We start from the raw sequence: 144,179 nt of genomic DNA on the forward strand, positions 1-144,179 counted from the left end.
AGAATAATATAAAAAACCCCCATACTTTTTCAAGACTCTTCCACTTCCTTTTGACTATTCTGTTACCCCAGGCCCTTCCTCCAAGAGCCACGCCACAAGAAAGAATGGCCCCGACTCTGCTCTCATTTTAAAATGCTTCTTTTTATTTCAGTGGTTGTACATTGGGTGAATGAATTTAACGTCACAACAGAAATAGAATGGCTATTTAACAGACCACTAGTAGTTATATGCTGGAAAAGAGTGAATGGAGGGGTTTCTTTTAACTGTTACAGAAATATTCATCGTATGTGTCGTCAATTATGCTGGATGAGAGAGGCAAACAAAAGGTATTTTGGTGAGGTGCTGTACATCCTTCGAAGAAAATAAACACTGAGACATCTCAGTCCCTCGAAACCGTGTCCCAGCTACAGTATTCACGGTCTCTGTGTTGGCCCATCTCATGGTTCTTTTAGGGGAGTTTTATTTGTTGTTTTTTTGTCTTTTTTTTTAATTAAACAAAGCATTTAAAATTTAATCATTTTCATTAGACTTTTTTCTTAAAATATAAACAAAGTTTTGGCAAATAATATTTATACAGAAAAATAGTTTTAGATCTTCCCAAATTTTGAAATAGTCTATAAAATTACTTTATAAATAAATAAAATGCAGAATCTGTTGTACACGTATTTGCACATCTCTGTAATTGCCTCCTTACTGTTAGCATAGGTCTGTACTTGTACAGTTTTCAGGAATATTACAAAGTCATAAAGTCGGAAAGTGGATCTCTTATTAAAAAATACATTTTCTCTTTTTGTCTGTCAGTTTGTCTGGATGAAAGACCTGATGTATCTGAAGCTTCGTCATCCATGGGCAAAAAATAGGAGTATTGGGTTAATTGTAAAAAACATAGAATAACAGTTATTTTGAAACATAAAAAGTTCACACAAAACAATGTCCTGGAGAGTTATCTACATAAAATATTTAAACAACATGGATAATTTACCATTTAGTATTATACAATAAGCTACCCAAATGCCTAAATTAACTATTATAAAAAAATAAAAACAACTTTGACAGATATAGGCAAGTTGCAGTGTCAACTACCTAGTTATAATGACTGAGAAAGTCTACAAATATTAGTGTTTTAATAGTATATAATGATGATACCTTAACTGCTAAAGTAACGAGTTAAGATACATTATTTTTCCACAAATTAAACTAATGCAACGTTACAAGCACTATGTTAATTTTACAATCGAATTGTGATTATTTATTTTTTCTTTCGGATGATCAAATCTCCAGCTTTATATATAAATAGTAATTAGACATCGGACAAACAAGATTTAGCCTGGAAAAGAATTTCCTAGACAAATAATTATATGGTTAGTGCCTTCAGTCGTTCCGAACAGGCAGTGCTGCCAAAGTTTAAAATAGTTTACAATCAATCTGAAGAGGTTAAGTTAAAATACTGCAATCACTAATAATGTCCACATAGAAAACTTATGCTGCAAACAATTATACATAATATCCACTTATAACAGCTGTCCTGTTTTCCTTTTTTTAAACAATAATTTAAAAACTATGTCATTTATGAGATACATGTGCAACATATAAAATGTGAAATATGAAATATTTGGTACAATAGTGCTTGAAACAAATCTCAAATCAAACAAATGAAATTTTAATTATACATATATAATTACCTTGTAAATCAACAAAGTATTTAAAAAAGTAAACAACATTAAAATCTGCTTCATCCATATATATGTATATATGTATGTATGTATATATAACATGTATATAATTGTATTAAAGATATCTTCATACTTTTGTGACATAAAATATGTTTTTAAAGAAAAACAATTAAAAGAACTATTTTTTTTCTCCACTCTAATCTGGTTACAATCTTATAATCCAATTAAAAAAAAATGCAAATACAGCAATGATTTATTAAACTGAATCTCATTCTACATTCTTAGTGTTCAGTTAATAGTCTAGATTAAAGTCACTGATGAAGTTTCAGTGACTCAACTGAATTTTAATTAAATTAGAGTATCATACAATCTTCGTCTACAGCCTTCTTTTTCGCCTTCTCTTTTGTTAGTTTGGTCTTTTTTGTGTGTGTGTGTGTTTGATTTTACACTTCTACAAGTTACTTCGTAACAGCTCGGATCTTTTTGGTTAACCTGACTATGAGTTTGACAGATTATTCGCTTCTGGTGACATTTGACTGTTGGCATCAGGCTCACTTTCATCAAGTCTGATGTGACAAAATTTAGGCACTTCTGCAAAGTCTCTTTTAAAAACATTATAAATATACTCGTAAAATAATATTCTCAAGACTTTGTTCTTTTGGGGATTGAAACGGGTATGAAGTTCATACTGTGCAAATTTTTAAATTTTCTTCTGCTATTCTGCTATGATTCAAATGCAACTTCTCCATACAAGTCAAACACCAACCATGTGCATCGAAATTGTGCTTTACTTTGGGCTTCTGGCTAAAGATACTCAGATTGGCAGGGTGATGTGCAGGACACTGGGCTGCGTTTCACTTCCTCTGTCTTGGAATCGACTTGCTGGGGGAGCAAAACCAAGAGGGTTTTTTTTAAGTGAGAAGGAAAACCCCACCTGTAGTTTGGGTGAAAATTAAACCTGCAACTGGGATTAGTTTTCAGCCAATGCAACTTAATTATTGCTGAACTCGAAAGATTCATAAACACTGAATCTCGCGAGACTAACTGGACCATTTCCATTAAGTATAGTTATGGAGAAAAGACAGTATTTGCAAGAATTAAACTATGCTTAGAAAATCTTTAAAACTAAATGTTACCCTTTATGTCTTGAAACATCACAGCTGGTATCAGGTAGTTAACTATTTTAGGTTGGAGTATAGTAAGCATACCATATTTAATATTCATATATGACATAGCAGCACTAGCTTTTTTGAGTTTGTGATTTGTCCATAAGAACAAATTCTTGACTTAGCATGCAGTTTGTGGCAACTCTAGAGAGGAGGAGACGGGGTAGTATGTACAGTAGCCGTGCTTGGCCGTCCGCAGGGAGGCTTCGTGACACTCTGTTCCATTCCTGCTGGCTATTTCAGGATTATCTGTTAAGAGAAAGGAAAGCATGATCGCACTTTTAGGTGATGTGGGGAGAGCAGTTCACCCAGATGGCCAGCGCTGGACTAACTAAGCTTGGGTGCAGCTTATTTCAGACAGCATCCCAAACGGGACAGCATCCCGTATCCTCACACTGCCTGAGAGACATTTGGGCTTCACAAACCTAGTCGTCTTTCTCCCACACACACCTCCCCATGTGCATGAGAGCACACAAAGAGGGAATTTTGTGTATCAAAATACTAGAGATGGCATCAAAGCCATAAGGGAAGGGGCTGGCTGTAGATGGGGTGTGCACCCCCAAGTGCCCCAGCTGTCAGTGGAGGGGCAAGCAGCCCTGCACCTCCCGAGGAAGCTCAAAAGCACATTGGTACCTGCTGCAAATCCCCAGCTCCACCCTGCTCCCACAAAGGCAGGAATGACCAGGGGAAACAGTGGATGCCAGGGAAAATGCCACTAACAAGCAAAAAAGATGTCTGGGCTGGGTGTTTTCAAGAAGCTGAAGTGTCTTTTCAATGCACTTTTACAGCTGCTTATTTCCTAAAAAAATTATCTGCAGGTCAGCGAACTTGAGAGGTTTTTTCACACTTCCTTATGTCAGGGGATCCAGGGGGATGATGATAGTGGTACCTGTGTGCACTAACTGTGCTGGTTTATCTTCACAGCATCTGAAACTGAGAGTGAAGCAACCACTTTACAGATGCAAACTCTGTGCCTCCAATACCGTGAAGGTTAAATGCACAATGCGCCTGGCAACTGACTCAACCTGCTCACAGCACTGGAAAACAGTCCAGGTTTCCACCACATTTGAATGGTGAAAGTGATGTCAAAAGCCAGAGGTACGATGCTCTTTCTATCACACTACTGCTAAACTGTGCTCCAGACTTAAGCACAAGTTGAGGAATTAGAGTGCATCCCTTGCTCTTCCTGTTTAATTTGGCACTCGACATATTTTTAAGCTGTGTTTGTAGGTGGTATACAAGGCAGTTGTGACAGCACTTTGACCTACTTGTGTATTACAAAGCTAGACCGCAGCTTAATGCAATATTTATTTTAAAAGACAAAAAAAAAAGGTGATTTGAAAGTAACTGCAGCAACATACTACCTCTGACATACAGCTTGCCAAAAAGAAACATGGTCGCCTTGTGTGGAAGGTGCTTGTTCTAGCCCCCTGCTCAGCCACCTCACACATACCTCACAATCAGAACTGTACACAGCTACCAGCTCCCTGACCCCACCTAACTTGCCAGCATGCCAAAGAGTCAGCTTTGATTACCATCAGCACTGCCAATCTGGTGACACACGAGGCCCCATTGTAGTGGCACTGTACAAACACCTCCTGCTCCGGAGGGCTTAACTTCTAAATACATCATGCATACAACAAGGACATATATTTTTAATGAACTTCCACCCATTGTGAGTTTGTTAGCTTATCGCCTATCTTCTGTTTCCTATTGAAATAACAAAGAAATAGCTTTGCTGGAATAATAAAGCCCTGCCTGTGATAACCCTGGTGCATTTACAGCACGGTGATGTGACAGCATGTACAAAGAACGTAGCCGTGCTGAAAGTAAGAAGTTACCGAGATTATCAGCATTGATATTTTTAGCATGTTACAACCCAACATGGCAATGTAATTAATAAAGCAGCTTTAGCTATAATAGGTTAGCTATAATCACACAAGTGTATTTAAGGAATCCTAAGGTCTGCGTTAATGGGACACAACCTGAAATCTACTTGGTGTAAAAACCCCAGAATTTCAGACACTGCAGCTGCCTACATCATCTGTCAACTTTTGAGGGGATAAACTTGCATTTTCCGATAGGCATTTTCTCCCTGTACAGGTAGACAGACTAGAATCACAGAATAGTTTGGGTTGAAAGGAACCTTCAAAACTCATCTAGTGCAACCCTCCTGCAATGAGCAGGGACATCTTCAAGTAGATCAGGTTGCCCAGAACCACATCCAGCCTGGCCTTGAATGTCTCCAGGGATGGTTCATCCACCACCTCTCTGGGCAACCTGTGGCAGTGTTTTACCACCCTCACTGTAAAACATTTCTTCTTCACATCCAGCCTGAATCTCCCCTCTTTTAGTTTAAAACCATCACCCCTCATCCTAGTGCAACAGGCCCTGCTAAAGAGTCTCTCCTCATCTTTCTTACAGGCCCCATTTAAGAAGTGAAACATCACAATAAGGTCTCCCTGGAGCCTTCTCCATGCTGAACAACCCCAACTCTTTCAGCCTTTCCTCATAGGAGAGGTGCTCCATTCCTCTGATCATCTTTGTGGCCCTTCTCTGGACCCTCTCCAACAGGTCTGTATCTTTCCTGTACTGACTCCAGAGCTGGACGCAGTACTCCAGGTGAGGTATCACCAGAGCACAGCGGAGGGGCAGAATCACCTCCTTGGACAGATTACTGCCCCTTATGTCAAGATGTCTTAAAGGTCAAACAGCCCCATGCTCCCAATTCCCCCAAAATGTGTGACAGAGAAGGCAGAGGGCCTCATCTCAGGCTGTTTCTTGGGAAAAGGGTAGGACCATGCCTGGCACTTGCATTAACCCAAGTGCAACTCACCCTGCAGCATGCCAGGCAGGATGAAGGGTCCCTGGGCAGCGCGAAAGAGCAGGGACTGCTTCTGTGCCGTCCTCTGGCAAGTGGTGGAGCCCAGGTAAGGACTTCCACTGCCCTGTGTCTATTCCTACCATTTCTCCCCTCCTCTTGAAACTCAGGAAGCAGTGAAGACAATGTAAACACTTTCCTTTTGTGCACAAGCACGTCCTGTTTACGTGGCTGTGGGTGCAGGAGGAGCAGCTGGAGCTCTCCCCACCATGCTTCTTGTACTGACAGTGGCTACGGAGCTGGCTTGCTCCCACCACATCGTCCTCACCGCCGCTCGTGCAGGGGATGTAACTAGGGCATGTTGCACCCCAGCTATTTCTAGTGCACGTAGGAGGCCTCCTAGGAAAGAAACCTAAAGTCTCTCCTTCAGAGCAAGCCTCTCCAGTGGGAAGATGCAGAAATGAGGAGCTGCGTGTTTTTTTAACCTTAGCCACAAAGTGTTAAACGTATCCTGTAGTCTTTAATTATATGTTCACACCCTATTTCTCAAAAGATATCACAACTCTGCCATACACATGTATCAGCTTCTGCAACTGTTTTTTTCACTGTGTCTGACAAAGAAACATAAAATGCTGAGCTACTTTACATGGAAAACACACTGTGAACCTCTTCTGTTTAATCTACAAAAGAAGTAATAAACTGTGATGGAAGATGGAGGCTATCTGAGTCTGCATCACTGCTAATTGCTCCATTGCTTGCCTGCATGCTGAAAAAGAAGCTGTGCAGAACATACCAACGAAGGAACATTACCGCAAACACTTCCTACAGAGTTTGCGCAACCTCGTTACTTGTAAATAGGTCCAACATCCTTCATGTTCACTCCTGTGTGAAGAACTATATCTCAAATATATGACTTCTCATATTTGCAGGGGTTCTATTATATCATTATACTTCACAGCAACTTGATATAATGTATTGACATCTTTACCATAGTATATATACACATAAAAAAACTGAAACATGAGGTCAAACATGGGAAAGCATTTTCTCATTCTGTATATGAATAAGATCCACAGGTGTGGATACAGACATGCCAGAAAACATACCTTCTGCTGCTGTAGTAAGAGAGCTAATAAGAACACTATTTCTAGCATAAGAGGAATGGCTTGGCACTTACAGCTGAAATGCACAGATGTAATGACAGTACAGGGCATTTTTTCAAGGCTATCACAGACATAGGATACCTTCTCCATTGCCTTCTTGTCTGGTACCTGTTCAAAGTGCCAGAAAGCTGGCTACCCTTTAGACTAAAATCACTAAAATTGTGCCAGTGCTAGTCACTAGACCTCACTGAAACCGGTAACATATAGAGCAAACCTATTTCTGCAAACTACTTTCTAATTGCCAAGAAGCATTTGCTCTTCTGAATTTTCAGCTCTTTAGGGGTGACATTTTCAGCTCCCAGATTCCAAGACTTTCTCTCTTTTCTATAAGAGCATGGCTCTTTACCCTCAGGACCTCTGAATGACCACAGTGGTCATTAAGGCCCCATCCCTAAATTCAGCCAGGATTGCTTCTGAGGGTGATCAGTTCTGCAGTGTCGTCTGTGGGAATGACAACCAAGAGAGATGATACTGCCCATTGTTTCAGCTTCTCACTAAACTACTGACCCATGGCACACAGCAGACAAAGTGACATCAGCCTGGGATTTCCTCAGACCCAGCAAAGGCGGCTGCAACCAGTTATTGTCTAAAGACTTAAAAAGAAAAATTGAGAATCTCTTTTAAATTAACGTGGAAATTCCACTTTTGTGAACTCTTTTTCTGTCACCCACATTACTATGTGCACTGCTTTACTTGATACAGTTCACAGATTTAACCAGATTACCTAGAATCACGACTGTGAACTAAGAATTTCAAGAATACTCTCTGGCTTAAGGTTTTCTATTTTGAAGCTACAACTCATGAAGCTTCTTTATTCTCTCTGTCTTAAATTCTGTTTCCAGTTTCGGATTTATAATACAATGATGAATACAGGAAATCCACCATTCTGCAAAAATTCAGTGCACATGAACTCTTGTTCAACTAAAGACCTGTCACAGTGGATCAGCTGGAAAACATGACTTTGCATCTACCCCTGACATGTTTCTCTTCTGGAAGTTTAGAAATAACTTATCTCAGTTACATTTTGCTCTATCAGCGTTAATACATTTTAAGGGAGCACTGAGATCGTACTTGACCCCCACACGGCGAAACACTTATCCCTCCAAAATGAACTCACGTGTATTACACATTTTAGGCTGCTCAGCCTTTCATTTTAAGAGCAATGTAGTCATAGGGGTTTAGACAAGATTCATCTCAGATGATTTCAGATGTGTACACCTCAGCTGGTCACCCTATTTTACATCTTCCTAGCCTACCTCACGCAACTTATTTTGCATGAGACAGATTATCAGCTCATGGTGCTCTCTTCCCCTCCACCAGATACAACCATCTGCAGCGAACAGTTCACACCGAGGTATCTAACTTTTAGCCACCTATGTCGGGGCAGATGAATCTTTCCACAGTGACACTTTCTATTTTCATGTTTTTCACAGAGTAGCAGACTGGTCAGATATATCTAGGGTATACACTGAAAATGACAGATATTTTCAGACAGCCGGCTCATATCAGGCTGTCTCATAACTTCTCCCGCTTTCTAAAAATAAAGCTAACACCAAGTATTTCTTCCCTTTGACATGAAACCCAAGACTATTTATATTTCCCTGTGCCTTTGGGAAATGCCTCCAACTCTTTATTTTCCATTTTCTCTCAGAATGCTCTTTTGTGGCATGTGCCTTATTCTTTCAAATAAATCAGTCTTCTATTTATTTTTTTTTAATCAAAAGTGGGAAAGGATGAGTAAATATTCAGATGTTTACTGAGGGTAATTGCTATCATATCAGTTATGCTTGGTCTTACTTAATTATTACATAGCCTTACAGATGGACTTTTTCACCTCCTATTTCTCCATAGCCTCAGCATCAGCACCTTCACGCAGCACCAACCTGAGCTTCCAGTCTCCCACTGACATTCCCCAAGGGATGGGATTTGCCCTGTCCTCAACTGGCCAACAGCTGAGCCGGCTCCAACTCTTGCTTACATAAGAAGCAGCCTGCCTGCTCCCAGTGCTCAGGGTGGAAAGGTGCTTGGGTACACATGCCTCATCTCTCGCACCTTAGCTGTTGTCCTGCCCCCTCTCTTGTAATCTCCCACTGGAACTTCCTTCCTGACCTACTGTCTGCACTACATTGCAGGCATTGTCACTGCCACAAGAGCCTCCCTTCCTTGTCTTTACTACATACATTTGCACATTCATGCACTCATCTAACCTCAGGCCTGACTCCTCACTCATCTGTCCCTTTCCACTTTCAAAATCTATGGTCACCAGTCTGCACTCCTGTAAAACAAGTGTCAAATCTAGCATCTTTCTGAAAGATGAATAAAAAAAAACCTGAATAAATGGATCTGCAAACAAAACCTAAAAGAACTACTAATAGGGTTGAAGGTAGCTGCTGAAAGCAATTTGTTACCCCTGCTGTCAGTGCTTAACACTTCACTGCTTTTCATAAACACACTGAGCTCCACTTTGTGTCGCTGGTTTCTTTGTTACTCCTTCTCTCAATGGCCAGAAATCTCATTCTTATTTCCAGCATATTATGATTTAATGTAAACATTCTTCATTTTTCTCACTAACTTCACTAACTTCTCCCCAATTCAGGGGTGAAGGAGGATTTTTATCTGATTGCTTCTCCATTAACCTGATGTATCCCAAATATGTCTACTGCATTCATCAATAAGGTGACCTCTGAATTGTACATAAAGGTGAGACGTCTAGGCCACAGACGATCTCCTTGGTTGCCTGCCCATACAGTGACTAATACAATGGCATCAGGTTTCTAAAGGCTGGAGGTCCTATTTGCTTAGCTTTCTCATAGCCCATCCCTTGACATGGTAATTCTGGTGCCCTGCTCCATTCTCTTTTCTCCCCTAAATCTGAGTGTGCTCAGTTCTGCCTGTCCCATGTGTTGATATTATGCCTCTGTAAATGGCTGAGTGTCAGATGTCCATGCTGAAGTGGACACATCTGCTGGCACATTTTCACTCTATCAGGGCCAGGCTGTTGGCCATCAAGGTGTCACAAAGCTGACAAAGACCATGTCTGAATCCAGCTCTTCATGATGATCTAAAGAAAAGATCAAGGCAACTATGGGATCTCAAAGGCTCAAGGGTTCAAGAGCATCATTCTAATTTAATATTCACAAGGTCCTGAAAGAAAATCCAAAGCCACTTGTGCTGCCAACTCCTTAGCATGCTTATGAGCTTCAGTAGGTATTTATTCAAGCAATAATGTGCAATACTTAAGTTCAATTTAATATGTATTTACTCACTCTGAAGAAATAGGACTAGTTGTATTAAAAATGAAAGCATGACTTTATTTATTCTTCTTTAAAGTAATAAATAATGCAGTACTAAAAATTGATCCTAATATACTCTAACATATTCTACCCAAATCTATTTTTAACTAATTGCACACGCAGCAGACAGACTACACAGAAATGACTGAAATACTACTGTGTAGTATTTTAGGAGCGCCCGTACAGTGACTGTTTTGAACAGCCATTCAGTTTTACCTTTCAGCAGGTCAGAGCTATTGCAATCATCTGTGTTTTTCACGTCCTACTTTCAGGTCATTTTCACTCTCTTCTTGAGTTTTAGAAACTGCCAGAATAGACATACGCAGAGGAACTGAGAGCACAAAGGACTGAAAGACCAAACCTGTATTATCTGTGAAAGTGCCCATATTCCCCTTGCAGAGGTACTACTCCTCCAAATCTGCATTTTCTTAGGTGTCTTCACCTAGCATTGTTTTTTCTTTTAACATGCCCTGCTTTGTATTTTCCTCTTACACATCATGCATGCTCAAATTGAACAAGACGAGGGTGCCACTACGCTTCCAAAACCTGCTGCTCCAGTTCAGACTCTCTTCCAAGCAAGAGGTGGTCCACTGTAACAGCCAGAACTTAAACACAGAAAGCTACCAAATTTATGCTCATCAAGGTTACTCATCAGACATCACTGTGTCAGTTGTATAAAACTCACTATGCTTATAACTTCTCTGAGGAAATCTTAATGTTCCTGACTTTTGCCTGCTTACCATTTCCTGAATTTTCTTATCCGAATGCTCCCGCATAGAGAGACATACATACCACTGTGAGCCACTGCAGATAATATTACACCAAAAATGAAGTCAGTCAAAGTTACTAAATCTCTGCCTCAAGCCAGAAGTCACGACAGGTACAAGAAACAGACAAATAAATAAATAGATGTTTCCACTATGGTTACATGGGCAGCTTCCTGCACACTCAAAGCCAAAGACTGGCATTTCTGGCAGGCAATATATCATAGAATCATAGAATAGTTAGGGTTGGAAATGACCTTAAGATCATCAAGTTCCAGCCCCCCTGCCATGGGCAGGGACACCCCACACTAAACCATGCCACCCAAGGCTCTGTCCAACCTGGCCTTGAACACCGCCAGGGATGGAGCATTCACAGCTTCCTTGGGCAACCCATTCCAGTGCCTCACCACCCTCACAGTAAAGAACTTCCTCCTTATATCTAACCTGAACTTCCCCTGTTTAAGTTTGAACCCGTTACCCCTTGTCCTGTCACTACAGTCCCTAATGAAGAGTCCCTCCCCATTATTCTTACAGGCCCTCTTCAGATACTGGAAGGCTGTTATGAGGCCTCCATGCAACCTTCTCTTCTCCAGAGTGAACAGCCCCATCACACACTGAGATAAAAATATGATATTCCTTTAATTCAAGGGAAAATAGTTGGAGAAGCTAGAGATGTCCAGACGCAGTTATTTCAAAGAACAGAATTCCAGACAAGTACATCTGGAGCTCTGCACTACACTATGTTGTTAAAATTTTACGATGGAAAAACCCAGACTCGCATGAGCTGTGTGTATATGCTAAGCACAATGAAGCCAACTCGGTTTTCCCCAAATGCCTACAAAATGAGCTGACCTCAGGAAAACATTCCTATGTTTAAGTAATAAATATATGTCCCAAAAGACTTCTACTCAACTTGTCAAAGTATGGTTTGTTGAATAATTGAAAGCAAGAGCACAGTAAGAAGTTACCACATCAAACAAAAAAACGATTTTTTTTTAATTTCAATGATATGAATGGTAAAATTGTCTATAACAGGAAAGAGAAATATATCTCGATTTTTGTTATTCAAAAGAAGTGTTTGCCTTTGCTTACTTCTCGTTATGTGATACTGCCATCTAGCAGGCTACCAAAGGAACTCATGTTTCAGTCTTTACAGGGGCAGCAGTGTGTGAGGGGAGAATTTCCGAAAAGCTACCCTAAACAGGCTTCTTCCCATTTCTTCCCACTGGCTTCTTGTATATGAGCATGTGATCTAAAACTCTTATGCAAGCCTGCCAGAAGTCTTCCTCATCTACACAGAAGCAACGTGCTATCTTAAGAGACCAAAAATATTACTAGAAGTAAAATGAACGTTTGGTTAAAGTTTGCATGTGAATTCCTTTACATTTCCCAGGGTAACCTTTTGGGTTGTTTATCTTTGCTGCCTCGCAGTTAACAAAAACAAAGTTTTGCCATGTATTTTGTAACATCAGTTGTTTCAAGGCAATTCAAAGGGTATTTCCTTGACACTGCTTAAGAAGTGTTGTGGGCTTTAAGGCTCCCTTTTGAGCCTGCAAACTGTTAATTCTGAAAGTTACAGCTACTTACATATCATTCAGTGTCTTCAGAAAAGATAACTACTGAATTGAGTGAGACTTGTGATTCTTGGGTGTCCAGCATGAAACAGGCAGCAAGCAATTTAAATTTGCTATTCAAAATACCTTTTCTGGAGAAATGGCTCTTCATGATCAAGGATTGTTTAGGTTCATTTTTCCAGCTTGATGCAGGTACAAGGCGAGATATCCAGTCCTGAATCCCAGATGCCAAGGCTTGCTGGTACCTCTATGTGGAGCAGCCTGGTACCATACATGCCCTCACCAGATGCCCAACACTGTTACGCCCAGGGCTTGCTCTCTGCAAGCATTCCTGCAATAATGTGGCTGAGAAAGGAACCTGTTCCTCCATTTCCATTTTTTTTTTTTTAACTTTTTCATGTTGGATTCATGTTGCTAGAACAGAATTTTATATAGAAGTATTTAACTTGTGATGTTATGGAATTTTTAGACCAAAACTTTCAGTCAAAAAAAAAACCCAAAAGACAAAAATTGGTTAAATAGTTATCATTCACAGCAGAAGTGTTTTTCCACCTGTTCCCCTATTCCCTTACAAATGGCAATCAAAGCTTGTCAAATCATTAACAAGAATTTTGCATATGCTTTTATTTGTAACTTTGCTGTATACTGGCACTAAAGATGTAAATAACAGTAATTCCCCCTTCCCACCTTCTTTCTCAAAAGCTTGCTTTTATCCAACAAAAAGGCTGTTTCCTACTACTAGATTTTCCAATTCATTTTCTCAGTATATTGCTACTGTTCTCTCCAATTACAAGTTCAGCAGGCTTCCACAAGGAAGAGAGAGAACGTGGAGACAGAAGAAGTCTTGTCAGCAGCATGGAGGACAGCCCTCTGCCCTGCCAGAAGGCTCCCCGGGGTTATATGGGTAGGCTGAGAGGAAGCCCTCTTTGGGGACGCTATTTGCAAGAGGGAACAACTGGCACTTCTACTTTATGCAGAAGGAGAAATCAGCTTGAGTAGGTGCCACATGACATTGCAGTCTAAGGAGAATCTGCCTTCTTTGGGAGTGGTGGCTGCCTCTGTGGGCACCTTGGCAAGGAGAGGTGCTCTGTTGCTGCACATCTGGCTCCCCTCCCTCCTGAGGGAGCTGTCACACTCAGCGTCTCACATCCCCATTAAACATTTGGTAGTTTTGTATTTTATGCTCTGTTAACTACTTTTTGGATTCCAGAGCAAATATTTTAATAGTCCTTTTGTTTGTGGCGCTCGAATGTAACATAACTATTTTTATTTTCTCTTCATTGTATTTTTGCAGATTTTGACAAAACTGAAGGCTACTGAATGACTTCATAATTAATATCTGTGCAACTGCCACCTAATTTAGTGGTAATGCTGATGCATAATTTAAAACAGCTGTGCTAGATAATCACGAGCCTTAGCATGAGAAAGCCTGTTGATCTTCTATTTCTTTTCAGACACTGCCTATGAGTGTTCAATTTTTCTACTGGATCTGCCTTTTCATTTTCCCCTCTTGGTTAAAGGTTATATAACCAGTAGAATAATGTTGTCAATAAATAACATCTTCAAGCAAAGTTACTACCTGTCATCCAGGTGCCAGTTCAGAAGCATGCAGATTTGTCTGTAGGTCCTGTATTGCATCTGCCAAGCTTGTTAAGATGTCCTGGATAACCCAGACATCCAAGGTTATCTTAGGACAATCTTAATCGTCAGTAGACATGTTTAGGCAACTGAACCAGGTCCTGTGTGACTTTCTGAGCCAGACTATTCTCTAGACTCCATCTGACTGTGCTGATAACCTTCACAGTCTACAACAGGCACTTAAATTTCTAGCTTGCATACAGACATACATGATATACATATACATAAACATACTCAGACACCAACATTTCGGTGGCTTAATTTTGGGTAGGTGTTGGCATTATTCAAAATTGAAATTCAGTCCCAGAATTCAGAAGAACACCTCTCATATAATGTTATGATAGAATATCCCAGGCACTGATCCTCTGTTAAACCATATTTGGAGTGCGGGGTAGAGGAAATCACAGCTCTCTGCATCTTCAATTAACATGCACATCGTCAGCTCCAAGTGGGTTCTATATATTTTTTCCCCAAGTTTCTAATCCTGTATTTCCTTATAAAGAATATATAAAATAAAGAGAAACAATCTTCCAAAATGATTTTCCTTAAGATCTATGACTTTGATTTCATCCTGAAATTACAGCAGTGCACAGCTTAAAGAAAATCAATAAATACTGCTCTGTTCCTCTACAACTATCTGAAAGGAGGTTGCAGTGAGGTGGGGGTCAGTCTCTTTTACCAGGTAACAAGCAATAGCATGAGAGCAACTTGAGGCCTCAAGTTATGCCAGGGGAGGTTCAGATTGAATATTAGGAAAAATTTCTTCCCCAAAAGGATTGTCAATCATTGGAACAGGCTGCCCGGGGAAGAGATGGAGTCACCATCCCTGGAGGTATTTAAAAGACATGGAGATGTGGCACTTTGGGACATGGTTTAGTGGTGCACGGGGCAGTGCTGGGTTAACAGTTGGACTCCATGATCTTAAGGGTCTTTTCCAACCTAAAGAATTCTACCTGTGAGTGAAGCTGAGCAGGTAACAGCTTCCTTGCTTGCTCAAGTACTGCCAGACCACTAGCTGCAGGAATAATAACTAAAAGCCTTGATAAAGATCTCTGAAGCATGTATTGACAGGCAATGACTGTATTAATATTTTAAATAAGATGTTTTACACACATCTCCACACATATGTGCACTAGAGGGAGCCAGGACCAAACTGTCCACAGGCATGCTCTGACACTGCTTCCACCATTATTTCACATGACTTGGAACTTTGCTGGTTCCATCCTCCAAGAAAATGCTGTCAGCATCCCCAGACGACAACTGAACTTAAGTTCATTAGGGATCTAACCCTGAAGCGAGGTTAAGCAGCTATGGTGTCCAGCCCTATTCTGCTGGGAATGGCTGGAACACTTGTGAAGGGGGAAAGAGGAAAATTGGGAAGGATCTCTTGCCTCTGACTGGTCATGCTCCCAGACTCACTGCTCCCAGACTCACCACATACCTTTGGAAGACCACCTTCCTTTCACTGAAAAACTCAAGCTCAACTCCCTTCCTCTATCCTCTCCCATCACAGCCTGGCAGCTAGAGGAAGTGGGGACACCTTCTCACAAGACGCCAGCTCTTGCATCAACTGAAGCAGTCTTTAATAAGCATTCGGAAAGTAGGGTTTGCTAAAGCACTTTTGCTCCATCTTGTTTTCACTGCACTGAGCCAAAGTGATTCTGCTCCCCTCTGATGTACACCGCAAGAAAATTACTTTGGTTTTAAAACCTAACTTCTGTAAGACAAAAAAAGCAAAAGACTTCCAATTTTCCATATATTCTTAACTGGTGTCACTCTGAACAAATGTACTGTGGTATGGCCTTTAACCCTACACAATCTTCACACAACACATACAGTTGCTGGGCAAGTGTGACTGGCTGTGCGTGTGTGTCAATGCAGGCACATTCTGAGCTGGGTACTCACGTTATTTTTAGAAAGAAAGGACATACAGAAGACATGAGACATCCTTCACCTTTTTTCAAGATACAAGCTGACAGCACATACTAAATAATTTACTGGACCTAACAGGGTTGTTAGGTTGTTCTAGCCATCAGCCAAGACTCCATATCTTTTGGGATGCTGACTTCTCCTTCTGCTGGTGCTTCAAGGGCATCGGCATCATCACACTCAACCCAAGGAAGTCCAGCAATCTTTCCTCAGGCCAGAGTACCAGGCCAAGTGATATTGAGCTAAATTATTAAGCCCTGCTACAAGTTTATTTTCATGCCTGGCACTGTGAGAAGAAGCCGCAGGAGCTGAAATGGGATGGGCTGAAGGCTGCAGGTTGATTAAAAACACTGGGAAGAGGAAACCATATCCCACAGATATGTAAAGCAGTGTGGCACAGGCCAAGAAAGGACATTTAATTTAGATGGGAATAAAAAAGTCCTTTTCTGAATACAAAGGAGAGTTTAAATCCATACAAAAGGACAAAAAGAAAGAACATTATGACCATGAATAAAGTCTTAACTCATGTTAATTATCTGTTCCTTCTGCGTTTCTTGGGCTAAAGAGATACTGATAGGTACGACCACAAAATTATGGGGCTTTTTCCAACGTTGTAGCTTTGCCTCCAACTTTTACGAGGCTGTAAATAGCAATCTTGGACACTTGCCTCTTACAAAGAAGAAGTGACTACTACTACTTTCACTACTTCCAAATAAACAGTTTTACAGTAGCTTTTAAAGATTTGCAATGACTAATACAACGACAGGAGTGAGAAGAAAAAGAAAGGGATGGCACACACTACAGAAGCTAACGAGAAAAGCTGCCAGGGTGGGACTCATCTCCTCCTCATGCAGTGGTGCAGAGCTTTGCTACATAGATACGCTCTTTCCGCAGGCAAGAGAAAGAGGCAGGACCCTCCAGGGCAATTCATCCTGCCCTAACATGGACTTCAGGAAAAGCAGATGAACAGGATGTCGAACTTTAAACAAGTGGAAACCCATCCCCATGTTAAATTATCCTTTAATTTCAGCATGGAGCTATGTGTATACACACACAGAGATATGTGCAACTAAATAAATACAGACGGACACTTTCCACGACTCCTGTTAAATTCAAAATGCTCTAATCCTCCAATGCAAACAAAATCTGTAGTGGGAAAGGAGGGGCTTCGCCTGCTATCCTGCCAGATGAGAAGGTGCATGAAAGCACACCTACATCTCCCCAGTGGCACTAGTTATGTGTGTGAAAGTATTCCTATTAACTAAAGAAAACAAAGACTGATTAGTGGTCCTTTTGTAGGTGTATGGGTATTTATTCTACTCCAGCCACAACCAGCCCCTCTGGGGCTCAGAGGTGCAGGCAGTGGAGCTGCCCTGGCTGCATTCCCGTGCTCAGGAGGGACCCCAGCTGACCCCCTCCCCTTTTCTCATAGTCCATTGGCATCTTCAAGCCCCTTGGGGAACACAAAACTGCACTGATACCACCAAACACTTTGCTGCTGCAGACACTGCTGTGGGAAGGACAGTGAAACACAACATTTGCCTGCTGCACTCCCCTCCTCGTACCAAGTAGGTTTTCACTAAAACAAGCTAGCTTGCAGAAAATAACGCACAAAATGACAACCCTCTTGATGAAAATGCTAGCAGCACAAACACCACAATGCTGGCAAACAACTCTTTAAAAAAATAGAGAAAAGGGACTGGTTTGTGTTTCTTTAAGGAAGTAGGGTGTATTTCAGAGGTAGTATATTTTTCCAAATTATTATAAACTCTTCAGGCAACTTCTATTTTCCTATGGGATACTTACATAGTTTTGGGACCAACAGTAAAAAAAAAATCTACTGGTACAATATTATTAAGCAAAACATTTCCATTTATTTCTTTGTAATTTCTTGGCAGGTGGAAGAGAATAAATCAAGGGGCAAGCATTTCTACCAAGTCTGCACCAGCTTGTTGGTCTGGGCAGGAGCAACACGAGGGAAGAAGATGGGAACATAGCCCTTTGCTTTCCCTCGACAAGCAAATCTGCTTGCTTCCTCCTCAGCCTGACCTCTAGAAACCTGAGGGAAAACAGTTCTCAGGTGGAAGTGCCGGAGCACAGTGGCAAAGTAACAGAAAAGCCAGAGCGACTCGATTGCCGTGCAAACCCCTCTCCTAGCAGATGATGGGCACATTGGGGTGGGAACCTCAACAACCCCAATGGAGGAGTCAAAGCTACACACTCTGAGCTGCAAATAGGTACTCTTGTCTGGCAATTAGGTCCTACAGGAGGGAAGGGAAAACCCTACCAAAATGAAGACTACCATTAACATAACAAAACACGTAAGAAAAGGGGAAGGTATCATCTTCCCTAGCCCGCCTCTGTCAATAACTCTAGGTGTTCTTTGTAAGAGCATTCTTCCTTAGGGAAATATAACTCCCATCTTAAAGATATACTTTCAAACATAAAGCAGACATAGTCATAACTATCTTGAGTGCTGTTTTGATCACTAGCATTTACTGTTTTGATCACTGATTTACAAAAAAACATTCAGTATTGTTTCTTTTTTTTTTTTTTCATCTGCCTTGTCCTGCTTGTGATTTTAGACAGCTTTCAAGCTTGCAAGTCAGTCACTTCCACACACCACATGGAGAAGGCTACATTAAGACACCTGAACATTATAAACCTGCGATGATCTTCCTTTTGATCTTAGGAGTTAATAACAGACTTCTGAAAGTAGTCCAGTACTATGGTGATTCTAACTCCAGCTGGGTTAATTACACAATAATTAGGTACAAACATCGCAACACAAAACACAGCTACATCATTATTTGCAACAAATGTTAACTCTAAATAAGTGCAACCTGGCCCACAAACACTTGCTATAAACGACTTAAAAATAAAAAGTAAAATTTGATGGGGTAAACACAGAAAGAAAAAAAAAATTCTCCGGGAGAATTTTTTTTGTTAAAAAAAAAAAAAAAAAAAAAAAAAAAATTAAAATAAAAATCTCAGCACTCATTTAGAGTTTGGGATCTTGTGAAAGAAAGCTTTAAAAGGAGCAAACCTGATTTGCTGTGGCTGTTGCGGCGAAGGGAACACTTGTTGCAGGAGTTGTTGCTGCAGAGACAGTGGCGGCCGTAGCGTTGTGCATCATGGGTACTTTCAGGAGGGGAACCATGGAAGCAATGAACAGGAGGGTGCAGCATTATGGTAAGAGAAGTGGTATTTTTGGCATGGTGAATATCAAGAGCAGCAAGCCATCGTCATGGGTTAAACCGGCAGATGGCATGCAATCACAGTGCAAAGCGAGAAAGCGTGGCGGAGAAATAAAAAAAAAGGGAAAATAGCTTATTACAAGTACAATTAAAGGAAGGCTGTCAACACAATCGGCGATTCCCAGAAAAAAAAAGAGCAAGGACCACTGAAACAGCGGGTGTTATCTCTAAGAAGATTACTTGTGCAAATGAGGTCTCCACCAAACTAGCTCGTTATCTAAGAACTGTTATATGGGCAATTTGTTTTCTCCCAGTATCAGTATAAAGCACTCCATACTACAGTTCTAAACAAACCCCACAGTGGTTTGCACTGGGAAGAAAACTGATAAATATTTATCTTAATTTTTAAGCACAATTAAAAAATGAATTCATGTATCTTCATACATGAATACTCGCTGTCTTCCTTTATAATCCAATTTATGTGTTTTTTTCTACTACCACTGCAAAACTGTTTGTCTTTATCAGAGTTAAATTACCATCTGCTTTGAGGCAAAAACCGGGAGAAGGATAATAATAATTTTCCCGATTTATATGCTACTTTTTTCAATCTAGAAAAGCAAGGTCCGTTCGGTGAAAGTCGCTGCTTTTGCTCATTTTAAGAATGAATTTGTGGAAGAATTACTAACTTGATGTTTTAAAGGCTTGATATTTCAACTGCTTATCTGTCCCACAGAAAATATAAATCACTGGGATAGAGCTATGGAGGAAAGATTAGCTTTCAATCTTACAGGCTACTGCACTGGACTTCCATTTTTTATGCCCCAAATGTTAATTCCAAGCTGTAAATATATTTCAAGGAGTGAGATTCAGATCATGGGTTTCAACAGAACCTCTGTGGATCAAAGTAGGCATTTCTGGGAAACGCTGATAAAACTTTCTAACACACAGCAAAAAGGAGAAATAGGCACACCACTATGAAACTTTAAAACACTGATGAAATTTGCTGGCTTTTTCCAGTATCTTTTGATTTTATAGTACTAGACAATATAAAATATAAATAAAACTTTGAAAACTGAAAAGCAGACTGGAATTCATGGTATTATGCTTTTGCAGTGTAGTTGTTATAGCAGGTGATATCACATCTAAACTGCAGCTTTCATCTACAAAGCTAGACACTCTGCAAAGTCAACCAAAAAGACAAGCGAACCTTTAATTCTAGTCAGTGGCTAATCCTTGCCTAGAATTTTTGGAACAAGTGAATATACATCATATACAGTATAAAAAGAGATCAATAAAGAAATTGGGAACCTACCAATACTGGTAGCGGGTGTCATGCACAAAACTGACCCTGCGTGTCATGCAATGATAGGTGAAAAAAGTGGATAAAGGGAAGAAACAGGTTAGCCGTTTAGAGTTAACATTCAAAGTGAGATTCAAGCATAACCACAGAGAAGTAAGTTAGTTAAATGAAACTGTAAGGTCATTCATAGTTTTGCTTTAACACAAAAAAGGTGATTATGTTCTCACTAAATTCCTGGGTATACTGTGTGCCTTTTGGCATGTTTTGTATATATACAAGATACTTCACTAACTTTTCCATTTAGTGCTTTTATCCTTTCACTTAATACTTCTGCAGCAACAGATTTTTGTTTATAGAAACATAGTTGGTTGAATATCACATTATTTGGGAATTTTAGAACTGACTGCATAATTCAAATGGCTCAACCGTTGCACAGATCAACCAACTCTTTGATGTACACTAGAGAAAGGTGTTAAAATGGAATTAGCTGATACTGTTCTGAAGGGGCTTTGCTGAGTTCACATCTGATGTTAATATACTCTTTCTTAACACAACACCGGAGGTGAAGAAGTGGTCCTGAGCAAAGAAAACACAACTTTGACAATTACCCAAGCTGAACACCTCAAAGCGTGTAACATTACAGCAAAACGCTCCCAGTGCACCTCAGAGATGCTCTGGAAACACTGCTGGCCTGCCATGCAGTTCAGGTTTGATGCCTAGTCTACCTTCAACTTTTCTGGGAAGACCAAATGAAAAAATGCAGCATATTTTAAAGGCAGGCAGATAAGGAGACTAGTCCCAGGTACTTGCATATTTGATACAAAGTCAAATATGCTTCCTGCATTCTGGTGAGGCACTGGAACAGGTTGCCCAAGAAGCTGCGGCTGCCCCATCCCTGGAAGTGTTGGATGGGGCTTTGAGCAACGTGGTCTAGGGGAAAGTGTTCCTGCCGGTGGCACAGGGGTTGGAACTAGATGAGCTTTAAGGTCCTCTCCAATCCAAACCATTCTATGATTCTATGATTCCTGCTTCATTACTACCACAGACCCTTATCGGACCACAGCAGTAGCAGTGCAACTATGAATGACCTTACCCAAGAACAGTCCCCAGAGAATACACAGCGTTCCTCCTCTAGAGGCTATAGAAATACTAACAAACAGCAATGGGAAGAGAGAAAAGATCTGTTGTTTTCAAGATCATTCACCAAACAATAAGGAAAAGGTGACAAAGCAATCAAACTGATGTAAAACAAACAAAGTGCAGAACTTTGGAGGTAAGCCATGCTAAGTCAAGCCCCACACTTTTTATTAGGGGAGCAAGTGGTTAAGAAAGCAGAGAAGTTATATAAAACAATTAAGTTTTATATATATTCCAGCAGCAAAACTTTTTTAAAATTTAACAACACACACACACACACACAAGGAACACATCTGAAAATTTTACCAGTTCAGAAAATATCACATAATCATTTAAAATCCAACAGATAACGTCATGCACTGATCCACAGACCTACGTGGCATGACAGCCCTTACACTCACCAAATCCAACCTGCCCAGGAAATGTGAGACTATCAGAGGTAACACCTTTACAAAAAGCTCATGACACCCGCTCACACAGAGGGGGTTCCCCTTTCCTAACCTCCCCCCATACCCCACTCCTCTCTCTAACATCCCTTATAGGCCCTATGGCATTGAAAAGGGCCAGGAGGTTCAGCCCTTTCAGAAAGGTTTTCTACTCTGAGCTTGGGCTCCATCTGCTACATTAGCTCTCTGTATCTTCTTTCTTCATGCGCTTGTGTCGGGGCTTGCAAACAACATGGCCCTTAAGGTTTTTTTCCAAGATCCACCCTTCCTACCATCAGAAATTTGTAATATAAAACTATAATTACAACCACTGATTGGTTGGAAAGAGTAATTGACAATAAAAAGCACACAGAATGAGCTACTTAAGGAAGCATGAGCACTCCAAAACTCTGGAAAATATCCAAGTGCTATTTCACTTAAAAAGGTTTACTGTATTTTCCATAGTTAATTTTAAAACCTTGGTAATTGCACATAATAGCGATAAGCTCTGAAAGGGAGTGAGTGCTTAAGAGAAGGAATAATGCATACCATACTGCAAATTCTTAGGGTTACAAACTAAAATAAATTTGAGGAAATCTCTGCATGTTTGTAAGCACAGGGCACTCTTCCATTCATGTCCAAATAGGCAGTCTCACAATTAATTCCTTTTTTTCAAACACTCCCATAAATGTCAGTATGTTTTCTGCCTCAGATATTCTGGTGCACCAAAGTGCTAAAAATATGGCATGCTATAACTTACTATTATAAATACAGGGGCAGGCTCCAAGGTTGTTACTCAGGCCTTACAGAAAAATTCCATGAAGTCAAAGCCATCTGTGTTTGTTTTTAATCTTTAAAAACATATGGGAATGCTGATAGATCGGGAAATCATCATGTGTTGCATTTTATTCCTTGTTTAACCGACATTATTTCTATAAACTAAAATACCATCGCTGAAATGTCAAGCGCATTTGCAAACACATAGTTTTAAATGATTCTGGAAGTTCACACTTGATAACATTCTGATACTAAAATATGCAATTTGTTAATTACAAATGAAAGCACAGAATTCATCAGGCAGGATACTTTGGAAGTTTGGATTTGGGGTGACTGGCAGAATTTAGAGGATTATGCTGTTACTGTTTATACAAGCATCTAGCACATTCTTTCTCTCACCGTGTTAAAGAGAAGCCCTGCCACCAGCCACCATGCAGTTCAAGCCATTTCTGAATGCTCTGATTTTTACATAGTTCTGAGCACTGAAATGCAAATTATGTCTGCTCCTCTCTAGATCACCCCTATGAAGAATTACGACCCCAGCTATTAGCCACAAATGCTAGGAAAAGTGCTGGTGGCATCCCCAAACGAAATGCATGAAAACGCATCTGATGCCTCAAAGCCTTTCAGTGCAGCTGCTGGGAGCAAAGTGCTTTGTCAGTGCTTCCACACAGGTACAGACTGGAAGGTTACGGCTGGTGCTCCCCTTCTTGTAGATGGGGTAACCCCCACAGCTGCAGAACAGCACCCAAGGGAGCAGGAGGATACGCCTCGGCCATGGCACATTTCCCATGGCATTCCTGAAACATGATGCTTTTCCCAGCGTTTTTGTGAATGGAATTTGGCACTGTCATCTCCTAGGAGAGCACTCGCAGGTAAAAGTCAGAATACAGCCAATTTCAGGCAGGAAAAAAGGGGCAACTCTGGACAATGATGAAAGAGGCTATAAATGTGAAAAGTAGCCTAGCGTCATGTTGAAATTGCTGCTTGAATCCCCGTACTTTGCAGGAGGAATTAAACCAATGTGTAAAATACCTGTGCAGGCTTCATCTCAAGCAGGGCAGGGAGCATAATAAAACCTTGTGTTAAGTGCAAATGCCTGGCATGGAGGCTACCTAAGTAACACAAAATTGGTTCAATGTGGGTACAACATACCTGTCGGGATAAACGCATGTTGCTGCAACTGAGCATTGGCAAGAGCCTGTTGATAGTGCAAGACACTGGGATTGAAAACGGCACTGGCACCATTGCTTTTTTCAAGTGCTTGTCTCTTTGGTAAAGGGTGAAGAACACCAGGAGGAAAGGCCTGTAAATAAGGAAGTTAGTTAAAATGGCATCGTTTTTAAGGTGGTGTCCGTAACACGTACATAAATACAGAAACTTATTATTTTTTAAAGCAGCTAAAGATGCCTTGCCATGCATATTAACTCAAAGCACAGCAATGTAAAATGAGTGAAATTTTGTTATTGATAGCAAAAGCGTGGTACTATTAACCTAAAACTGTAGCAGCACAACTACTGAAAAGAAAGGCCTTTAAAGCAACGAAAATGGCATTGTCTTTAAATAGGTTTTCAAATATTACAGGGAGAAAAAACCACTTGTGTTTCATTGCCAAGTATTTTTGCTTTTTAAAATTTAAATATCGCTTCCTATTATTATATAGATTAATGGATTACATTAAGCGTTTTCAATTACAGAAGCAGTTTTATCTCAATTTGACTTTTCATGAGAGGATATTTAAAAAAATGAAACTGTGTTAGGAACCAAACTAAATCATCTGCGTTTATTACATATGAGAATGAGATGGATAAATAGAGCTTCTGGTAAATTAACAAGTACGTGAAATCATTTCCAGTTGATGTTCAAAAAGTAAAGCGATACGAATTTCATTAGTTGCTTCTCTGAAAAAAAAAAAAATAATAAAATAATATAAAAAGAAATTAAACAAAAGCTACATGCAAAGCAAAAGGTGAAAGGTCAAAGTACCAGGTCTACAGTTGCTTCGAGAGGTCGCTTCATTGCTTTGGCAGTCGACTGAGTCTTTTAATAACAGGCAGCGAGCACATGATGGCAGTGGGCCAATGGGATTCAAGCGAATTAACATACAGGTAAACAGCAAGCAGAGGTGCATCATGGGAACGGCATTGCATTTGTGGATAGGTGAGAAGGAAAAAAATATTCTGAATGCAATATACAACATACAAAACACTAGGCATGCACAACAACAAAAATGTCTTCTAAAGAAATGAATATTACATTTCGAATTAGTACCGAAGCAAAAATGCATCTACTATACCTTAGTTAAAAGCATATAAGAGAGTAAAATATAGATGTTTGAAATTCAGGAAAGTTGAGTAAAACAGCAGCTTGCAGACACTATTAAGCATCGTATAAACACTTCACAGAGAGGCAGAAAGTTTTAAGGATAAGCTTATAAGAATTCCTGATAAGTTAGTTCAGTCATATTTTAAAGCGGAAAAAATCAATTTGAAAGGCTACTTTTTCAAATACAAAGCACTAGTGGAAGTTGCAATGCATTACAAAGGCTATTAATATCAGTGCTTGCAAGGTGAGGGTCTTCTAATTGGAAGAAGTGCAATCATTCAATAGCTTTGGGCTTCAAAATCAGAGAGGTTCTCCATTTCCAATACAAAGCAGAATAAATAGTATCACACTAACTTATCATTAATTCCTTTATTTCCCCTACAGCTGGGTCATTTTTGTAGATTTTTTTTTCCCTTGGAACTTACCACATTATATTGAGAGGAAAAAAAGTATTTCAGAATTTAAAACATATTTTTCTAAATTTTGCTACAACCTGCGGGAGCAGGGAGTAAAAATACTGCTTCCAGTTCATAAGCAAACATTAATGTATGAGTTATGATACTAGTCCAGCATTATTTTTTTCCCTAATAAAGTATTTAGGCATAATACATAAGCATTTACATTTACATATACTCCCATTGTAAGATCAAACTTATGGCTGATAGGATGGCATTCTGTAAAGAATTTTCTCATATGAAATATTACTTTCTAGTTTTATAGTGTTAATAATTCTTACAAACCTTTAGAAAGGAAAGATTTACCTAGAAATCAGAATTTTTATTTCTGTTTTTTAAACACAGGCTGGTATTTAGCTCTTTTCAGGATACGCAGATTATGTCTACCTTGACATCAGTATGTGGAAATAGGGAGCAAAAGTGAAAAAACCCAGAAGAGAGGATAAGGCACAAAATGCCTACAAACAGCTCATGGTCACAGCATTAGCTAGTACGAACTGGGAATTTATTTTGCTGGATAGCCCTCACCTTATCTACTCCTTTTTCCTGTCTCTGTGGCACCTACATTCCATGAGGCTTCCCACTGCCCTACCCATCTCTCTTTCAGCACATTTCTGGATTACTTAACCTGGTCTACAGGATCTGTTCATCTGCCTGGGTCCGAGACTTGGACATAACAATAAACACCTGGTGCGAAGAGGATCTGGAGAGCCTTCTTGTGTTTCTTCGGGGTGCTATGCAGCCAACATGTGGGTACCAACCATGGGTACCCCCATGGAGGACATCACGCCATCAGCACAGGGCATAGACTCAGATCCACTCTGCATCCATCACAGATGAAAATCTACATGGAGGTGAAGCATTACAACTGAATGCAGCATTGTGCCATGATCAAGTCCACAAATTAAACATCAATAAGAGTAAAGTGTTTCAGTCAATGACCTTTATTATCCAAATGCAGATCTTATCTGATCTCATTTGTTCACTTATTATCTCTGTTTATGATTGCTTGCTCCCCTTCTTCTCCATGATCTTCTTAACCTCACCTATTTCAAACCTTTTTGCTGGCTTTCCCCTCACCTTGCACAGTAAGGTCAGTCTCATAGTTTTCCCAAACTGAAGCCTTTAACTTGATGTGTTTCTAAACCTACTTGTCAACCTTGTTTCCATGTAGCCTCCCACTTCTATCAGGCTTTCAGACCAACTGCCCATTTTTCTCCCCCATCTTCTCTTTTTTTTTTTTTCATTTTGTCCTGATAGCAAAACCTCCTTTATCTCTTTCTGTCCCATCAGGTTATCTCCTTCTCAATATTTGATTTCCTACAACCAAAAAATCAATAGCTACAGACTGAGAGGAAAAGGCTACAGAAAGAAAATTAAGATAGTAATACAAATGATCAGACATACTGTGGCACAGTATTTGTCTGCCATATGTGACACTGGTAAGCTATAGTGTCACCTGGAACACAAGCAAGATCCACACAGCAGAGGCCAGCAGGGATGTGCAAGGAGCACCTGATTAAACTCAAACACAAGAAGGGAAGCACGTAAGAGGTGGAAGCAGAGATTGTTGGCCTGGGAGGAACAGGGACACAGCCTGAGCATGCAGTGATGGGTTAGGAGAGCCAAAGACCACACAAAGTTGGATCTGGCAAGGGATGTGAAGGACAGCAAGAAGGGCTTCTCCAAGTATATCAGCAACAAAAGGAAGATAAGGGAAAATGTGTGGCTGCTGCTGAATGGGGCACGCGACCTGGTGACACAGGACATGGAGAAGGCTGAGGTACTGAACATCACCTCCACCTCCAGCTCCTTACTTCTAAGACTGGCCTTCAGGCCAGTGGAAGACCAGTGGGAAAGTCTGAAGTGAAAAAGATTTACCCTCGGAGGGTAAGAAACATTTAAACAAAATGGATGTACACAAACCCATAATCTGACAGGATGTACTGGTGGGTGCTGAAAGAGCTGGCCAATGTCACTGGAAAGCCACTCTTCGTTATCTTTGAAAGGTCCCTATGACTGGGGCAGGGGGTCCTAAACATTTCAAGAACGTAAATTACACTCCTATCTTCAAAAAGGGCAGGAAGTAAGGACTGAGGAATGACAGGTTGGTCAACCTCATTTCAGTCCCTGGGAAAGCAATTGATCAAATCCTCCTGCAAACAATCTCCAAACACGTAGAATCATAGAATAGTTAGGGTTGGAAAGGACCTTAAGATCATCTAGTTCCAAACCCCCTGCCATGGGCAGGGACACCCCACACTAAACCATGTCACCCAAGGCTCTGTCCAACCTGGCCTTGAACACCGCCAGGGATGGAGCATTCACAACCTCCCTGGGCAAACCATTCCAGTGCCTCACCACCCTCACAGTAAAGAACTTCTTCCTTATATCCAATCTAAACTTCCCCTGTTTAAGTTTTAACCTGTTACCTCTTGTCCTATCACTACAGTCCCTAACGAAGAGTCCCTCTCCAGCATGAAAACCAAGAAGGTGATGGAAAGTAGTTAGTATAGATTTATGACAGAGAAGCTGTGTTTAAGCAACCTGACAGCTTTCTGCAATGAGACTGGCTTGGGGAGAGCAATGGATGTTGTTTCTCTTGACTTCAAAAAGGTTTTTAACTGTCTCCCATTTCATCCTCACAAACTTACTTAGTACGGCTAAATGGGAAACAGCGAGGTGGACTGAAAATTGGTTAAACTGCTAGGCTCAAAGGGAGGTGATCAGCAACACAAAGCCCAGACGGAGGCCAGGTGCTAGTGCTGCAAAACTTGGAAGGACTGCTTCATACACAAGATAGATGTGCTGCCACTCAAAGGGACCTGGAAAGGCTGGAGAAACAGGCACAGAGGAACCTCACTAAGTTTAAGAAAGGGAAATACCAAGCCCTGCACCTGGGAAGGAACAACCCCATGCACCAGTACATCCTGGGGGCCACCAAGTTTCAACAGAAAAAGCCTTCAAGATCCTCGTGGACACCAGGAATTGAACACAAGCCAGCAGTGCGCACTCATAGCAAAGGCAGCTGACAACATCCCGGCCTGCATTAGGAAGAGCATCACCAGCAGGTCGAGGGAAGTTATCCTTCCCCTCTACTCATCATTAGTGAGGCCGCATATGGAGAGTAATGTCCAGGTTTGGGCACCCCAGTACAAGAAAGACATGGTCATACTAGAAAACAGTCCCATAAAGGGGCCCAAAGATGATTAAGGGTCTGGAGCACCTCTCCTGTGAGGAAAGGCTTGGAGAACTGTGACTGATCAGCCTGGAGAAGAAAAGATGCAGAGGGATCTCATCAGTGTATATAAATACCTGATGAGAGAGTAAAGATGGAGCCAGACTCCTCTCAGCAGTGTTCAGTGACAGGGCAAGAGGCAATGGGGACAAATGTAAATACAAGAAAGTCCACATAAACTAAGATTTTTATTATTTTTATTTACTGTAAGAACGATTTAACCATGGAGCAGGTTGTCAAGAGAAGTTGTGGAGTCTCCACCCTTGGAGACTTTCAAAAGCCAATTAGGCACATCCTGGGCATCTGTTCTAGCTCACCCTGCTTGAACAGCGGGATTGGACTAGGTGATCTCCAGAGACCCCTTCCAACACCAACTATGAATTCACATTTTAATTTAGGCTGTACATTCTTCAGTGACTTTTTATGCTCTCTGATGCATTGTATGAATATTTGGAACTCCCCAAGTATAATGACAGATGAAACTGTTTCCTAATGCACTTCACATTTAAGCTGCATGGTCTACAACCTCTTTCACAGTGTCTTTCTCCTTTCTTTTTACTTCAAATGATGAGGCCACCTAAGTTAGCTGAGTAAAAATTCCTAAACTTCAGTGTACAGAAATACAGAGAGGGACTTTTTTGCAAGGTCCCAGACTGCAGAATTCATTGACCTTCAGTGGTCTTATGAGCTTTGCCTACAGCATTCTAACCCTATCTGCAGTGCTCACCTGTATGAGCACCCCCTGGACCACAGCAATGCAGCCAGCTGCCCCAGGAAGGAAAACCTCTTAGCCACAATTGCAACCTGAGAGCATCCTGCACAGTGAACCTTACAAGTAAGCATTTGCATTTCTGCCTTACTTTTCCTCTCTGCATTCAACTGAGTATCCTTGGTTGTTCTTGGGTGGCCTTGCAGGCATGTGTCTTTTCTACCACTTTTCTGTTGTTATTGCTATTCCAGTGATTTTTCCTTCACCCTATCTGATGGTTTCAAATCTATATTAAACACAAATAATGGGATTGTAAAGAATCTTTTCTGTTCGGTGGTAATATGCCATTAAAGTATTTTGTACATGTTTTTCTGGAAAAAAGTTACCTTGAATTACAGATCCTTGCCTTCTACCGTGACACTAGAATCCTAACGTTTAAATTCTGTATGTTCCAAAGATGCTTCATCTTGCTTTAATCTAATACAACTCCAATTATGGCTTATTAAAAATCACAGGATACATATCCAACCATTACTGAAACGCAAAACCATGATTTCCCTCATCTCTCTCCTTTCTTCCTTAGTATACTGCCTAGAAATACTACATTCTCTAAATGGACAAAAAATATTGCACAATAGAAGTTAATTAGAATAAAAACCCAATCTCCTTTGCTTTAATTTCCAGAGAGTATTCAATTTATGCAAACACAGGAAAGTTCAACTAAAAATCACCTGATTCGAAACACAGCTTGGGGATACTATAAGAGAAAGCACATTAAAACTTAAGAAACGTTCTTCTGTTTGCTGGTTTACTTTCTTGCATAACTTACCCTTTGTCCCTCAAAAGTCCACCCTTTGCTAATTTGCTGCATACAATAGCTTGGGGTAGTTATATACTGTACTGTATTGTGTTTCTGGTAGGCTTTTTACCCAGAGAATAACTGTATTGTCTGTAACTATTGTATGCACTGCCCACAAGTCCACAAACCACATCTGCTTAATTATTCATCCACTGCCAGCAATGAGGACAATGATTCTGTGATTTGCTGCCAGCAAAATTTTGTCTCCCAAGTCAGATCCTGCATGCTCGATTTATTGAACTTTACCAATACAATCTTTAAATTTATCAGCTTTCCTGGTAGCAACAGTAAGAGAGGTCCAATACTGGTAAACAGATAGGCTGACTTGTCCAAACAGTTTCAAGTGAGAGCTTAAAATATCTGAAAATAGAAAGCCCTCAATCTCTTTACTTCTGATTGTAGTTACTCGGCTTTTTCTTAATGTTTCCCATTTTAGTTTACAACTTTAAAACCCCATGATTCAAATAACTTGGCCTTGACAGTGGGGGAAGCAAGAAAAGTCTCTAAGCTTAAAATTCATCTAACCAAAGTTGAAAAAGATATAGGCAACAACTTTTAGTCAGCAGGAATAGAAGTGTATCTACAGATAGCACTTCTTTCTCATCCTCAGACAGGCACTAATGGTAGATCAGATGAATGTGCTGGTTTTTCTCCCTACCTGAAAAGCGAGACCAAGTTGTCTAGGGCAGGCTCAGACATCCAACTGACATCTAAGGTGAGGTGAATTGAATCTTAATACAGGTTTCTTCTCTACTACCTATCTCTGAGGCAAAAGCTCTCTCTTTGCTTTCTTCCTTTTCTTCCAAATTTCCACATGGGTATCTGTCACAAAAGAGCTAAACCAGCATATGTGCCCCTGTTTTCCAGAGGACATCGAAGCTTAATGGTTTTGTTTCTGTTTGGAAATACTAATGATAAATCTAACATATAATCAAGGCAGAGAACAGAAGTGGTATAGAGTGTCATTTGCTTCACTGTCTTAGATAGAAATACAGCATCAAAATAAGGGCATAAATCAAAAAGTGCTTCTTCCCATCAAGCAACAGTAATAATTTTATAAAATATTAACTTTCACCAAAAAAAAAAAAAAAGAAAAAAGAGGCAAAAGAGAAAAGAAAGTATAAGCAAACAGCATTAAATTGAAGCAAAATAGGCATCAAAGAGCATCTGTCAAAGAAAAGGCAGCCATATATGCCAGCACTTACCATCACAGTCGCAGCTGCCGCAGCTGCCTGGGCTGCCACTGCAGCCTGGTTGGCTTGGTGTTGCGCCGCTTTGATTTTGGCCTGCAAATGTGCAGGAGGGTGAAAATACTTGCATTTCTCCCTCATGCAACGACCTTTTATGTAATCCATACACACGGTTACGGTGTTGTCGTTTGTGTCAATCATTGTGCTGTCTGCTGGATGCGCAAAGCGGCAATCAGTCTCTCCACGTGCACAGTTTCCCCGCTGGAACTCCCTGCACACCTACATGCAAAACAACACGAGTTGCAGGGGCAGAGCCTGGTGCAATGGGAAAGAGCAGGGAGACCCCCGCACCCTCAAAAGACAGACCTGCCCCCATTCCCTGCTTAGGTCAAGTTTTTCCATGAATTCAATTTAATAAACCCTTCATCTTCTTCTGGGAGACAGAAATGCATATATTTCACCGTTATGTGCTTGGCTCTTCAGGTAACTCCGTGGTACCACAGGTAAATGAACCTGACATGTAACAGAAGCATTCCCAAAAGCCTTTCCCTCTTCCTGTCTAGAAAACACCTGAGAAGGATACTTACTGAGGTAACTGCCCCTGCCAAACTAGCTGGGAATCACAAAATATTCAGTCCCTTTCTGACTATACTTTATGGTCTTGCAGCTCCACTGGTAGGGAAGGACTTCCTCTTGCTGAGACCCAGGGAAGATATGCATCAGATGCATTGTATTTTTTATGGAGTCTACAAACAAAATGACGGACAGCATCCTTAAAAATAATTTCCAAAACCAGGCAGAATGAACACGCTCATTTTTCTAAGAAGAAACGTGCTCTAGACACTGCTGCTTAGGCTTTTGGGAAAGCACATTTATTTTTGCAACAGCTATTTGGCCTTCTCATGTACTTGGATCACAGATGCCACTGAGCCAAGCCATGTGGAGATCCATCAACACCAGAGAGGCTATGCATGTAGCTGGCTCCCGCCTGCTGCAGGGTTGGTAACATTCAACACCTCCATTTGTAGCTTGAGGCTGAAGGGCCTAATATACATCCACACTGCTATAAAATTCCCTTCATATCAATGCATAAGACCCAGGACAGAATTAGTACTGCAATAAAAATGTGCTTGTTAGATATTTCATCAAGGCGTACCTTTACAGGCATGTACACTTCAGGTATCTTGGAGAAGATAAACTTTATGAAAGATGAAAATTCATGTTCATGTCCATGCATTAAATTTGAGCAAATGCACTACCTTAAAAATAACAGTGTTTAATTACCCCTGGCTGCAAGTGTAGAAATCCTTCCTGGTTACAAGGTCTTTATTCGTAGCAACCAAATTTAAGCATCGTTTCTAAAACAAGAGAGTTGGTCCCTCCAGGTTCTTTCACACAGCCTAACAGAGGATGTATTTCTAGTCATCACGGTGTCTACAGTACCTCCAGTTTATCAGTCCTGAGAAGTTTCTGGGTAGCAGTTGAACCGGGGACTGAAACCGGTGGACTTCCAGGAACAATGACAGGCGGCGTGGGTAGGATCTCAGTCGGGACTAAGCCAACTCCTGGTGTAACTGGCGTTAGGTAAGGAGCAAAGCTAATAGCCGTATTCGTTCCTATTGTGGGACCCACTGGAAATGTGGGCTGCAAAAGGAAAACACAGACCAAGATGAAGAGCTTACTAGTCATCTTTTGCATGTTCTTTCTGGCACTGATTCATTTTCTTAATGAAAAGATTACAGACAGCTGCCAAAACACACAACATTCTCTTTTCTTTTAATCATGTTACATATTCCAGCAGCATAAGAAGAACCGCCTTTGTAGCTCTGTTATTGGAAAAGAGGCTGCTGATGCAAAGGAAGTTGTACTTTGAACTTGAATCTCTATGGAGGTCCAGCTTACATTGAAGGCTTATTTACACATCTAAGAGTGGAAATAACATAGACTTTATTGCTTTTTTCTCAATACCCGTTTTTCTTGGGAAAACAGGCTATCTTTCAAAGTACCAGATTTCACAGATGAAGCATTATTAACTATATTAAAGACGTATTTCTAATAAGAGTATATATAACAAGCTATTTGTCATGTAACTTCTGTTTGCATGCTGTATTTTGCCACCTCCTGCAATTATATGTTACTTTGGCTCACACATCGAGAAAACCTCACCTTTGCAAATGTTTGTTTGCTCAGCTGTCACCAGTGGCAAGCAGAATAAATATTATAATCTCAGCTGGACACAATATTTAGAAAGGGATTATTCAGGCTTAGCTAGAGTTCATCTAACGAAAAAAATTGATTGGAAGGAATGATACGGGTCTATAAATCTGTTTCATGCCTTCCTACAGCGAGTCAGTGAAGTCATGACCAGAAGAAAGAGCACTTGTGTGATGCTAAAACACAGCACTACCAAGGAAAAATGGTAGGCTTGTTGCCACCAGCTCCATGGGTGGTGAAGGAAGAACATCACCATGGTCAGACCATGGTCAGATCTGGAAAGTACTTTAGTTCTGCAAGAGCTGACATTTACTCCAGAGAGAAAAGCTGTAATTATAAATAAGGAAAAACAGGACACATCTCAAATTAGCTTTGTCAGAAATTAAGTTCCCAAATAAGCCAGCAGCTAGAAATGAACCACACAACAGCAGAACACTATGGAAAAACTTAAAAACACTTAAAGGAGGAGGAGCGTCTTTCACATCAAGGTGGCTTGCATGGACTCTGCTGGCAAAAGGAAGAAAGCCATGCACAGTATAAAGAAAATACCAAAGAGAAAGCATACGAGTTAGAACATTTATTTCTGGTTTTATTTTGGTTTGTTTTTTTTTTTTTTTTTTAATTTGGGACCAATTACTAATTATAAATGAATGTGAGTTAGTACCAAGACAATGCTTTGAGCAGCAGATTAGCCAGAATACCCAACCGTACGGAAAAGGCATCTACCTGCCCTAGAGAGTTAAAAATGAATGTTGCCCTGTTTTCATCAGAGATCAAAACTGTTTGGTATCAAACAGCCCAGTTCATATATAAAGTATGAGCTAAATACTTTAGAGGGTAATAATGAGCATTTATATGAAACAACGGTTCAACTATGTCAAGGACAATATGTGTTATATAAAATATAAATAACAGCTTTGTATCAGATATAATTTTAAGAACAAAACCACATGTCAAATGGCTTCTGTGGAATTTTCTTTCACTTTTTATCCATTTGGTCAAGGCTGAGTCATCTTAATCTGGCAGTTTATGTGAGACAGAGAAACAAAATACGGCACTTTTATCACAGCAGTCAGTACAGAAGACATTACGTCAATGAAACTGTAAACTTCAAATGATGACATGAGTGACTAGAAAAAAGTATAATTCTGCCACTTCAATTTTTCTTATCCTACTAAGAAGCGGAATCTATTACTTCATCAAAAAATTTTCTGGTGAAAACTCAAGCAGTAAAAGCACAGGAAATATGAAAACACATTATGCCAGTATACCAAGATACATTTTGATGAACATGTACCAGAAATCCAGGGACTCCTGACACCCAATTTTTGTTCATGCCTCCCAGCTTATAGCAGATGTTTCAAATGTAAAAACACATTTGAAAAGGGCACCTGGGGTGAGCGTCCTGTTACCAGCTACAGGTGTCTTTCTCTGAGATGCTTACACTTGGCTCCTGTGATAGCCCATGGAAAGACAAAGGCACTTAAAAGCCCAAATAATATAATCTGAATGCAGATGTCTGAAACAAGTCAAGCAAATAGTAATTAGAATTGCCTATAACTTTCGATAAAATGTAAATGGACCATGGAAGCCCTACATAGAAGGTGATGCCAAGACTCCAGATGCCTCAAGTTAGAGAAAGAAATCCCACTCCAGTGAGATACCTTAGACTAGGCATTCAGATTAAGAAAACTTCATTAGCAGCCATGTGTGTAAAGTCTAATTCAGATTACTTGCTTAACCATACTTTTGAAGCCTGGTACAGTGAGGAACTCAACTGCAAGGGCAGTCCAGAGCAACGATCATCTTAATGTATATCCAAAGGTGCTGCTCATATATGCAAGACCAGTTTTACATCACCTTCTGCATTTGAAGTGTCCCAGGCACCATACGCATTACCTTAAGATAAAATGCTGAGTTTGTAAAATGCATGCACCAGCAATTCTCTGGTAAGTAAGAAAATGCTACCCTGAATAATGACCTATTTTCCTGGTCCTGGGATTAAATACTGTTTTAAACCAGTCAAACCCACAGACTCCCACTCAAATAGTTTACTAGCAAAGTATTATTACTATGCAAATTTTCACTTTCAGAAGGATTACAGGTAAAAATGTCACTAATCTGGACTAAACCTGATACAAACTGAATGAACGAAAAGAAAAATCCCAACAAAACAAAACAGGAAAAAAGTGCAAATTATTCTGGGATAAAAAAAATGTATCAAATCCGCAGGAGCACTTTATTACATCTTCAAATGTAAATTATAAATTAACATATTTCTAGGATCTCAGCAATTCTTTAAGTCAACAGAATGGGGACTATTTTTATTGACATTAGTTTAGAGAACTTTTGCAGGTCAATATAGTCCTTGTACTTCAACTTTACTTACCATTAACACCATCAGAGAAATACACTTACCACTGGCTGTAGCGGTGTCCCTGGAAACATGAACTGCATTTGCTGGGCAAGCATTGCTGCTGCAGTTTTTTGTTGGATTAAGTTGTTCCTGCCATTGATTTCCAGTTGAGTTTTTAAATGTGTTGGTGGATGAAGGTACTTGCAGTTCTCCCTTGTACAACGACCCTGGAAAAGAAGCCACGCTAATCAGTCTGCTGCTTTTGATGATGGTTTAATGCCTTCAAGCAAAATATTACACCAGAAACTAAGCAAGAACTAATGAAATACAGGGTGTTTCCTGGGAACTGTGTAGCAGGCTGGGAGGAGCTGATGGCCTTGAGCTCTGCCTCAGCCCACTACTTCTGACTGATCATTAAGGCTATTAGCCATGAAAAAAAAAAAAAAGGAGAGATTTTGAAACAGCATTTTCATTGTTAAGTACAGATCACTGCCATCACTCTGAGCATTACCCAGACTGCCCAAACTACATCTCATGGTATCTTGGTTAGAGTACCTGGTGTTATGCTAACATAGATATTATTAATTAGATTAAATAACTAAAATTATTAAATATAATTAATATTGCATTATGAATAACAAATTTATTTTATTTTTAATATCACAGAATCACAGAATGGTTTGGGTTGGAAGAGTCCTTAAAGATCATCTAGTTCCAACCCCCCTGCCATCGGCAGGGACACCTCCCACCAGATTTTCCAGTTTATTTGTGTGTGACATGTATTTATATAGTGTCCCCAAAATAATTCTGCAAGACCCTGCCCAATTAAGTTTTCTTTAACTGCAAAAATTAAAACCTTCTTTGAGCAAAAGGCACATTTTAAGTACATGATATTAAAAAATAATTCTGTGTTCATGGCAGTAGGAATCTAAAGTGGGTACTCTCTGCTTGTGTTCTCTCATACATTCACCCTTATTCCAACTCACTGCCTTCTGGCTTCCTGTTTTTATTACATCAGCATAACTTTGAATTATTTCCATTCAAGTATAGAAGAACAAAAGTCAAGCTAGTACTTTTGCAGCCTGAATTTAGAAGCAGTGCATGGAGCTGAATCTCCTAAGCAAAAGGAGAGCTCCCGGATCAACCTGAAAGCAGGAATTGTTAGGCTATTATGAGACAATAAAAGACAATAAAAATATGGGTGGGTAATCACCTCTGATGTGGCTTGTGCTGGATGAAATGGACATGGAGCACACTTCTACAAGCACTGCATGCTGACCAAAAAGTAGGTAAAGTAGCATAAGACACACCAATACATTTTCCCCCAGAAAGGGAAATCGTAAGGTGCACCAGCAGGTTGTGCAGCTGCAAGGCAGGACCTGCTGAGATCAGAGGCTCCTTGATGACACAGCTCACAAACAGACATTAAATTTTAAGAGCTGTGACCAGAGGTCACTACAGCATTAGTCAAGCTGCATTTGACACACTCAACTTGTAGAAGGTAAGCTTACAAATTGAGACATTTTTAAAATGTGCTTTTTAAGCTTTCCATTCACTGGTATAAGGGCTTTACAATCTGAGCCAAAGAAGGAATATCCTCCTATAGCCAAGAAAACATTAAGATCCCTATTCAAGAACATCACAGGGTACACATGTACACTGACTCTGTGTATGCATACCCACACATACACACTGCTACAAAATCTTCAGTATGCTTCAAATGTCCCAGAACAACAAGTGTACATGTTATACTTTATACTCAGACATCAAAACACTGCTGATTCTGCCTCTAATCTGCTATGAGGGTATTAACTACCTACGCAGGAGTGACTTAAACACATTCAGGAAGGTTCTCCTGCACTGAGGCAGATGGGAAGGCAAACAGCTATTACCACACTATTAAACTACTGAGAACAGCTCTTTGTGAACTGTGCCTGGAGTATGCTAAATGGCAGAGGCCAGAAGAATTCAAGAAAGCTAAAAATTTAAGAAAAAACCACCAGTCTCATCTCTCAGGAGCAGTGCTTGGTGCTGTTTATATCTGCTAGTATAGATGCAGCCATTCTCAGGACATCATGCCTTCCCTCTGATTTCCACTGTGCGAGTCACTAATGCTGCCTCGTTCAATGAAGGACATAAAATGAATGCTACTTCATCAGCTGGCGTGAGCAGAACCAGAAATAGCCATGATTTGATGGACAGAGAAGATGGCTGGCTTTTCTATTTAGGGAGAACAAGGCCACCATCACCTTCATAACGTTAAATTGGGGCATGTTCAGCACAGGCAATGAGCACATTCTTTTCTTTTGGCTGATGAGGCAAACTGATTAAGATGTTTTTAACCGAGATCTATTTAACCTTAGTCTATTTTGTATATGAATGGTTCATATAGCAAACCTGAAAATTAAAACGGCAAAATAAAAAGAAACTACTCTACCTAGCGGAAGTATCAGCCTATGGAAACAAAAGTGCTCCTCTGGTAAGGACTGAGAGCAGCTCTCAACCACAGTGGCTTTTGAAGTACCTTCAGCCTGAAGAGTGCCTTCAGCCAGCCCTCCACAATGAAAGCACATGGCTAACACATACCATCACTTCAAGCTCTGCAAAGCAACCCACGGTGCACAAAAGACTGGTTATTTCAGAAAACTTTCCAAACTAATCCAACCATACAAAAATGTACTGTCCTCCCTGAACTTACTCGTGTCTGTGCCTCCTTTACTAGTTTTTTGAGCTCCTGTTTCGCAGTGAATGTGCTATAAAAGAGCTGTGTGGCCCTGTCATGCTCCTATAGAAAGCGCTGTAAACAGATCAAGCCTTGTTGAAATTAAATGACCCAAAATAAACTGCGGTGGAATGAGCACGGAAAATAGCGACCAGATTAATCCAGCCCTTGCTACCAAAATTACCTAAATTCTGAGACCAGCTTTCACTTTTTGGTCCTACAATGGTGGCAAGAAAATGCCTATAAGCAAGTTTTCATCCCTCTTTTAACAAATGCCCCATGTGCCTGTGAAATCCTGGTGAGATCTGTTTCAGAGAGGAATCAGTCTGATTCCCAACTACCGATCATTGTAAGAGTAATAATTCAAACTCGTAGTGCCACATCAGTCAAATGCGACCCTGGATTTTTTCTTTGTTTGTTAAAAAGCCAAATACGAAGTCTAACTGAGATAACATCACATATCAACCAAGCAGCAGAACGGGCACACAACACGCAGGGGTATTCAACATGTTGGCTCGGTAACCATCTACGTAACAGCCCGCTTTGGATTCTTGAAAAAGCTACTGTATTAGCAGGGCACCTCATAACAAATTCAGAGACAAAATTGAGTGCTTTAACTTTAGGATGCATCAGTACCAAGCCTTTGAAGCGAGGCTTGTTTCTTTACAGCTCTTAAAACCCCAGCTGTTCAGGAGCTTCTCCACAGACGTTTAGTCCCCCCGGCGCACAGCGGCACAAACTGTCAGCAGGATGAGGCAGGGAGCATGGAAAATAACTGCTCCATACAACTTTTAACCTGCTTCCACATATGAGTCAGAGTCCTGAAACTGAAGGTGCAGACAGACTGGTTTGAAACTTGGTCCCTAGAAACTCCTGTCGCTCATGAAGTGGAAGTTATCAACAAGCACATCATAAGCTGTTGTGTACTTCCCATGCGAGTTCTCCCGAAAAAATCGCTTTCAATGAGCTGTGTCCTTATCTGCAATGGGTAGTAAAGACAAACAGACATCAGATTAAATTCCCAGCACTCCGCTATTCCCCTCATCCTGCAAGGATGGTACCTACCTCTGACCTTTTATTTCTCTGCTTTTGTCCTTTACAGCTAGCCTAGCCTAATGGATAGGGCCACATTTCAGGCAGGTAATGGAAGGTTTTAGCAGAGAATGACTTTTCGACTGCTAATTATCCAGACTGGGAACATGCTGTGTCTCGCATCGGGGGTACGCCACAGGCTTCATTCCAGTAAAGAAGTGGGAGAGGGAAAATGTGCACCAAGGACCTGGCAACTCAGATGACTCCAGTGCCCATTACCCAAGCACAGCAACAAGAGGCCCCACTTCTGCAGGGGGTCTTGGAAACTGCTGCCTGAATGGCTTAATATCAAAATCACATCTCTTAACAAGCCATGTCATACCACTGAGGTTTTTTTTTAAATCAGTACATTTCCCTATTAAGAACAATAGTGCCTAAAATCAATGGCACAAGACAGCCCACAGATGGGAATATATTAAAAAAACTCAGGTATGTGCTAAGAATTATTATTTTAAAACAAGCAAAATGAGGCAAGTGCAGAAGTAACACCCCATAACTTTGCATATTAAAATATTAAAAGCCCATTTTCTGCCAACAAGTTGCACGGCCACATCTCCGCCTTGAATATTTTACAAACCTACAGCTTTCTTCAGTATTGCACTATTGCTCTAAGAGTAACAACAATAATAATTCATCCAGGCCCAGGCTGAGAATTGCTTATGCATTATAATGAGTTAGCTTTCACTTAATAAAATTATTTTCCACAAAAATAAGATGTTTGAATAATAATTAAAAATGAAAACAAGGCAAAATAATGTTTCTTTTATCTCTTAAGCTGAGAATTAACTAATGCATCCACAAACATCTGTCTCAGGTACTGAGTTCTGCTTTTAAGATGGGGGTTCATACATATTAGAATCACAGAATTACAGAACCATTTAGGCTGGAAAAGACCTTTAAGATCATCAAGTCCAACCGTTACCCCAGGATGGCCAAGTCCTCCACTAAACCTTGTTACTGAGGGCCTCATCAAAAGAGTTTTTTGAACACTTCCAGGGACGGTGATTCCATCACTTCCCTAGGCAGCCTCTTCCAATGCCTGAGCACCCTTTTAGTGAAGAAATTTTCCCTAATATCCAATCTGAACCTCCCCTGGAGCAGCTTGAGGCTGCTACCTCTTGTTCTATTGCTTGTTACTTGAGAGAAGAGTCCTTCCATTTACTGTATTCGATCAAAACCCTTGCAGGCCTGTCCACGCTACAGGGTTTGGTTTGTTGTTGCTTTTAATACATACAAAGCAAGAATCCCATGGGTTTATTACAGAGGAGAACAGGAGGCCACCACAACAGACAGCAGGCCATGGGTATACCATGTGCCCCTCACAAAGTCAAGTCTCAGCTTCCCCATCTACCTGTTTCTACAGAAGGTCACTAATTCATCAAGTCCCAGCTTTTCAAGCTTTCCCATTAAAGGAGCACATCCCAAAAGCCACGTGTCAAGACAGAAAGGGCCAGATTAGGGAAGGTGTTCTCAGAGTACTGTTAAGCAGGAGAAATGGGAAGGTCTCTTTCTTCAAACCCTAGGAATGAGTTCTTAGCTTTCTTATCATAAAAGTCCCACTATTAAATGTAACAGCCCCAATCTATACAAGCAATCCCAAACTGCTGTAGAACACTTTTCTGCAGCATAATGTGGTGGGTGTTGTTGTTGGTTTGGGTTTTATTGCTGCAAAAGGAGAGGATAATTCAAGTTGGAAGAGAACTCAAGAGGTCCTCAGTCCAACCCACTCAGAGCAAGGTCAGCCTTGGGGTCAGACAGGTTGCTCCAGCTAGGTCTTGGATACCTCCAGAGCTGGAGCCTGCACAACCTCTGTGAGCAATGTAATCGACTGCTTGACTGTCCTCTCAGTGAGGATGATTTTCCTTATACTCAGTCTCAACCTGTCGAGTTTCGGCTTATGCCAGCTGCCTCATGTCCTCCCACCATGCACTGCTGTGAGGAGCTGGGCTGCACCTTTAGACAACCTTCTTGTCCTTGAAGGCTGCTCTTACAGGAGGAGCATCAGCACGCAACATCGTCACGTTGTCTTCTGTTAGCGTGCCTGTCTCAGGTTTGTACCCTGAGGGATACATGTTATGATTTTTTAACCCATACCAGCTAAACTAAGACTCCTTCTATGCTTTACCTCATCCCTTGGGAAGACAGCAGCCATGGTTACCTGCTTTACCAGAACAGCAGTGTTATCTATCACCAAACTGATCAAATTATTTATATGTTCTTTAAATAATTGAAATGGGGAAAGTCCAGCTTGAAGCTAAGCATACAAATCCAAAGTTAATTGATGCGATTTACTGATATAAGTACTGGGAAATAACAGAGCCCCTCCTCACAGCATAGCTTAACATCTGACTCCCAGCTTTCTCCTGTACCCTGCCTCCCTCCATCCTTCTCCCCCAGAACACCCTCCCACCTCTCCTAAGTATAGACCAGGAAACAACTCACATGATAAATATAACTTGCTCAAGCTGTGCATATCCTGAAGGGCCAGCCAAGATGCGCACGTGGCCAACAGACCACGCTCCAGAGCGGCTCAGTGCATGCTCTAGCCTCTTCCTTAACTTGGTAGTAACTTGGATCTCTCTCTTCTACCCAGACACTGATTTTTGCGTAACAAATAAGAACTTTGCGATATGTCTTTGAGATGTCTGCTCCTAGCAACTTTGCTTGAAATGGGCCAGGGTGTTCAAAAGTTATTAGGGTGTGAGGATGATGCCAGCAAGAATATGGATAGCGCAATTATGCAAAACCTGTTTCCTTAAGAAAACAGGCTAAACCTAACAAATGCAGATGAAACTGTATGATCACTCAGGATTAAATATGCTGTCTTATGGAACAAAACCAATAAAAAATAAGGCATATGACTTCTAAGACATGCCTTTTAGAAAGCAACTGAGCAATTGGCTCTACAAGGGCAAAAAGATTTTCTGGTTTCCTGTTAGAGACTCTGAGATCTAAACATCTGCTGGAGTTAGAAATGATACACCCCAAACCCTGTATTTTTTAAAGAGTAGTAATCATCTGATGCCACAATCACCTCTCCTACAGGGGAAAAAAACAAAAAGAAAATGCAATTTTCTGTATCAGGCAGCTTTAGCAAACTTGAACATGCTTGTAAAATCAGATCGCATTTTAATAAACTAATGCACTTGCAACTGTGTGCATGCTGGTTAGCTATACATCACCTGCAATGATATTATTAGGTACCTGGAGATATTACATACTGTTCAAACCTTGGCAGAGTAAGAGCTAGCACAGGGCACTGCCTGGGGCGGTGGCAGCACACAGCAAGAATAGCCACAGAGACAGCAGAGTCAGCAGCTGTAGAGGTACCTAAGCTGTAAATAATCCTCTGGAAGAGTTTCCGACAAGAGCAGAAACTATTTCTTCTCCTTCAGGATTCATTCTCAGTAACTCCTCAGCAACGTCTGGTTGGGAAGCTTTGTGCCCTCACCCAATCAATTTAACAATTTCACCATTGCATAAACCAGGAGCTTCTAAATTCCAATAATCCCGGGCTCCCTGGGGCTAAAAATAGACCCAGTCAATAGGAGGGCAGGGTATTTTGAGGTACTTAAGCTTCTGCTCCTGTGCATAGACAGCCACACTAGCGCTACCACCCCCAAACATCCAGTTCACATGTTATTTTTCAAGTGCAGAAATAGCAAAAAGGAAAAAAATAAAAATAAAGAAAACACCAACTGTCTATTCATATGCAGATAGGGATGGTTCCTCTTGTTCTACAGGGCTTGCATTTATGTATTTTTATATATATTTTGGTACATGAGAGCTCAACCACCAGCAGCACTTCAAAGGCAAGGAAAACCACCAGAATTCAGTTTGAACTGAGTAAAAAGTATTTTCCATCTAGCATCACAATGAGGGAATTCAATTTTCCTATGCAGAAAGTAAAAAACCAGATACCTCCATTAAAGTATTCCCTTTGCACTTGTTGCGAGTCTGTACCATCTCACACAATCTCTGGAACTACACATGCCCACAGTTAAGCATATGTGCAAGGACTTAAGGGATTTAGTTAAGCCTCAAGAATGACTAGTCATAGATTTTTTAAAATGTAACTTAGCATTTTATTTCTTCCTTAAGGTATACAGAAAAGCTTCAAACGTTTTTTGAATTTTGCATAATTTGACATCTAGAGTATGTTGACTTGCAAATATGAATGCTTAGGAAAACACGATTCCTTTAGCTTAAGTAGCATTGCATCTAATTTATAAGAAAAAAAAAATGGAGATCAGAATAGATCCCTTATCCTGAAAATAAGACATACTTGAACTATTTGAGAAAAATAATTTCAAAAGGACCAAACTGTACTAATAAGAGAAATATTAAGCTTTTGATGGAGAGTTCAAATGCCTCAACCTTCACTTGTTGCTGTACACTCTACCAGCACAAAGACCTAAGAGAAAAAATGTATTTAAGAAAACAAGCATCTCCTGTATTTCAACTGTTGGATCTGTTTTCCTGGGGGGGGAAAAAAACTCAGAACCAGACACCAAAAAACAAACAAAAGCCACCAACAAAACCAACTTGAAAACTCGGCTGAGAAATTAATTCTGTATTTCTAAAGCCACCTTGCAAGTCCACCCACCCAAGTCAGTGAGTGTGCATACATATTTATATGCACCTACGCACTTCCGTTTCAAGAGAAAATAGAAAGCAAATTCACTTTCTTACTTTAAAGTTGAAAAGAAATAGAAGGCAAAAAATTCTCAGGTGACTTCAGCTTGATTCAGCTCCCAACAGCCTAAGAGAACCCATTAGCTGCTCTTCTAATGATTTCAATTATTTGTAAGAAACTAACAGCTGGTAAAATACAAATGATCATTTTCTTCATAAAGTTAGAGAACAAGAACTGCCTGTAACTGAGATAAAAAATAGAAAAATCTTGAAGAAAAATGGAAGCCTTACAAAAAGATGGAGTGTTGAAATAATGTCAGTCTTAACGCTAAAGACTTAATAGGAGATATTTATTTAAATGGAAAAAGACCAAATGTTCTACTGAAGAGCACATTTGCAATGCACAAAGAGCTCAGAGTCTCTCAAGATGCTCTTTCAAACAAATGTTGAGAAGGATGGCTGTAGAGAATGGTTTAATAATTTGCCTTACAATATCAAGGGAAGTGTACTCAATACTAAATCGCTCAGAAGAGAAAGAACTCAAGCAGGTATTACAGACGCTGAAAAAAAGGACACTTAGGAAATTGTAAGTCATTTGACAGATATCCTTGAAATGCCTCTAACAAATAAGACAACAAACATTCAGATAAAGAAACAACAGTTTAAACCAGCATCCATTTATTTTATTTTTGTGTTTACTGCCTTGAAAATAATTTGAGAATAATAGGAAAATAATGATTATTTCTTCTCCAATTACAAAGCTTCTTTTTCTTTTTTTATTTCCTCCCATCACTGGCACTCAAAATCTAAACCAGTTATTTTTATTTAGATTCATGTTTCCCTACCAGCATTGATTGGTACATCACAAGCAACTGTAGACAGCTCTTGATATAAATCTTCCCTCTAACGCACAGAGGCAAGTTCCATGGAACAAGAGGGGAAGACCCTTACGGAACAAACACGAAGAAGGCGGAGGGGAGTGTGACCTTGCTTAGTTAAAATTCCTCAAATGTCTCATTTCTATTACATAGGTGGTGAGACTCTTCACAGGATGCCTTGTGCAGGCTCTAATCAACATACAGTTCCCATGGAAGGTCTAGATGCTGCCATGCAACTCAAGACAGGCTGCAGTAGCAAAGTGGTGATTGAAGCCCTCCAGCTCTGCCTGTTCAGAGCAGCCAACGTATTTGCAGGTTCCTGCATTACAGAAAAAAAGTATAAAACCTTTATGGAGTCTCACAATACAGCATTACATACAGCTAACCGATGGCTGGGCAGCTTTAATGCACCCACTCGTCACAAGGACAGAGTGGTTTTGTCGAAGTCAGAAGAGAGCTGTGTAAATTGCAGGTGGGACCACACAGTAACTCAAGGTGACATGGATTTTCTGCTGGTAAACAACATACTCCACTATTAAATTTAACTCGACTAAACTGTAAAAGAAGATAAGGGCTTGGAAAGGGGCAATTTTCTTCAACATTTATCAGTATCTCAAGAGCAGACAAAACCAGCCATTCTGAAAGTTATGCCAGTAAAGGAAGGTAAGTTGTTTGACTGCATGTCACCTGGCAAGAGAAAAGGCAACAGCAGTGTAGCAGAACAGCAGAAAACCAAGCAAGAATACGGGCATGGCCTGGTGCCACTTCCTGACACACCTCCTTCTTCGCCTCCTTTACAATTCCCATAAAAGCCTCAAGCACATGTATGCTGACTTTAATGCAAATTTGCTCATACAAACAGGACTGAGATTGAACTCCCTTCTTTTGGAAACACCTGTTTGCAGTGAAAGGTAGCCTGAGTTTGCAGTGAAAAGGTAGGCAAAGATAACTGCAGAACTGACAGTCAAGCCCTGAGACATCTTATTTCTCTCAGTGGCCTGTGAAGGAAAGCCACGATGTCCCAGCATATGGACTACACCCTCCAACATCCATACCACTTGTCTTCCACTGTAACCTGGTTAAAAAAGAGTGAGAAGTGAGGACAGGTATTTACTACTGGGATGCCAGTGAGGCCAAGTAGTGAGCAGCCCAGTAAGGACCAAGCAATAGGCTGGTATGCTGACCATGGTTCTCTCAACAACACAGCAGGAATACTAACATCCCTCATAAAAAGACATAAAATCAATTATATGGAATCAAAAAGGAGCAGAAGACATGCCTTGACAGTGAGGAGCCTGGCTGACCAGATTAGAAGGAAATGGGAAGAAAGCACTGTTAGCCTCCTCAGCTAGTCACCTTCCCAAGGGAGCCTTGAGAAGATGTTTCATTTGAGAGTAGCAGTTAATCAAGAGATTTGGGAAAGGTCCATTACTTGCAAGAGTCCCACAATATGGAAAAGATCATCAGCATAATGTAGCAAGTCCCTTATGTACCAAGGGACCCCACTGTTGTGTTACAGAGAAGGACAGATCTAACAGGCCAGAAGCAAGCGAGGACACACTTTGGCTACCAGCGTGTCAAATCCCCCAGCTCTCGAGCTGGATGCCCAGACACCATGAACTGCTGGGCAGTTCATAGGGGTGACCTGATCTGCTGTTGGCAAGTCCCTCTGCCACTCTTCACAGGATCCTTTCACCCTGGACAGGCCACTTTGCACCCAAATGACACATCAGGGCTCCTAGTCTATGTGTGGCTTGCTGGACCTCTTTCGTGTTGGGGATTGCACGCTTTCTCGACCAACAGCTTTACAAACAAAAGGAAAAAGCAAGGGCTGAGTTAAACACACAAACTGCCAAGGACACCTCACGTAATTGCAGAGGTGGAAAGTGCGCTGCCTAGTCCCTCTGCAGAGGAGGAGTGTTTACTCACCCTCAGTGCAGTGCTGGAACCTCAGCTGCATTATTAATAAATCATGGGCTTCACTCCTGGGACAAGCCAGCAAGGGCTGGAGTCTGACACCAGCTCTCAACTCACTGGGAAGTTCTTGAAAACATAGGGAAACTTCCTGGTGGTTTAGAAACTCCATTTATTTGGAGCTGCATTGAAAACCACAAATTCAAAAATAGCTCCTTAAAATGAAAATATATTTACATTTCCAAAGAAGAATCACACATAAAATTCCCGACACTCTCTATAACTGAATGAGGAGTGGGAAACAAATTATCGAGATGAAAAGACACCGTATCATTGTAGGACCACCTACAGACAGCAACGAAGCATGCCTGACCTGAAAAGAGAAAGGTAAGCAGGCACCTTTCTAGCCTTTTCTATACTCAGCCCATGCTCCTCCTCTTCCGGGAACTGTTTTCTTAACATCAGTGATACGTTTCAGTTTCTATCTTTTCTTGCAGCCCAACACACCTCAGATTACCTTCTTCAGGCAATGGGGAAACCAGTGCTAGTAGCAGGATGGGCAGTGAGACCCCTGCACCGAAGAAGCAGAACATGAGAGTTCTCAGTGTGAAATACTCAGGGAATCAACAAACGAGATCACCTTAAAAAAATCAGGGAAAGGAGGAGGGTGGAAAGAGGTCCAGAAATTCAAGCAAGAACAAAGAATGAAGCCCTGGCATTCAAGTACGCCGCCAAAACCCCTTCTCTTTTTGCTGAAGGGCTATCTGTCCCCCTTCACCTGGTATTAGGAAGCTTTCAGAAGATCTAGCAAAAATAGCAAGAAATATAATGCAGTTACATTTATCTCAAATGGTAGCTTACTGAATTAGGCAGCTAAATCACAGTTATGAGAGAAGATAAGACACATTGGGATGTCTTATTACCTTCCTTGAATACCATATTCAACTAAGTACTAGAATACGTGATTGTGGTCTTGAAAGTGCTTATACATTTTCAACACTGTGTTGAAGGAGCAGATAATTATTCTCTCTGTTGAGACAGATTCAGCACCGACTAAATAGAATTCTAGGTTAATCTCAAATTAAAATAGTGCCTCTAAGTTTTCCAAGGCATATATCCTTGACTTCCAGGGAATGCACACATTAGATTCCCCACCATTTATTTTACTACAACGACATTGTCAGTGTATTCTGATGTCCATGGCACCTGTCTTCACCAGTGCTCTGAGTAGATGCACTGATACCAACCTCAACTGCATGACCGCATCTACTATTTTACTCAGCCCTCTTTCCCAAATAGTATATAGGCAGCTGAATGGTATTTCTTAGCCAGTGGGGTAGTAGTAGAGTACAACTCTAAGGCATGCTCATCTATCTCCTGGCCTGAATGCAAGATACTTATTTCCTTTTGGGTTTATCCATAAGGCTGGCTCTATAGGAACACATTAGGAATGGATCTGCCAAAATTATTAATGGGTTTCTCAGTCTTCTTGTGAGACTAGACACCGTTACTTCCACTCTGCACAGAATAAACTGAGACCAAATATGATCAAAGGGCTGAGAAGTGCCTGCAGTTTTCAGCTGCAGATCTCTGCCCCTCCTTCCATTTTGCTGTGGAAGGAGGCATGGCACATGCAGGTGGTCCACTAGACTTCTACTGTTTGTCCCACCTGTCCTTTGCTCACATGCAGCATTCACAGAATCACAAAATGGTTTGGGTTGGAAGAGATCTTAAAGATCATCTAGTTCCAACCTCCCCTGCCATGGGCACAGACACCTTCCGGTAGACCAGGTTGCTCAACCAGTGCCAGTGCCTCACCACCCTCACAGGAAAGAATTTCTTCCTAATACCTAGTCTAAATCTACCCTCTTTCAGCTTAAATCCATCCCCTCTTTGTCCTGTCACTACAGACCCATGTAAAAAGTCCCTCTCCAGATTTCTTATAGGCCCCCTTTATGTACTAAAATGCTTCTGTAAGGTTTCCCTGGAGCCTTCTCTTCTCCAGGCTGAACAAGCCCAACTCTCTCAGCCTGTCTTCACAGGAGAAGTGCTCCAGCCCTCTGAGCATCTTTGTGGCTCTCCTCTGAACTCACTCGAGCAGGTTGAGGGCCCCAAAGCTGGTGCAGCACTGCAGGAGGGGGTCTCAGGACAGTGGAGTAGAGGGGCAGGATCACCTCCTTTGACCTGCTGGGCACACTTCTTTTGATGCAGCTCAGCATACTGTTGGCTTTCTCGGCTACAAGTGCATGCTGCTGGGTCACATTGAGCTTCTTGTCTACCAACACCCCCAAGTCCTTCTCCTCAGGTCTGCTCTCAATCCATTCCAGTCATGGAAGAGCACTGCCTCTTCCCCAGTCCCAGCACCAGCATGTGACATCAGACAGAGCAAACACAAAGAGCAGTGTGCTCGGTCCTTGGTCTAAAGCCAGCCCAGAGTGCACAAGTCTGTCTGATCAGCACACCGGCCTCTGCCAGCCATACATCGATGGCGAGTTTTCACACTTCCAAAATGAGCAAATGTGGGTGAAATCTCACAAAAGCAGCATAAGGCAAATTACAGATGTCAGAGCAACCTTCTGCTTCTAGATCCCAAGGTTCAGCTGTAAACAATGAAGAAACAACTTTAGCATTGAACCAGTTTTAAGAAACAAGAAGGAAAAACAAGGTATTTACGTCTCAGCTGTTTCTCAAAAATGGTTGAAGTGTTTAACTGAAAACTTTGAATAAACACTCTGAGTCAGTCACTCGTATGTTTCAGCCCAGATAATTGCATTTTGAGAGACTCAGAAACCACAGAAAAGGAGGCTATTCTTTGGGAAGTGGTGGCCAAGATTAAATCCAGGTGACGATGATGGCACACTGTTGGTAATAAAACACTCATACGTGCCTCATCAACACACCCAACCAAAGGCTAATGACTGCAGGAACTCCAAGCACTTATGTGTACAAAATGTAAAAGTATTTAAAAGCAATGACAGTAAACAAAACATTGAGTAACATTAAAAATGAAATCTGATGAACCGTTTGTCCAGAAATATTTTAATGCAAGTAGTCATTACACATCTTGGCTGATGAACTCTGCAGATACAAAGAGTTACCGAACAGCCTTTTGGAGAATATAATGCCTACAAGCATCTAAACATGATTTTAAGGCAAGCCATGTACTAGTGTACCAAGAGTTCCCAGTGTCATAGCAAGGCCTTAATGATTTATACAGAAAGAAAAAACGTCATGACCATTTGACTTGAGCAACGATGACTTCTTTCATTTGTTTTCTTCATTTGTTTTGAAGATGATACCTTCCCACCCTAACTTTTAGCAGGTCAAAGAAGTTCATCAAGCATTGACAGGCTGTGATGAGATCTATTATAAAATGTGCAAACCCGCTTGGATAAAGGAATCACGTTTGTGACTTGTTCTTCCTTCCCCTTGAAGTTTCTACAGGAGACAAGCAGGCTCTCCTGCAACAGTGACAAACTAAACTGCTTCCAGTGTCTATCTCCTGAAAGCCTTCACAAGTTTGGCACCATTCTCATCTGTTTCTCAGGAGAAACTAACACAGGGTTTGAAATAGTGTTCTCCAAACAGGAACCAAAGGACCACGTAATTTATGACTTTCCTTTGTGGGTAAAGTGCTTTCACTGCCTGCTCCTTATCTGAGCAGCAGTCACAAGATGGAGATTCCCATCAAACATCTTTTTGTCAAATGCTTCCCTTTGTTTGAGTGCCAAGGAGGAGGAGGCAGGATGTGGTCAGAAGCCAAGGGCACAGTCAAGGCTTCCAATGCTGCTTTTGACTCAAAAAGTGGCAACAACAACCAAGTGAGAAACTCCAGGTGAAGATTACACCACCTGCAGTTGACAGACGTTTTTCCCTCTCTGCTCCCAGGCAGAGAACTTTCCTCTCTCTGCAGCAGCAAGGAGAAGAAAACCACAACCACCAAGTCCTCAACACTGGACACAGATTCTGAGAAGGTATCCGGATCACCACCTCACCTGGCAGCACGGCTTAACCATGTCCTTTTCATTCCCAGGAGAATCATTAATCACAGCTACATCGCAGGACTTTGGTTTAAATATTCTTTATAAATGTCACAAGGCTGAAGAACATGTTAAAACTAAAATTCCACAAAACAAACCAAAGTTTTACAGAAAAAAAAAAAAAAAAAAAAAAAAAAAAAAGAAGCATAATGATCTCATGCTTTTCACGAGAGTGGCTCTTTCACAGCCAGGAACCATGAAGTATTTGTTTCTATTTTCTATTTTTATTTGTCTGATACGCACATCACAAAGGGATTACAATTGCTGTGGCACGTCAAATTCAATTTGAAGAGCATTCAGGTTAAAATGTAATATGGTACATAATGTTAATCATAACTGAAACAATCTTGACTCAGATTTTCCAGAAAGCCTTTGTAATTGCAGACAGTCTGGAAAAGAAGTATTTAAATGACCAAATGAGTGGGGTTTTTTTTCCTATCCTGCTGCTTTTCAGTGAAGAAAAATTGTGATGGATGAGTACCATTCATCAGGAGAAACAGTCAAAATATGAGATCACTAACCAGCATCTAGCCAGGGTTTAACCAACTCCCTTGTTTAATCACTGGGGATTCAGTGTCTGGATGGAGAGCAGGTGGGAGGGAGTTTAGATGATTCTACGAATTTAACGCTAACATGTTAAAAAACATTTTAAAACATTTTAACCAGCCTCTAGTACCTAGAAAATCATGGTTTCATGGGTTCATCATGGGTTCATCATGGGTTTCCAGCCCAGCAGAGAGAGAGATTCTCTCAGCCAACAGAGACTGCACGAATGCTGGCGTATGTAGCACTAAAAGCTATTTTGCCATGTTAGCATGACAGAGACTAGAGTTTTCTTTGTCAAATGTAATGGAAAATCATGCCCAAAAGATACAGCTCCTGATACAAGCTGTCATTTACTTCCTACCACTCATTCACAAGACAGCCTGCAAAATATCACTCTTCAGGCTATTAAATCCCTATGCTATACTACTTAGTAAATAAAAAAATAAAACAAAATGAAAGATCTACTTTCAGAGATGTTTTCACAATTTCAGGCCAGTCTTGGGGCAAGTAAGCTGCTCTATAGGGGTAAGTATCAGGGTACCAACAAACACAGTATGGGAACCTAAAACTCATTAAGAATCCTTTGAAAGACCTATGAGTCAGATGGAGCATCTTCCTATGAGGTCAAAGCTCTGACCCTAGGCACTGCTAAATAGATCACAAGCACACAGGTAAAAGATGCAGGAGGTTGGAAAGACTGCACTCATCTCCTCTCATTGGTAGGCAAGCCACACACTACAGGATATTACTATACAGGCAGACCAACCACATAGAAAAAGTGAGATTTTTATAAAGGAACCTCTGTACCACTAACGACAGGGCTTCTGATGAAGAGATTACTTTGGAGATGAGTTAATAGGAATGCACTCCAAGCACTTACTTATTAGTTTTACAATTACTTAGTTCCATTTGTTTTCATAGATTTCTAGATACCTTAAAAGCAGACGGATTAGAAGAATCTTGCCTTCCTACAGCAGATTATGTCAAATGTAGTAAATAATCTCAATCTTCCTTGGCAAGTAACTTCAGTAGAAAGGAAGAAACTGCCAATGCGGAAAACATCTTTTAATGAATTTTAAATTGACATTAAGACTACAGCAGCGCTGTTAACATTTTTAAAAAAATTATATCCTTCAGTAGATGTCACAGGGATTTTTATTTATTTTACTTTACCATCCCACACTGAAAGCCCAGTGTTTCATCAGCAAGTATTTATCCGAGTTCTTCTCTGCAATGATTGTCCCAAAGTTTCTGTGAACAGAGAACGCCAAACTAGCTCTAAATGTCAACTCTGCTTTAAGAAGAAGAAAATCATTGAATTTTCAAGGTATCACGGCCTCAATAGAAGGTTCGTCGTATGTACAGCCACCCACCACAATGTAGACCACGCTTTATTAACTTTCCCATGCTATAATCCTGAGAACAATGAAATAAAGAGCAAATAATGGGATGCATGCCCAAAGGATTCCCTTGGCTGGCTGCATTTAGCAAATAAAGTGTTCAGTTTTAACTAGTTAAGGAACATTTGACTAGCATATCATAGCAAGACCAAAGAAAAGGTAAGAGCTATGAAAAACCTTTTCAAACATCAAACAGAAATGAAACAAGCTTATAAACCGAGTTGCCTGCAAGCAAACAATTTCTGGAATGTACTGGGGGAAGCAAAGGAGAATCCCACAACAAAGGAGACCGCAAAAGCCAGTCCAGTTTAACAAGTGGAATTACCAGTTCGGAGACTGCAGGGAAACAATGCAAAAACACCATCAAGCCTGACACAAAGAACTTTTCTTAGCATTTAACAAAACCCCCCAACATAAAGGCCAACATAAAGGCCACCAATCACTAGGTAATTAAATATGGCTTTTTGGAAATACAAAGCCTTACACAGAGTTGTTAATTACTCACAGAGCACTAGAATTAATGAGGAACTGAAGGTCTCTCAGAGTAAAGCTGAACAATTTCAGATACATCTGATCACAGTTGGAAAATGTTAAGCTATTTAAGTACCAGACAACAATTTACATATCATCAAACAGCTGGCTGCCAATTTATCATGTACTTCTCACAGACATGCAAAGAGCAGATAACTTATGAGGACCTCTAAAACATGATCCTAATAATTTAAATCTACCTTTCATGCTTGCTATTAAAAACAAACTCACATACGTACTAGACCCTAGATGTACAACGAAGTATTTTTCAGGTATCTCTGACTACAGCTAAGAGGACAATGACAAACCTGCTATGATGGGAATGTGATGACTATCACTGCTCTCCAGCACTCTAAAAACCTCTTTAGCTGCCCTATAGTTAGAAAAAGTAAATTCATGGTCCCATATTCCAGCAGTTTAATTTTTTCTTTGTTTAAACCTGAAATAAAAATACATGCTGGCATTCCTTAAAATGAAGCTGCTTCAAGGACAGCAGAGTCTGATAAAAATATATTGCCTATTGGCTAGTTTGCCATCAATAGAGAAGTGAAAACTGCTATTCCAAGTACCACAGTCAGGAAGTATTTAGGACAGATATTCAGCCAACTTCAACTAACTCCTGAGCAACAACTCCAGACAACAAGTCAACAAAGCCCAGTATCTATAAATGCTCTGACATTTTATAACGTAAGAGTCAAGGTTTTCTAGATTTCTAGCTCCTTTTAAAAATATAAGAACGAATGTCCAGGTAGGAGGTGAATGCATCAAAAAGTAAATTTAAAAAACACCCACTAAGTGAAAAACACTAACCTTGAGGAAAATAACTAAATCAGATGATTGTGCATTTAGTTGCAAAATCAGTTCTGACGATTAAAGGGATAAAAGTACAGTCTAATCTTGATGTCCAAATGCAGAAATTGGTTGGAAATTCTGTGAACACAAATCCTAATCCCCAAAAAACTTTCACCTTTATCATGTGGTAAAGGTAAAATGGGAATGTGAACAGATAAAATTAATGCCCAGGAACCTTAAAAGACCTCAGCCTGAGGCTGTCTTTGTAAGACCATCTTCATTAGTCCAGTGTCATTAATAACATTATTTCTATGACTCCCAGCCATGTCTGGGCTCACTGTAGCATAGCACAAACCCGTTATTGACTCTAGTGGCATATAAATTAAGAACACACACACAAAAGAACATTACAAGGCAACAGAGCTCACATTTCTGTGTCTGCTTCTTAAAAAAACCCAAACCAAAACCAAAATCAAAAAAACCCAAACAAACCAAAACCCAAAACAACACTGATTTTTTATCATTATACATATTGAAAGGAAAAAATAAGGATCAAAATTAATGTTATAACAGTTTCAAAAAGAATGTGAGAAAGGTTGTAGTTGTGGGCCCTTAAAGTTTTGCTAAACTCACTATTAATAAAACATTACCATTCACAGTTTTGATAAAGTATTACGGAATTTGGAACCCCCCCTCTCCCCAGTTCTCTCCTATTCCCTTTCCTGAGCAGTGGGAACAACAGCTACCAAGTCTCAGGCAGATTTTGCTTCCCTCTGGCACCCCTTCTTTCCCTCCAGAGTGCAAGCTGGGGTAGCTCCTCTCTTTTCCTGCTTCTCTTCTCCTCTTCAAACATCCAGCCTTTCTGCAAGTGACAAACTTCACTGCAAAACACAGTTACTGCCTCTGTGCTCAGCAGAAGGTTACAATTAGGAACACTTTTGTAATTACTTAGATGAGCTGTTGTACACCTCTGAATTTGTCTTCATATTCTCGAGAGCTAACCGCAGACTCCACTTACTCAAGAGCCACTGCAGCTGCATACAAGTAAATAAATAAAAATCACTTTTTCTGACAAATGATTCAGCGTTTAAGAAAATAAAACCAGCTGTACTGTGTTAGACCAAGGTCCATCCAGCCCAGTATCCTGTTTCCAAAAGCAGTCAGCAGCAGATGCCTAGGGAGTAGTATAAGAACAAGGAAACCATTTAATGATATATATTGAAAATATTTTTCACATATCCTTGATGGAAAACAGAGATGGAATTTTGACAGAAAAGGGAAAAAAGGCAAAAGAAAACAAGAGTCCAACACACACACCCTTTGCAAAAGCATGAAACATTCCTTTCAAAATAAAAAGAGAACTGAGGGGAAGATAAATCTTACAGATGCCCTTTTTTACTTTCTTTTTTTTTTTTTTTTAAGAAGCAAGAAAAACCCAGATTCTCACTTGCTATTCCCAGAAACAGCGTACAACTGATGCACATCACTGGCCAGATAATTTTTAAAAACCCTTATGCATGTCAATAGAATCACAGAATCATAGAATAGTTAGGGTTGGAAAGGACCTTAAGATCATCAAGTTCCAAACCCCCTGCCATGGGCAGGAACACCCCACACTAAACCATGCCACCCAAGGCCTCATCCAACCTGGCCTTGAACACCGCCAAGGATGGAGCATTCACAACCTCCCTGGGCAACCCATTCCAGTGCCTCACCACCCTCTCAGTAAAGAATTTCTTCCTTAGATCCAATCTAAACTTCCCCTGTTTAAGTTTGAACCCATTACCCCTTGTCCTGTCACTACAGTCCCTGATGAACAGCCCCTCCCCAGCATCCTTGTAGGCCCCCTTCAGATACTGGAAGGCTGCTATGAGGTCTCCACACAGCCTTCTCTTCCCCAGGCTGACTAGCTTTTTGAAAGAGTCCTCATGGAAACCTACAGGTAGGGATCCATGTCATGGTATCACAGCTGAGAGCTCCCAAGTATTTAATTAATGGATTTATAAATACAGCTTCAAAAAGTATATGCCTCAGACAGAGGGAAAGTCTGTTCAACTTAACTTCCCGGACAGGGGGACAACCATTAAGGCACTATACTGGAAACAGGCAAAACAAGCTGCACTCTAGAAAAGTACAGAAAACGTGGGGACAGTGCAGTGCCCATGAAATCAACTGGAGGTTTACGACTGGCTTAGTTGGACATGGGATCAGTCCCAGGAGAAGTCATCCATGGGGTCATAGGCTGGAGGGGCTATAAAGTCGTAGATACAGAAACCAACTGCTTTGATTACATTGTTAAGCTTCGTATCTCCAGGATACCAAATCTGTGTTTTTCAGAAGTTCCAGATAAGCTAATGAAATATGCCAATGACTCAAGTTCATTTGGCAATGGGAAGATAAAAGAATCACGGTATGATAGAAGATTAAAACCTTGAAACCCAGAGAATGAGAACCAGTATGAAAGAACAAAGTATTCGTAGCCAGCAACATGAACCTCCCATACCAGTGCAGACACAGACAGGAAGGTGTTCAGCTGTAACCTGGGGATGGAGCTGACCGTGGCAGAAGAGAACACCATGGATGCTTTAATCAAATGCTGATTGATGGTGGAGATACCGGTGTGACAAACTCTGGAAAACGCAATCACAGCTCCAATGATGTATCAACCAAGCACTGTCTAGGAAAGGCAGCAAGCTGTTGTGGCAAGCCAATTCTTCTCTTGCGGCAAATGTCTTCTAGCAATGCTGTGCGTGCTTCTGGTCACCAACATCCAAATAAGATGGATCTGGCCTGGAGCAGGCACAAGTGAGGGCTGCCGAGGTGACTCAAAGAAAGGGAAGCCTGTCTTACAAGCAGAGAAAAGAGCATGGTGGGTTTTTTTGGCTGAGTAAAACAAAGGCTGAGAAGGGGTATGCCTATTTCCACTGAACATCCCAGGAGAAGTTTGGGTGGCAGGTAAAGGTAACAGGAAGGGGGAATGGGTTGCTTCAGCTCCAGAATAACAACAACATTCAGCTGGAGGGAGGTAAACTGGCATTGAATAAATCCATGCTGGAAATGAGAAGAATGCACATGGAAAGTGAAGCTATAGGAAAGTCTTCTGATAGAAGCACAAAAATACCCTTCAAAAAAACTCTACCCACGTTCAATATGGAGATTAGTAAATAACTTTAGTGAGGGGATGACGTGGCTGCCCGTGATAAAGAACTCTTGCAGCGCAAATCATCACTTGTAACCCACTCTCTGCAGCATAGCACCAGGCTTTGGGTGCAGCTGCGACGTGGCTAGGGTATGTCTCTCACTCAAGAGACTTCTCATGCAACCTGTCTCCACTCTGAGGAGCCCAAATTTAAGCATCTGAGCCAACAGCTCAAAAGGAGAGACCTGACTCTAATATGTAACTAAATAAAATTGAAGCATGTCCCCTCCACATTCTTTAGGGAAGAGAAAGGATGTTAAGGTTACCATATTTATATTAATAAATTATGTTTATCTATTTGAACTAGGCTCTTAACCACACACAGTATGCTCCTAAGAAATGCAAAGCCAAAAAATAATAAACTAATGAATTCTAATAATAATCCTACAGATGCCATATCAGAAAGTTTCAGTCCTCCCTTTAGATCACTTAAGGTCTTTTTTCATTCTTCTATCTATAGTTGCACAGCAAATTTTTATTCTATACACTAACACTGTTCTCCAAGCCAGCCTGAATTAAACAACCAAGGCAGAGAACATGCAATACTATCTAAACAAGAGTCATAACAGCACTGGCATTCCTATAGTCTCTGTATCTGGTGTGTTTTCATCACCATACCAGAAAACAGGTTGTTTAGAGAGAGGATTGCTTCACGTTACGTGCAACAGCAGCACACAGTTCTGCCCACAGCTTTTCCCTTTCTACATGCCCACTTTATTATTAGAAAAGTCACTGAAAAAGCAGTGCAGCCTTTTCCAAATTGTGTTGTCTTCTCTGTAGTCTCCTCCTGGCATTCACAGGGATGCAGGGCACCAGCATCTACTACTGGGTTCTGTTCCTTCACCAGTGTCACCCTCTCTTTCTTTGAGTTTCTCTACTCATGTCTCATTTCAAGCAATAAAGCAGTCTCGGATCACAAGCACACTGGTATCAGCAAAACCTGTTAGGTGGAGCAGTTAATTAATTTCTATAAAAATGAACCAAAACCCATCATTTCTTTATGGCAGCTAAAAAAGCTACACGTTTATTAATTTATTGTGCTACTTTTCCATTTGATGTTTCCACATCTCTATCAATCATTAAGTCAGTCTGCTAAACAGAATTTGGCCATGTATACAGATATGTTACGAATTAATTGACCTTCACTTGCTACTTAATTAGCCAGTGACAGTATTTCTCATTTCACATAAAAAACTTCCCTGGCTACTTTCACACCCCTGATTCTCACATTCATCACTCAGATGCACAGCTGCTTTATAGCAAATCAAAGCACACCAAGATACAATTGACACAGATCATAGAGGATCTTCTTGCAACACCCAGGACTGAAAGGCAAATAACTAATTAGAAAGAACAGCCTTATTCAATTATCTAATAATAAACTCCCTTCCTCATTAAACACATTACATATATTGTAACAGCTGGCATGCTGATATATCTGATGAAGGAAAATCTGCTTATAGTATTTTTGCTGCTTTAGGGAAAGCTGGCTAAATCTGTTTGGGTTTTGGTTTTGGTTTTTTTTACAGTAGTACTTGTTTAATAGATCATCTATGCATGCAACAAAGGAGGTCTTAATTACACTGCAAAAATGCCAAGTTTGGGGGAAGAAAGAAAGAGCAAACATCTCTTAGGCCAGCCTCGAGTAATCCCAAAAACCAACTTCCTCTTACACCAGGATACAGGAAGAGCCTTGCAGGCTGCTGTCCTGAAAACAGAAAGAGATGCTCAGGACGAAACAGTACATGGTTCTTACATAAAACATAACTCACCTCTGTTTCCAGGACAGTTTCATTTTTTTCATCAAGTGGCTATCTAAAGAAAACAAAGGCCTCAAGAAACCTAGCAGCAGAGATGGTAACTGCAAACTCCCTCCTTCCAGAGACCTAACCATACTCTTACACCTTCTGTTGCTCTCTCTTACTGCCTTTTATAATGTCTGTGGTGCTTTCTATAGAACAGCCAGCTTCAGTAAGGGATGTCACCTTCCCCACCTGTCATCCAGGATCCTTTCACTGCTTTGCACACACATCTAAAATAAGAGCTAAACCTGCACTCCTAATGGAAATTTCCTTCTCCTTGAAGAAAAAGAAGTAAAAGGGAAGTACCAATGACTCATTAAGATAAATCTGCTATTTGAAAAGATTAAATAAGGAAAGTATCATGAAAACTACACCTAAAAAGCAAGCAGAGGCTAAGGGTAAGAGGGAATGACTGCTCTACTCAGCACAAAGACCGCTACTATCATTAAATGGGTAGTGCTGAGAGCACCAGCACAAATGAAGGCAGGAGCTTTACACATTTCACTGCACACCCAAAAACCTGGGTTCCTTGTGGTTAACTCAGTTTTAAGGATGTCCTATTACCTTCATTCTCTGAGAAGCTCTTCTTTCATTTGGGAGGGCTTATAGGTCTCTCCCTCTTTCTCCACTATTTGGCTGCCTGTTTTTACAAAACTTGTAGCACTTTTTTATCCTTGAGACTATGACCCCTTTGTCAAACTTGGCTGACAAGCCAGTGAGTTCGCAACTTAGTGGGGGAGGAAGGAAACAGAGACAGCCTGACTCTGTAAGTCTCATTTCCTCAAGAATCCAGGATAAAAACAATTATAGCCAGAAGGTTCAATTAGAGAAAGAGAACCGTAGACTTTCCTGCACTTTGAACACAAACCTAATGCATACTAATCAGCTAGCACTGCTCTCACTGAAGTAATGAGTTTTGCAGCAAATTAATATTTCTATTGATTTATACTGAGGACTGTTGCAGGCTGAAACATCAACAGCACCAATATGTTCAGCATGAAGCATAAAATCACTTACCAGCACCATAGTTTGCTGATGTTCACCATATGTCTGTAGCTATATCCACACACCTCCATCTAGGCACATGCAAAGCCCTTGCCTTCATTTTTAATAACCCTGACAGATATTGGATGACCAGTGCTATGAAGCACACCGATAGAGCAAAATGCATTTGGGAAGTAGCCTGCATTTTCCTAAGTAACAAGTGATAGGCCTCAGGCTGCGCCAGGGGAGGTTTAGACTGGATATTAGGAAAAACTTCTTCACCGAGAGGGTGGTCAGGCATTGGAACAGGCTGCCCAGGGCAGTGGTGGAATCACCGTCCCTGGACGTACTTACAAAACGTGCAGATGAGGCCCTCAGTGACATGGTTTCACGCTGGACTTGGCAGTCCCGGGGTAATGGTTTGACTTGATGATCTTAAAGGTCTTTTTCAAACCTAGCTGAATCTATGATTTGTGACATTCATTATTATCTACTATTTTAGGAAAATCACCATTAAGATACTCTTTAAAAAGAAAGTTTTTTTTTCCCATTTTGTATCAGAAACCAACTACGTGCATATTTGATGGCACCTGACATATGTTCATGTGCAAATGAAGCAAGAGAGAATTATCCTCCAGACGAACGGGATTTCATTGTTGTCACTTTCATGGTTTTTCAAATGCATAGACCATATTCTGGTTAATTTCTACCTTTAAACCCTTCATGACGAGGTAGCTATGGTTGCTATTCAATTTAAATTTGCAAAAGGTTGTCCATCCTTTTATTTTTAAATAGACTGAGTTCCCTGTCATAACATCCCTCTGCTTGGAAAGATTTTCTTTCTTGTCATAGATAGCAAAAGATGAGCCCAGTTAGGTGGGCCACAACTATTTCAAATTAAGGAATGAATTAATTAGCTCTTAGGATTACTACTGGTGAACTATAAAGTACAATCTGAAAATGTTCATCCCCTTCTTGGTCTCTGCAAGGGCGTTGTTCTGCTACAGGAGGCAGTTTCTTCTGGTTTTGGTCTATACGCCAACTTTCCTTTCTCCTTTCAATCAGGTCATCACTGTGGCAGATGCATCGTCTGCCTTTTTACTCAAGGCAGCTGACGTCAGAGTCTCCTGTTAATACAAGAGCTAAAGCTGCCTCCCAAGAAAGGCTTCCAAGAGAAGTCAGCAGGACCATGTGCAGCACCCTGGGACATCCCTGGCCTCTGCATGGTGCCAACAGAATGACATGCTCCTCTGACATGTCACTGGAAAGCCATCAAGAGTACCCTAGGGCATCTCAAACAGTATGAGATGCCTCTGTTTGGGTAAATGAATCAAGCCCAAAGACTCAGGTCCTATCTGCAGCAAATAAATCCGTATTAACTTTAAAGTGACTTCCCTATATTACATCTAGCTTAAAATGTTGGCTTTTGTTGAGTTTTCTACTTGGCTGTAGGTGAGAGCTAGGGGCCTGTTTGACAACAGCAATGGAGCTTGGTCTAGTTTCTGACATGCTGGGTTTTATTTTTTGGCTCATTGTGAACCAACAGAGAGGGTCCCAGCAGCTCAGCTTCTGAGTCACAGCTGAGCTGTTCTCGCAGCCACTGTGTATCTTCAGAGGTGCCACCAGACTGACACTAGGTAAGCTCCTCTCCTGGTAACATGCAAGATAGTGTGTGAACCCGTTCAGTCAGAGGTACAGCTTCCCTGCGGAGTGCCCTTGGCCAAAATACAATTTCAAACAAAAGCAAACAAATTAGGTTTTTACAAAGTTTAAAAGGTATCTGGCCTAAGGGACATGCAAATGAGGTGGCAGCAGCACACCTGATGGGATGCTAGCATAGGCCATTCTTGCAGCAGCCACTATACTGTGCACCACAGATGCCCTTTTGTTCAAATCAGACCAATCTACAGGAGGAAGCAAGAGCTGAGAACCTGTAATGCCCCATGAAAAAGTGTAGGTCGCCTCTCAGTTGTGAGTGTGGCACTGAACAGTGCCATGCTGTGGACCAGTGTGTGAGCTGCAGGGTTACAGCTGCCCGCAGGCAGCAGGAGGGCTCCGCTGGCCCTCATCAAGTGCACACAAGGGTGTTGCATCCCAGCCGCTACGTCTCTCACACATTTTAATGCAGCTTTCCATTGATTGTTTACTTCTTCCTTTTTTACCATGCAATGATTTGTCTTTCCAAGTGATGGGACTATCTGACTTCTGAGGCGTCGTTCACAACACCTTGCCATACAGCTCATTGACAAAGCACATGAGAAGACAGTTTCTTTCCCCATAATTAATTTCTTCTTTGTTGTGGTCAAGACCTTGCAGGCATCTAATGCTGGGTGGCAGAGCATGCCCACAGCCACGAGAAACATATCAATATGGCAGAAAACAGATGTTTATGATTTCCTCTTGCATTTCAGTTGTGGAATGGGTACCTCACAGCAGGCTTTCAATGAAACGCTCCAACATCTCTAAACCCACAACAGCTTCCTTTTTATTGCAGTGGGTTTCCAATACAATCCACCTCCTCAAAAACAAGGTGCCAGTTTTCATATGAGGAGATATGAGTTGGGAGAGGCGTATGGTTATCAAACGGACTTGCAAATAAACTCCTCGATCTCTGTTGTGTTTGGTTTTTTAGATTTAAAGTATCTTTCCAGTGCTGGGATAACCGGGACTAACAGGAACCTGAATCTTGTCTCTGCTAAGCTTTTACATTAGGAAGCAACCTGCATTTGAGCACAACCCTGTCTTTTGTATTGATGATGCAAAGTGTAACGGCTTGGGAAGAACAGCTGACGCCTGAGCTGACAGAAAGCTACACAGACAGGGCCAAGGGAGCCTGTAATGAAATAGGAACCACCTGCCAGAAAAATAAAGGAGTAGGTGGGGAGACCTGGAGGGAGCAAGCCTGTGGGAACAGTGAGTGACCTCAGCTAATGGGGAGCGTGGGGGAGGAGTGGGCAGCGAGCAATTGCTCTTGTGTTCAAAATCCTAGTGACGGGATGAGTCAGAGACTCTGATTGAATCTTGCCTTCACTACACCCACAGACTGGTTATTACAAAGCTCAGGGGAGCATGGGTTGGTGCAGCAACAAAAAACTAGACAGTGAATTGATGGGTATATGAAGCACCCTCAAGTGCCCAAAAATCTGAAGAACAGCTACCAAACACCATGTCCTTTCACATAAGGTTTCCTGTAGCTCTAACTAGTCTGCCTAGTTACTCTTCTTCATCTAATAGGACTTGGACTGATAAGCCAGTGACAGCTGCACCTGAGATAAACACGTATGGCCAAATAACTGGGAATGCTCTTTGCGAGTCTCCACTGGCGCTTCTGGAAGCACTAAGATTAACTCAATCCAGCAAGACTACTGCCCAAGAACTACTAAATGCTCTTTCAGTCTCTCAGGACAGCACAATTCAGTGAACAATAAGATATATTTGTATTACATCCTTCAGTGACTGCTCTTTAACTGCTTTTTCTTTCAACCATTTCTGCTCCTAGTGCTCACCCTCCTCCGGAGGCCAGGAGCCAGGCGACCTGCTCAGCAAGTTCTACCACACCGAAACCAGCAGTGAAAACTGCTGGTAAACACCCACTTGCTCACATCAGGCGGTCCTAATGGACCCAAGAAGGCATAAGCTGTTGGAACAGGTCTCCTGCTTGTGCAAGGCACCTGCTCTGACCAATGAAGTGCTTTGCCACTAAACCATGCAATTGGGAAGAGGGGCTTCCCACACCTGCAGAGGGAAGCAGGGTCTGGGTAGCTCAATGATCAAGTGCCCAAACAGGGCCTTCTTTGAGAATCAAGTTAAAACAAAGGGTGCAGATTTAAAAATACGACAGGGCAGGTACTGAGAGGGGATAGCAGTGGCAGCCAGGACAGCCTCATGCTCTCAGTGCTGCTGCTGAGAGAGCCAAAGGAGGAAACAAAACAGGGCCTGAAGGAGGCACCCAGCTTTTCTAACATAATGAACTTCAACTGTTTCAACTTCTCTGCTTTTCATGGTTTCAGTTTGAGGGCAGAGACAGTGGCAGCAGGTTAGGACTTGCTCCTCTAAGGCTGACTTGATGGCTGTGCCCCTCTGCTGCAGGGTCCAGCCCAGTCTCAGCTGTGCCTTCAGACTTTGCTCCCACACAGGTGAGAAATGTCCCCCTCAAAAGAGGGATAAATCCTAGCAAGTGGCATGGCCCCCTCTGCAGTGAGCAAGCATCCACAGCTTTCATTTACTTATGGAAAAGCGGAACACCACATAATACAACAATTAAAGGCTTATTTTATAAAGACTCTCTTCTTACCAGTTCAGGCCAAGCTCATAGATTTTTAAGGGTGTCTTCTGTGGGACATGGGTGTCCAGATTCCGCTAGTTGGTTTTTAACCCTGCCTTCCTTTTAACCCTTCTGAGCCAGAAGGCCTCACATGGAGACAGCTCCATGAACAGACAAAGAGGGAGGCAAACAGAAAAAAGGAAGTGATAAAGGAACTCGTGCCTGCTGAGAGGACTGCAGGAGAACGCTTGAAAATAGAGGCTTTTTGCAGAAAAAAAAAGAAAACAAGAACAGGTGATTGACAACGCAGAGAATACTGAGTCCCTAAACTTGCAGATGGTAGTGATCTTCAGAAAGATAGTCCCCTTTCTTAAACCCCACTGTATCTCAATTTATGCTAGATGTTGCTGCTGAAATTCATACTTTCATCTTATGTTTAATGCAGTTCTTCCCTTTCCTTTGGATCAATTCAAAGAAGTCGCATGGCTATATAATCACTTGAACAGAAATAAAAAGGGGAGCTAGCTGTAATAGGACATAGAACTGGATGTAACCATCTCTTTTTAGCAACAGCTCACAGTTGCACAGGTTGGGTATAAGGTGAAATATTGTCTCAGGAAATAAGGGTGGCATAATTTCACGCAGCATCTGACGTCTAGCACTTTATTCTGAGCCAAAAAATTCCCATAGCCTGAAAAAGTAGGGCCTTCAGGAATCATACCTGTCCTGGGAATATATTTTCACAGAGCGCATTTAATACACCGAGTCTTCTCTCAGGTGATTTCCTCTGAACTCATGGGAGAGAAACATGCCACTTCCAGAGAGAAGTCAGTGGAAAAAACCCACCCAAATTAATCCATAACACAATTTACAGGAGATTCTCTTCTGCCCTCCCAATACAAGAACTGGCGATGAGATGAGGAGGATTGAAAATGAACAGAAGTTGGTTTCCATGCCGTATGTAACAAAGTTGTGGAAGTCCTTACTGCGGCATGCTGTGGGTACCGGAGGTGTACACAGTTTAGAAAGCAGCAAGACAAATCCAGGGGACGGATGGTCACTAAGAGCCATTAAGTACAACTATACCATGCCTGGCTCTCAACGTCCCCTAGGAGCATACCACTAGGAGCCAGGAGAGCACTCCAGGAAGCCACTGCATGTTTGCACAATACAGAATCAACTAAGTTGGAAAAAGACCTTTAAGATCATCAACTCCAACCTTCACCCCACCTCCTAAATATCCACTACTGCTCATTATAGGGTCACTGGGCTAAATGTGGCTTTGATCTGAGGCAGGGTGGCCATTCCTGCTCTGAATGCAGGAGGAACCTACAGAGTTAATTCTCAGTCATCTAAAACTGGCATTGATTGACACCACTTCTTCATGCCCACACTTTGCAACATCTCAGACACAGGAAAGCTTCTGCCAGGTGGTGTTTTCAGACTACCTGTAAGTTTTTTGGACTTTGTAAAAAAAACCAAAATATAAAAAAAAATGAAAAGGCGAGAGGTGAAAAACTGAAGCTGTACCTGAACCTTTTGCTCTTCAGGAAGAGTGAGATCTGAATCATCCCCCACCTGAAAGATTCCAACCTGCAACCTCCACATCCCCAAAGGCCACAACTACTGAAAAGAGCAGCCTATACCCACCCCATCCTGCTGAAACTGGGTCACTGTGCAGCAAAGCAGGCAAAATTCATGGGCCCAGAAGGAATAAGCCACTCTGCCACCCAAGAGAAAAGAGCTTGCCTGTTTCAGTCATTCTTCCCCACTAGCTGTAGGCACAGCCCTTGACCTCACCTTGAATTTGAACAGTGTCACACCACATAACTGGGAGATGGGCAGAAATTCAGCCAGCTAGGACACTATGAACACCCATTTAAATGCTTCCTAGTACAGACAAAACTAGCCAATCCCCCATACATACAGTGTTCATCTACAGTGTCCAGATTGCCTCACCTGCCAAGTGAGAGCAGGTATCACTTACTTCAAAGTATGAGATGATCCTGAACCTTTGACATTCGTTAAACATTTAGATACAAAAGAATCACAGGAAGGCAAATGACTACCTATTGCATTCCAGCTCTGAGCTCACTCTCTTTACAAATAGCCTGTTCACTTTACAGACTTTTGTTTCCTTTCTCTAAATGAAGCTGAGGCCATCTTAAACAGATTCTTTGCAGTTCCAGGTATTTTAACTAAGTGGATAATCCTAAATTTATTTTTTTTCCTGGAACCTTTTTAACTTGGTAAACAGGTCTCTGTGTACAGCTTTCAATTACCTTTTATTCTGTAGTGCCAAATGAGACCAGATAGGCATATTCTTAAAAGGCTTTCATGAAAATGCAAATGAACAGTTCACACTAGTCTGCTGGCTCAATAAATAGAAGAGTTGAAAGTGTTTAGACACTAGTAAATGGATAAAAGAATACAGAAAAAGCTGTCTGTAGTCCTAAAGATGCTTTCATTTTCTTGTTACCACCATAAAACTTGCAATGTCAGTATCTTCAAGACACTTCCTCTGTTATCTTGTTAGCTTAGACAACATATCCTTCTAGTAGCTGACCTGCAAAAAGGGTTTAAATCTGAGGTGAGAAATAACACCAGATTTTAAAACCCAGACTCGTGTGAAAATATGAGAGTCAACTCTCAGCAAAATGCACATGACCATATTTTCTTATTTGCCAAGCTTTTCCCCTCTCCCACTCCTAGACACCACCATCCATTTTAATGTTTTGGATGTTTTCAATTCCGGCTCAAATACAGCCAAGTGTTGTGAGTTCTTGTCCCCAGACACTATGTATTAATTAGTATTATTTTGAAGGGATTTTGCTCTTTATTACCAGCAGGGCAAGAAAGCCTTGAAAACAGGTTTGCTTATAGTGTCCAAAGTGGAGGGATCTCTGTGTGGTATGTTAAGTGCTCTATATCCACGGTCTTCACTCTTAAGTAAACCAACTTGTACCCAGCAAGAAGTATAAAAATATAAACAGAGCAGTTCCTGAAATCCAGACTTCCCAGTTACACAGGCCTCTTCACAGACCTTTCCCACTGCACGAACACTGCAGCATCCAAAGGAGAGCTTATAAAAGCTCCGAAAAGGCTTCAGGAGGGTTTCAGGAAGCAGACAAGGCTCTGGCAGTGCTACTTCAGCATCCTCCATCTTCCTGCCCACTGTCAGAGCTCTGGGCCTTGCCATGGAAGTACCCCTTTGTTCACCTCGGGCACAGTCAACCAGATCAGCTTGGAGACATCCTCATCACATTAAGCTCAGAGGCCACTTGGCCAGTAGAGTTCTGGGTGTGCCCACATGGCTGCACTGGCTGGCTGAGTCACAGGGGCTTTTGCTGGAAGGAGCCCTGTTGCTGGATGTAATACCATGACCAGCTAATGAACATACATCTGGCAAACTGCTACATCCATCACCATCCATTGGGTGCACAGGGATCCACCTACACCCTCCTAACACCCCCAAAATGCCTTGTTCAGGACAGACCAGGCTTAATCCTTCACAAGAGAGTGAGAAACAAATGCTGAGCTGCATCTCAGGAGCCCATGCGGCAGAACCTGGCTTGAAATCAGCAAGTTTCTGGCCTGAATCTGAACCAGGCTCATTAGTCTTTAGCTATTTCTGTCTAGCCTGGAGCATGTCACAGATGAAAGATATTCAGAGCCCAGACAGTCTTCAACAGAGAGCATTTTGGCTCCTGAAAACTGTAATCAGTCCAACAGTTGCTGTTGCAACTTTTGCTGGGTTTAAAGTCAAGTTTTGCAAGGACAGGTATTCAGAGCCAAAAATCCCCTTTGAGTTAAAAGCAAACAGCGTTCGTCAAATTCTGTTGACCTTTTACTTGGAACCAACAGACCTACAAATATACTTCTTTAATATAGGAAAACCTGGATTCTGATGCAATCGTATTACTCCAGAAGCCTGGCCTAAGGCCATAGCACCATCACCAGCAGGAAGTGACACAGTGCCATGCAGCCCCTCTCCCTTCTGTCAACAGCAACTACAACCACCACCTAGGTTTAACCACGATCAACTTCACAACGTGGTGCACAGCACCATCACAAAGACAGTGGTGGAAGCACAGAGGACATGGCACAGTGTGGAGGCAGGTGTCCCTGGATGGGATTATTTCCTTCAGTCCCAATTTCCTTCTGTCAGTTTTTACTAGTTTAGAACAACCCTGAGGCTACAGGCAAGCCAGTGTGAAGACGCTCTGGGTCACAGAATCACAGGATGGTTGAATTTGGAAGGTCCTCTGGCTGTCATCTGGTCCAAACCCCTGCTCAAGCAGAGCCACATACAGCCAACTGCCCAAGGACCATGTCCAGATGGTTTTTTAGTATCTCTGAGGATAGAGACTCTATTACAACCTCGGGGCAATCTGTGCCAGTGTCATGCCCCAGGCTCCCTCAGCCCCTCCTCATAGCAGAGATGCTCCAGACCCTGTGTCATCTCTGCGGCCCTTTGCTGGACTCTGTCCCGTATCTCCATGCTGGTGCCCTGGCAGCCTGGTCCAGGTGGCAGATACCGACACCATGCTCCCTCGTCTGCCCTAGAAATCTGGCAAGAAGGCAGCATGCAGGAAAGCGCATGTACCTTCTCAAAACAGGGGCTCTTTTGATTGATCAGCATGTAAAGGAAAGCCTGTCTCAGAGCGCTGTATCTTGTGTTTGACTGACTTCTTAGGGAGCAGCTGTAACTACCAGGCACCACCTAAATGTAACACATACCTCAATCTGAGACTAAAAAAATTCTGTCTTCTCTGAGTAGAAAGATGTTTATTCAAAAAGACTCAACATATTCGCTATAATTTATTTTTACAGCAGGTACACCAAACCAAGACAGTTAAAACACTCAGTCACCAAAGTTCTAGATATTATGTAAATAAACTTTAAATAATTGGTTGCATTTAAGAGCCATTCAATGTTCAGCAAGGAAAATAACTCTCAAGTTTTTTTAATTAAATTCTGATTTTATCTATAATTCTAGACTGTTCTGTTTATTTACATGAAAAGTTACCTTGCCAAGTGCCAAAGCCTTGTTCTGAAACTGTATGATTAACACCAGTATTTCCAAAAGCTACGCAACAAGTGGATTTATGTGACTAATGACTTAAGTCCCTCAACCGGTAGTATAAGCAAACTGAGCTATCCAGGCATGTTCTTACTGTACAGTGTTACCAAGCAAGTTGTGAGTGCCCCATCCCTAGTGGTGTTCAAGACCAGGATGGACAGGGCTTTGAGCAACCTGGGCTAGTGCTCTGTGACCTTGCCCATGGCAGGGGAGTTGGAACTGGACGATCTTAAGGTCCTTTCCAAACCAAACCAGTCTGATTTGATATACAGCAATTGACAAACACTCTTCTGAATAACAGAGATAATGGTTGCAAGCATACCAAATAATACAGCCAGGAGCTATGCACCTGTCATGGTCCCAGCAGTTTTTATGCATTGCCGGGTCAGGCAGCATAGTAAAATGCATGGGTGCACCTCATGCTCAGCAGTGAGGAGCTGCAATTGAAGACATTGTTGTCCCATTATTGGGCCTCCCTCTGCCCGCACCAGGGTTGTTGGAAAGAAACCTGTAGCTCCATGTGTACCTGCTTCAGGCCACAGTCTGGCTTCTTGGTATAATCCCATCTTTACCAGCAATTTAACCCAACAGACTCAACTAGAAGACACAAGATGGGGAGCCCAGGTGTATGCTGTCTTCTGCCTCCTAGAAAGAGGGTGATGATAGGCAGCAAGATGGAGCACCACTGCTTTAGCCTCCACAGCTGGGCTGGAATGAGCTGGCCCCTTGCGAGCAGATGCCCTTCCACACTAGAACAAAACATTCCTGCTTGCTTCAACTACATTTCTTACATGGTTTTGAACTTCTCTCCACTGACAACCAGCACTGTTGCTCAGTAAGTTACCCACAGCAATCCCTCAGGATTTCTCTTCATGGTATTATTAGCTTAGGCTGTGACTCCAGTTTTGATTCATGGGTCGTAGCTATCCCTGTACGGAAGTCTCCAGCTCGAATAGCCAGCACCTCCGCTGCAAGCGCCCTATGCTGCCAGGGAGCATGATGCTGCCTCGGGCAGCAAGGACAGGCGCAGCGCTGCTTCAGCCAGAATGATTCAGCAGCAGCAGTTCCTCTTGCACTGAAAACCACTGCCCTGCCAGACCATGGGTGAGTGAGCCCTGCTGACCACCTCCTGCCTCACAGCCCCAAGCCTTTACAATATTTAAAAACTGTATTAAAAAAAACCCTACTGACTTGCCTGGTTTTTGTAAAGCTGATTATTGCCCATTTGCTGCAGACACTAGCCTGCTTGTTTTTGAAATGAAAAAATAATAAATTAAAATTATCCCATTGGCAGGCAACCAATACACAAGAACATTTACAAAGAAGCTGTTACACTTTATTGAGCAGTAATCCATGGATTAAGGTCATTAATAGCACTCAATGACATCCTGCCATGACTCCAAAGGTCCTGTTCTGGTGTGCAGAACATACAGAACACAACAGCTTCCCCCCCTAAGCATTTTTCCTGAGTCACTTTCTTCTAAATCCTCAAAAGAAGCGAGAAAGCCTAGAAGAAAGATGCCTAGCACAATATCCTGCATGCATAAAAAAACCCCAAACAAACAAAAAAAACCCCAAAAAGCTAAAAACAAACCCAAAAGCCAAACTAAAACCCAAAACCCAAAAAGTTATAATGAAAATAAATTAACATGATCAAATAACACTGAATTTTCTTCTCATTCACACTGATGTTTTCACAATAAGGGAGTTTTTGGTGACAGACCAGAATTTTGATCTACAGAGCTAAATTTAAAAAGCAGGCCAAGGCATTCTCCCATGCCCAAAAGACAAAACCACATTTAAAGCTTTCAAAGTAAAATCTGAAATGCTCAATTTAGTTCTTTAATTATTTATATGAAATAAGCTTTTCCCTTCTGTCAACGCGAGAACACAAATGTATCATCACAGAAGACACTGTGTACTCCCCAAATCCCAAGGGGTCATTAATCTTCTATGCAGTACACAAAGTATTTTCACAGAACTTTTAAAATAGTTTTCTAAAGCGTGCCTGATGTCATTAGGAAGTTAGAAGTAGCTGATGGCCTAATAACGCAATTGCTAAATATCCTCTAAAGGACAGAATCCCTTTAACTCTGTTCTAAACTTACTCTGCTATCTGCTTTATCTATACATGTAATTATCAATGCTATTAATTTATCTGAGAGTCCACAATACCAAGAGTAAACAACCCGTTTTGTCAAAATTTAAGTGACAGACTTTTTTTACTTCTTGATTTAAATGAAAGAATCTTCACTCTTTCCATATGATTTGTTTCATTAAGACTCTGGTAATGGCCTAGTATTGTGCCACCATGGATTTTCATTTGCCATGAAACAATGATAATTCATAAAATGTACTTGGGAGAATACAATTGTCTCAGCAGCTGTAAGCAATCCTGTGTCCCACAGTTACATCAGTTTTTGTAAACAACATTGACACTGGAAAAGAAAATCCTTAGAAAGAAATCTTTTAACAGCTTCAATAAATAAAAGTTACGACAAACAACATTTGTATTGATATGCACTGACCAAGAAAAAAAAATCCCTTTCTGATTAACCCGATTTAGTTGTAACTCATCATTTCACATTTACTTTCAGTACAATGTAGCTGCATTTTCACTACATATGCAATCTTTTTCTCTTACCTTTAAGGAATCAAAGCAGGCAATAACTCTTCCATTTTCAACCTGGCAACTTTTAGGGGGGTGTGCAAATTTGCATTCTTCATCAGAGCGTGAACAAGTTCCCCTCTGAAACTGCCTGCACACTTCTAATGTTAGCCATTTTGTATCTCTTACGGGAGCAACATTCAAAGCCATGATGAAAAGCTGGTTTTGAAATTGCTGTCAAGTGAATTACGCTGAAGAAATTTCCAAAACTAATGGCAAAAGGAAGGGAGGGAAAAAGGAGGAAAAAAAAGAAAAAGAAAAAAAAAGGGGGGAGAAAAAATAATTTCAATTCCAATTGAAAAGAAAGTTAAAAAAATAAACCAACAAAAACGTGGGGGACGATTAACAACGTCCAACACACACAAAAGCAGAATAAACAGAGAAAGTTTATCAGCAAGCAGTCACTCATCAATCATTAAGTCCCGCTTGTAGACTTTTGGCTGGGAAAAAACATGCTCAGTCGCATTTCTGTCTGTAAAACACGTGGGCTTGTTGATTGTATCACAGATGCACCAGTTTTAAGCCAAGGTCTTTCAATGCAATGGCACTCCTTGATAGAATAGTAGTTCTTTGACGGCTGCTTGCTGGTATTGATTACACACGAAAAGCAATGCAGTCATTTGTTCATGTTTTGTGAGTAACAATAATTATTCTTCCTCTTTTTCTGCTTTCAGTTTTCCATCAACTCATTGGCAAATGGAGACAGCTGAGGTATCTTCCACCAGTTGTAAGGTGAAGGCAATGTCTGGCTGGCAAAGACGGGCTTTTGAGAACACAGGTGTAGCAGTCCTCGCTCATAGAAGTGACTTGACAAAGGCACTTTTTAAGTCACTGACCTGACAAAACAAATACAGTATCAGTTCACATGTAACTCATTCAAATCAACATTACGAAACCTATCATCCCTTTTTATCAGATGTTTTAAACATACTGCCAATGCTCACTTTTACTTCTTTTTTCCAAAGAATATCAGCCTCCCTCGTGAAGTTACACATGACAAGGGAATAACCAGTTGAAACACGTACTGCAGTAATATTCTAGGCAGCAATCCAAAAGTTTGGAATGATTTAAATAGATGAATGTGGCAGACAAAATAATTAGGCATGCTGGTTGTGAAACAATTCAATCTAATGTGCTTAGTCTCCAAAACAATACACAAGAACCTGTTCCCATTAATTTATCATTTGGCCCTTTAGATTGTGTTACTACATTATAAGCTGTCGCTTGTTATTTGTTTTTCCTTAGAAATAAGGATAGTAGAACTCTGTTCATATTTTTTGTCTCTCGACCTGTTTGTCAAGGGAAAAACACCAAAACAAAGAAATTGTCACTCAAAAATTATAGGGGAAAAAAACCCCTTCCACATACAGAAAAAAGAGTTAGTTTCCCTATTAAGCTTAAGGCTGTTTTAGAAAGGCTTCTATGAAAGGGCTCACCACTAACCCATCATCATCTAATGAGTTATTTCAAATATGAAGCAGTCTTTATATCAATTTTTCTCTGATTAAATTAGCTTTCATGTACCTTTACAAATAGATGATTCAGCATCAAAATCTAAAGACTTAAATATAGAACTTAAACTATTTGTGGATTACAAAATACTTAGGACATTTTACAGATAAGCAAATCTGAAAATCAAAGGGTTAGCTATTATAAATATTTTTTAATGAATTACTGTATTTTATACACAGACAGGAAAACCCGGACATGATGTTTCCTTCTATTCAGCTTCAAAGGAAGAAACTTTCACTTTGCAAATACCAGCCAGAAACAGGTGATGGATTATTTTTGTGCAAGAATAAAGAAAGGGGGCAGGACTGGAATAAGTGAGGTTTTAAAACACATCAATAAAAATAGCTCTAAAAACAATCAGCTTTCCCATGCCAGAATAATTACCATTCAGTGCTTGGATTCATCTGATTTAATTGAAGTCAGGACTGTTAGTAATGTGAGTAAGAATTACTCACACACAGTTTCAGGAACAGATCCCAGGTCTGACTTCCAGGTCTTCACATCAAAAGGCTTTTCTATTACTTCGTAATGCTACCAGAAGGGGTTTTACTACGTGACCGATACCTACACCAAAATTGCTACTGCTAGCATGAATAAAGGTAATGCAATTCTAATTGCTCAAAAATTTATTTTCATGTCCAACATGCAATAAGATGGGTCTGGATGACACTTAACTTTACGTGGGCATCAAGAATAAGTTGTAAGAGAATTAGTGCATTTTTAAATAATTCTACGTAATTGCAGTATGGTACAGTACATGAACTAAGTATTCTTCAAATGAAACACTCTATCAATGTTTTCCCACAGCATCAATGAAGAGTTAGGTTAAGCTGAGAACATACCAAAAAATGAGAAAATACTTATAACTGATGAAAAAGAGGGAGAAAGATGAGGAGAGCCTCTCCACAAGAGCTTGTTTACTGATAGCTTGTTGGACGGATGATTTAGCTGGCTAAATGTGAAAGAGGAAATATTCTCCCTAGAGCCATTCATTCCAATTCAGAAACGCCAGTAACGGTTTTCAGTAATAGATGTAGGAGGCAGATGGAAATTTGGGGAAAAGGGTAAATGTTATACCACACACTGCTGAAAAGTCACAAGTAGTAATACTCTCCGAGGCTGCATACTACTAAACTTGACAAAGTTGTTTCTCAAGTAGTAGGTGTTAAGCCTAAAGAAAACCAGATACCACACATGGCAAAGCACACAGCACAAAGTTTATAAATGGCAGTAGCCATGGTTTAAAAAAGTGAACAATAATCACATATGAAGTTTAGTGAAACTGCAGCAAGAATACCAAAAACCATCAGGGAGGGTGGAGGGGGGCAGGCAGAGGGTAGAAGGGGACTGAAATACAGCATCATTCTACTTCCTATCTTCTTGCTACATTAACATTTTCTAAAGAAAGGGAAACATAAAAAGTTAAGTCTCAAAAATCCACATCTTGTCAAAAATAACAACACTATTTCGTTTCTCGACAGCCAATGAGTGTTCCAGCAGTTTCTAGTCCTGCAGGCTTAGGAGAGACAGAGCTGAGACCTTTCTGAAGGAGGCCATGCCTTCAGCAGGAGGCAGGTGCAAACATGGCGGAGACAAGAGAATCTGGAGTGTTTCATCCCCATCACTTACATGCCTGTGTGTTCATGACCACATATAGGCACATGCCATACCTCCTCCACCCATCACCTGCACCAGAAAGGTGAAAGAAGAGATGCCACCTGGAAAGCCTGAATGTGAGAGGGAAAATAAACTGGGGGGAAAAATTATGGGAGAAACCAAAGGAAGCAGAGTTTGAGATATGAGGAAAGAGCTCAACAGAAGGAGAAAACAAGAGTGGAAGGTAGGAAAGTGAAATGGCTGGGTGTAGAAAATGAAGGATGAGAGAGACTTCATGGGAAATGAGGAAAAAGATGGCTGTGGAATCAAAATGGAGAGGATATTAACATTGGGGAAAAAAGGCATGAAGGAATTTTAGAAGGAAAGCAGAAGAGACTATGATTACAGGGGAAAATCCAGTGGTTTGGGTAAACAGAGGGAAGTAAATGAGGGAAAGAAACAAAGGATTTACAGAAGCACAATAATAATAAATGCCTCCAAGGCCACAGGCCATTACTAACATCACAGGACACCCTGACCTTTGGTGTTGCAAAACCCACTCACCCACCATACGGAGAACACCAGGGCCTCCAGCAAATGGGAACTCTACTCCTCTTTCCATTGCTTCTAACTTCTATTTGTGTCCCAATATATCAGCCAAAGTTAGCTGTCCTGCCAAAACCAACAGGATCTCACCAGTCTAGAGCCCTCAGCAGCAACGGAGTCCCTTGTCATGGCAGAAGGTTTGCTTTTTCGTTTGCTTGGGGGTTTCATTTTGTTGTTTAGTTATCGATGACTCCAGATCATGCCTACACACCCCACAAACTACCAAAACTTACAAACTGCACACTGAACAAACTACCAAAACTTACTCATTGACAACTGAGATTCAAAATGTTACTGAAGAAAGCCCTCAACATAGTAATTATAAAAGAACTAATTTAAGAGTTGTGGTGTTGGGGTCTTTGTTTTGTTTTCCAACTATTGCTGTTTATTTGCAATCTCTCACTCACTTGGATCAATGGAATTGATCCAGAATACACATCTAAAAATGTTTTCACATGCACAGTGAACTAAATTCACAAACTTGTATTTGTAAAAATATTTAACTTTAAACCTCTCTTTTCAGATAAGCACCACTTCCCTTTCATGGGAAGCTAGCACAACATGGAGGAAGAGAAGGTTTTTGTCAATTCCATGTTCTCCTGAGAGAGCTGGAAAGAGCCTGTGGTAGGCTCCAGATCTTCTTTCTGCTCAAAACCACAAAATAATTCTTACTTTTCCAAGAAAAAAAAAAATCCCAGTAAAAAAATCCCTTCAATTATTAAACAAGGCAAAGCACACAGGCACTCAGAGCTCCCAGAAAAAGTTCTCGTTCTGAGGAATACTAGGCACCCAGCATCTTTAGGAGCTGCAAGTGAGCACAAAGCCCTGTCCTATTATAAACCAGTTGGATCTCTCAGCTGGAAAATAGAAACTCTTGCTCTGTACAAAATATGTGCTGCTCTGGTACAGCAGTTTCACTTGTCAAACAGATTATGTGGCAATGGATTATGTTGTACCTGTTTAATGGAGAAGCTGAGACTTCCTGGACATGTATTTATGCTTCAGTAGAAAATGTGCAGTAATGAGTAAAGAACTCATCCTCAAAAAGTTAACTCTGCAGGTGATGACTTCCAGTAAAGCAGCAGAGTCCTCTATATGGTCCCAACACAGATCTCTAGTGCAACCACTAAGTTAACTTAAAGGACATTAAAATAGTGTTTTACTTTACTCTTAGAGAATTAAACACTTTGTATTATTCACCACTTTGAAATCTTCAGTAAGAAATGTCAAGACAGGCTCAGTTTGCTGCTCCTACTGTCAAAGTTTATCAGCATGATCCATGTATTTCCTCTATGTATATACAAGAAACTCAAGAATTAAAAAGTTTGAAAAACAGAGGGGATGTTCTAAATATACTCAGCTTTACAAATTTGATCATTTACAATTCTGTTTTAAAAATAAGGCATTAAAAAAGAAAAATAAACCCCCAGAGACTCACTATGCTCTGGAAGCAGGGTACTCCTTCAGATCACTAGCAGGGCAGAAGCCTGTTGACTGTCAGACTAGATTGCTGCCCAAATTCAGGTAAGCACCTGAACTTTGGCAGAAAAAAACTCACCTTCAGGACCTATCTACAGTTACCAAAATGGGTCTGCTGGATACTCTAATGCCAAGAGAATGTCTTGAGAACTCAGTTTTCAATCCCAGCATGCATACACTGCAATTCTTCCAAGGGAGACAGTTAGCTTATCTAAACATGGGAACACTTTCAAGAGGACCAAACTCACATCTCTAACCCCAGAAAAATGGAACTGCCCAATTCTAAGCCCTGACTCAAAACAGGTTGCTGCTACAACTTTTATATGCTCACATGTAAACACAAATTCATGATGCTGACTTCCAGAAAATCATGTCCATAGTCTAAAATTCACCACAGGAATCTGTTAACCAAGCAACAAAACAATGACACCAGGCACAAAGAATTTCAAGTTGAAATTTTAAGCTCTGTCTGGAAGTTGTAAGCAGAGGTAAACAAGCTCTCTATCCTCTGACACTGTTGACTATAAGCATCACTAGTTTCACACTCCACAATGCAAGTTCACAAACTAGCAACATCTTATCCACGTTACCTTAGCTCAGATTCTCATGTCACTCCTACAGAATCATAGAATCATAGAATAGTTAGGGTTGGAAAGGACCTTAAGATCATCTAGTTCCAAGCCCCCTGCCATGGGCAGGGACACCTCACACTAAACCGTGTTACCCAAGGCCTCATCCAACCTGGCCTTGAACACCGCCAGGGATGGAGCATTCACAACCTCCCTGGGCAACCCATTCCAGTGCCTCACCACCCTCTCAGTAAAGAATTTCTTCCTTATATCCAATCTGAACTTCCCCTGTCCAGGAGATAAACTGCTCTATAAGAAAAAAACCCCAGTTTAGCCATTCCCTTCAACCTGTACTTAATAGTTTTGAGTCAGTGATTTTACCTGGGATAATGTGGGATAAAATACAACCACTCCCAGATATCCCAGACCATCCAAACACAAGGATTAACCAAAGTGCCCCACCCTACAGATGCATCTTCAGACTACTGACAAGCACTGTGTTCTTCAAAAAAGCTGCCACTCCTTCAGCGTCTGACCGCATCTGCAAAGGAAATTTTGCAGTTCGCTATGTTTACAGCCAAAACCCATTGGAAAGATTCTCTGTGTAAACTTTACACATACGGATTCTTCTGTAACCAGATCAAGTTAATTACCTTGAACATTCACAGTGGAAAATTTAAAGACTGACAGCTACCCTTCCCCTTAAGGCCAGGAAAAAGCATCCAAGTCCCACAAAGTCATACCTCCTGCTTGCAGCTGTGCAGTGGACTGACTCCACTTTCAAAGCACTCATGACATAGCCACACGTTTAGGAGACATTGGCAGCTGCTTCAGCCCAAAAGATGGAGGGACTTTGCTTCAGCTTTTCAACTAAACCTCATTGTTACATTCTTTTAAATGTCATTTTTTTCCTCATTGCTTGTGCTTTAAATAGCATTCAAGGCCTCCAAACCAAAGAGATGCTGCACACCAAAGGACCATCATGACTTCACAAGCACACTCCAGCATCGCTTTCAATTCCAGCTACTTGCCATTTCCATGACTCCCCCACGCTTTCTCTTGCTCTCCCCCTGACTCCCTGCTGAGGAACCAAGGCTACATCTTAATCCTAGGCTAAAGCTGGAAGCCAGTGCCCCACGCCTGATGGAGTAAAGAGCAAAGCAGGCATGACAGGGTATGACAGCACAGGCTGCATCCCCTCTCCCTCCCTCCCACCCCACCTGCAGCAGGTCTGGCTCCTCCCTGCCAGTTCCTGTAATTATGAAGCTATGTCCCACAGGATGTGCTCCCTGTCACTGGAGAGCAAGGCTGACTCTCTGTCATCACATACTAATTTAAGCCTCACCGTGCAAAATCCCCTGCTAACTAAGATCTTAGAGCATCTTATGTCAGAGTATGCAAATGTGAATTTAAAAAAGTAATTTTACAGACAAATAATGTGACAGTCGGTGAGCTTGTTAATCACATATGAACAAATTACATTCTTCAAGAGACTGTTGTGTGGCGAATAGGCTTTTCTCACTCCATCAGCCAACCGGATTAGGAAACAGGGCCAGAAGGCAGTGCGACAGCACAGAGGTATTGTTCACCCACTGAGTACTATGCGAGTTTCTATATGAGTACTATATGAGTTTCATACACTTCTCTTGAGCCAATTTCTAACATTCGTATTATTGATATGTAACCTAATACTAGATATTGAGTAAGACTGGGTAACACAGAATCATAGAACAGTTAGGGCTGGAAAGGACCTTAGGATCATCTAGTTCCAACCCCCCTGCCATGGGATGGGACACCTCACCCTAGACGATGTCACCCAAGGCTCTGTCCAACCTGGCCTTGAACGCTGCCAGAGATAGCGCATTTACCACTTCTTTGGGCAACCTCTTCCGGTGCCTTGCAGTAGAGTTTAGCAATGTCTTGGTATAGTTCAGTAAAATGACAGCATTAAAACTAGAACCAGGCGTCTGGCTCTTCACAGAACTACTGTGAAGTCACAAAAAATAATATTCCCTATATTCCAAGAAACAAGGGAAAACAAGACAGACTTCCGTGAAACATTATTTATTCTTTGATTGCAAATATGAAGGGAAAACCTTTCTGCTACCATAAAAATTAAAGAAAACCCCACAATTATAGTGAATGCATTTTCTTCTACAAATTTCAAATTAAATTTACAAACATTTATTTAATTATTTTAAGGAGTTTTTTCCACATTAAGATGTTAAGTAGCTTCCATTTGGCATTGAGCAAACCAGCATCGCTCAAAAGAGAAGCCAGAACTGCCCTAACAGGAAAGCAACCCATGAAGTTGACCAGGTAGCTGGGAGCCAAAATGACTAAAATTCTAATCCCGGTTCCTGCATTAATTTGACCTAAACTCAGGTGAAGTCAAAAGTGCCTCAACTTACAAAAGAACCATTATTTATTTTATTTGCTTGACTTGGAGATAACTGTTGCAACATCTCTCCTTTCCTGTTATACACCAGAGATGAACACTTGTCAGCTGTAATTCAGATGAACCCAGAGTCAATCCTATTCTATTAACCCAGAAGAAGTCCACGGACAGGTTACAAAATATCAGTCTGTTTTATTTAAATTGAGCATGACCTCCACATATCAGTTTTGCTAAATGAGCCATATTCTCCTTGTAAAGATCGCTAATTTGCCAAGTTCAGGCTCTTTAGCATGTCCCACACTACTTACAGTATGGCAGTGAGCTTCTTACTAAAGCCTGCCGGTTTACTTTGAAGTGGACTTTACAACATAATAACGCTAATGTCCTTTGTCCCGAGGGAAGCAGGTGAGGAGGAAGGTGTACCTGACTGCTAAACACCAGCTTAGGACACATCCACCATCCACTGTACTACTTTGCTAATGGACCATGAAATACTTCTCCTGAACTTTAAGGCTGTAGATGACTTGAGCCCACAGGAGTACCTTCCAACACAAAGTGCTTCGGAAGTTATGCTGATAAAAACCAATGCTCATTACGCTTTGGTTAAAACACAATTGTAGAAAACAGTTTTTCTTCTTCTAGCAAACTCCTCCCCCCGGAATGATATTCATTTCATTCCACTTAACCTTCTCTTCCCCTCTTGGATTATACCTTCTCTCACCATCTGTAACTGAAACACTTCTTGTTTCTAAGTCCAAAGAATCCTGATTTTATCCTTTTAAGTGTATGAATTTCACACAGAAAATTCTGCTCCCACCTTGACAGGACGGCAAAAGCGATTTCTGTTTCTGTGCCTTCTGGGTTATCATCCCCGGCAGCAATGACGTTATCACTTGGCCTATTGTGGAAACAAATGTTTTGCTTTTGGCAGAGAGCACCATATAATACCTATTAATCAAACCAAATTACCCAGGGAAGGGTACCCCAGTGCACTAGGGGCTTGTACTCACATCCAGCTGCAGACATGCGTTGTATTTATTTAATTTTTTTTAGGACTGTAAAAATATTTATAGAAAAAGTGTGCTTATGTACTGTGAAATTTTTATAGACTGGAATGGAGGGAATGCATGATCAAATGACTGTTCTCACCGGCCAAATGACCGACAACATGCTGTTACACAGGAGCATGATTTAAAAGAGCCCAGGCTGTTGTCAATTTTCTATTTTCTCTACTCTGGTTTCCTACTAAGCTGATAAGGCAGAACTCTTACTGATGTATTTGCGTGACAAACAGCATCCTTCTGTACTGAAAGACAAGGATAGGTCTCAATAAACCATGCAAATTAAGATATGTTGAATTTGCAAGCTGAAAACATGTTCAAGACTGACAACAGCTTTATTAATAATATACTCCAAAAAATTACCCAGCTCTGGGAAGTTGCATGGCACATCCAAACAAAGCTCCCAAGGCAAGGGCAGCAAGAGCACTACCTATGCTATTAACTCCGTTCGCCTCTTAATCACTATACCCTTTTTGCTGTACGGATTCCCTGTGCAAAATCCAAGGAGCACTGCTGTTCTGGGTAAAATACCTGCATTGCTGTGCTGTTTTCTCCATTTGTAACCTGAGAGCAGGATGCCAAAGTACACAAGGATGACTTTAGCAGGTTAGCCAAAGAGTCCATCTCACTCGGTACCCAGTCTCCAATCATGGCCAAGACCAGATGTCTACAGAGAAGTGCAAAATCAGGGCAGGCAGAGCATGATAATTCCCATGAATCTTCTCCCAGCAACCTGTAACTGATGTCTTTGTATTTAATAGGTCTTCCTGGCTTTTTCTCCCATGGATTTGCCCACTCCCTTTTTGAATGCTGTTCTGTCAGAACTGTCTTTCATCGTGTGTGGAAAGTAAGGTATCAAGAGGGAGCCTGGCTCGTTTTCATAACTGTTGACAAAAGCCTGGACTCCCAGGAGAGGAACATGGATATGGAAGTAAACACTTCAGGACTTTGGAGACTTACAAAAATTTGAAAACAGCAAATGGTGCTGGGGAGTAAGATGATTGATTACAAACCTCCTTAAGTAAATCTGTGTTGTTACTGGGTTTTTTATTATCCCTGAATGGGTTAAACGTGAAGTGAGAATGTGCCTGTTCATCCCAGCAAAAAGGGAGCTTGGAGAAAAGCACCTTTAAAACCTACAAGAAGAGGAAGAAATACCAAGACCCCTTCTTCTGCACCCCAAGTCGCATCACCTAAGACCATTTCCAGAAGCAATCCTTTCTTAGCAATCCAACAGAGAAGGAGCATGTCCAAAGAAGCCCAGGTGAGGCACTCCCAATTGCATTCTGCCAGTCCTAGAGCATTTCACAACCATCTCAACACATTTTGGAAGCAGCAACTCATAATAATGGGAGCATGCTTCCAACAGAGAAAGGAAGAAACCTCTATAGTGTCTTTACTTCTCAGAGGGTTGCCCAAGCAAGCCTTCATTAGCAGCCATTTTATTGCAAGGATTCAATTCCCCCTTCTCTCTCCATTAGTACCATGAACATAACACGCAACGACAGTTTTATTTACTTCCAAACCTAAAGAAATCCTCATGAAGCAGAACATATGCAAGTGCTTTAGTTCTTACGTATATCATGGGACATAATGCAAAGCCAGATTAAGCATCTCTGCCAGAACACTTTATATCGTATAGGAGCTAAAGAGATGATCAGCCACCTAAATTGAAAGTCACCTATGGAATAGCAGGTTGTTATCAAGTGCTTCAAAGACAATTCAATTATTTTTTTTTTTAATAACGTTTTTATGCTAACATTCAGACAGCATATGTTTTATATAACAGAAGCTGAAATCTTTCATTAAAAGCCATTTTTTCCAACAGCCTCTTCCCAGTCAAGGAGAAACCAGTAATGGCCCTAGAGGAGAAGAAAAGGTAGTATTCAACAGGTTATTGGACTCTCCTGAAGGTAAGTTGCTTTTTTGTGTTGGAACAAAGAGATTGCTTCCTGCCTGATTATCTCTGGTCCTTCAAGGCAAGTAAAGAAAATATCCAATCAAGCTCAATGTGAGGATGTCAGTAAATTACTCTCTTTTCAAAATTCATGCCATTTATTTGTTCACAAAAAAAACCCAAAACAAAACAAAACAACCCAAATAGAAAACCAACCAACATTTAAAACTTCACAGGCTACCTGTGTTGTGTTTGACAATATAGAATAGAAATCTATTCTCCCTGGAATAAAGTAAGTCTGCATTTATTGAGCCACTATTCTGTTGTCAAATAGGTATCATGAGTTCAAAAACGGAATACTTTTTTTGTAAAACTGTTTTTGCAACTGGTGCAGAGAAACAAAGAAGAGCTTTTCTCAGCTTTTACTTGCAGGTTCTGGTGAATTTCTGGAAATCTCGAAAACTTCTACTTAATCCCAAGGCAAATAATGGAGTTACAACGAAGAAGCACACAGTAACTGCCTGCAGATGCTGCCTACCAGAGCAAACATTTTTTTTCTGGTCTCTGGGATGATGAATTTTAGTTTGGTGTGAAGTACTGCTGCTGACCTTCCTTTTGGCTTGAACACTGATTAAGAAGCACTGACCCAATAAAAATGGGTCATATGGATCTGTTGTTTTAAATTTGTGTAACATGTCTCCCCCCGTCCAAAAAGCTCGCCACCACTTGAGGAAAGTTACTTTTTAACCCAGTTTCAGTTTGGAAAACAAATTTTTTTTTTTTTTCTTCCCCCCGAGTAACAGGAGACAAAGTACTTCACACACAGAAATGATGCACAGGAACAAACCCAGAAAGTTTATTTGCCTGCAAATAAGCACATTGGATGACTTCATACTTACTTTTCTGCCATGCGCATAGTTCAGTTGTCTGCAACAGTGAAAGGGCACATAAACTACGTTCAGATTTCTGGAAGGAAAAAACCCAAACCTGCCAGTATCTTGGAAAAGCAACTTTAATGTACAGAGCCTTCCTTTTCATTTCTGTTATTTTAAAGTTGAAAAGAGAATGGATTCAGGCAGCAATACTGACTGGTAGGCAGCATTAATCCATTACTCCTAGGTCCCAGACCCAGGCACGTCCCTGTCTTAAATAAAAATATTTTCTCAATCTTTAAAGGACATCCCTCTCTATTTTAACTCAGCCATTTAATACAGAAAGAGAGCAATAGGAAGGGGAAAAAAACCAAAACACCTTTCCTATTTTCCTGAAGGAAATTTCAGCATCTCAATGACTTCTCTGAATGGAAGGTAAAAATGGTGAGGAGTGGAGAAAGAAGTATTTTAGCAACACAGAAACAATTCCATCTTGAAACTTTATTTTCATATGGTTGAATCACTTACTGTAACTTAAATATTATAATGGATAAGCACAGAGTTATTCAAGAATACACTGTAAATTGTGTTTCAATAGAGAAGTTGAAAAAGAGTTCTTTCATCCTTTGACACAATGAATTGCCATACCTTTGCAGTGAAAACTTAACACATTTCCCAGAAATGTTTTGACAAAGCACTTTTCCAGACCTTCCTCTACCATCTCTGCTTACCTGTAACTGCAGAGATTTCTCCCTCCTGCTGGGGACATCACTACTGTGAAGCACAGCTCGGTGTTCACCAGCGCTTCCAAAGCAATGGATATGCTTGTGACACTGAGTAGAACTGGCTTTTGGCAAAAGAGAGTTTTCTGCTCACATTGCAGCAGAAAATTTGGACTGGTTAAAATAAGTCCTGACAGTTTTGTCCTTTTCAAAGGTTTAATTCATTTGTTGTACTTCAAGCTTAATCCCAAATGGGTATTTAAAGCCACATTTTGTTTTGCACTGTATGATTTATATTGCCTTGCACAACTTCTATGTTAAATCATAATTCAAAATTTTCCTTTAACCCTTCATAAATCTTACCTTGATAGATAGCGCTGTCTTTGTAACACAGAAAATTTGACATTATCTTTCAAAGCCAATAAATGGCACAAAAAATATTTTGCATTTGGTCAAATAAATAACATCGACATAACATTCAGGGATAAAAAATTGTCCACATATAAACACAAAAAGTAGACTGCTTCTGTTACACTTATACACATTTCTATTGCAAAAATCAACTTTTCAAGTTTTTGTGTTGAATGTACCTCATTTTAATGCAGTATCAGCTTAGCTTGTAAATAAGAGATTTTACATCTTCTAACCTCCAGCTTTCATACATAGCCCTGACACTTGATAAGACCTCTTTCCATTTCACAGAATATTTCCAGGACAAAGCAGGTAAGACAAAAATCAAATCAGACCAGAATAAAACCCCAAACAAATTAACCAGCTCTCTCTCAAGCAAAATTATCCCCTCCAGTAATCATCTGCTACTTTATGAGCTGCAAAGTATACATTACCAATATTTGGCTTTCACAGAGATACCCACTTTATTACAATGCATAGGCTCTTCAACTTGAAAACCTACTTGAAAAGCTCTTCTCCACATTTATTCCTCTGCCCATCATCTGAAATAGGAGTAACCATGGTACCACTTTATAGCAACTGAACAGAACTGCCTGTCTGCTACCAAAAAAAAAGTGCTGTTATGCTCTGAAAAGACAGAAAAGGGAGAGACTAAAAAGATGCAGTGGTATTCTAGTTTTATGCTTCTAGGATTTCTTATGGGGAAAGAAATTTATATATTAAAAGAGTTGGGAGTTCTTAAATTTAATTATTATGGTTCTGTAAATTTGGATGGAAATCCACAATTTAAGGTCCCACCTTTTTTTTGGCTTTGCTATTGTCCAACATTCACTACAAAAAAAATACAGAAATAATAATCCTGCTGATGCACAAGGCACGACAATATTTCATAACAGCAGCACTGGAGCCAATAGAGCCACACAAATAAAGTTTTGTACTTTAAAATCAGAAAAGTAGAAACTTGCCTGCTGTGTCTACAGTCCTATTTCAGGGCATCCATTTTTAGCTTCCAGTGAAGCACTCCAGAAATGAAAACCAGCACATTTACCTTTCTCCCAAGTAAAAAGCATGCTGAAATTTTGGCATCTACAGGCCAAGAGGGATGAGATACAGGTAGTTATCTTTACCAAAGCAGACCACTACAACTAAGTGTGTTTTAATTTCATTTCTCTAAGAAAAAAAAGCAAACAAGAATCCTCAAGTTTAAGGACCCACTACACAATCCTGCTGCAGCACAGCTACCTCTCACCCATTTCACTGGAAGGCTGAAAACATCAAGTGCATTTCACACAGTTTTCTCACCTACAAGTATGTTTACAAGGAATTGTCATTTTTTTATTAAGGAGTACAATTCTGACAACTGTAGAGAAGAACAAGAAAACACAAATCCTAAAAGCTCAAAAATAAGCAAAATGAAAGCAAATTAACCATCTCACCTTTTTAACCTGCTGATTTTTGTGGGACCTAGTTCTCATAATGATGTCAGTATTACGAATGTTGAAAGACATTTAGTTTAAAATGGTAGCTAAAAGTGCTAAGCATCTGCAGATGATGTGCAGACTGAAGTCAGACCAGAAGTTCAGGGTCAACCACTTCTACAAAAGCCCCCAAACCAAGCAAAATCACATTGTTAAAGATCATGCTTTTACTTTAAATATTCTACTGTAATTTTCATAATGAAGTTTGGCAACAGAGCTTTCATCCTCTGCTTTGCAACATAACCACAAACAAAAAAAGGCAATTTGCAGTTAACATAAAATTTTTGCAAAGTCGTATCTGAAGCCAACTGTAAAGAGTTACAAAAGGTTCTCATGATAATGAGTACACTGGATGATAAAATGATACCAGTTTAACACAAAGGCAAAATAATGCAGATGAGGGAAAGAACTGAAAGGTAATAAATAGTACATATACAACACTAGGATCAAACAAGACATTACTACAGAGGAAAGATCTTGTGGACATTACGGGCAATTTGATGAAAACTGCAACAAAATACTCAGCAGCTGATGGAGTATAAAGCAAGCAGAAGATCTGGCAGTATTAAAGAAAACCAGAAAAGGATTATGCTACTATGTGTAGTCACGAAGCATGCAACTCTTGAGTGATAAATCAAGTTCACAGCCACCCCATCTCAGAGATTACTGCAGAGCTAGGAAAGAGGAGGAGAACAGCACCAGCACCAACAACAGCTACAAAAGGGCAGACATATGAAAAGGCCACAGTGATGCTTTTGACCACAGAAAGAATATGACATTCATACAGATGGATGATGAGGACCACTACATTTTGACCAGCAGGCAGGGGGGACTCAGTGAATTACCACCTGGGAAACCATACAAAAGAGAGCTCTATCTTTGCATATGACAAACAGCTAGAGTGTGAAATTAAGTGACAGGTGAGGTACTGAAGGTCAAAAATATAAACAAGTGGAAAATAATTTTTCAACTTAATCAGGTTACTTAAATAGTCATTAGAATCACTGATGGCTACTAAATTCAGTGGTTGAGAAGGAAAGCCCTCCTCAGAGTGCCTCCCACCCCTGGCGACTAACAGCTAGAGTCATGCGCCAGTCAAGGCATGTACTGCTGTCCTCAGCTTACCCTTTTGCCTTCTCCAGCTAGGGACTGCAACCCCTTACAAGCAGCCTAGTTCTGCAGCCAGAGCTGGCTATGGATCTTTAGGGACATGCTGATCCTCAAGTTCTCCCATAAGAAACTTAATACTTCCATCTCCTATTTCAAACATGGATTTCACAGAGATGGTGAACTCATTCCCCTTATCTTCAGGCACTTAAATGTGCACTGGAGACCAAAAAGCTCAGTCTCTGGTGTCCTCACGCCAAAGGACATCTCCACAGGACGATGAGAATGTGAAGGCATGGCTTAATCTCCTGGGGCCACCAGTAAGCCACCAACCTAACTGGACAGAGGACCATCAGATCACACAAGGAACTGTGCCCCCTGCTCTGCACTCCAGAGGGATGATTTACCAATTTGGGAACGCAAAAAAAACCCATTGCAGAAACACGTGTTTGTTCTCAGGACTCACTCCCTTGCCCTTCAGGTGGTTGTGTCCTGCTCAAGAGAACGGGGAAAGAAGGGGGGCAAAAAGACCGTGAGAAAAAAGAGAGGAGAGGGACTGGATATCTCATGTCCAACACAAGTGCCCAACCACTTCTATCTCCACGGATGAGGTCTGGAAGATGGATTTAATCCCACCTCTCCAACTTCTCCCCTTGAGGTGGATGTTGTGGCTTCTTACAACTTAAGACTTTTTACACCAAGGATTAAGCTGCTGGTTTGTCTCTCCCCTGGCGTTTCCACTTCAAAGAGCTGCTACTGTGGATACCAAAGCCTTTGAAAGTGGCCCCACTGCAAAGTCATGAGCATTAAATGAGGTCCTTTTTTTTTTTAAAAAAAAAAAAAAAAAAAAAAAAAAGCGGGGGGGGGGAGCACTGGCTTTATAAACACATCGGTGCAGCCACTTCCAAAGCCTTTCATGCCTGCTCCACTGTGGCACAGAAAGAAAATCTTAAGAGATTTTTGGCTCCTCCTGCCCCCTTAACATTATGGCAGTAAAGCAACCTAGCCCCAAAGTGTCCCCCAACATTAGCAGAGGGGAACTAAAACATGCACAGGAATTGTAAAGAAATACATGCAAAGCTCAAAGTTTTTAAAGGCAAGCTCCTTTTAAAGAGCTCCAGGACAGCAGCGCGCCGTGCTGCCGGAGCATGTTCAGCATGCCAATAAGGACTGCAGCACTGCAATCCCTAGCACAAGCAGCCCACACACCAGCATCCTCCTCTGCAAAAGCCTCTTGCCAGCCAGAGGACATGCCCCAGGCCTCAGCACTTTCAGGAGATAAAGGTGGAAGCCAACACTGGTCTCCTAATGTCAGGCAGAGGCTGTAGCTGAGGATGCTGTGCCATGCATGAACAGTCATCAGGGAAATCCCATGCGTGTTATCGCATCCTTTAAAATAAATAAAAAAGCGAGGCAGCACTGAAGTCCTGAATCATTAACCAGGCACAGAGGTATGCTCCTGCCTGTCCCACTGGAAGCACAGCCAGAGCTGTTTGCTGACAACCAATGCAGCTGTATGCTTGAAACATCCATATAGCTGCTGGGAACAGCACCACAGACCATCTGAAAAGTGGGAAAGAGTACCCAAAAACCATAAAAATTTACTAAATCTAGGCTTTGATATCCTACAAGGTGGCTGCTTCCCCCCACCTTGATGTCACGAGGAGGTCTCTCACAGAGAGCTGTCGGAGGAGAGCATTAAAGCTCTTCTTAATAAACCCATCATGCTGAAACCTAGCATTGAAAAAAAAAAAAAAAAAAAAAAAATCATTCTTCTGAGTGCTTGAAAATAAACTGAAATCCTGCCACTTGCAGTTTAAGATTAGTTTTAGACCAAGTTCAGAACACTGCCCATAACACCTATAAAGTGCAAAAACCATGACCAATACAGGAAATTGGGGAGCAAAGGCCTGAGCCACTTAGTATACCTGAAGCATACATAACAGAATATGGGGCGGAGGGGGGGGGAGGGAAGGGAAGGGAAGGAGAGGAAGAGAAACAAAACCCCCACAACATAAAAATCTTCAAAGACCCAGGGAAAAAAAGTATTCAGCCTGGATAGGAGAGAATGCTGGACGGTTAAATAAAACAGTATTTGCTAAACCTCTCTCCTATAAATGATCACAAAAAAAAAAAAAACCAGAACAGTGAAAAGTTGTCTTCAGAATTCACAAGCAGAAAGAAGAAAGAAAAAAAAAAAAAAGGTAATTTTAACAGATCCTAGATCCATAAAGCTACAGAGGGAAAACATTTCTGTATTCTTCCTTACTTGTATTCTCTAATCCTGCCTATTGTCAGAGGTGCTGTACTCCCTGCAGGAAGCAAGATTTTACAGCACATGAACCTCCAGACTGACCTTGTCTCTATTTATGAGTTCATCAATGTGCAGCAACCAGATCTTCCTGAAACACTGCTTATCATCCACTCAGAAACTGATTTTAAAAAACATTGATCTAAACTAAAAAAAAAAACAACTCATAAGCTCTGATATGAACCATCTGTTCCTATGTCTTGATGCGTATCTTCATGCAACTGCACTACTAAATCCCTCCCACTGTCTTTATTAGCTGTTGTTTACAGCTGAGCTGTAAAACACAAAGTTTAAGGTATCGATTACAAGCCCACCAGGTCCTTTTGCCAGACTTACGGCTCCAGGAATCCTACAGGTCTTCTGCAGAAGCAGCTGGCTCTCAACAGCTTCAGTAACCAGCACACAGTCCCCTACGTAATTAGTAATTAGTATTTCTTTGCATTAGTTTTAAGGATTCTACATTTAATCTCCTGTTGGGTATGCTCTTTAATTTTCATAGTCCCAAAGATTTTCCTTTTTTAGTGTGCCCAAAATACTGAACTAAGAACTTTGTCTCACCAGCATGGTCAGAGGAAGAGCTTGGTGTCTTAACAGCCTTATTAAAAAGAATAATTAAAAAAAGAAATGGGGAGATTAAGAAGTTGGCAGGTTCTAGAATGGGTCTGCACGATTTATTTCTCCTCATGCACCCTCTACCTCAAATACAGCCAAAAGGTTTGTTTTTAAAAGACGACTTTGGACTTCATATATCAATAACCAAATGCTGTCACTGCATTTGCTAATAATGTATAAGAAGATTAGTTTAATTAGCCAAGCAGTTAATGCTACTATTATTTGAACTAGTTGTCAGCACTGACAGCCTCTTGAAATGAGTTTGATTTTCTTCAGGCTGTAATTTCAGCCTGATTACAGACCAGTTACATAGCTCTAGCTCACACTAGTTAACCATAAACACATTGTATTAAATATAATATACCCAATTAGTTTCACAATCAAATGCTGGAAATGCTGAATTAAAAAAAATACATACTAATAAATTATAAAGCAAGTGATTTTATTCTCTTTTTGTAGCTTTTGTAACAGCTCCATTCACAAAAAATGGGGTAAAATAATTTGGCTTTTTTTAAAAAAAAAAAAAAAGAAAAAAGTTTCTTCCCTGAAAGAAAAAAAAATAAAATTAAAAATTCCTTAAAGTCAGAAATTTTTTAGTAACTTTGGAGAACAAGGTATCACAAGTAGCTATTATGTGAAATTTAAATCCTAGCAATGTGTCTAACTAACGATTTAGGAAATTAAAACCATATGTGCAATCATTAATGAGGAATTTCATTTGAACACTAAGTCTTTTTTTCATCTCTTCGTACTATAAAACCTGAACATTTTACAGAGCTTTTTACAAATAAACACAGTACAGGTTATTCCCGACCTACTTGTGAGCAACAGAGAAGAACATTCATTCACAGCAGAGATGAGTTACCAGATCCGAGTGCCTGAAATCCCACATAACATTAAGAACTATTTTTCTCAGCACCATGCAATTACCTTAGATTTCTGTAAAATGTAGGTTTACAAATGCAGAATTTGATTTGACTTTATAAACACCCTATAATCAAACACTATACTTCAGGACCTGTAACTTATTAGAAAATCCTACCTTAGGAAAATGAAGAAACTAATTCTAAACAGCAATTATTCCTTGAAAACGGACTGCATACTGCAAGATGTTATCACACTAATAGCTCTGATGAAATCCATAGAGCAATTAAGCAGAGAAGATACTACTAAATAAAAAGAGGTACCAGAATCTGGTCCAAAATACTTTTATTAGCTATTATTTACATAAAAATGTAATTGCAGAATATTTACTACCACCTCTGCCCCCCAAGACGAAAGCCCACTTACCTATATGTATAAAGTATATAAAGTAGTATAAATACACCTTGAGCAAGAAACAGTTTTTAAAATCCTTTTGTCACTTGATTGTCAATAGCTTGTATTAAACTATTTGATTAAGTGATGAATGCAAATTTCACTTTGGCAGTCAGGCATAATAAGGATAATTGTAAACACTGCAATCTCCAAGGTACAAAAATCAGCCACTTTAATTATCTGAAAGTGGGAGTCTCAAAACACAGGACTGAACAGTTTTCTCCAAAAGCTCTGCATGAAAATGGTTTTACTTGCAAAAATTAAAAATTCAGCTCACATTTTATAGCTTGAAAAAGATTATTTGACTTGCTTCTAATTAACAATCTTTGCCTTGCTTGCTTAACACGCTCTGTACACAAGCAACCCGTTTCAACATCAATAGTGATAGGCAAACGTACATATATATACCCCATGGATTTTTAATAATAATAATAATAATACTCTATAGCCTGACGTGTTACCCCACTTTGAAATTCTCAGAAGACACGAGATTGACTTTACTTAGAAGAGTACAGGGTTTAAAAATATCTGGTTCATGAACTGAAGATGTGTCAACAACCTAACTGCAGGTCTTCAAGTATTTAGCCAGGGCACAGGGAAGTTAAATCAACCTCCTCTGAAGCAGAGTCAGCTGCGAGGAGCCAGGAGGTGACATCAGGAATTTTGGGCCCATGTCCTGCACTTCTCCTTGGAAAAGGGAGGGCAGGGGTAGACAGTTGGTCTGGAAGGACTTATTTAATGCAATACTTTTAAAACTAGTGTAACTTGTTCCTAGAATAGGAAAAAAAAAATCTTAAAACTCCCCCAACATTACACCACTGAAAGCTTTCCTAGGCAGTAAGAAGTACTTTTCTCTAATTTCTTCTTTAAGAAATTGATCTTTAGTCTTCCTCTTGATTTTTCTACTGACATCCTATTTGAATACAAATATCTATATGCAGTGTTCATGGCTATTACAGGAGAAATAAGTTGATAACATTTTTTGCTGTTTACCGTGAGTCTTGAAGGAAAAAAAAAAAATAAACCCCTACATTATACACTCTACATGAAACACTGCTGCTATAACATAATTGAAGACAGCACGCTAATTCAGGTCACTAATTGTGTGGGATCCTGAAAGGCGCTGAGCACCATCAGTACATATGGCAGTCTAAAAGTTGATGGGGCTTCAGCACATCACAGGATGAGGCAATGGTTCTCGGACCCCTCCGCAATATGACGGTAAAGTTTGCTTCCAATCTAAAACATAACAACTGCTCTGCTCTTCCAGAATTTTACAGATTTCTGTCCAAATAACCCTCTTCCTTCTCTCCACAGCATTTAACATAAATCTTCTCCATTCCTTTCTGAGGCTCCTCCTCCGCGAGAAAGTTGATGTGCCTCAGCACAGTGAAATCATTGCTCTAAAAGCCAGCCTGCTCATTAAGTTATACTGCTAGCTGTGTGTTCTCTCATTAAAAACGTATAATGACCAGATAATTGCAGCACATATTATTAACCTTGTTTTCATGTACAGGTTCTCTTTTGCTGCCAAGACAAAGAGCTGGAAAGGGCAGGGGAAACGCTCAGCTAAACTACAATACAAAAAACTCTCCCAGCTTGCCTTCAAGAGCACAGGGAATCACAGTGCAGTCAAAAATGCTCACACTTTTATAACGGGGCAAAATATTGTAATCTCACTGTATGGCTCCTACAAGTCTAAGACAAGGAGTCCTGGCTTCAGTTAAAGCCTCCAACAGGGAATTACACAGCTCAGCCAGTCTAATTCACCTAAATCTTCAAACATAGCTGCTATAAACTTCACAGATTTCCAGGTTGACTCCTTCTCTTTCTGAAAGCTAGGAAGCACCACCAGACAACAACCCAGCTAAAAATCCAATTAGGGTTACAGCACTTCTGAAACACACTGACCTATTTCTTTTTTTACTTGCGTTAATATGCGTATACTCACGTTCTATTTCTGACAAGAGCTATTTACGTTAGAAATTAATTCCCTTTGAAACCAAGTTACCATAAAATCCACTTACTGGACGCAAACAGAATATATTCACCGGAGAAACATCATTTCCCTGACTCCCCCAAGCAACACAGACAGTATGCAGCATACTGCAGCAAACTCTTTAAACATTCAATAAAAGACAGCGATCCTCCTACCTTGTTTAGCCCTGTCTATTCGGCACATTTCCAACGGGAACAGGAACATCTGATATAAACAAACAGCCATATCTTTCCCATCGCATCATGGCAAGTCATTCTCAAATGAAACGATAAGCAGCTTGTAATTTTCCCCTTCCACCCCCACTCAGAAAGCCTTGTGCCTTATCTGGGGATTTTTCCTCAGATGATGAAGCAAAGACACAGCCTAAACTCTGTTGCTGAAAGACTGCAGCCCTTCCTTCTCCCAGAGCCCTCCCAGCATATGGCAGCCAATCACACCCAGCTTCGTCAGCCCTGTGCTCTCAAACCAATCCTAACGGGATGATTGACACAGCAACACAGCACTTCTAATGTGTAAAAACAATGCATCCATACTGATGAACCAGGAATTTCCCTCACACAGGGAAGGAGTTTTACCAGCGAGGTAAAGCGATACCTCCATGAAATCACATACACAGCAAAAGCAAACAACTCCCCTCCCCTCCACTGCAACAGCAGCTACACCATGTCTTCTTACACAAGGATTTTCAAAGCTTTTGCTAATTGTAAACGCGTGCACAAATAAGGTTTCCAGAACTGCAGAACCGCAGGGATGCCATTCTGCTTGTAGAGGTGAGCTGTGCTCCATAAACCAAACAAACTAGCTCTTATTTTTAACACGTAGCCAAAACGCAGTCCAATTCAGGCAGCAATATTTTAATGCTGCATAATCTTACATGCGGTATTTGCATTTAACAGCAACACATGCATAATGTCTTTCCGAATATTCGAGACTAGTGGTTAGGGACTGCAGGTATGTGATGCTTCTCGATGAAAACACAATCTATACAATGGTGTTTTAATATCCTTGGCAGACAAATCACATCAGCAGCATCTAAACTGCGGTTCGGGTGATTAGCTTACCATGGATACTCATTTGTATCAAGGCTCTGGCATGAGGACTATGATACCAATTGCCATTTTCAACTCAAACTGTGGGCAGCTTGATATGCTTGGTACTCAAGGTCTGCTGCCAACCAGTTCTCCCCACAAATTTTGCTGAAGTTTTCTCAAACAGGAGAACAAGCAGGCAAGGATTATTGAGAGTTGCAAATTAGAAAAATATCAAAAAGAAGGTTGAGCTGAAAGTCAGTCTTTATCCAGAGAAGGGTAAAGACTGCAGTACAATACTAATTCAGACACCACTTATGCAATTCATACCATTACATTAAAAAAAAAAAAAAAAAAAAAAAAGTGTAAAATGTGTTTAAAATTCCACTAAAAGTTTAGAAATATGAACAGACAAGAGGAAAACAAAGCTCTCATTCACTGGCAGCTCTGTCCCAAGGCCCCATTGTTTCCTATGGGCTGTTTTGCATATTATAAACACCGCTTCCAAAAATATCTATTATTCCTACGTGCCACAAGCAAAAACTCTCCTTTGGACTCCACCATCTCTCACCCAATTTGTTAAAAACCTCCTCCCCCTAGCACAGCTGAAGTGTGTTCCTACCAGCCAGCCCTTACTCCCTGCTCAATCACCCCCTCCACTCTGCTCTATTCTGCCCTATATACATATATATATATGTGTGTGTATATAAAACCCAACCAAAACCCCAAATAATTGATTCTGATGAGTCTTGAAAGCCCTCAAGGCCAGGGGTAGTAATGCCATCCATTACTAAGATGACCAGTTGGTATTTTCCACATCCTTTTGACTTTGCCGGTCTCGAGCTGCCCGTGTTAAAAATTTTCCATGCTGGACATCTGCTGCAGGATTTATTTACTCTTCTGCCAAAACACAGTTTGCCCATTTCCGAGATAGCCAAGACAAAAACATGTTGCTCTGCTACCCTTGTAACTCACTCACCAGGGAGCTCTGGCTCCCCTGGCCATGTCGGGGCAGTCTGAAATTTAGCAGAGTGCTGATCCCTTGCTTTTTCAGTTGTTTTGCTTTGCTAAATCAAGGCTATGTTGTTTTGCTATACTTACGAAAATATTTTCCTATTGAGAAAGCTTTAAAACCTGATAGAATTCAGCTGACACACACCATCGCTCTCATTCTTCTCCTAATGCCTACAGTGCAAACCTCAGAAAACGTTCTGCACTAAGCGTCCACCGCCTCCTCCAGCCACCCGTCCGTATGTGGCTGGAAAAGCACCAGCCCCACAGTGCGACTGAGCATGTAATGGGCTCAAGTTACAGGAGATTAGCAGGATTTCCCCTGTAACTGCTGCTCCCATCTGCCAGAGACGAGACATTGGAGCTGACAGCAGGAAGACAACCTTGCCTGTTGCTCTCATGACCCTTCAGCTAGTGCCCCACGAACATGCAGGAGACAAGCTCTCAAGAATGCACTGCAAAGGGGGTGTGAGAAAGGTCAGGTGAACCAAAACACGACATGAAGCTGAGCAGAAGAGGAAGAAAGAGCAATGAGAGGGAAAAGGAGAACGAGACACAAGAGCCAGTCTGGAAATCCTGGGTCTGGTTGAGCAGAAGGCTACAACAAGGAAGATGGTGGTGCCCAAGCCTGACAAGGAGCTGGGGGGAGTAAGCGGCACAGCCACCACCAGTCAACAGGAGCCCGCCACCCTCCACACGGACAATGTCTGTGTTCGTACGGCAACAGAAGCCAAGAGCTCTTGTGGTCCATTAGTTTGCTTCTAGAGACGGAGGAAACTTCCAGGTTACCTCAAAAACAATGCAAACACACACACAACACTAAAAACCCCACCAAAACCACCACAAACAACACAAACAAACCCCACAAACCCAAGACAGGTTGCCAACACACCCCCTCGACAGGCAAGGGTTCAGCACTGGCTGCACAACCGTATCTCAGCACCACCACTTCACAGCACATACACCAGTGTTCAACCACTGCAGAGCTTCAACCGCAGTCAGACAGGGTTGAGGTGTTCCCAGATATCATTCCTAGGATTCCTGAATTATGAACACAAAGCTGTCAGTCATGCGGCCCACCCAGCTCCTCATGTGGATTATTACCTTTTAGTTCCTCCCTTGCCAAAAGATCAGAAGCTACTCAACTCAATAGGGCATGCTGAAAATAAATCACGTCATTTGTGCACCCTTTGGTCAGGCCCCATCAAAAAGCTCAACAGAAAATGTACAGTCTTTCTCAAAAATGGCACTTGAGTCATATGCAACAAATAAGGCATGAGTTCATGGACCGAAGAAAATGATTTCAAAAATACCTGCTCTGTACCTTGAGGAGTGCCCATGTGCCCATTCATTTTTCACATCAGTTACAAAGAAAAAGGCCAGGATTTCAGTTTTCAGGCTAACTTCTATAATCATATTATATATTTAATTTCAAAATGACATTCTCTTAGAGAAGCTGAGGAATTCAGATGTTAAGCACAACAAAGAATAACAAATAAAGGTAAATTCCCAACTCAGAAAATGCCATCTGCTGTGCTTGACATACTCCTTTAATTAATGAATCAAGGGGGAAATGCTGCTAAAGGTGGCTATTACAGACAATTTTCTGATAAAACTTCTAGAAAAAAGTAGACTATTTTGGAAGTAATAAAGAGGAAGAGAACTGGAACACACAGAACCTGCACAGCTGTTCTTTCCTTCTTAGCTCTTGAATTACAGTGATTAAGTCTAATCCCAGAAACAACGAAATGTCTCAATTTAAAGAGAGTTTTGCAAGAAGCATGGAATATCTATAATGCTAACATTGAAGGCACCAAGCAACTTATGTGACATTTAGTATAGCAGAAATATGATTTTTAACCTTGTGTAGATGACCTATGGCAACAGAAACATTTGGGCAAGTTCAGCAATGGCAAGCAGAACTTTGAAACTATTTTCTATGTCACTAATAGATTTCTCTCATAGTAACTTTTGCTACTACTAGCAAAATTCAGCTTTGGTAGCTATGGTCTGAATGACAGCATAAAGAAAAGTCTAGGTGGCTGCCAAGATTTTAAAACTAGGCATCTAGACCTATTCATGCATAATACCACTGATGCCAGCCTTTGCAAAATACCTCACTCTCTCTTAGGGCTGAAGTGATGGTAGAAATCATTGTAAATTACAAAAGTAAAGAGTAATGCCAAAATTCAAGTTACTAACTGGAAGCAGCTATGCTGTACCGAAAGGACATGTTATCAGAAGAACTTTAAGTCCAGGATTTCAACTGTTTTAACTTCCTAGCATCCAGATATCCCAACATCTCCCTAACCAAGGAGAACTGGAGATTGACTGTGCACAGACATGAAAACAGGCTATTCTATTTTCATCATATATGCTGAAATATGAGATGAAAACACACCACTGAAGCAAGCACATATTCAAGTTACATGTTAAGATTCAATCTTACCAAAATTAAGGTGGCTTCTGGAGGCTTTCCAAATCCCCTCTCCTTCCGCTGGTTGCACAAGGAATTTAAGCCATGTCTAAATTGTGAGATCCAAACACATGGGTTCACATACACATGCAGTCTGCATCCTGACTTTATTCTGGAATAACACCAATTCCCCATCAGGATGAAAACTGAGTACACATGCACCATGCCTTCTCACAGGGTGGTCCCAGTTGGGAAGGGTGCTGAAGGCACCAGGCAGAGGAGAGCTGCAGTACATTCCAACCAGGCTTTGTATAGCTGAACATTTGAGATACGTATCCTGGGTGCCGTGGAGAGCTGAGCTGCCTCTGGATGGTAGCCTTATGCACTTAGCTTGAAATACATTTGACCAAATATAAACAACCACATCTCACTGAGTCACTCTACTCCCCCTCTCTCTTTATAGCCACTGAAGAAAAATAGGCATTTGTGGGCTGTGATTCATCCTATCCCAAAGTAGCTATTCTAAGAGATTCCATCATATCCTAAAAGCATCTGTGTGTCTCTTCTGTTGGTTACCTGAGATGATCACTCTTAGGCTCCTTCTATCATGTCTTTCATTAAACATATAAGAAACTTTATTAGGAACACAAATATTTAGACACTTAACTTGCATGCACTGGATAGCACTTTCAATTTCCAAACTCATAACTAAAGACATCAACATACAGCTAAAGAACACCTGTATTTTGACAATGTACAGTTACAGCTTAGGTGTAAATCTTCAGCTTGCCATAAGCATGTTTCAGATATGTTCCTATATAAGCTACATAAGCTTGTTCTCTAAGCTATGCTGAACATGTCCAGGTTTTTTTTTCCCTGACTGAACATCAGCGTTGCACTCACTCACGCTTTCTTCCTCTGAACAACTGATTGACACCAAATTAACGTAAGAGGAGTTGGCCTGGGATCCTCCTCCTGATTTTCTTTTTGGTTTGGCAGGGGAGCTTTTCTGTGGGGAGGGAAGATTGATAAAACAACCAATATCTTGCTGACTCTGTCTATATAAGCTAGGTAATATAAACAGGCAAAATAATAAGCTAGGTAAAATAAACTGCCAAACAGCCTATATCGCCTTACTTTTACAACACTTATGCAAAAGGTTTTTTTTTTAAGGAAAGTGATCCTATTTTTCTCCTATTTTTCTTCATGACAGCTGAGGGGAAAAAAAAAAAAAAAGGCTGTTTGCAGTTTGCTGATCTGAAATACCAAATCACAGAAGTATTAAACCATTAACATTTAAATTTTTGGCACCCAGACATTTAGTGCCTTCTTAGATGCACTAGGGAATTCCTGTTGGCCTCCAGTGGCCACCACCGGGAAGACTGGGCTACTGTTATGTCTCAGCTCCTATCTCTCAGCCCCATGCAGATGTCCAGATATAAAATTGTTCAGTGTCATTTTAGATGCCATATATATAGGTACCTGTCTCTGTCCAAAAATGTAAACCATTTCATTGATACATATCAGAATAGATCTTCCCAACTCTTCTAGCAGAATGTATAAGGGTTACATACAAACCAAAATCCTTTATCTTCAACTGCTGAACCCTACTCAGAATAGATGTTTTAAGAATCACAAGGAATCATAGGGTAAAAGCACAAGCACTATTTAAGCCAGGAACATATATCATAAATTCAAGATAAATCCTTCTCTTTGCTAACTGACTTCATGTTGCCCTATATTGTTCAGCATCTACCATAACCAGGGAATTATTGATGGAAGTCTCCCAAGCCTCTCACTGCAGCAGAAATAAAACACCAAATGTTTAAGCCTTCGTAAAAATGTATTTTCAATCTAAGTGGTTATGAAGAATACTTTCCAAGTATGTGAAATTAAGAAGAAAGCAAGTGTTGTGCCCTTTAGTCTTTAATACCCATTTGGAAACAATGAGAAGGTGCAAACTTCCACTATTCACTAATGCCTAAATTATCTTTAGTGAGACCCGTGTGTATTGGGAAGTTCTTCCACTGCTGATAAAAACATGCTCCTTCCTCCTCAGATCCCCCCATGACTAATTTCCTCCATAGCTATTGTTCTGGCCTCAGATTTGGAGTAGCTCCTATACAAACCCACAACAGGAGGAAACCATTTGATAAATTACCTTTCCAGAGAACCTACTAGCCTCAGCCACAAAGTTACATGGGCATAGGAAAACCCTCTTGTGTTTCAGGGAGCATAGGTGGAGGATGCATGTACTAAATACTACCCTTTATCCTGAGAATTTGCTGGCTTCACACAACAGCCAACCTACCGGGGAGCAAGATTTGTCCTCTAAAAAGTTCCTAAATTATCAAAAATAATACTTCACCTAACTACCTGAGAAAAATATTCTAATGACGTTTTCTGCAGGTAAAACAAGGTGGCTTTTTTTTTTTTTATCTCCTATGAAGCTTCAGTTACCAGCCTCTAATGCATCCAAGATCCTGCATATAATTCAAGCAATGGCTGCAAATAATATATCTTCAGACCAGTGATGTAATGAGGACTCTACTTATCCTTTGAATCCAAAAGTTCTGTTTCATTACTCCATTATAAACCCAAAAGAAAAATGATGCCACTGAAACTAAGGTACATTTTGAATTTTTCCCATCTTCAATTAGCACAAAAATAAATCAAGGCAGTCTAATTCATTAAAATTATCTTGTTGGTTTTGCACACATACAGGTGTAAAACACCCCATTGCTATTTAACAGGTGATGCTAGCTCCCATTTCCCTGCAAGCTGCCACTTAACAGCCCGAGTCTGTAGGGTAGATGCTCAGGGGCATGCAGCAAAATCAGCAAGCAATCTGTACTGTAAGCAGAGCAAATAGGTTCCAGGAGACATCACAGAAAATAAGAGCCAATTGGATAATTTTTGTTTTTTAAAATCAGCAAGAGCAGGATTCAATTCCTCACCCTTTTAGAGCAATTAATAACCTGCACATGTAAGAGCAGAGGGCTCCATATAATTAACAAAGCATTTCTTTGGCAAGGAGGGAAGGCCTGGAGTATGTAAGTACAGGGTTTTATTTCTTTCTGTGAAGTATAGATGATAGGTAGGAGAAAGCTATGCCAAGTGAACTGCTGGCAAGCAGCTAGTCTTTTGGTTTGCAGGCAGCTCTGTTTTGTGAAGTCTATGAGTTTGTGTTCACATAGGCAAGCTTTTCGTTAAACATCACTTACATGCATTCAAACAGTTAGGAGTTTTGCACCAGATTTCCATTTTCACCTCAAAAGACGTTGTTTTGTTTCAGCTCACTCTCCAGTTACTGTGAAGTGCTAGGAATGCTTTTATTTGTATAATGTTTTTAAACAGTGATGTGGACCTTTGCCTAATTACTCAGATACATAATATTATATACATGATCCATGAACTTTCTTTTTTGCCAATATCATGTAACAGAAACCAAAAAAATAAGTAGCTGTATACACAGGAAGAAAGAAGAATTGTTTTCATGCAGGAAAAATAAGCAAACGAGAGTAATGAAGAGCAAAAAACAAGGTCCTCTAGCATGAGCACTGAGTGTGGGATAAAATGGCATCCAAAAGCCTGATCTCTGCCAACAGCATGTTTCAAGCAGCACATGTCAAGATTTAATCCTGCCACCTCAAAAATTAAGTACGTATCAGAAAGAATACCTCAAAAATCAAAACACATAGGGGACTTCATTCACCAGTGGTGCAAAGATAGAACAGGAAGTTTTATTTGCAGGAAAAAAAGTTTATAAGCAGGCAGCATCCAGCTTTCTAACACTCTTCTGTACTTTTCTCTGATTCTCCTCTTCATCTACCCCCTCCCCCCCCCCCAAAAAAAAAGCATTATAAAATTGACAAAGCCATTCATTTAGTTATTCCTCCTCATACAACTCTAATAATGAAAAACATGAGCACTAATACATATTAATATAGCCAGACTAAGTCTTTGACATCCTTAAATGCAGTACTAGGCAAAGGGGACTGCAGAGGAAAAGCACAATATGAAGGTTACACAGATCTTTTGCTGTGGGGTATTTAGTATTATGACCTTAACAGCATAAAGCAAATTTCACCCAGTCCACCTGCCTTCTTGGTGACTTCATCCCCTGAAGCCATCTTTGGCAGCCCAACAAAGAGGGGTTTGCCTTTTTGGGCAGTATTAACCATCTGCCCCTTCCCTCCAGGCTGGGCAAGACCAAAAGCAACCTTTTGACAAAAATGACCTGCAGATCTTCAGGTCTTAAACACTTAGGCCAACAATATCAATCTTGGTATTGGTCATCAAAGCATTATTGTATGAACTACAATAGAGGTACTGAGGTCTATGACATGAAATTAAGTTTACCACCAAGCATCCACAGTAGCTTTTCAGTTCAAAATTGTCTACAAAACTGTTTATTCTGGAGGTTATCTGAGCCTACAAACCTTGGAAGAAACCTCTGGAGGTTACCTAGTCGAACTTCTGACTCAAAACAAGACTATCACCAACAGCAGATCAGATCAGTTTTGCCTTGGCCTTGATGAGCCTCAAAAATCTCTGAGGATAGACACTAGCTTCTCGGGATGATCTGCTGCAGTGCTGCACTACTTTCCTAGTAACAAGATTTTCCCCAAAACCCAACCTGAATCTCTAAAGCAACAATTTGCTGGCATTGTCTCTTACTGCCATCTGGCACTACTAAGTAGAGTTTGGCCCTGTAATCTTCATAACCACCCTCTAGTAGCTGTAAAAAGCTGCTGGATTGACCCTTGGCCTCCTTTTCATCTCACTAAAGAAGCCCAACTCCCTCAACCTAGACCCCTATTCATAATATAGCTCTTCATGGGATCTAGGCACACCACAGCACTTCAGACGAACTAGAAGTACCACCTCTGACAAAAACAGTGACTGGTGCTCAGTTTCCCAATGATGAACCAAAAAGACGTGTAGTTTTATCTCTTCCCTTTACTGCTGGCAGCATATATAAAGGAATATCACTCAGGTGCTTTGCATTTGCTTCTTTTGATTCTTCTTTGAACTGCTGACAGAGGGATAGGTTAAAGCTCTGGATCCTGTACAGAAAGGCCCACAGAATTTTAGACCTTAGTTTCTCTCAGATATTCTGCATATCAAATACACTCCCATTTTATGAAGATACCTATGACCAAGCCACCTAACAACAAAAAAATGAAGTTACTAGTGCTTACTTTGCAGAAGAGTTCAATCCTTCAAAACCAAAAATTTAACGTGGACACTTTCAATTATGGCCATCTCCAAGGATTTCTGTTAGAGACAACGTAACTGTAAGTGCACTGGCAGCTCAAAAAAGAAACAACAAAAAAAACCCAAACCACCACCAACCAAAACCAACCCAACCCAACAACAACAAAAAGAAAAAACACCAAAAAAACCCAACCTTTAAGGATATCCTATCCATTCTGCTCCTTTTTTTCAGTCTATTATGCAGAAAGCAACAAATAACTATGAACCCTGTGCCAAAATCCTGCCTAAGAAAGCAAAGTGGAACTACAGCAATTTCACTGCCCCTGTTTAGAAAACTCACCATCTCGATCCTAAAAAGCCTTCTGAACAGTTCTACACAGACTGACATCTCCTCCCTTTTCAGTTCAGTTCCAGCAGCAGGCTCCACCAGGAACACAGCAGCAGCAAGGACCAGCTCTAACAGGTTTGGCACTGCCTGGTACCATGTAAGAAAAGCTGATTGGATCATCTTTGAAACTTGTAAAGAAGCATGAGGTAAGCTCTCTAGAAAGCAAGAACAATGGTGTAATAATCCTCCTGTCAGCCCCAGGGCCATCACCACAATTCAGACAACCAAGCTGATCTGCGGCTTCATGAGGGAGGAGTGTTGAGCTCCACCCAGCTCTGGCCTCCAGTTATTGCCACACTAGTAGTTCAAGAGGCCTCTTTATAGCTCAGAAAAGCGTATTGATTTTCCTTCCCTCTTCTAATTCACAATAGTGCGAACACATTATTTCAAGGAAATAAGTGACTGAAGCCACCAGCAACACCTCCTTCTGCTGGAACGTGTCTTAATCTTACCATGATGACTATTACACCCTCACCCTTCCTCTCGACACTCACCACTGATCCCTCTGGATGCATACCCAGGTCTAACTATTCCCAGGTTTCAATAGCTTTCACCTCCCAGGAAGAATCACAGGGTGATTCCCATGCCTCTCCTATGGTACCCTGTAATTTGAATGGCACAGCCCTTTTCACCTGCCGTCATATAAACTGGAATGAGCTGTTCAAGGAATTAGGAGAAGAACCAGAGAAATTGGATACTTTCTAATAGCTGCAAGTAGCAGGAGAAATACAAACAGGAAGCAAACAGCATAAAGCATTATGAAATTAAGTGAATGAATTGAGTAATGCAAGACCCACCTCTAACTACCAATATGCAATACACAATCCCAAGAGTGAAATACCTGATACGCATTGCATCACCCAAAGCTGTCCAGATAAGCTCTAAATCCCACATTTTTTTCCTCTCCCCTCCATGATATGGAGTCAAAGACTCAGGCACAAGCAGATGGCAGGAAGCACTTGGTTCACCTGTTCTGCAAACATGATATCTAAGGTGCCTCTAGTAAGCCATCTTTATTATATCTCATTAATCTGAAAAGCTAAAATTTATTCACTCAAAGACTGCAATACAGAAACAGCTTTAGGAAGGCTAGCACTAATACCTTGTAACAGAAGGTAGCAAAATATCCCAGAATGATAAATCCTGGGAATTTCAACAGATATGTCAGAAAGGCTGAATATGCTGAAGTTCCAAAACCTCATCTTTTCATGTTTCATACGAAAAGACAGTTTCCTTATAGTCCTTTCAGCACTTTCACAGGTCAGCTCCAGTCCAACCTGCAAGCTGGTTGTATTTTTGACCTGATGCTTGGCAATGAAGTTGAAAATTAAGGCTATCACAACACTACTGCTGTTACAAAAACAGCATCACCTCGTTCCAGCAAGTGCAAGAATGTCCAGTTTCCCAGAAACTAAAGAAAGCCTCAGTAGGGCAAAGATCGAGAAACTCCAAAGTCTTTCAGAGCTCACAAATGGCCAGCAGGACAAAGGCCCAGGGCTCAGGGAACTCCACGCTAGCGATGATCAATGACTGCTCCAGAAATACACCCCAAAACCACTTTGATGTTTTCAATGTCTCTCCATACACACAGAGAAATTCTATATTTGAGAATCGCAAATAAAGGCTGAAGTAATTAATGCATCAAAGCCTATGCTAAGGCCTTCAATGCTCAGCGCCTACAATGTCCATATAGACATACTGCACTGCAAAGAAATGCTATACTTCATTAAAACCTTGCGCTCTGGAAAGCCCTCTTGGGTAACAAAAATGCACATCACCCATACCCACCAACAGCTTACACAAGTTGAGCACATTTAGATACCCCCATACCTTAAGAGTAACCTACTCAACCTAAGACAGTTGTTTTTTCTCTGAGACTGGTGAATTCAACCCATACTCCTTCTAGTCTTAAACCATTAACAACATATTCAGAAGTTTCCTTCCTCCGTGAAAATAGTCCTACCACCGCTGAAGAAACATGCCATGGATATACCATCCCAAGCCTTAAGTGGCTTGTGCCTAACCTCCCATTCCTGAAAAAAAGTCAGTAACAAAGCCAACTATTGGCTCACTTAAATGAATGTAATGCTACAGATCAGGGACACCAAATTAAACAGAGGACATGGACCTTCCTATACTTAAAATTATCTCCCTTCAGAGGAGGTGTGGGCTGATATATACTCAACCTGCCAGACCTCCTTTTTGATATCACCAGGCATGAAATGTTTGTCTCTTTCCCAGAGGGTTAGGACACCTTACAAGGGCCCACAAAAATATGATGAACAGTCTGGGTCCTTCCTGTATAAACTAGTAGCAATGGGGAAACAAGCAGCAGTACAATCTAGCTGCAGTGGGAAGCTACTCCCACATCACTCAATCCTCCCTCTGTAGGGAGCTACAAAGCTTGATCCCTCCACACTACTTTCTAACATCAGCATCAAACCACCAGGTGAACCAGTCAGAAACAGTTTCAAAGTCTCTCAATGTGGAGACACAACAGACCTATTTATCCTTCAGCCTGAGCAGCTGCAGCACCACCAAAACAAGGAGTAGCTGAAATTAAACCCAAACCTGGAATTCAGTGGTGAGAAGAAGACTGTCAAGAGCTTACAGCCACAGACAGATCCTGGTTTTGTGCTTTGAGAAACATGATCCGAACTGGTCATAGGTCAGAAGTATTTCTGGACTTTATACTTTCATACTGAAACATTACTCAGTAACAGCGTTGCTGTATCAGCTCTGTCTAGGCAAAGAGTGTCCTGCATCTCCAGTATGCTGCAGGCAGCTCATGAAACCTTCTAGTACAGGAAATCTGATTACTCCAGAATGTGCTGTCTTTCCCAGTAATACAGCTGCATACCACCATCCTCCAATCTTCCAGGCTGCATCCTCACAGTGCTCAAACACCTACCCACAATCTTACAGCTCTCTGTGGCCCCAATTCAGGGCAGCAGAAGGGCTACCTTGGGCTCTGCAGAGGAACAGTCCCTGACAGTCATCACTATCATCAGCATCCAATGCTGGTGTGCAGCTGCAAGTCAAGATAAACTGTTGAGTTTTTCAATGCCTTAAGCTCTCAAGAGGTCTGTTCTTTCTTCATACCTGCAGTTGACTGAGCCATACCGACTGCATTTTAATTCCAACTTTAGCTGACTGTTTCAATACTTTGTTTCTCTGAAGCTGTAAAAAAATTGATTATGTCAAACCCAGTTATCACAAATAATCCAACCACAATGATCAAGACAGCAAAAAGCACAGGGGAAATAGCAACAGTAGAAAAGAAAAATATTATTTTTGTTTTTGAAGGTTTATTCACCAGAAATAAGTGACTTGAAGCTGAGAAGCATTTTTGATCAACACTCTTCCTTTCACTTAAATGACATTTTAATGAACACTTTCTAACTAGCTCTACTTATGTAAAGTTGCAAATGAACGTGGGAGAACACTGAAGAAAGGTAATGGGGGGGAGGGGTAGAAAATGTCATCAGGCATTTTATTTCTTGTATGCCTCTGAGAAAATAAATAATAATTTGTCTGGGGAAAAGTGATCCAGCAAAGATCTGATTGATAAAAGACATCTGGAAAGGAGTAATAAGTAAACAGAAAGAGTCTGAATTATGATAAAGGGACATGAAAAAAGATACAGTGATATCTGGAAGCCAGTTAGGTTACTTTGTTTTTCTGCAGAGATGAAGGTAGCCTGTTCACATCTCCCCTGAGTACTTCAGCCCCAGAGAGCTAACAATAAACTGCCAGGAAAAAAAATTACAGAAGAGCAGTAAATATGATTGCAGGACTGGCTGGAGCCATGTGAAGAGAGATTTCTACCCTGATAACTGACAGTATGAAAATACTTCTTCGATAACAGGTTTAAAATGGTTCATCTTTCTTAATTTCTGGTTTTACTGACAGGTTGGACTAAATTCTGAAATCTTCCAGTAGAATCATGTTAAGACCTTCGAGGGCCTATTAAAAGTGGGGGAAAGAAAGCAGTATAAATAAGCAGAGTGTTCATTTACCTGGCATGGCATGAGAACATCCCAAACCTAAACAAATTAGGCTGCACAATTTTACTCAGCACTGGAAGAATTAAAACAATCCTGCAGTGTTGCTGAAATTCCAAGAGCTACCCAGAGGATAGTGCAAAAACATCTAGCACCATCAGGCAGCAATGGGAATACCAATTTAATATGCTTTTACTTCTTCCTGCCATAAATTGCTAACAGAACTTTTTCCAGTGTCGTATAATCAAGCATTTAACCCAAGAAAAAGCAAGACTAAGGAGGTTCCAGAAATGGCAGTCACACACCATTGGTGGCAGGATTCACGTATCTTTTGCTACGGTAGGTGTACCTCAGTTTAAGAATCCCTAGGTTAGTAGAAAAAAAGCAAACAAAAAAAAGAGTCTATTTAGTACCGCGCACTACAATTCCAGAGAGTCTGCAACCAGCAGAAAAACTACAGAGCAGCTGTAGTAGAAGAGATGAAGATTTCACCCACCAAGTGTTAGCTGCAAGTAGACTTTTTTTTTTTAATCATCTTATGACAACTGTTATTCTGTAAAAGCCAAATTTACAAAAATGATGCTCAAATGAAGATTTCAACATCACAATCCCAAACATACCAAAGCCAAAGATTTGAGATTTTGGCAGGTTTACTCATGTCTAAAACCAGACCATTTCTTCAGAGAGAGGGCCCTAAAAGATAAAGGTGATAAAGTTTCAGGTGGAAACTATGTTGAGGTAACACACCCATGTCATCCACCCACTGATGTGCACAGCCCAGAAGTACCCCTCCAGTGGTGACAGCAAGTATACCACAACAAAACAGCCCATCTCTTCGACTATAGGAAAACATTACTGTACAGCCACTGCCCTACAAGTTACTTTGGACAGAGAGGCCAGCACTAGTGCTCATCACTGCTGTAGCCCACTGCTATTCCGAATTTCACCTGCATGTGGGTAAGCCACAGCACACACCAGCAAATACGGCAAGTGCCAAACACTTGAATGCACTCCAACTCAGAGCTCCAGCCCATGGCTGGAGTTTTGTTCCTCAGATCTCCAACAATCAACACCGGCTGGCACCCCACCACCTTATCATAGGAGGGAGAAACCGCAGGGCTCTGCCCGGGGTTCATACCCCCAGTAAAAGCACAAAAGGTTGATGCTACACAAAAGGCCCTTGTCCATAGTGTGAAGAATTACATGCCTTCCAGCAGCAGTATCAACTGTACTGGCTGTATGTAAATAGCATTAATGCCAAATACAAATTAGGAGTTGGCATCACCGATGCCGAAGCAACTCAAAAACTGTGAAAGAAGATTTCTGCTAGTCCTGGACGACTTCAGAGCACTTTTGAGAAAAGTTTAAATATTCATCCCTAAGGCCTGCCACAAGTACCTTTTTCATTTGCACAGTGTGGTATGTGCACAAACAAAAGGGGAAACAGAGGACAGGTAAACCTATGCTTATTTACCAAGGTACGAATACCATGTTAAAATCATGAGCATTGGGCTAAGTCACATGTTTAAAATTAATTACATTTCCGCTACTACCTACAAGTCCACATTGCTTGAAAAATCTACAAGTCTGAACAAGATACGTCAGCATGACATGATCACTTAAGTATATTAATCCCACATGGATATCCTCTGCAGCTGAATTAAAGGCACACAAGTTGCTCTGTGCTACTGTTCAAATACATACTCAGCAACATTACTGCTGCCTGTTCCCCTCCCAGCAGAAATGCAAATACGCCTAAGAGAAAGAGAAAACAAAACATCTGGAAACAGAAGCCTATAGGCAATGTTCTCGTGGCTCAAAAAATATGTGTATATATTCCAGGCATACAGAGATAAACATACATGTACGTACATACAAAGAATAAACATATAAGGTTTCTACACAAAAGTGATAGTGAGAAAAACGTTTTGGATTTTGTGGTTGGGGTTTTTTTCTTCCTTCAGTAAGACAAATGTTTAATTTGTGACAGGTTTTCCCTCCTGCCATGCTCACCTTCACGGGTGGCAATCCCTGCCTCGTTCCCAAACCTGCCCAGCGCTATTCCCTGCTGACCACAGCGAGCTGCGACCGCAGCGCTGGAGGGCATGAAGGAGATATTTAGGGGAATCCGTCGGGGTGGCCCCAGCCCCCAAGAGCCCTTTTCCTTTTCCTTCCAGAAGTAACAAAAACTTAGGACTTCTGCTCGCCGCCGCTCCCCACAAGCGCACCGTGCCAAACGCTGAGTTAACAGAGCTATAAATCACCGCTGAGACAGATGCAGCGGGCAGGCAGCAGCGCCCGTCCCGCCCCGTCGGCGGCTTCCGTGGAGAACCGAAAGGGAAACGGGCGCCGGGGGCAGGGGAGACCGGGACAAGTACCGGGCTCGGGTCTCCTTCCCGGGACGGCTGCGGCGGCAGGAGGAGGAGGAAGAGAGGCCGAGGCGGGCTCGGCCGCCGCCCGCCAGCCCAGGTGAAGCGGGACAAGCAGCGGCTCCGCTGGGCGCGCCCCGGCGGCCGCTCCCCCCGCAGGGAAGGGGGCGCGGGCCGCCGCCAGGCTCCCGCGGGGCCGCTAGCACCGCCGCCGCGACTCCTCCCCGGGGTGGCAGGGAAACCCAACTCTCGCCGCCGCGCACCCGCAACGTCCCCGCTCGGCCCGGCCCCGCGGTGGGGTGGGGGGGAGAAGAGCGGACACGGAGGCGGCGCGAAAGCCGCTATTCTCCCGCCGCGGCCCCGCAACGCGGGGGCCAGGCGGCGGCGGCCCGGGCAGTTGCCTTACCTCAGAGCGGGGCTCGGGGTAGCGGGGAGGGCACCCGCTTCTGCCACCCGAACGGAGACGGCTCCGAGCACCAGCTTCTCACCTCTCCCGCCGCGGCTGCAGCTCCTCGGGTCGGGGCGGTCCGGCCCCTCCCTGCCGGAGCTGAGCGCCGCACCGCCCCGGGGCCGGGCCGAGCCCGCCCGCCGCAGCCCGCACCGCCCCCCGCGCCCGCACTGGCCCGAACCGAGCTTTTCCTTCAGAAAGCAACGACGGTAGTGGCAGAGTGGCTGAAATACCGAGTTGGAGGATTCCTCAAACAAATGCTGTTATTCTGGCTCCTCTTTATTGCGGGGACCGTGAAATGTCACCATTAGTGTGAGCGATTTTCTGGAGGAAACAAACAGGTTTGGCTCCCAGAGCTCATTCTCAGATTTTGACCCGAATTCGTGAAATTTCTGGTCGTTCACAGGAGAACAAGGGCTCTCCCCTCACCCACAGCAGCCAGCAGGCTGCTCTCCCTGGAGCAAGGGGTGGCACCTTTTCCTCAAAACCACGGAGTATCTCCAGAGAGAGGGAGCTGCAATGGTTCCTGGTTTGCCCCCAGCACACTAAACTGTGCCTGCACTCTGCCATCTGAAGCTCAAGGTGAGGTTCAGTGGAGCTGTACCCAGGCAACCAAGGCCAGCAGCCTCCTGGCTTGTATCAGCAGTAGTATGGCCAGCAGGGCCAGGGAAGTGATCGTCCCCATGTACTGGGCACTGGTGAGGCTGCACCTCGAATCCTGTGCTCGGTTCTGGGCCCCTCACTACAAGAGAGACATTGAGGTGCTGGAGCGGGTCCAGAAAAGAGCAATGAAGCCGCTGACACGTCTGGAGAACAAGTCTGATGATGAGCGGCTGAGGGAACTGGGGTTGTTTAGTCTGGAGAAGGCTTAGGGAGGACCTTATCGCTCTCTACGACTACTTGAAAGGATAGAAGAAGGAGGTCTGGCCTCTTCTCCCAAGTAACAAATGCTCAGACAAGAGGTAGTGGCCTCAAGTTGCTCCAGGGGAGGTTTAGTTTGGATATTAGGAAAAATTTTTTCACAGAAGGAGTGATCAGGCGTTGGAACAGGCTGCCCAAGGGCAGTGGTGGAATCACCGTCCCTGCAAGTGTTCAAAAACCTTTTTGATGAGGCCCTTAATGACATGGTTTACTGGTGGTCTTGGCAGTCCTGGGGTGATGGCTGGACCTGATGATATTAAAGGTCTTTTCCTACCTAGTTGATCCTATGACTCTGTATTGGAGCACTGTTGACTCTGGCTGTGAATCCTCTACGGACCCCACAAACTCATCTAACTCCTGCTCTGTGGGCTGAAAGGGCTGAAGCTTCATATGACAAACCCCACTATTCATTTCCAGGCGGTTCAGGTCCCTGAGCAGGCTCTCCAGAAAGCCAGGCACCAAGGAGATGGTCAGGCCTGGCCAGGAGCTGTGCCACAGCTGCCTCAGCCCAAGTGGATCTGAACTGCTGCAGCATCCCAGTGTAAAGGCAGGGGGAGGAACTAAATCAGAAAGAACCTGCACTTCAATTTCAACTAAATTCCTTTAATCTGTCCTTGAAGTCTTTTGCAAGAATCAGTAACTGAACTGCTACTGCAAAACATGTTACATTTTAAGAAAGAAAGTGAGCCTGTCAACTTAGCCACTTGCTTCGGCAGTCGGAGGCTGAGAGAGAGAGACAAAAGAAAATCCTTTTCTTCTTTTAAAGTAATAAGCAGAGTAATGAACTAATATTTTAAGGGAAACTGGAAACTAGTTTTAACCTGTTCGAGGTGACCCCATGAATAAAAGCAACCAGGAGCAGCAACAGCAACACCTCTGCCCGTTCCTTCCCTCTGTATGATTTTGGCCTTGGTGAATGGCAGTTCTGTGAAGGAAAATAAATGAGATTGTAAATCTTTTCTCCCAGCACATTGTTTTTTAATCTTCATTAAACGACAGAAAGCAGAAGTGAAAGAGATGTTGCTAAATATGCAGAAAACCTCAACTGTACATTCCATCAATAAGATGTTCAGTACACAGCTGATATCATAAAATGCAGGATCTCCTGAGGCCTTCTATTAGGCATCTACTCACAGCAAAGCAGGATTAAACATATTGCAGGCCAAATCCAACATGTTTTTTTACCCTGCTTTTAAAAACATCAAGTGAAGTGCTTGTTCTCTTCAGGCAACTTCCTGTGCCCATTAACTGTTTTTGCTCAAGCCCCTCTTTCTGCAAATTAACCCAACTAAATTTTGTCTTCTTCTTGTGATTCAATCATTCTAAGGAGAAATGAGAAGAATTGTAATTCTTCATTAATGGTGACTAGCATACAGCGTATTTGCCAATAAATCCCTCAGTGGGATTTGATCTTGTTGCAATGGCAACTTCTTGTTGGCTCACTGAATATAAATTTTCATGCTTTCCTAAGTGCCTACCCAGCACTTGCCCTCATCTTGTTCATTTTGCATACTCCACCAATAGAGAGTATACTTTAGCCACAAGAGTTTACCAGTGTACATTCTGAAGTGGCTTGTTTTTATTAGAATATGGATCATTAGTTTTACATTTTTCTTTAAAAAATAATTTCTAAATCAGTTTAATGGGGCTTAGTTAATATTTTCCTATTTTGAAAGGTGCAGCCTAGAAAATTGATGAGAAAGCAAGACAAAGTTATACTGTTAACTCTTTAATATTTGCAGGGTTTGGTTGGTTTGGTTTTTGTTTTGTTTTGTTTTGTTTTTCTTTTATTTGTGTTATTACTTTTTAGTAATAACATACCACAAAGACTGTCGATATCTTACCATTAAAACAAAGTGTATGAATAGGGCCATTCATATTTTACAAAATGTTATTCAGAAGTTTTGTGTATACTTACAGCCAATCTGTCAAATCTTTTAACGGATCATGAGCGCCATTTTTCTGGTCTTCACCCTCCACTCCCCTGATCTACTTGTACCTCAGGGGCTTGTCCTGAGGCCACCAGCCGCGTCCCCTGCCTGGAGCCAGGAGCATGGTATGAGCTGAGCTAGCCTGTAGGCGGTGCCAGCGGACATCAGTTTTCCACCAGCAGCCATCCACCGCCCAGTGGTGCCCTCATGTGTCTCCACACGTGAATTTCAAACATTGGGATTTGTTCGACTTCTTCTCTGGAGCCTTAAATCATTTGGGGAATTTCATGTAAGGGAAGATGTATGGAACGAAGTAACTTGAGCCCATAGTGGCATAAGCTGTGCTTTTAATTGAATAATAGTGGGTACCAAGAAAATCTAACAACCTAGTTTAGATCATGGCAAGCTCCTAAGTTCAGACATGAATTCTCTTTGACCCTTAAGTTTCAAGGCTACCATTAAAAGAAACTTTACAAATGACCCTTTTTGGTATCTATATATTCCTATGCTGCAGCAAGGGAAAGTTGGCATAATTTCACTGATGTTATGGCTGTCTACACAGTTAAGATTAATTTGTTGTTTCAAAGGCAGTCAAGTCGGTTCAACTGTCTCATTTTTTAAAACAACAGAAAAATTTATTGGAGTATGAAGATTTCCTATGTGTGGGCACCTATATGTACATAGAAATGCCATTAGGAATCATAGTCAGTGCTATAAATCATTCTTTTCTTTCCTTTTTTTAAATATATATATACATGAACATCTTAAGGAGAAAACATGAAACCACTTATGAACTCATGCAAGATAATTGAACAAATATTTTATTAATTAATGCTGAAACATTAGGTTTCAATAAACAATTCACCCAGCCTGTGCAATGCCATCATCCAAGGAAACTAAGTCTGCAAGCTGCTGCTTCTGCAGATGTTTTGCAATGCCTTTTTTCATGTATGCAACATTAAATTTTTCGTATTATGATTTTGGCATCTGACCCATCTGTCCAGGATGCATTTTGGAAATAATACTTCAGATACATTCACGGTACATTTATTAGGAAGTTTCGCAAACCTTCATTATTTCAGCACTTAAGGCCATAGCGGATCAATAGATTACAGACACCATGTGCCATGTGCTATTAAATTTTCTCAAGACAGAGCCACAGAAAGCCAGCCCAATGACTTTGTCACTCCTCTTCAGCAGTCACAGCAGAAGCTTTCTTATTCCACAGCAGACTGAGCTTTGCATGCTATACTCAGAGAAAAGGAGAAACTAAAGTTGATCAAGGACCTGGCAGGGGCTGGCTACTTCTTTCATGTGTCTTATCTCACGATGATCCTAAGAGAAAACCCATGCCCTGTGTTCCAAAGGAAGACAGGATACCTCTGAGTTGGAAGCAAATTTTTTTTGCATTTAGGAATGTGTTGAACACTTTGGCACTTTGTGTGAAAAAGCCATGGCAGACAAGCATCTGAGAAGGAAGGTTCTGAATATGATTTTGGAAAATGAGAAAATGAGTTTTTTCCCACTGTTGTTCCACCTCTAGGAGAGGCTGATTTCCACTGTGTCAGAGGGAGACAACCCTCTATCATAAAGTACAGTTGGGCTATTGTTCATCAGAAAGGAGCCTTTCCTTACTGCGGCAGCCAACCAGCTGAATTCCAGACATACAAGATTTTAATGCATTCATTGTCTTAATTAAGAGCTGTAAATGTAATGAACATGCTCTTGGTGACACAACACTTGCATCCTCTACCAGGACTGCAGAAGAACATCTCTATACTACTCCGTATGACTCTTCTTTGACCTTATGGCCAAGTGACACAGTGTGTGTTGCATGCACATGGCCCAATGAAACTGGCCACCTTTGTGCTGCCTAGTGTGCACAGTTATTCTCTGATCTTAGGGGACTGTGGTATCTGTTTGCTCATTCAGTATCATCTGAAAGCATGTTAGCTGTTGTGTAACTACACTGTGTGTTAGGTAGTCATTAAACAGTATAGACCAATGCAAATTGCCAATGCTGAGCTTGTACTCTTGCCCTGTGCAGTTACATGTAACCTCATGGAGTCCTCAACCATGGCAGTGCTATGACCATCCATCCTGAAACTAGGCTAAACTGTATGTGTGGAGAAGAATTTTGATTAGTTTTCACTCACTTTTAGTAAGCGTGATTCCTCCATCTTCCCAAATAACCTATTCTGACAGTTACGTTTGCTGCTAGCAGGTGGTCTCCCATTTCAAGTTTGTTTTTAGCCAACTTCAAACTTCCAGCCATCGAATAGCATTATACCTTTGATGTCCAGGTTGAAAAGAGGAGCCCTCTCCTCTGCTTGTCAGTTTAATTCTTGTCAGTCTTTGATAAACCACACGCACTGTATTTTTCAAGACTCACATGGTAAAACTCTTTCTGACCCCAAGTCTCCTACCCCATAGATACAGCTAATGTTGTCAGATCCCATGTGTAATACATTTTATTTGGCCCTTTTAATTTGCCTTTCTGTTGACTGTGACTCTCAATGAGATGATTCAGTCTCACTGAAAAAAGTAGAACATGCTCTCCAATGTTTACTATCATCTGCAAGCTTTCCCATACGTTTTATGTTAGATCACTGATAAAAGTATTAGGGGACAAAAAAAAAAAAAAAAAAAAAAAACCAAAAAAAAAAAAAAAAAAAAAAACCAAAAAAAAAAAAAAAAAAACAAAAACAAACAAAAAACCACAACAACAAAACCAAAACCCAAGCAACTGATTTCTGGGAAAAAAAACTTCATCACAATCATTTTCTTTGTTTATGTCTTTTCATTAACAGTGATATCTGAAGATCAACCAGTGAGTCAGTTTTTAATCTGTGTAATGTTAATCTTGTATAATGGAAGTTCTTTTCTATCAAAGTGTTATTGTGAATTGACTAAAAAGCTTTGAAGGAATCAATGGCTGTTATGTGAGCACAGTCATCTTTAGCACTTGAGAGTTGCATATTTTTCAAAGCACGCAAAGAAACACAGACACCGTCCCAGACAAAAAAAGCTGTAGCAAGATCTACCTTCTGGGATGCCCTGTTGACTGATCTTAATTATATTTTAATCTCTAATTTTTGTTAATAAGATCCCAAATTGGCAATTTCTTTGCCATGGTTACCAATGACATCATTAATTATTCAATAGGTCCTTTCAAGCCTTTCAAAACTGATGCAGTTTTGACAATACTCTTCTGAAATTACCCATGACCTAGGGAAATGTTTTTTTAGCAGCTGAAGACAGGTACTCATCTAACTCTCTTAAGACTGAAGTTTAATTTGAACTTGAAGCAAGCAGATCCTGGCCTGCTTGCTGCTTTCTTGCAGGCAGTATTTATTCTTTTTGCCTCTTTCTCGTGTGGATACATAATCCCTTTGCTCTAAATACCGAACAGAAATCTCTTGTACTGTTTACCTACTGCACTTCACGTGTAATTGATGAAGGATTCTTCCTTTCTTTTCCTCCTAATGCTTATTAAAAGTGACCCTTTACTGCATTTAATCCAGTTGCCCACTAGTACTCCAGGAAGTAACTCTTTTGTCTTGTTATTTTAATACCTGTCATTAATTTCTTTGTTTCCCGCCTGAGTCTTCATAAATTGATTTTATATTTTCTTATTTCATTTTTTAACCAGAGTGGCTTTCTGCCCAGTAAAAGCTGTACATGCTCACGAAACCATGTCTATCTACATATCCAGCTGGCTGTCTTTGAACAACTGGCAGTTTCTCCTAACACTTCCTACTTCAAAGCCGTGTTCTCTGTCCATTATTCTGACAATTAGTCTAAGCTTTGGGTAATTAGCTCCTCTTAGAGTTTCATGGATGAATATTGTGCTATCATTACATGTTTACGCAAATGGAGTATAATCAGATTCTAATCAGAAATACATAAACAACAGAGTAATTTTTAGAGTTACAATTAAATATTCTTTGTCGAGAGAAAGTCTGATAATGAGTCATTACCTTTGGGAGCAGGGTGTACTGCATTAAGAAGCTGTAAAAAGAAAATAACCCTTCTCCTCAAAATTTGTGATTTCTTTTGTTCTGTACAAACTATCCAGCAAACATTCTGTAGGTCAAATTAACCGGTGGTATTTTCCATCTTGGTGTTTTATATGTAGTTCATACGCTTTAGCATAAACCAACTTGTCATTAGGTAAGATCCAACTGTTTTAACAACTCGTATATAGGAGAACATATTTCACGTGGTTTACCCTATAGCTTTTTAAGGCTAGTAGAGACCAAAGCAATGATCCTATCAGACCTGCATTAAAAGAGGAGCCACATCTAGGCCATATACCCCAAACACACAACATCAAGAGGCCAGATGTTGCACCAGTTATTTCTACTGCCATGACACTGTCTAAATCAGGACAGAATTGTTAACGCTGCAGATGCTCATCTGCTAAGGAAGCTGTATTTTTAAAATACTCTTTTTAATTTTATACAAAACTCCATCATGTATCCTTTTCTGCACGTGTTTTTAAGGATACCAATTTTGTACCCAAACATAACCAAACTGTATAACTCTGTAAAAAGATAGCAGACACATAAAACTAACTATTGTTAGTTCCCAAATAGAGAAGTTTTCTCAGACACATTGGTAAGTCCATACTTTACAGTCACCTACATCTATTTAATAATTTACAGGGTAGGAATTGCATCACTAAATTCTGTTTCAACAAAGCACTTAACTTTAAGCATTTGTTTAAGTTCATTGCTATTTGTCAGGCCACTTAAGTGTGTCTTGAAGTTCCAGTGGAGCCTTGGTATGTTTAAATGGTTTGCTGAATAGAGGTGTATTTAAATACACATGTTCAGATTTTTCTTCTGAAATACAGACTTATTCTGCAATTTAATATACACTTCCAGTGTTTCTCCTACTGAACGTCTAAGAATGATAGGTGTTTAAGAACTTTGATTTTAAAATTACTTATGAAAAATATGGACATATTATTTATTATTTATCCTTGGAAATACAGAACAAGGTATTGAAATAAGCCACTGGTTTATAAACTATAGTAAATTTTTAAAATGTGCAAATGACCCTTATAGGGATATGCTCAATGAATACTTAACAGATCCCTAAAGCTACTGGCACAACTTCACAGAAGTTATGCCAGAGTTTTATACCTATGCAGCACTGCTGAAAATGGATGTTTAAATAATTCATTTCCTTCTATGTGCAATGCATTGGCAAGCATAGGTGCCCTCCTAGCTACCTGAGCCTCAGTTATGAAAAAACAGTTGAGAATTTCTGGAAGTACAAAGGTAAAAAGGTGCAAAAGTAATGTAATCATGGAGTCATAGGATCGTTTACGTTAGAAAAGACCCTTGAGATCATCGAGTCCAACCATTACACTACCACTGCCAAGTCCTCCACTACACCATGTGCCTAAGTGCCACATCAACACATCTTTGAAATACCTCCAGGGATGGTGACTCCATCACTTCCCTGGGCAGCCTGGTCCAATGCTTACAACCCTTTCGGGGAAGGAATTTTTCCAAATATCCAGTCTAAACCTCCCCTGGTACAACTTGAGGCCATTTCCTCTCGTTCTGTCACTTGTTCCTTGGGAGAAGAGTCCAACACTCACCTCGCCGCAACCTCCTTTCAGGTAGTTGTAGAAGGCGGTAAGTTCTCTCCTAAGCCTCCTTTTTTCCAGGCTAAACTGCCCCAGCTCCCTCAGCAGCTCCTTGTAGGACTTGTTCTCTAGATCCTTCATGAGTTTCATTGCTGTTCTTTGGACCCACTCCAGCACCTCAATGTCTTTCTTGTAGAGAAGGGCGGAAAACAGAACACAGTATTTGAGGTTTGGCCTTACCAGTGCCAAGTACAGGGGGATGATCACTGCCGTGGCCCTACTGACACTATTTCTGACACAAGCCAGGATGCTGCTGGCCTTCTTGGCCACCTGGGGCACAAGCTGGCTCATATTCAGCAACTGTTGACCAACAGCCCAGGTTCTTTTCTGCTGAGCAGCTTCCCAGCCACTCTCCCCCAAGTCTGTAGCATTGCATGGGGTTGTTGAGAGCCAGAGGAAGGACCTGGCACTTTGCCTTGTTGAACTTCATACAATTGACCATAGCCCATCAGTCCAGCCTGCCCAGATCCCCCTGTAGGAGCCTTCCTTCCCTCAAGCAGATCAACACTCCTGCTCAATCTTTTTCTTGTCTGCAATCTCACTGAGGGTGTACTCAATCCCTCATCCAGATCATCAATAAAGATATTAAACAGAAGTGGTCCCAGTACTGAGCCCTGGGGAGCACCACTTGAGACTGGCTGCCAACTGGATTTAACTCCATTTACCACCACTCTTTGGGCTGTGCCATCCAGCCAGTTTTTTACCCAACTAAGAGTACACACATTCAAGACACGAGCAGCCAGTTTCTCCAGAAGAATACTGCAAGAAATAGTGTCAAAGGCTTCACTAAAGTCCAGGTAGATAACATCCACAGCCTTTCCCTCATTCACTAAACTGGTCACCTTGTCATAAGAGATCAGGTCAGTCTAGCAGGACCTGCCTCTCATAAACCCATGCTGACTGGGACTGATCACCTGGTTGTCCTCTACATGTCCTGTGATGGCACTCAAGATGATCTCCTCCATAACCTTCCCCAGAACTGAGGTCAGACTGACAATTCACCAGATCCTCCTTCCAGCACTTCTCGTATATTGGTGTCACATCTGCTAACCTCCAGTCAGCTGGGACCTCTCTGGTTAGCCAGGACTGCTGGTAAGTGATGGGAAGTAGCTCAGTGAGCAATTCCAACAGCTCCTTCAGCACCCTTTTGTGGATCCCATCCAGCCCCATAGACTTGTTTGTGTCTAGGTGGTGTAGCAGGTCACTGACCATTTCCCCTTAGATTATGGTGGCTCCATTCTGCTCTCCATCCTTGTCTTCCAGCTCAGGGGACGAGGTACCTCGTGAACAACTGCATAACCTCACAACATGATTTTATGAAGTAACTTGCATAAATTCGAACATAAAAAATGAGCGTTGAAAACAAGAGACATCTAATCCTTTAGATTAAAAAAAATCTGTTTAAAATAAAAATTAAAATTGAAAAAAAAAATTGTACAGTAGAATTATCCCAACTTCAATGAAGCAGGTTCACAACCAGGCAATACTGAGTTCAAATTGCCATCTGAGCTGGGCATTGCCACACACTTGGTGCAACCACAGAGCCAAAGCTCAGAGAGGCCAGCCAGGAGATGCAGATGAGATGATCATGTTGGGCAAGCCTGGCAGAACATGGAACTGGAACTGAGCAAAACCATGATTTTTATTTCCAAATCAATAGAGAGAGCAACACAAAGTGAAATTGCAGATAGGAAAGTGATACATGCTTTTACATCTACATAATTCACCACTAATATATGATTCATATCAACACTTTCTTGTGGATAAATCCAACACTGCACTATGAAGATACATCTGTAGGTTAACTAATCGGGTATCTGGCACTGAATAGGGAAACCTTGTACTTGTTTTTCCATCTTGTACTGATGTTCCATATGGAATAAAACTCTGATTTGGCAGCATCCTATTTCTAATTGTGATCTGGCTAGTCTGGACTGAATTTACAGCATGTAGGGTATAAATGGTGGTTTAAGTATGTTGAATGTATGCTTTTATACTTCAATGGTTGTCTATACTGTGTTTTACAAGTCTGAAGAGGAATACATGTTGGGTGTAATCTCCATTATTTTAGCTTGGCCTTTTCTGTATGATTTATTGAGTGATCCCCTTTTTTTAATCAACTTGACTCAAAAAGAACTTAACAGTGGAAGTCTTCTGCCTACCCAGGTTAGAGTCTTCTTTATTTTAAAAACTTAACTAGAGCTTTATTTAAAAAAACCCAGACAACTAAGCTTTAAAAAATGAAGCTATGAAACATGTTTCGAGTGGAAGCATTTGCAATCCCAGAATCCCAGAATCCCAAGGGTTGGAAGGGACCTCCAAAGATCATCTAGTCCAACCCCCCTGCAAGAGCAGGGTAACCTAGAGTACATCACACAGGAACTTGTCCAGCTGGGCCTTGAATATCTCCAACGTAGGAGACTCCACAACAACCCTGGGCAACCTGTTCCAGTGCTCTGTCACTCTCACAGTAAAGAAGTTTTTCCTGATGTTCACATGGAACCTCTTATGCTCCAGTTTACACCCATTACCCCTTGTCCTATCACTGGACATCACTGAGAAAAACCTAGCTCCATCATCCCGACACTCACCCTTTACATATTTGTAAACATTGATGAGGTCACCCCTCAGTCTCCTCTTCTCCAAGCTAAAGAGACCCAGCTCCCTCAGCCTCTCCTCATAAGGGAGATGCTCCACTCCCTTAATCATCTTCGTGGCTCTGCGCTGGACTCTCTCCAGCAGGTCCCTGTCCTTCTTGAACTGAGGGGCCCAGAACTGGACACAATATTCCAGATGCGGCCTCACCAAGGCAGAGTAGAGGGGGAGGAGAACCTCTCTTGACCTACTGACCACACCCTTTCTAATACACCCCAGGATGCCATTGGCCTTCCTGGCCACAAGGGCACATTGCTGGCTCATGGTCATCCTCCTATCCACCAGGACCCCCAGGTCCCTTTCCCTTCACTACTTTCCATCAGGTCAACCCCCAACCTGTACTGGTACATGGGGTTCTTCCTCCCCAGATGCAAGATTCTACACTTGCCCTTGTTGAATTTCATCAAGTTTCTCCCCGCCCAACTCTCCAGCCTATCCAGGTCTCGCTGAATGGCAACACAGCCTTCTGGTGTGTCAGCCACTCCTCCCAGCTTAGTGTCATCAGCGAACTTGCTGAGGGTACATTCAGTTCCCTCATCCAGGTCGTTGATGAAAATATTAAACAGCACTGGTCCCAGCACCGACCCCTGAGGGACTCCACTAGTCACAGACCTCCAGCTGGATTCTGCCCTATTGACCACAACTCTCTGCCTTCTTCCTTTCAACCAGTTCTTGATCCACCTCACTACCTGATCATCAAGCCCACACTTCCTTAGCTTATCTATGAGGATGCTGTGGGAGACAGTATCAAATGCCTTACTGAAATCAAGAAAAAACACATCTACTGCTCTACCATCATCCATCCACCTAGTTACTTCCTCATAGAAGGCTATAAGTTTGGTCAAACATGACTTCCCCTTGGTAAAACCATGTTGGCTACTCTTAATGACCCCCTCATCCTTGATATGTCCAGAGATGGTGTCAAGAATAAGTTGTTCCATCACCTTTCCAGGGATGGAGGTAAGGCTGACCGGTCTATAATTACCCGGGTTCTCCTTCTTGCCCTTCTTATAGACTGGTGTGACATTTGCCATCCTCCAATCCTCAGGCACCTCTCCCATTTCCCACGACTTACCAAAGATGATGGAGAGTGGCCTAGCAATGACCTCTGCCAGTTTCCTCAGCACCCGTGGGTGTATTCCATCCGAACCCATCGATTTATAGATGTCAAGATTACTTAACTGATCCCTAACCCAATTCTCATCTACCAAAGCAAACTCCTCCTTTATCCTGACTCCTTCTGGGGCTATAGGAATCTGGGGCCCCCGGGGAGAGTCTGCAGGAGTAAAGACAGAGGCAAAGAAGGCATTCAGCACCTCTGCCTTCTTTATATCCTCTGTCTCCAGGGCACCCACCTCATTCAGCAGTGGGCCTATATGGCCTCTCGTGTTAGTTTTATCCGCTATGTATTTGAAGAAGGCCTTTCTATTGTCCTTAACCCGACTTGCAAGATTAAGTTCCAAGGGGGCCTTAGCTGTCCTATTGCCTCCTACATCCTCTAACAACTGTCCTATATTCCTCCCAAGTGGCCAGCCCCTCCTTCCATAATCCATAGATTCTCTTTTTCCACATTTGGAAACATGGTACTCCACCAGTGAAAGTTCAGTTATGGTTTGTGATGCTAAAAGTTATATTAGATTGTATATAAATATACAATATAAATTCATCTTACCTAATCTTATGGATAAAAACCCCATCTTTAAAAGTATGGTTATTTTATAGCAGCAAATCTTAAGGAAGCTCTGTAGGGTTTAAATTATATAAGAATATTTCTGTTAATTTTTGAGGCATTTTAAACTGGATTGTGAAAACTGGGTGCAGCTAAAACTTGCAATCATATGAATTCCTAGATAATATCAAAGGTCAGCAGGATTTAGCCCATCTTATTTGTTATTTTAGCTACCATTATCTACCTCTAAATGTACCGTTGCTGGGGTACTTGAGTTGTCTGCAAAGCAAATTCAGAGTAAGAGTGGCACCATAATACAAAGTGTGGCACTATAGGAAAAATGAGTCAGGCAAAATGGACATGAAATCACTGGATAATTTTGAAAGTGCACTGTGTATAAATTGAGGGAGTTGTTTCAAAACTATTTCTGTTACTGATCTCTCTAATAAATTTGGAAAACCAAAGGATTGCACAGAATAATTAACTCAGTGGAAATCTCAGTTTTGGGTTTCAGATCTCGGTGACTGATGTAATCTTTTCTACCCCAAGCAAACTTGGGGTAGCAAAGTAAAACAGTGATTTTAAATATTCAATAACATCATCTTTTTGCTGCATGATCAATGCTTCACAGCTCTTTGCCTCTTCAAAGTGCAACATAAGTGCTAGGAATTCAATATGATGTTAGGCTAAAGTTTAATAGGCTAGAATTATATTAATTTAAAAGAATGCTGTCAAGTCAGAAATTACCTTAGAGTAAGTCCTCTTATTTGTGTTATTGATTAGAACTAGCTATGTTTTCTTCTAAGACTCAGTGCTATGCCCACCTGTACGGGTCTTTAAACACAGATTAACACCAATCCTAAATGGCCTAATTTCTTTTACTCTTTCACTGCCTGAGCCATTATAGGGTTTGTACACTTCATACCAATACTGCAATGTAAATGAAGTTCCCATACCTTTAAAAAGGCAAAGGCTCATGCCTTAATAATCTGCACTGAACTTGATTCTTTATAATGAATATATATTAACAGATTGTCACAACATCATTTTCTTTTTTTTTTTTTTATTTCTTTCTCTGTCTTTTAATTCTGGATGTATCTCTCTATGCCAGAGGTTTTTCCTACTTGCTCCCATTGAGCCTCCATTAAATACAGTAAACATTAGTGATAAGTATTACTGTTTTGAAATGCATCTTATGTATAGGTTTCCTGAGATGGTGCCTTGTATGTCAAGGAGAGAAGGCAGCAACAGCACATTTCCCCTTAGGGCAAGACATAAAGGCTGCCTGGATTGTGGCCAAACAGCCTTGGCACACACAACATAGGCATATATTCTCAGTCCATCAGGCTGCCTGGGCTCAAGAGCAGTCTAAGCAAAAGGAAGACTTTATTTCTAGGCCCTGCAATGAAGCTAACAAGCAATACACTAATTCAGAACCAGACAGCATGGAGAACATTATATTTTTGAGAAAACATGGCTTCTCCAGGGAGAAGATGAATGTGGATGACAGAGACTCTGAAAGAAAAGGGTTTTGTCCACATCCCAAAACTGAGCTGTCTTAAGAATGTAAACTGGATCTGTTCCTTTCCTGTATCCAAAGAGGGCCACTCCAGTAATTAGCTGCGGCAAAAATGTGTGTAGGTTGTTTGTTAAAGAAAAGAATTTCTAAGCAGCATTTTACTCAATTTGCTAACAACTTTCAACTTGCTTTCAGAAGGCTCTTTTCTCAACCCTATCATGATAGCATAACAATGAGAGGTTGACCCAGGAGATGCAGAAACACCTGATTCCAGTCAAAGGGGAGGAATGCTATGAAATTCTACACCTCCCCATGAAGGGGACGAAGGCCTAATGTTTAAAAGCATACACTCATTTGCTTTTTTTAAAACACACACCACTGCTTTACTGTATTTTATAAAATAATTGCATTGGAATTAAGATAGCATCTGGGAATTGGCTCAGAATTCCTAGTTTCCATCTGATCATCATCTATATCTTTCGTCTTCATACATGTACCTTGGATATCTTCTGAATTATTTGTAATGTCTACTTTCTAGATGACAAAGAGGGATATCCGTGTGGTTCTTCATGAATTTCTTGGCCTGCTGTATTTTTTACTCCAACACACAGGATTGGAATTTTTTGTCCCTTTTTACTTACAGCAATCTGTACAAGATCATCAGCACCATTTCCTCCTTGTATTTAAAACCCCATCCAAAAGATTCTGGCTGATAATCTTTTGAATAGTATTGAAAGCAGCACTTACATAGCTGTGTGTTTCCACTCTTGCAGATAACGCTGAAGACCCTTACATGCGTTTTGCAGCTGTGTGCCAGCACTGTAATGCTTCCAGCAGATCCTTCAACACTCGTCACACACACACATGTGGAGAAAGTGTCCGATTAATAGTCTCGATCCTTTATAATGATGGTTTATGGAAAAACAGAGAAATGGATGTCTACAACCATTTCAGCCTCTTGAAGAGACATGTAAATGAAGCCTATTGTACAAGTTCTTATTTCTCATCAGTTATATCCAGCAAGAAACAACAGAGAAAGGGGTAGATTTGGACACATCATTTCATTAAGCTGAAATTCCTTACAAGAGGAACTGTGATACCACAATGTTCTTCAAATTGTCTTCTGAAGCATGTGAAATGGCAATGAGCAGTGACTGATATTGCACTTGCATTATTTACAACTCTTTAACAGGCAGACTTAAATTATTCTTTTAGTTACTATGGTAATCTTGGAGACCTTTGCAGCCTCCAGCTTTTCTGAGTAAGGAATGAACTGTTGCTTCTAAGCACTTTCAATATTGCTACAGAGGATTATTTATGATGTTGCTTTTCTTTCTTTCTTTCTTTTTTTTTTTTTTTTAATCTGTCTCTTTTTCATTCATTTGGCTGGTAACACATTAGATTGCTGTCATCTGGAGTGGTGACTTCAATACAACTCTGGCACCAGATCTGTAGACAACATGGGTTAAAGATGCTCAGACTTTTATCCTCATGTGTAATGATGCAAACCTAGATTTGATTTGCCCCACATCAGATCATAAAGTTATTTCAGATTAATAAAATATGAAGTAAAAATTTGGAATTTGTTTTATTATAATGTTTCATGGACCTGTTTTTTATGTCTTTATTGGAAGATTTACATTGTATGTAAGATTTAAGTTACTCTTACTTGCGCTTTTTTCTGTTGAGACTTAGAAATGTCTACAACTGCTACCTCCGAATTTCACTGAATAATACTAAACATTGCTAAACTGCTTTAAAATATTAGTCTGTTATGCAATGTTCATGCAACCTGTATGCAAATAAATAGATATTTAGACAGAATAGCTATGAAAGGTGTTGAACTAGGAGAGCCCTGAGATCTTAACTTGCAGAGAAGGATGTGATACAGAATAGTGCAGTCTTCTAGGTTTGCCCAACCTCAAGTGGAAGTGGCAGTGGGCTTAAGAAAGCATTTCTGTCTCTCTGCTCCTCCGTTTGCTTACTGTTCAGATATCTGAGTTATTCGTTAGGTCTGGTGGAAGTGTAGTGGAGAGTTTTGTGATATACCCACCAGTCTTTAGGGAAGTCAGCCTGACATCTCCTCAACTGTTTGAGGGACTGGTTATCCTGATGATTACAGCTTTCAGTCATTACTGACCTGGATTTGGTCTAAAACACAGATCAAAGGATTAGCTTTAAACTTGATTTATAATTGATTTTTTCTTTTTTGAGTGTCAGTGGATATAATTCATATTCCTTTTGTCCACAGCTCCCAGCATGGATCAGAAATCATAATTTCAATTAAAATATGTATTTTAAAATTTTCTTTTGCTGCATTTTCCCCAAGTTTGTAAAGGTAGAGTCACTTGAGCATTCAAGAGGCTTTGTATTGGAATCACTTTTTTATGCAATTTCCTGTATTCCACAAAAATATAACATAACTTTCAAGTCTTTGTAAACAATCACACTGTGGTGGTAGCCACCATGTCAGGACTTCTGATAGCTTAACTTGTTTCTCTGGCATTTAAATCCTTTATCTATGCAGCATCACAGCATAAGTAAACTTCATATTGGTAAAATTCATGCTTCTTTTCCAGAGGGAGCCACTGAAGTAAAACATTTGTATTTTTCCACCTCATTATAGCCCATTTTTCACTTTTCAATTACTTTTGCCTGCTCTTTCAGGAGAAGGCATACGGAATGACACTGGGTTTTGAACTGTACATGAATTCTACTCATGTTGCTGATCTGAAGGAAATGTTGAATGAGTGACCAAATATGATTAGAAAATTAATTGGGCTGTGTCTATGTTGACATTTTGGCTTGGACCCTTAAAGCAGTTTCGAATAAGGTTCCCCAGTTGTTCACACTTACCGCACATTGTTGCGTAAAAGGAATGTTTTTTTATATACAAACTAGGTTTCTTTCGGAGAAGCTAAATCTCAAGCACTACCCCAGGTGCTCACCAAATGTACTCCATCCCCATGCAAAGATCCTAACCACAATGCCCAAATCAAACATCAGACAGTTTCTAATCGCATGAGTGCCGGAGACATTTGGTCCAGAGCACCACATTAGACCTACTCTGAGTCAAAACTTCAGACTTCATTTATTGAGCATTTAGAAGGCTCAGCATCTAACAGCAGATCTATTGACCCACTCCTAATGCAATCAAATTGCTGGACAACATGCACATAGCCTCTGTTTTCTCTGCATGTGTAGGACAGCTACAGCTAGAAAAGGAGGGACGTGTCTGCATGATTTTTGCAAACCATTGTGCAAACCCATATGCTGAGACAGCCACTGCTGTGTTTGACTGAATCACAGCTACTATACCTTGCTATGAGATATGCTGATAGTTGCACTAACACTGCTACATGGCTACTGTGCAGCTCAGCATGCAGACCAGCTCATGCCTGTCCACCAAAGACTGTGTGACCATCCTCAGGGTACTGCTCCACATGTGCTGGACATGATTCTGCGCAGAGCTTCTTTAAGGGCAGGAAGATCACCCAAAGGCACTGCTCTCAAGCCTGGGGCCTGTTCCGGTGCCCCTCGGAGGAATGTTCTAATGATGGCATGCAAAATTATACAATGTTATCAGATTTCAGCCAAATCGGACCATAGGTCGTGTAGAACACAGAGATGTCTGGAAAACAGATGCTCCTCATAGCTCTGGTTATCTAAATGCATGTGGTTGATTGCCTTTTTCACATTAATGAATGGAAATCATAGGAAGCCTTCAGATAAGAGATTAAAGTGGCTGCAGTAGATCCGAGAGGTCCAGAGATGTTTTGCAAACACACTTGAAAATGCAACAGCTCTGTCAATATACATAATGTTCCCCTTATTGTTATTGATGAGACATCCAGAATAAAATTCTGAGGCTTATTTTTAAGCCTATTTGTGGATTACTTCCAGCAAGTCTGTTTTACAAAGCAATCCTAACAAAAAGCACACGATGTAGCTCCTTAAAGTAATATATTTCCTATTCCTCCTTTCCTTAGGTACTTTATAGTCCAGCCATCTGATCACATAAAAGGAAAACCACTTTCATTGCTGAGAGCTGGCTTTCATATGAAATAGCATAACTCAATACTTTCCGGGTAGGTAGGGAAATGAATCTTTCCTCATTAAAAAAAAAAAAATATTAAAAAAATCTGCTTTCATTTCACTCTTTTCTCTTTATCAACTAAAGTAGAGATGAGCAAACTTCCAACAAGTGCTGAGTATTTCAGCTAAAAATCCATCAGTGCATTTGAAAAAGACAAACTTCAAACAGGCCAGAAGACAGTTTCTGTCTTGTGACACAACTTCCAAGGACACTTACCAGAACACCCACTTGCTTGGCCAAAAAAAGTTTTAGTAAGCAGAAATGGCAGTTCAAGCATACATTTAAGTGCTAAATTCTAATGCCCAGCATTAAATGCTTGGCCGTCTCTACAGCCACCACGCAGAAGATCTTTGCTTTCTCTTTTTCTAACTTCCAGTTAGTTCTGCTTCTTGCATGTACTCATCTCTCCCTGTCTAGTCAGACATAGGGACATTGTTAAGACTAAAATCTGTAACAGCCTGTTCAAAAAATAGCATTATTCCTGCAGGATAGAGAGGCCTGGATAGTCAAGAAGCAAAATTTGCTACTGTGAATTTTATTCCTGAAGAGTAAATAAGGGAGAAGTCAAGAAGTTATTAATCGCCCTTAAAAGATAAACTCTGAATGCAACATTGAAATGCTTTCTGGCATTTCACAGAATTTCATTTTCATAAAGTTGATTTTATTGCTTAAAACCTCAGGTAAATAAAAGGAAGGAAAAGCTTAAGTTTGTATCTCCTGATGGTCCCAGGCCAAGACAAGTAATCTTCATTGTTCTAGGGACACTCACTGAAGGTGTTGTCACTAGCCAGACATTCAAAACCATCGTGTGGCTCAAGGCATTTTAAGGAGATGTACAGACATATAAATGTCACTGAGGCATTTTAAGGAGAGGTACAGAAGCAGAAGGTAGTTTGCTCCAGTGCAGCTCAAGAGTGAAAAAAGAGTTAGCTGTGGGTAAAAAAGGACCTTTTGTCCTCAGCAGTTCTTCGAACACACTTGCTGCAGGAATGTATGCTACTTTTCAAAATAAGTCTTAAATCAGCCACAATAGTCCTATTGGAGTCAAGCAAAAATTAGTACCACCTAGTCCTAATGTGACCTCAGCTGGACTCCTGTGTACTGCTCTGCCCACCCATGGTTGAAAGAGAGGAGCTGAAATTCCAGTGGTTGCCAATGATATTCAGATAATCTAGGGAATGGAAAGCTTGTTTTACAAGAGGAAACTAAAAGGCTTTGGATTGCTTAGTCTAGCAAAAGGGTGACTGTGGGGGAATATGATTCATGTCATGTGCTTAGGCTTGTTCCAAGCTGTGTGAATTCTGAACAGCAGGCCAGTACACATGTGCTACCTGGCTAACGGGCAAGCCAAACAGATCAAAGTCATGCTGGAGCCTCTCCAGCAGTGTCCAGCTAATGTGGCTGCCTACCTAGCAAAACTTTAAATTCCTTAAAACTCCTGAAAACTTAATATCTGAACTTTCAATCTCTTTGACAAATTCATCTGAACCTGAGGCATGGCTTCAAAAGATACTGAGTCTAGAGCAGACTAAAACGAACCAGCTGACAGGTAGAGCGACAGAATCAATAGTTTCTTAGGACAGCAGCTGTGGATACCTTCTTAAAAAGGCATAGTGAAAGTAAAGATGTTTTAAACAAGGAAACAATGGTGAAACAGAGAAGTAAGGGAAGAGCAAGAGATATTTGCATGTGTTGAATAAGCCAAGAACAAAACCAGCTCTTCTCCAACTTCGATGAGCAGGGGCAGTGTATTACATTTTGAGCTTCTCCGTTAAACAAAGATAGACTGTAGGTAGGAACAACTACATAAAGGATACAATAAACAGCATACTATATTATTATTCCAGCTTGAAACAATCATAGTTTGAGGAATTGTACTAAGGGGAAAAAAATCAGCAATATGGTCAGTGAATCCGTCTGCCAACTATAGGTGCTACATTTTAGATTTAAACATTTATTTTAAGATGACTGTTTCACCCAGGTACCCATATAAAGAGATGGGTGTCTCTAAAGATCTCTGCTGTTTTGCTTCTTATAAAACCTCTGCCCTTACTTTGGGAATGGTGATTCAACAGGCATCTAAACTTGAGGTACAAGCCAAATATCTACGATGAGTGGATTGAACATGATTCTTACAGTGAAGGATGTTCTTAAGTCCTATTTTTTTTTAATCAATACATCAATACCTTACTGACTGCAAGAAAGCACTTACTTTCATTATATTTTACACGTGTGCTGTGAACAACACTGTTTCTTGGTCCCCAGCATTGTAAAGCGTAGATCTCTCCCACGTACATTCAACATTTCAACATCCCACTGAAACATTTCAATGTAGTTAAGGAGCTGGCTTGGAAGGCTGATGGAACGATCAAATAGATTTAACTTTCAGTTGCTGTCATTCATAAGTCCTACAATAAAATGGTGTTTTTTCCTCCCTTACATGTTATGAGGGAGTTAAATTCTTTTTCAGTCACATTTACTTACAGGAAGTAAGACAAAAGTTTAACACTCCACAGACTGGAAGGACTTGTTAAGAATTAAATTCTATTTGAAATACTCAAACATTGTTGTCTTGTATTTATGGCTTATAATCAGTAAGACCCATTGATGACACTTTCTGCTGGTGGCCAGGGCTTAATTAGCAATAGATATTGATTGTAACAGCTTATCAGTAACATACAGATAGATTTACTTAGGGGGGTGAAGGCAATTAGAAATGGTAAAAGAAGATTTTGTGAGTGTGAGAGGTGGAGAGGGTCCTGTACCACCTGCAGCAGGAGAACTGAAAAAAGGGGTGGCTTCTATGTCATTTGTGAGAAGCGGCATGGCTTCTGAGATATGCACCCACAGCAGAGAAGAACTGAAAATAAAGAAAGAGCTCAAGCAATCCCATGTCTTTTGTCGTCAGCTGCAAGAAGTGCTGCATCACATGAGTCAGCATGGTGATGAATGCAGCACTCCAGGTGGCTAAGAGACACCTTTCTCCGAATTACTGAAGATGGTATCTTCTCTGCATTCCCACTGCCAAGGGCAGTGCACCTAAAAAGACTGAAGTCCAGATGCTGGGAGCTCTCTACTGGCCTTTTCTGGAAATCTTCTGGAAATCCAGAAATCTTCTGGATTTCTACCAGAAAACACAAAAGAGTAACAGCTGACGTACTATGTTCATGCCTCCACGAAGAGACCATATGGAGACTCAGAATTGCAGCCTGACAGTTTTTGCAGAGTTAGGGACTTCTTTTCAACAAAATCCTAACTCCTAAAAAAAAATTTAAAAAAAAATAGAATTAAAAGAAAAAAGAAAACAGAAAAAAAGAAACCCCAGCCTTTTCTCTTCTCTTTTTATTCAGCCCACTGGTATAGAGATGAGCCTTGCTTTTTATTCTGTGCTGTTTTGCAGTCTAGCTCTCCACAGGAAGCTTGTCTAATCTAACAACTGCCGCAGACTGACTTCAGGCCAGTAACTGGGTCTGAGGAAGAAGACCAGCGCATTGCTGTAAAAAGCCCCACTGAACTGTACCACTTTTGAAGATCAGGTCTACCTAGCACCATAATTAAGGAACAGTTTTTCAAGTGAACAAGATGTATTTCAAGGAATGTGATGTATTTAGTACCTACAATATCCTGGCACCTGTCGTTAGGGGGTGCGCCAGAAAGCACAATCTTGGCAGATGGACTGTATGATCCAGTATAAGGAAAACCTTTCATTTTTAACATCTGCAACAATGTCTCCATTTCAGGCGTTCATGACAATGATCCTCACTTGCTGTATTTTGGATTAGCCGTCCAAGTGATATCCTTTCCAAGTATTAGCAGACAGAATAATAATAGCTCATCATTGTAGCTGGCAGTAAGCATAAACAATAGGAGACATTAATTATCGCCCTTTTGGTTTACAGCAGCAGAAACCACCATTAAAAGAAAAAGAAAAAACCCTAAGTGCAAGATAACTCTCCACTATCAGAGCTTCATTTCCTACCAAAAAGTGAACTAAAAAGGCAAAAAACCCAAAACAAAACCCAACAATTGAGATTGTGCCACATTTGGGTTTTTTGTTTGTTTGTTTTTTAGTGAAGTACGGAGGCAATCTGGAAAAATATTTTTGCTTTGCCTATTGGCTACATTTGAAACTGTGATGTGTAATGTGCAAAAAACAAAAGGGGTGGTGATCTGAGATGTGCTGGTAGAAAGTGAGCACAGGAAGAAGGAAAGGATCTACTCAGATTAAGCACTTACCTTTGTATTAGTAGTGACTCTGGGATACTAGTCTTAGTAAACTGGGACAAAAGGTTAGATTGCACAAAGCATAAAAACACTTCTGTTAAAACACCCCAAAGAAGTATCCATGTTGTCTTTCGCTTGGTGTGACAGTAGACTAGTATCAACTCTTCTTTGTCTTAATTGCATTTTCCCATTTTCATTATTGCATTAATATATCTGCTTTTTATGCTGCAAAAATGTGGGGCATAATTGCAGGGAAGCCTTTCATAAGTGTAGTGATTTTTGCTATCAAATCAATTCATAGCAGTTGAAGCAGTGTTACAATCATTAAAAGCCTAAGGTTCTATATCTGTATCATGCTTCCCAACTTTATTACTATTTCTATGATTAGACAATTTTTGTCAAGGTTTTAGAAAAGGTAATAATAAGATCACATTAGCTCTAAAGTCTCCCTCAGAAAGATATGCGTTAGGGAATCTTCTCTCAAAAGGAGATGTGATTAAAGCTGAGATTATAAGAATATACTAGAAACATTTAAAAATGATTGGGATAGAATTGAACTTGAGCCATGTAATGCGACTTTACTCCGGAGATCTTTCAATACCAAATCTGCATCTTGAAATAATCCTGCAGTAATTCTGTTCTAGCAGTTCTATCTGGTTTAGATTTGCTATTTGTAATCCTGAAGATGACCACAGGTGTTTGACATGAAGGCTGCATAGAAGCAGTTCAGGAAAGAACATGCATTAAAACCAAAATCTTTTATCTCACAGATCTGACAGTGATCCAATTGACCCGTCACAGTACAAACAAATTGCTGCTATACCACATCAGCTTTTCCAAACCCAACCTATGTGATTCATTGGATTGTGTGCTTGTGATCTCATCCCCTATGTTTTCAAGGCTAATAATTCTTCATACGCCTATTGTTGGAAGTTTCTAATAGCTTCTGCTATGCATCTGATATTTTAAATATACCAAACCTGTTCAATTTGATTTTTAATGCAGCGCCCAGCTCTGCTTTTAAGCAATGTCTCATACCAACATTTGGATGAAAGTTCTTCACTTCTCCCTTCTGTTGGGGTTCCAGGGTAGAGAATCTGAAGCACAGAGAGGCACACGGAGCAGATCCCCTCTGCAGCAGGGGCTTCAGCAGTGGTGTTCAGATTGGGTATCATCAAGTCTGTTGGCTGTAAACAGATACTTCTGCACAAAGCTTGTTCTAACATGAGTAAGTCAAAGAGTGCTTAACAGTTTAAGATAGCACTGCCACTAAAAGAAGGGGTCCCCAGATTCCTCCACACTCCACAGCTTATTCTCACCTCTGCACTACTGCTGCCCTTTTGTGGGCGCAGCTGCTTCTACAGCTACATGCTCACTCAGACAGGAGATCGGGTCAGGCTCTGTGTTAGCTTTTAGCCTGGTCTGTTCCCCAGCCTAGTTCATGGCGTAACCACGCAAACATGTATGACTCTATAAAGCAGGGAGCGAGCAGCTGGGGACTAGTGAAAGCTTATTCTGGTTTCAAGTGTTCCTCAAATTACAGACTTGGCTATGAGCCATACATGCAGTGATGGCTACTCAAGCTGGTCAAGTCCTGAAAAGACCCCTACGAACATCAGAGGGACTTACCCTAGTAAGGTAAACAAATAGCACAATGTGAGACTAAACTCAATGCCGCCAGGTAATGCATGCGTGAAGTGAAACTTGGAATTCTTTGGGACTCTTATTCAGAGGTACACGTGCTTACCACTGGGGACAGCTCAAGTGAAAGCCTTTCTTCAGTACGCAACTGTATGCAGAAACAAAACCCGGCATTAAATTGCCTGAGAGCGGCTCTGAGAAAAACACCAAAAAATGCCACTTACCTACTGTATTAAAAGAAAACAGGTAGCAGAAGTGATGGCACCATCTGTTAAGAGAACACAGAAACAGAGGTTGTGGGTACTGAAAGGAAGTCAACAGGAATGATTAGAAGTACAGAAAACCCATGCACAAATACATTGAAGTGATTGGGATTGTTCATGTCACAAAGCAGACATTTAAAAGAGAGAATTATGATAGTATTTAAAGTAAGGAATGGTACAGGCAAAGTAGATTAACAGCTTTGTTGAGACAGCTTTGTTCCCTGGCTCAACGCAAGACTACGCAGACATTCAGTGAAATTGTAAGGTAGCAAATGAAAAACTGATAAAAAACAACACTTTTTAGCACAATATGTAATTAGAGGACACGGTGCTGATGCACGTGGAGAGTCTATGGCATAATTTGAGGTTGCTTACCCCTCAGTGAAACAACAAGCTATTTAACATGCAGCGAAAGGTAAAAAAGCATGAAGCTAGGCAGTTACTATAGAGCAACACTGATTACCACCAGCACTTACCCACACTAGCTTGCTATCTGTCCTGACTTGTAGCCATCCACATTTTGTCTTGCTGAGGGGTTCATAATTCAACAAACAGCAAGGCTCCCATGTTCTGAATAGTATGGGAGGTTTCTGTTCAAAGGAAGTCAAATACATTCACTTTATGTGATTAAACGTTTGCAAGCACAGAATCACGTAGAAGGGGATTTCCTAGAAAAGAATGGTTTGCAGAGGGACTTTCGCTGCATACAGAAGAGATTCATCACCACAGAATATGTCTGTTCTGTTTCAGAAGAGATAAACTGTCATGTCTGAAGATATGGGCCAATTTCATCCACATGACACTCAGTATGGAGGGGACAACTCCTGTTTTCCCACTGTTGGACAAGCAGTGAAGACTGATACACAAAGTCAAAAATAAATCATTTTGGAAAAAATATCTAAGGCTTTATTTGTCAGAATTAAGTAAAAAATCTGCACATTTTTCCCACTTCATGGGAAAAAAAGCAAAATTTCAAAGCACATTGTTGACAAGTGACATTATGCTGTCACCTGCTAAAGATGAATGACTTGCCGAACGCAGCTACTCTGGATGCTGCTATATTTTACCGGTGGGATTTTAGCTCCCGTCATATCTCACCATCAAAACACATGTTCGTGAGACTGTGGTTTAGCATCGCAGCACTGAGCTTTCCCTGAGGAGGGTTTTGCTGCACGTGCTTGTGCACACAAGTCCCCCACTGATGTAATGGTGGGGACAGTGGCCCTCTCCACCACCACATACCACTCCATAGATGCCACAGAGCTGAGTGCTGGGAGGAAACCCAGTCCTTATTGTGAGACACTGGAACTGCCCAGAAAAGTTGTGAATGCTCCATCTGTGGAAGTGTTCAAGGCCAGGTTGAACGAGGCTTGGAGCAACCCAATCTAGTGGAAGGTGTCCCTGCACATGGCAGGGAGGTTGGAACTGGGTGATCTTAAGGTCCTTTCCAACCCAAACCATTCTGTGATTATATGATTATATAAGTGTACTGGGCCTCAAAACCCTAAATAAAATTATAATGCTGCATTTATAGTACAGGTAGAGAAGAGAAAGCCATGTGATACAGTTGGGGTACAACATAAAAACAAGAGATAAGTTTATTTCAGTTTCTTAAACCTAACAACCCCTTTGAAAGAAAGAAAAACCAAGCAGTTGCTATAATTTTTGTCACGTATTTACTACTTTTTTTTTTAATAATTATTTTTTTTTGAAGGAAGCAGTGACCCAGAGAAGCCCTAACAATTATGTTGGTTTCTCCCACTTTCAGGTCTTTCTCTATCCTGCCAGCTCTGCCCCCTTGTCCTCTAAAACTGTTTTCTTTGATGAGCTGGCTCTTCCAAGCCAGCTGTTATTCTCAGTGCACTCTGCTGATTCCTCCTGCAGCCATGCAGGTCACTCTTCCTCCTGACTTGACCAAAACTGATTTATGGTAGCAGCTCCTTTGCTTCCTTTTTGAATTACCTGCCACTATCTCTTTATGCAGCACAGTCTTATGTACACTGTTAACTCCTCTCTTCCTTAGCCCAATTTTTCATTTTAGTAATGTTGTTCTTTTCTGCTATGTGACTGTGTTTTGAGGTCGGGCTTAGGAAGGAGCAGAATTACTCAGTCTAGTTATGGTCAGATTTTTTCCTTCCTGTGATATAATTTTAAACATCTATTTTCTGGCTTCTCCCATTTTCGTTGTGACGGATACAGCAGCTCTGTGGTAATTTTATATATATATATCTCAGTCTTGTAAGTATTGAAGCATCTTTGTTTTTATTAGGGCTTCAATAGGGCTGAAAACACTTGAGGGTCTGGGCATGGTTATTAGCATACTCACATCCAGATAATTTTATTTTATTTTGGTAGGAGTTTGTTGACACTCTGTGAGAACACGAACAGAAGACAAGACAACCATTTGTCAAAGTCCTTGCGATTTGATACAGAGCACAGCAACTGTCCATAGGAGGTTAGGACCTATTTGTCGAAGGGCTCAAGAAATCATTTTTGACTAGCAAGGTCAAAAACTCTAGGAAATGAACCAGAAAACAATCTAAATTTGCAAGGACATTTTTCTACAGAGATCTTGTGAGCTGTTTGCACAGAACAAGCCTCTGCCTGGAAGGCTGCAGAAGACTGTGGAAGAGTATGTTCTAGGGGGTTTATGATGGCAAAGCTTTGGAAAACTGGGTACCTGTATAGTCCTTATAATGTTTGGGGAAGGATTTAGAATCCTTCCAAATTATCCTTTCCCTTGATTGTTGAAATTTGCCTTAATCTCCAAAGGATGTTTTTATAAAACAATCTTGTGTTCACAGACTGCTAAGGGGAAGAGTTATACCCAGACTGCCAGTGAGTTTGGTACACAAGGGGAGAGAAGAATTACAGAACTGGCACCATGAAGTTGTCAGACCTCACACTTGAGGGGGCATACCCAGACAGAAGAGGGAGCTCACTTGGTACTAATGGTGTCTGCGCCAAGAACTGTTACGTTTTCTTGAGTTCATGGAAATGCTGGCAATAAAACTGAACAGTACTTCTATATTTGCTGAGTGAAAAGACAGGAGGAGAGCAAGACAGTAGTAAATCAGAATAACCTATTTGTAAATGTAGAGGTCATCACATTCATTTTGTAACAGCTTTTGTTAACTAATATGAGCTATACAAAAGTACTCAAAATTGGTCTTATTCTAGGCAAGTTTTCCTCTGAGGAAAGCTGAAGTACTGTTTTGGCTCCTAACCGCAGCATGTGTCCTGTGACTGTTTTGAAGGAGAGCTACAATAAGTCAGTGAAGTCAAGCAGAAAATACTGGACATAAATGAGAAAGATAAAAAGAAAACCAGTGTTTGTCCATGTAGCTAAAATAAACCAACACCTTTCACTAGCTGAAAAAAATCTGCCTGTATGTCAACAGAAGCACAAGTTTGAGAGTTCACCAAAGGAACCAAAGCAGAGACAAATGTTAAACTGCCTAACTTTTTAATGTCAACACAACTCGGATTCAATAAGTAAGTATGAGACTGACCTAATGAGACAGGTGATAATGATATTTCAGGTTCAGTGGTTCTCAATAATAGCACTGGAAGAATGCAACCAAGACTGGAGACAAGAAAGTTATTTTTAGAAGCACTAATAGTAGGGCAGTGATTAGAAGTAAGGATGCTTTTCTCAGGTAATGATTGTTTTAACCACTAAGTGTAATTCCCAACATTTTGAGACAAGACTGTGTGCCAGAAGTTAGGACCAAAAGCATATATAGGAGCACACCTCTACTAAGAGAGAAGCAAATAACAGCTTTCCAGCTTGAGGAAAAAGAAAATGCAATGTCTTCTATAAGATTTTCTATAATGTAATTAAGAACCATCCATCTGCTCCTTTGGACAGGGAAAAAAGAAAGAAGTAGCCCCAAAAGGAGGGTAGAAAACTTAAAGACAGGACATATAAAGGAAAAGACCAGCACTAGCAGGTAATGAGGGATGAAGAAGGACACTTCACTAGGGCCATGGCCAGACAGTGTCTAGAGGATGTAGAAAGTTCTTGACCTAGCATTTTACTCCCAAACAGGTCTGCAAGAGTAGGGAAACAAGTCCATGCCAACGTCAATCCAGTAGCTCATCATACAAGCCTTGATGTACAAGTAATCCTAAAGGATGCAGCTGTGGCATAACATGGTGAAATTCCACTCACATGATTGAGACTCCAATCTTGAGTCTCTTCCACTTTTTGTGGAAAGATAATGCTGTCAGAGGGTTTTATTTGGAGTAAAGTGAACCCAGAAAAATACTGTTACCCTGCGCCTCAAAAAGAAATCCTATGGAATGAAAGACTGCTTCTGTGTGGCATTTTCTTCTAAGCTTTAAGTGAATATATAGAGATTTTGGACTCACTGGAGACTTTGTAAAAAATCAGCTACGCAGTGATCAATATTTTTGAAGAGACATTGAAACTGTCTTGATGTGTCTGGCATCCTTGGTTTATTGAATTTAATATGAGGTTCAAACTAATCCATCAATATTTTGTGATCTGCCATTTACAGCTATTAAACCCTTAAACATATAAATCAGCGGAAACATTAATGGTGACTGGTACTGCTAAAAATTGGGTATTGCAATGGGATTACTTCTAAAAAATAAATTATCTTGACCCCAATAAATGTAAAATATTGCTGGGGTTTTAGTAATACCCAGCGGGATGCAGAAAAGCATTCCTGTTGGTATGCTAAACTGTTCTGTGATCAATATGAGAACACCAGACCAGATAAATAAAACTGTCCATATAATTAATGTATTCTCTTCTCCCAGAGTATTGCACTGCTTTTCTGTACCTCTGAACTTCTGTGCTCCCACTACACTGCTGCAGCCATTTCACAATTTTTATCATCTGCTATTTTGTTCTGCCTTCTCCCTTGTCATTGTTTTGCAGTGTGTCAGGGACAAAGGTAGAGAGAAATAATGTTGTGGTTTTGTCAAATGGCTGCAACTCTGGGGAAAAAAACCCAAACCCACTAACCAAAACAAATACACTAGCTCTTATCAGTGACCCACTGTGAGAGCAATAGGAAGGAGACCGGGAGTTACCAAAAGCCTTGTCTACATCGTATTCACAAACCGTGTAGACAAGGCCCTTAGTGATAAGGTTTAGTGGTGGCTGTGGCAGTGCTGGGGTGAAGGTTGGACTTGATGATCTTAAAGTTCTTTTCCAACCTAGTTGATCCTATGATTCTCTACATCTGTTTAACCCAGCTGTGCAGCCCATCAAAATCCAAAGCGCTATTTAATACAGAATCCTAGGTCTTCCAACAACCCATACTATGCAAAATTACATTTGCCAACCAAAATATGCATGTATCTTCCCTTCCGCCTTGCTTTTCCACTGACATTCCTTTGCCTGTATATTTTCCCATCTATGAGCTGGTAAATGAGTGAGTGTGCCTGCATTACTCAGCACATCTACTCCTGAAAGCGACACCGCTTCATGACATTATATTTTTTGGTTTTTGAACAACCAAATCAATGAAAATTCACAGATTATCAGAAGTATCATCTCCAAAACAGCTGATTTCCAGTGCCCATTTTATCAGGTGAAATGGCCATGCTTTAATGGAGGTGAAATCGCCAAGTCCAGTTAGATCACTGGTACTCCTGGATGAAATAGCCCTGCCATGTTCAGCAGTTATCTACAAATTAACCTAATTCTCAGTGTAAATTGTACTGTGATACTGACTTGCATTGTTTTGACCCACTGGGAGCAATGATAGCTGATGACTGCATATAGCTTGCAGTAGCTTTGTGGAAACAAATGTATTGAAGAAAATCCTCTACAAGTAATGCAGATGAAGTTTGGTTTGTTTCTATGTGTCCAAAACCCCAGGGTGTATTTTCAGCATCTACTGTGCAGAGATAATGCCCCTCTTCAGAAGAGGAGGACTGGCTGCTCTGTGGGGTTGGGGTGATGGGAGAGGAGGTGGCTCCCCAAGCTGGGTGGCTGGTAGAGCAGGCCCTTGCCAGCTAGAGCTGTCCCACAACCCCATCCATGAGCAGGACAGCTGGGGGCACTGGGGGCAGCCCTGGCCCTGGGCATTGGACACCTTCCTGGGGATGGGCCAAGGCTGGGATGGGACCTCAGCCTTGTTTCAGCATGTCCCAAGCAGCAGCTGCCTTGGTGAAAATCCTAGCATCAGGGGGTTGAACAAACAGAGGCAGTACCAGGTTTTCCAGACTTCACTACTGGGAATTCTTATGAATTCAGAAACATCCTAGGATCAATACATTATTTAAACTCCATTCAAAGCAGCTGCTTTAAAAGCTCTCTTATATCTCTAAATAAGTGTATATCCTGCATTTAACATGAAACTGTTTACTAACCTCTGAAAGAAAGGCACAAAAGTTCTGAAAATACAAGAAATTTGCTGCTGTACAAGGTCTTCAAACGTTAAACAACTATATTTAAAGTAATTTGAACAGATTCATGATTGCTGGGAGTGTTCTGAAAGCCCTGGGCATGGTGAAAGTTAGAATGTTGCCTTTTTTAGACTGAAAGACATCTGAATTCAGTCCTTCCTCATCTATGCATTTATCTTTATAATTACGGTATCAGAGAAAGAGATTCTTGGGGAGGACACAGGTGCTATTTTGAAAAGATTGCTTCCAATCTGGGAGTGAAGGTAGGGGAGGTTTCTGTCAGAGGGTTTCCCGACTCATTGAATGGATGACAAAAAACAGAAGTGAAGAAGATAGATAGAAAATATTGAAGTATTGTACATTGCATAGTTCCTTTATCCAATGTCCCATGAAGTGAAAACTAACACTCTTTGGGTGTTGCTTCTGAATCACTATGTTTGCAGAGCACAAATGATGAACTGCTTTTCCTGCAGGAATGAGAGACGGTTGTGGTGTATGTAACTGTGTGAACAGTGTGTACACAAGTACATAAACAATCCATACCTCCTTCTCCACAGGCACATTCTCTCCAGGTTTTTCTATTATGCTGAATGTGCAGTATGGTAGTTGTTGTACAAGTTCTAAAGATGAAAAGGGTTTGAACTAGACAGTGCCAGACCAGGTACTAATTCGCTCCACCATGGAGCAAAAATATGTTTCTTCATCACTTACTATGGGGAATGGGTAAAGGAAGCTTCATTCTTCCTTCTGTTTGAAGACCCAACTTTGGTTTACTGACAGAGAGCAGAATTTCGCCCTAGGTCTCCTGGAAATTCTAGTTCATCATCCGCGTCACGTCCTGCCGTATACCAAACTCAGAGAAGTTCACACCATCTAGTTGAAAGCATATAAATGAGGTGCCACCATTGAAAACTTAGTCATCTGTGGTTCCTGGGGGGAAAGTGGAGGAAGACAGCCCTCTAGAGGTGCCTGTTTTGCCCTATGAATATATCAATACCTTTCTGGAGATACCATTATAGGAAACATTAAGAATCTGCATTCTCTTTCAAGTATTTCAGTTAAGTAGCTAAAATGTGAGAACATTTTCCCGAAGCTCTCAAACAGAAATTCTCTCCCTGGGATTTTGTTATCTAAGTCTTTGAACTATTGCTTTAAGATGTCTTTAGTCACTGCCCAGGGTCTTTATAGATTTTATTGCAGTCTGAGGACTTACACGGCCGGTTCCCAGCATCCCGTCTTCATCTACAACTTCAGGATTCCTGAACTGAACAAAATGAGGAAGCCTTCATGTCAGGGCAAGTTAGCAACAGTAAATGGCTAGTGTTTGGTGTTCCTTGTGCAAACAGTGGATCCCACAGAACAATATAGATCCTAAAAAGCCGGATTAAATAAATTTGAGGCTCATCTTGCCCTAATGGAGTGGTACAAGATGGCAAGAGTGAGATTTAGGTCTACAAAAAGACTGAAGAGGAAAAGAGGAATAATACTGCTTGTAAATCATACCTCAAAGACTTAGTAAGTTATTTCTTTCTGCATTGACCTGACTTGAAAGTCCAAATGACTTTTAATGAAAGTTAGGCTGCATGGCACATACGGCATGTGGGAAAAGTACTCTTAAAGTTTTGGT

At 41.0% G+C, this 144,179-nt stretch overlaps 1 protein-coding gene across 30 annotated transcripts; it reads right to left on the reverse strand.

The window, feature by feature from the left end:
* Window positions 1-2,960: 2,960 nt before the first annotated feature.
* On the reverse strand, window positions 2,961-73,640 carry MBNL2 (muscleblind like splicing regulator 2; the record flags this gene model as incomplete). Of its 30 annotated transcripts, none has more annotated exons than XM_080613304.1 (8): window positions 72,730-73,640; window positions 36,266-36,430; window positions 33,077-33,277; window positions 31,805-31,912; window positions 31,649-31,729; window positions 24,844-24,897; window positions 24,013-24,163; window positions 2,961-3,088 (listed from the first exon to the last, which is right to left on the reverse strand). In XM_080613304.1, the coding sequence occupies exons 1-8, from the start codon at window positions 72,901-72,903 to the stop codon at window positions 2,961-2,963; spliced, it is 1,062 nt and encodes a 353-aa protein (XP_080469430.1). In that variant the 5' UTR covers window positions 72,904-73,640. The 30 variants fall into 30 exon arrangements, with proteins under 30 accessions (XP_080469430.1, XP_080469423.1, XP_080469438.1 ...); XM_080613297.1 differs by adding an exon at window positions 20,531-20,566 and having other exon boundaries at window positions 31,649-31,912; XM_080613326.1 differs by lacking the exon at window positions 2,961-3,088 and adding exons at window positions 18,538-19,162; window positions 20,531-20,566 and having other exon boundaries at window positions 24,844-24,891; window positions 31,655-31,912.
* Between the last annotated feature and the right edge of the window lie 70,539 nt (window positions 73,641-144,179).

The sequence above is a fragment of the Psittacula echo genome, assembly GCF_963264785.1.
Source record: "Psittacula echo genome assembly, chromosome: 3".
Taxonomy (NCBI): Eukaryota; Metazoa; Chordata; class Aves; order Psittaciformes; family Psittacidae; genus Psittacula; species Psittacula echo.